Below are 132,679 nucleotides of genomic sequence, written 5' to 3'. Positions count from 1 at the left end.
ATTTGACAAAAAGTTGTGCAGCAGCAGTCGGCTCTTCTTCACTTTATCAAAAAAAAAAAATTTACTCCCAAATCTAAAAGAGGTCCGGCGATTTTGAGCTTAATCCAACCAAATCCAACCTAATCTTACTCCTAAAACACTAACAAAGGTATATTCTTCATTTATTTTAAAAAAAAAAATAAAGTTTGGTGCTTTGAGTTCTTTCTATTAAATCCGAATTTTTGGGCTTATGTTTTGAAGATTGTTGTGTGTGATTATGTTTAGGCTCATGAATTTCATGCTTAGTTTATTAATTTGTTTATGTATGTCGAAATTATGGGGTTAATTTGCTTATGTATGTTGATTATGTTTAGTTATGTATGTTGAAAATTAATAATTTTTTAATTAATATAAACGATCCTCTTGAGGGATGCTTCCTTGAAAACTGTTGTTTAAAAGTTTAAATTTACGAAGGTTCCTTTGAGTTAATTTTTGACAGAATTGATAAATCGTATAGTCCAACAACATGTACAACATATAAGTCCAAGAGTCCATCTTTTTCATATAAGTCCAAGAGTCCATCTTTTTCTAAAACCAATTGGTGATAGAGGGACTTCCCCTTTGACTTATATGCACACAGTCCACCTTTTTCTAAAACCAATTGGTGATAGAAGGACTCCCCTTTGACTTATATACACACATTTATTTTTGTCCATGACCGATGTGGGATAACTTCCAACACGCCCCCTCACATCGAGGCGTGGAACGGTTGTAGAGATGGCGGCAAGAAGAAGGCCTGACTCAATCTCTTTGTAGCGACGGCGGCACATACATGGGGGTCTGGCTCGGACTCGCTTTGTAAAACTGTTTACCTGAACTCTGATACCATGACAGAATTGATAAATCGTATAGTCCAACAACATGTACAACATATAAGTTCAAGAGTCCATCTTTTTCTAAAACCAATAGGTGATAGTGGGACTTCCCCTTTGACTTATATGCACACATTTATTTTTGTCCATGACCGATGTTGGATAACTTCCCAACAATTTTTGAATCTGATCAAAACAATTGATTACAAAGATAAGTTTGTATTAGCTTTCTATCCTCATTTGTTTTTGCTTTTATATATTATCAATCCAAGAAAACGTTTGTTGCATTCTGCTATATTTACATTATTGATATTTTTTATTATATAATAATCAAACGATTTATGTGGTTAGAAATATTACAGTAGTAGCGTCCACAAACTGTCAAACTGCGTCCGATTTTTCCACATTAAGCTACAAACTTGAAGGTGACAATTTTTAAGTAGACAAAAACATTTGGCCTTGCATTCTTAGACTTAAAATATGCACCACAAGACTTTATAGAAAGACAACAATTCCGTACTATTAACACCACATGCTATGTTTCCTGTAATGCAAGACCAAGTCTTCTAATCAACTCAACACCAATGACCAATGTTAGGTTTCCTGTACTAATGCATCTTAATTGTTCCTAGTTTAGATTTTTTCGTGTCTAATGATTCTAATCAACTCAGCATAATTTAAAAATTGTATTATGCACATTTTTTTGCATATGAATACATGAACTTCACCTGAAGGTCCATAACAAATTGTTCCTCTAACCCCAATTGAGCTATTATGGTTTGAATCTGTTTCAAGAAATCTAGCTAAACCAAAGTCTCCAACATGGGCCACAATATCATCATCGAGTAGATGCAACGTCGATGATAATATTTATTTTATGTAAAAGTACAAAGCAACTTAACTACTGATCCGAATAGAGTGAAGATGGGCTGTGATAAGTGAGTTGTATACCGAAGTATCGGGTCAACACCCACTATTTCTCATCTCAGAAAAAAGCCACATTGCCATTCGGGTCTGTCCTTTTTTACCCATTAATGATATTAGTTTTGAATATACACCATTATCTGCTACATACCATCGATGTTTTTGCATCCATTTAAACAGCTAAGTGAAAGTAATACTATCAGTAAAGACACTAATAAAATCATACATATGACTTTGCAGTACGTCTACAATATAAAGCATAAACTACCGACTGTCAAAGTGAGTCAAAATCAAAAGCAAACTACCAAATATTTGCATTTGCAGTCTACAATATAAGCAAATACCACAGTGTCAAAATCAAACCTTTATTTTGCAGCTCACTTTATCTTTATAAAACAATAAAACACCAAATATATTTATGGAAAAAACATGATATACAGAGCTTTTGGGACAGCATATATCAATTGTTCACTCTATCTTTATGCAACAATAAACTACCAAATATTGATTGAAAAAACATGATATACAGGGTGTTTGGGAGAGCATGTATCAATTTTATTATAGCTTATATATAACTTCTGATTAGTTTTTTTGAAAGGATAACTATATATAAACAACCTCTAGCTTATTTTAAAGGAAAAAAGGTTATTTATTACTACTATTTTTAAGCTGGTGCACAGGTCCTAATTTTGAACACACTTTTTAAACCATAAGCACTGAAATATGTGCATTCCCAAACACAAAAATAAAAAAGTAAATAAATAAATAAAAAAGTTAAACATGCTACTAAAAAAATCTATCAGACTTGCCAAGCTCCTCGAACAGAAGAAAACAGTGTTCAGTCCTCACTAATTTAGGGAAAAAGAAATGTTGGTGAGATTCATATGGGTTGTTGGAATCGAAGGGAAATGAAGCGGCCCGTTAAGTAAATATGCACACATATTTCAAAGGGTGAACCAGCCACTATGTTGGAGTATGGAGACGTTTAAACAACAAGAAACATGGTTCTGAGTATCGATGCGGCGCATCATGACATGGATGCGGCGCATTCATAGAGCAAAATTGTCCGAAGGTTTTAGATGCGGAGCATTGAGCTGAAATGGCGCATCAAAGAGGTCAGATGCGGCGCATCTGGAGCTGGTACTTGAATCTGAAACGTGGAAAACTATAGGGATGCGGCGCATCTCTTTCAGATGTGGCGCATCGCCTCTCTGTCAGCAATTTGGCAAGTTGCAACCTTTACATCCGAGCATGCTTTGGCCTCCTTTCACTTTAGGTGCAAAGTTGATCACTTTTCACCTAAAATTAGGGCTGTGATCATGCCAATACAAGGTGGAAAGCATGGCTAGTTGGTTTATCTTTCATGATTGCTAGCACACCTGAAGATCAAGTTGAAGTTTCATGGTGTTCTTGTTTTCTCTATATATAGAACTCATTGTATGCAATTGTAACACACCACTCTCAAATATTCAGTAAATAAACTATCTCTAGTTGGTCCGTGGACTAAAGCAATCATAACGATTGTATATAACCACGTTATATCTTGTGGCGTTCTTACATTTCTTGCATTTTAATCTTTCGTTCATTAAGTGGGTTGAGTGATCTTGATAGTATCACTACTCGGCAAATAATCTTGTAGAATTACTTGCGTTGTTTGGGTCCTAATATCCTAACAAATGGTATCTAGAGCACAAGGTTTCGTTAAGGGAACGATGGCGGAAGATGGAAAGTTTAGAATCGACCGATTCGATGGGAGAAACTTTGGCTTTTGGAAGATGCAAATTGAAGATTACTTGTATCAAAAGAAGCTACACCAACCCTTGTTAGAGACCAAGCCCGAAAGCATAGACGATGCCGATTGGACGCTTTTGGATCGTCAAGCTTTGGATGCCATTCATCTTTCACTTGCTAAGAACGTTGCATACAACATTGTGAATGAGAAGACGACGTTTGCTTGCTTGAAAGCACTCTCTAACACGTATGAGAAACCTACAGCTGCAAATAAGGTATTTCTCATGCGTCAATTGTTCAATACTAAGATGAAGGACGGTACGAGTGCAACGGATCATATCAATGAATTTAATAATATCGTTTCAAGGCTTGAATCGGTAGAGATTAAGTTTGATGATGAACTAAAAGCACTTATCTTGCTTTCATCATTACCGAAAAGTTGGGCGGGTACGGTTACCGCGGTTAGTAGCTCTACGGTAACTACTAAGCTAGCGTTTGAAGCTATAAGGGATTTGATTCTTGGTGAAGATACTCGTAGGAGAAACTCGGGAGAATCAATGTCCGGTTCTTTGTTAAGTACCGACAACCGTGGTAGAAAATTTGAACGCGGTGAGAAGAAGGGTAGGAAGAAGTCTAAGAAGAGGAATCCATCGAAAGATAGAAGTGAAGTTACTTGTTGGAGTTGCAATCAAAAGGGGCACTTTCAAAGGAATTGCAAAAATGGTTCTGCGAAGGTGTAAACTTGGCCGAAGAGGAAAGTGATGATGCACTTTTGTGTAGTGTTGAAAATTCTATGGAGTCTTGGATTTTGGATTCGGGAGCTTCGTTTCATTCTACTCATGTCAAAAGCATGATGAAGAATTTTCGTTCATATCAAGGCAATGTGAGATTGGCGGACAACAAGCAACTCAACATAGAGGGCATTGGAGATGTTGTTTTGAAGACTACTCTTGGTTCTAATTGGACTTTGAAGAACGTAAGGTACATTCCTAAATTGAAAAGGAAACTTATTTCGGTTGGTCAATTAGATGATGAAGGTAATGCGGTTACTTTTGAAAACCGCCAATGGAAGGTGGTTAAGGGTAATTGTGTAGTGGCTCGTGGACATAAAAAGGGAACTCTTTATATGGTTGAAGTGTTTGATGAAGACACGGTGATTGCTACGGTTAATGTTGAGTCCAAATCAACTCTATGGCACCGAAGACTCGGGCATATGAGTGAGAAGGGTATGAAGATGCTTGTTTCGAGTGGGAGCAGGCCCGACGGTGATTGCTACGGTTAATGTTGAGTCCGAATCAACTCTATGGCACTGAAGACTCGGGCATATGAGTGAGAAGGGTATGAAGATGCTTGTTTCGAGTGGGAGCAGGCCCGACCCAATAGGGGTGCAACATGTTCAGTTGCACAGGGGGGCCCAATACACACAAATTATTAAGCCCGCGAGTTTTAGATTAGCAAAAGATTATAGGCTAATATTAATCAGCCCAATCTTTTCTTTTTGACAAACAGCTCAGGAATAATTAATTATATAGAAGTGTTTTTCTGCATCACCCATCGATGTGGGATAAAATTGCATTTGATTAAAATTGTAACTCACATATTCAGGTGCTTCATTATTTCTTTTCTCACGTTAGATAGAATTAATGGTGTAGATCCCACTTTGTCGTAATATAGTTGAGGCTGAATCCAAATTCAAACGCCACTAGTGAGTATATAATTATATAGGATGTTTTGCTTATTTTTTGAATAAAGTGTATTAATTTTAATCCTTTTTTAATTAAAAAGGGAAATTAAAAAAATTGAAAGTTTTTTTATTTTATCCCGAAAAAAATCGACACCGAAAACTGGAACCGAAACCATTAGTTGTCGTTTTTTAAATAGTTTATATTATTCGTTGTGGCCTAAAGGCAATTTTTTCACCTCGTTCTAGACCCTTAAATTCTCGGGACCGGCCCTGATAGGGCCTAATTCGAATTTTTCGCACAGGGCATCAAAATTCTCAGGACCGGCCCTGAGTGGGAGAATTCCGGATTTGAAAAAGGTAGAACTTGGGTTTTGCGAACCATGTGTCTATGGGAAGCAAAAGAATGTGACTTTTGAAAAATTGGGGAATGCACCTAAGTTGAAGAAATTGGAGCTCGTTCATACGGATGTGTTTGGTCCAACCAATGTAGAATCACATGGAGGTTCTCGCTATTATGTCACCTTCATTGATGACTCCACTTGAAAGGTATGGGTTTATTTTCTTAAAGCTAAATCCAATGTGTTTAATACTTTTGTGAAGTGGAAAGCTATGGTAGAAAATGAAACTAACTTGAAAGTCAAGTGCTTGAAGTCGGATAATGGAGGGGAATATGGTAGTCTTGAATTTAAAGATCATTGTGCAAAGCTCGGTATTAGAATGTTGAAAACAGTACCGGAGACACCGCAACACAATGGGGTCGCCGAACGTATGAATCATACGTTAAATGAAAGGGCTAAGAGTATGAGACTACATTCCGGTTTGCCTAAAATGTTTTGGGCGGATGCGGTTAATACGGTGGCTTATTTGATAAATAGGGGACCCTCAACACCGTTGGGTTTCCGAATTCCCGAGAAAGAATGGCAAGGTAAGAAGGTGAGTTATGGTCACCTTAGGATCTTTGGGTGTAATGCATATGTGAAGACCAAAGATGCGGATAAAGACAAGCTTGAAGCTAAGTCAGAGAAGTGTATTTTCATAGGCTACGGGTCGGATGAAATGGGCTATCGTTGTTGGGACAACGAGGCTAGAAAAGTAATTCGTTCGCGCGATGTTACTTTTGAAGAAGATTCGGTCTATGGCAAACCGGAAACGGGGAGTCCTAAACCGGGTCATGTTACTTTTGACGATGTTTCTATTGATGATCTTGCAGGTTTTAGTGGGAGTACGGGGAATAATGAATTGCCGATGAACTGTGAGGCGTCGGAAAATGCTAATGATGGGGATGATTCGGAAAGCGGTGATGATTCCGAACATAATGCGAGTTCTAGTGATGAGGAGGATACAAATGAAACCGGTCCAACCATTTCGGTTACTCCTACACTAAGACGCTCGACTAGAATGCCCAAACCTAATCCTAGGTATTCTCCATCAACAAACTACTTGCTCTATACCGAGAATGGTGAACCCGAAAGTTACTTTGAGGCAAGAAAAACAAAAGAATCCATACAATAGGAGCTTTCCATGAAAGAAGAGATGGGATCACTTGAGAAGAACAAGACTTGGTCACTAGTGAAGTTACCTCATGATAAAAGGGCATTGTAAAGCAAATGGGTGTATAGAATCAAGAATGAGTTATATGACAAGAGAAGGTACAAGGCTCGTTTGGTAGTCAAAGGCTTTCAACAAAAGGAAGGGGTTGACTACAAAGAGATATTTTCACCGGTAGTTAAAATGACTACTATCCGTTTGGTACTTTCTATGGTTGCATCCGAAGACTTACATCTTGAGCAACTAGATGTAAAAACTGCATTCTTACATGGTGATCTTGTTGAAGAGATCTACATGAGGCAACCCGAGGGCTTTGAGGTAAAGGGTAAAGAGAAGTGGGTTTGTAAGCTAAAGAAAAGTTTGTATGGATTGAAGCAAGCACCTCGGCAATGGTACTTGAAGTTTGACGAGTTTATGAAGAAGATTGGTTTCTTAAGATGTGAATCGGATCACTGTTGCTACTTGAAGAAATTCAAGTCTTCTTACATAATCTTATTGTTGTATGTTGATGACATATTGCTTGCAGGTTCTAACATGTCCGAGATTAACAAGTTGAAGGGATTACTTTCCCGAAATTCGAGATGAAAGATCTTGGTAGTGCTAAGCAAATACTTGGCATGAGTATTGTGCGTGATCGTGTGAAGGGTACTCTATACTTATCTCAATCCAAATATATTGAGAAAGTAGTAGAGATGTTCAATATGGAGAATTCAAATGCTCGTTCTATGCCTTTGGGAAGCACCTTAAAGTTATCGAAGAGTCAATCACCAAAAACGGTAAAAGACAAAACGGATATGGAAAAGGTTCCATATGCATCGGCCGTGGGTAGTATTATGTATGTCATGGTTTGTACAAGACCCGATATTGCTCAAGCAGTGGGAGTTGTAAGTCGTTATATGTCTAATCCGGGGAAAGAGCATTGGAAAGCGGTCAAATGGTTGCTTCGTTATTTGAAAGGTACTTCTAATATGAGATTGTGTTTCTCTAAAAGATGATTCGGGGAAAAGCACTACGGGTTATGTTTTCACAATGGGGAAGACGGCAATTAGTTGGTTATCTCGATTACAAAAGAGTGTTGCTTTGTTAACCACCGAAGCCGAATACATGGCTATTGTGGAAGCTTCTAAAGAGCTCGTGTGGTTGAAGAACTTCTTAGGCGAGTTGGGTAAAAGACAAGACTATTGCGTCTTGTATTGTGATAATCAAAGTGCGGTTCATCTTGGGAAGAATTCGGTGTTTCATAGTCGTACGAAACACATCAAGATAAGGTATCATTTTATTCGACAACATATAAATGATGGCACTTTATTCTTGGAGAAAATCCTTGGTACGAAGAATCCTGCCGATATGTTTACTAAGGTGGTTACGACGGAGAAATTGAGGTTTTGCATTACCTCAATTGGTCTTCTCACGAATTGATGAGAGAAGACCCCAGCTAGAGATGTGAATGGTGTTACAAGTTTAACAAGTAGTATTTAAGACCTTTTATCGAAAAGTCTACTCATCCGAAGAATGTGTTGAGCGTACGTGTCCCGAATGGTATTTGGCGGTAATCGAAGGTGGTTTAATGTTCTTGGTTAATTCATTGATATGATTGGAGTTTTGTTCAAAGTCTCCAAGTGGGAGATTTGTTGGAGTATGGAGACGTTTAAACAACAAGAAACATGGTTCTGAGCATCGATGCGGCGCATCATGACATGGATGCGGCGCATTCATAGAGCAAAATTGTCCGAAGGTTTTAGATGCGGAGCATTGAGCTGAAATGGCGCATCAAAGAGGTCAGATGCGGCACATCCAGATCCAGATGCGGCGCATCTGGAGCTGGTACTTGAATCTGAAACGTGGAAAACTATAGGGATGCGGCGCATCTCTTTCAGATGCGGCGCATCGCCTCTTTGTCAGCAATTTGGCAAGTTGCAACCATTACATCCGAGCATGCTTTGGCCTCCTTTCACTTTAGGTGCAAAGTTGATCACTTTACACCTAAAATTAGGGCTGTGATCATGCCAATACAAGGTGGAAAGCATGGCTAGTTGGTTTATCTTTCATGATTGCTAGCACACCTGAAGATCAAGTTGAAGTTTCATGGTGTTCTTGTTTTCTCTATATATAGAACTCATTGTATGCAATTGTAACACACCACTCTCAAATATTCAGTAAATAAACTATCTCTAGTTGGTCCGTGGACTAAAGCAATCATAACGATTGCATATAACCACGTTATATCCTGTGTCGTTCTTACATTTCTTGCATTTTAATCTTTCGTTCATTAAGTGGGTTAAGTGATCTTGATAGTATCACTACTCGGCAAGTAATCTTGTAGAATTACTTGCGTTGTTTGGATCCTAATATCCTAACACACTAGGGTGGCAATATATGCAGGTTGGGTATCTGGTCAGAACTGGTTCAGTGCCAAATGGGTCAGGCTGAAATTATGTATAGATATAAACAATATATGGATGTCAAGTAAGTACCCTACATGAAACACAAAGTTGCATTGCAATAAGCTTAATGAACAGCTAATATTATCAGAAAATAAAAATTTGGTATATATGAAACAAGCAAAGCAGCACCAATAATATTAGCTAGAATAATTCTAACTGGCACTATATTACAAATTTTTTTAGGATCAAAGTTTCCATTATATTGTCTGCAGCCTGAATCATGATGTGGTCAGTCATGTCAATGACACGTAGCATTTAGATTTAGATGAATTAAAAAAAAAGAAAAAAAAAAAAAAGAAAGAAAGACCGACATTAAATATTGAATGCTAAACTGAATTAAGAGGTTCAAATAAGATCAAAGTCTCATTGGGGAATTACATCAAGCAGTTGGTGCTCATAAAGGGTTACATATTCATTACGCTAATAAGTAATAACTGATGACCAACCAAAGAAATTGACGTGTTCAACAAACTTTTTCATTATTAACATCAAAATCATCAATCGTGAATTTGACTAATTAAAATAAACGTTTTTTCGAATAACATAATTCAACATTCCAAAACATAGTCGCATACATCGAAACCACAAAAATCACAACTTTGTAGAGATTCTTGTTATAATAGATAAACTGTTAAAGCTTGAAGATCTAAGACCATAGATAATGGGGCTGCATTCCCCCAAATGCCCATGAGTTGTCAAGAGAAACGCCCCACAAACGCCCGGAATGGGGCGTTTGTGGGTATTTGTGTATGGCCGTTTGTCAAAAGAACACGGGCAGATATTGGTGCGTTTGTAATTTTTTTTTTTTTTTTTTTTTTAATTCTTTTCCTACCATCGTAACCACTTTTTAACCCAACAACCACTTATATTTTGCCACATCACCCACAAACGCCCCAACAACCTTTGACAAAAGCCCCCATTACAACTCCCCCTTCCCTGGCATGGTCCAGTCACTGACTTGCCTCAAAAAGTGCACCTCTTTCACTCCACGTAGGCGTCACCATTATCCGTGATCTAATACAAAAAGAATCATGATTTAATAATCAGAGGCTAGAAGAAAAAATGAAATGTAGGGGAAAAAAACAGATGAGTTCAATTAAGAGGCAAATTTGGAAAATAAGCACTGCTAATTTTATAAAGACACAATACAAGAATTTACAAAATCTAAAGAAAGAAGTTTCTACTAACCCAGAACGTGATACTCTAATAGATTTTAAATAATTAAATTACTCAAATTTTAGGTAGCAAAAAACTCAATTCATTCATGATTATTACCTACATTTAAGTATCACAATTAACAATCAAAAGATGAAGTATGGAGCATAAACTACAGCATTTACTGCCCAAAAAATTCAATCGTAAGTGTCCAAGATATCATTGGAACCCTCCTCAAGCTTACACACTAATAATTAAAAGTTATTCATAACCTTTATATAATGAATTAAATGCCAATAACTTGTACCTGCTGTTATTCAAGAAACGAGACTTTTTGGGCCAATACTTTCTTGTTTTGGGCCACCGCATTCATATTTTGGGCCATTATTGGACCGATAGCCTTAATCAGTCCAAGTACATTTTAATCCCAATCAAACATACGGACCTTGGTATTTGGCAAAATCAAGACTTATAAAATTATCAACAATAGAAACTTAATATGAAAAAGTCATTAAAACAAAAATTAAAAAAATGAGAGAGTTTAGTCCATGTTTGATTGGGAGTTAATGGACTTAATTATATAAAAAATCTTAATATAAAAAGTCATTTAAAAGTGTGTATAAAACTTATTGTAAAAACTTGTTTTGTTGAAAATTGGATACGTAGTGGTTACAGTAGCGGATTCAGAAATGTGTGGTGTCGGGGGAAAAATAAACTACTAAGTATATATTAAAACAAACAAGAAAACGTAACCAACAAAAAAAAGCACAATTATATAAGCAAAATAAACGTACTTGCATTAACTTAAGTATAGCAATAATCATGATTCATAATACAAATATGCTCAAAAAAGTGGCAAAATGTGCCCAAAACAGTGGAAATATCTACACATAAACATGAACTGCACAAAAATCAGCCCTAAATTAAGAAAAATTTCAGCCGAAAACGGTGGAAATTAAGGGACTATTGATCATAACGCTCATTTATCAACGAACTATAACGATTCACCTTAAAAAAAATTGCCAAAATGTCTTCGCAAGTAGCAAGGTACCTTGCGACTTGGTCATGCGACCGTGCAATCGCCGGGTCACAAGGTGGTCCTGCGACCTTGCAACTGGGCTCGATCGAGCGGGATCGATAATTTTCAAATCACGATAACTTCTAATATGTAACTCGTATTAGGCACCGTTTTTTGAACATGTGTAACTTTTAGAGATCTAGATGTGTTTATTAAAGCCAAGTCCAATTTTTATTTAGAAAATGACTGCGTATTACGAGTAGTGATATTTGTGTACAAGTGTATGATTTTTCGATTTGTGTTATGTAGTTCAAATTGATTGAGGGGTTTCTTATAGCTTTAGTCAATAATGGTGGTGAATTAAACGAATCACAATATAGAATGTCTATAGCAACTTATGAACGGTCAAAATGCGTTTTAAAGTTAAAAAAACAACAAAAACGTCATAATTGAAGGCCTCTGAGGCCGAATTTGAAATTTTTATAGACAAATCGCCTTCGGCGTTTGCTAACGGATAGATCTCTAAACAAATACACGATTTTAAAGAACGGTGCCTAAATCGAAGCTACGAGTCAAAAGATATGAAGCACTACTACAAAAAATGCCCTTTGGAACCTCTTTTTAGAGCCTTTGGAACCTCTTTTAAAACAGGTTTCTATCAGTGGGGGTTCCAAAAGTGGAGAACCGGTTTTAAAACAGGCTCCTTAGAAACCGGTTTTTATGTAAAAACAGGTTTCTTTGCTTAACTATTGAGACCTCTTTTTTTAAAGAAACCGGTTTCTATGTGGTTTTTTTAAAATAAATAAATTCATTTCCAAAATGCCACTGTATGTAGCAAAATCTGATTTCTATATCATCTAAAAGCAAGTGACTAACATTAGTAGAGAACTAATAAATAATATTGAACTCGAATGGTTATGTTTCATGTATATACAAACAATTTTCTACATATACAAAATAGTCAGAATCAATTTCTTAATAAAATCAATTCACTAATTTGAATAACATGAATTCGTAACTACCAAACTACTACTGCTATATACTAACAATTGTATACTCTTTCTTGAACATCCAGCTCATTCATTTGAACGAACACTTTTCTAGTTCGGTGGCTTGATTAGCTAAATACACTTCAAGTATGATGAATGATGATGTAATATTCCTGCACAAATAATCAAAACAAAATAAGTATGTAACCAAAGTGTTGTTTCATACAAATTGCAAACTAAGAAATAATTTTAATGAGAAAAAGGAAAAGGAACAAGAAGTAAGACTGGGAGAGCTCTTTAAAAAAATTACAAATGATCAATTTGTTAGTGGAGAAATGAAAGTATGTAGACGGAAGAAAGGGAGGGTAAAATGAAGGTTTAAGTTTTTCATCCAAATATTTGTAATATATGACTTAAAATTATAATTTTCGTTTCCCGCTCAAATGAAAATATGCATCGAGAGAGGTTTTACAAAAAAAAGAGGTTCCAAAAGAAAGAGCATCGAGAGAGGTTTTACAAAAAAACAGGTCTCAAAAGAAGGAAACCGGTTTCTTCTAAAAAGAGGTTCCTATTGTAAGGAATAGAAACCTGTTTTTTCATCCACCTCAAAAAAGAGGTTTCAATTCATTTAAGGAACCGGTTTTTTCATGCTCGTCTAAAAACAGGTTTCTTTTAGGGGTTCCTATTCTCTTTTTTGTAGTAGTGACGTGTCGAAGTTTACAAAATTTCCTCAAAAAATGAAGCACGTCGCAAGGTCCAAGTCGCAAGGCTTGCAAGCCACCTTGCGACTTGCGATGACATTTTAGCAATTTTCTTTTTTTGAAGGAGAATTATTATAGTTCGTTTGAAAATGAGCGTTTTGATAAAAACCCAAGAAATTCATCCCTGCCTTTGTGGGTGGGTGGGGGGGGGGGGGGGGATTCGACCCCCGTTGGCTACATATTAATCAACAATTTCATCCCTGCCATGAAGTTCCACCATGGCACATTTCTCACATCGCGCGCGCGGGGGGGGGGGGGGGGGGGGGGGGTTAGGGGAGTGGGGTTTTACCGTCCATGCCCCGTATGAGATTGGTGCGGCGGGTTTTCTCCTGGACACGCAGTTGGGGGCGGATATAACTGTGTAGTAGATGAACGCGTAGGTGGTTAAGTCCCCCGTGGGTGATCCTAACAGCTGTCAAAAAAATAACACGTTATCAACAACACCACTAAAATCAAACAACTAAGGAATAAGAACAAGATGCATTACAGGAAACCTAACATTGATGTTAAGTTGATAAAAAGACTTGTTCTTGCATTTTTTTTTTTACTAAACTTAAAGACACATTTTCTAATAAAATGTAGTATTAAAGTGTTAATAGTAGTAGTTGTTTTCTTAAAGCCTTGCGATACATATTTTAAGGCTAAGAATGCGTAACAGGATTTGTTTGTATACTTAATTGTCACCTTCAAGTGTATAACATTATGTGGAAAAATAAGTCAGCATATGTGAATCGTTTGACTATTTCCAGTCTATTAATACTTTATTACTAACTAGAAAAAATCCGACCGCGCGTTGCTGCGGTTGTATTCGACGCGCGGTCCAATTTGGATATACGATGTCCGTTTCGCGTATAGTTAGTCGTTTTGTATATGTATATATATGTATGTAATATAACCCGAAATATTTATTTTTTTTAACGATGTCCGTTTCGCGTATAGTTAGTCGCGTTGTGTTCGTAAAATTATTTCGAGTTGAACGGTGGTCTCGGAAAAATTTAACTCGCACCGAGCGTGAATATAGGGCCCGTTATTTAGTGTTTTTTTAACGATGTCCGTTTTGCATATAGTTAGTCCCGTTGGGTTCGTGAGATTTTTTCGAGTTGAACGGTGGCCTCGGAAAAATTTAACTCGCACCGAGCGAGAAGATAGGACCCGTTATAAATTCGGGTGGAGTAAGGTTTTTTTATTTTAATTAAATTATAAATTTACGTTTTTTACCCCTGAAAAAGTGTAAAGTTGAGGGGTTGTTGTGTAATTTGTGCGATAGTTGGAGGACCATTTGTAGTGTGAACGCAAACTCAATACGACAACTCGGTAAAACTGAAACGACCAAATTTGGGGGGAGGTTTAGTATATTGAGTTTAGTGTGAACGCAAACTCAATACGACAACTCGGTAAAATTGAAACGACCAAATTTGGGGGGAGGTTTAGTCCCGTTGGGTTCGTGAGATTTTTTCGAGTTGAACGGTGGCCTCGGAAAAATTTAACTCGCACCGAGCGAGAAGATAGGACCCGTTATAAATTCGGGTGGAGTAAGGTTTTTTTATTTTAATTAAATTATAAATTTACGTTTTTTACCCCTGAAAAAGTGTAAAGTTGAGGGGTTGTTGTGTAATTTGTGCGATAGTTGGAGGACCATTGGTAGTGTGAACGCAAACTCAATACGACAACTCGGTAAAACTGAAACGACCAAATTTGAGGGGAGGTTTAGTATATAAGATTGATGATTGATTAATTAATAATAATTACTAAATTATACTAATTGATTGACTATTTCCACTCTGTTAACATATTAATATACTAATTCAATTTGTACTCCCTTCGTTTCAGAAGAAAAACTGTCTCATTTTGACTTTTGAGATTAATCTTTATCTTGACCTTAAATAATTTTATTTGTATGATATAATATTTAATGAAAATTATATGAATGGATTGAGTTTTAAATAAATTTTCATTGGTATAACTTTTATGAAGTATTTTATAATACAAACAAAATAATTGAAAGGGAAAGTTGAAAGAAAAAGATTTTGAAAAATCAAATGTGACAGTTTTTTGGGACAGAGGAAGTATTCGATAACATTGGTATTAATTTTATCAAATCTATAATATCATTACAATGCAAAATCACTTGTTATTAATAATATTTGTATAACAATTCATTAGTATTGAATACTAATATGAGCTTCTGCATTGCACGACAGATGTATACATTGATATTCGATAACATTAGTATTGATATTTATCAAATGTATAATACAATTAACAATAAAAAAAAACTGTTTATTACTAACAATATTTGTATCGAAAACATTAGTATTGAATACTAACGCACATATTATGAGCTCGTTTATGTGACAGATTTTTTTATTTAAAAATATAAATATGACAGCCTTTAATTATTAATATATTAAATTTAATGAATAATAATTAAAACTTAAAATCAATATATTAGATTTAAATATATTGGGGAGTCAATCTATTATATATTTATATGGTTATGAATGTTACTACGTTTAATAATAAAACTCATACTCCACATATTTAATTAAACATACTTCAAAATGTAATTTGTGATAATGTTCAATATTGGTTGGATAAAATTTGATTTTTTGTGATAATAGATTTCAAAGATTTAATTATTATTTATTATTCTATTATTAAACGTATGTGTAATTGTATAAGAATTTATAAATATCTTTGAATTCAATGGTAAATATGGTAGCTAAATTTCAACCTATATAAAAATTTAATTGAGAAATACTCAGTATTATTTAATACATTTTACGTGTACAAATTTAATTCATTTTAATTGAAAAATTGACACGTGTGCAAATTCAATTCAGATTAATTAAGAAATTGACACGCAGAATTTTTAGCACGCACTTTATAATAATGTATAGATAGATGTATAGATATTAATATCATTACTATTATAATTATATATACTAATCGGTTGACGTCATGATGATCTCAGTATGATGTAGCATCCGCTAATAATTTTTTTTATTTTTATTTGTTTCTTACTAAAACCTTTTTATTATTTAAGTAAATTAACTAAGACGTTTAATTAACTAGTGTCCTCCGTCAATTTGTATATGAGGTTGTGATTTCGAGTCTTGTGGTAAATAAATGAGTGTCTGTTTGTTGTTAAAAAAAAAAAAATTTGTGCATGAATCCTTGTATTCCATTGCCATACACCGTTAATATATCTATCTATCTATCTATATTAAAGCAATAAACTGGGATGCTAATACAAATGAATTATTTTGATCAGTTCCAAAAATGAACTCAAGGAAACCAATATCTTGCTTACTATATTTTTCTCATATTATTACTTTCCTCGTTCCTGGTTTTCTTATATTTCTTGTGACTGCCACCATCATCTCGACTTCCTATGATGGAAACGAGACCGATCACATGGCGTTGTTATCGTTCAAGAAGATGATCACACTAGATCCGTATGGGATTTTAATCTCATGGAACACTTCCTTGCATTTTTTGTGATTGGAGTGGTGTTTCATGTGGAAAACAACATAGAAGAGTGACTTCTCTACAACTGATTTCACAAGGTCTGGAAGGATCTTTGTCTCCTCATGTGGGAAACCTTAGTTTCTTTCGTCAAATTGTACTTAAAAACAACAGTTTTCAAGGAACCGTCCCACAAGATCTGGGTCGTTTATCTAAACTACGCGTCCTTGTTCTTGAGCAAAACCAATTTAACGGATTTATTCCAACTAACTTGTCTCGTTGTTCCAATCTTGAAACACTATTACTTGGTACAAACCAGCTAGTTGGAAGCATACCTAAGGAGGTTAGTTTTCTCTCGAAACTTATGTTTGTTGCACTTAACGATAATAACTTGACAGGTGGTGTCCCATCTTTCTTGGGAAATATCACATCGATGCGAAATTTCTCAGTTACATCAAATCCTGTGGGTGGGAACATTCCCGATACCTTAGGCAGATTGAAAAGTTTAACACTTTTTAGGGCTGGAGAGTGTAAACTTGATGGAATGATCCCTCGTTCCCTTTATAACCTCTCGTCTCTAACAACTTTGTTCTTAGCTAGGAATCAACTTAGCGGTACTATTCCACCCGACATAGGTACAACACTCCCAAATCTTGTTTTCCTTCAATTATGGGACAACCAACTCAGTGGATATCTTCTGTTAAGAACTTGGATTGTAAGTAATCTTCGTGCCTGAAACGGAACCGACTCCGGATTGATCTTTGAATCGTGTGTACACTTTCCTAATCGAATATTTCGACCCAATTAGCCACGGGTTACACGAAGTTTCGATTGGGATAAGACAAAGACTAGATTGTTGTCTTGGCTAAAAGAAAACAATCAAAATTATTGCAGAGATTATCCTCTAATTGTATGAAATGAAAGTGTGTGTAAAAAGATTGAAATCTGGAACCTTTTTCAAATACACCAAATGTGTATTTATAATGGGTCAAAAGGTTTGATGAAGAATCACAACCTTTGATTCATACCCACTAGTTGCTTGGAAGTTCTCATTCATGTATTTAGACTTAAAATGGTCCAAAAACATGAAAAACGGAGTTAAAATGCCCTGGAACAACTCCAAAACGTTTGGGGTTCGAAATGTGCCTTTTGGGTGAAAAAGACACCTTTTCAGCGTCCCCTGTATTAAGCCGCGCCACGGGCCCTTGAGCCGCGCCGCGGGCTAACAAAGGAAAAACACTTGAAAATGTCAAAAGTCTCGACATGGATTTTGTGCCTTAGGCCGCGCCGCGGGTGGCTGAGCCGCGCCGCGGGCTAAGCCTGGCCAGCACTCCATTTTTCCAAACTCAAGGTTTTCACTCGTATGGCCTTTTCAAGTCTTGTTTCGCATTTCTTATGTTCCAAATAACATTTCCAAGTCTAAAGGAAACCTCAAACCACCTCACGTTTTACGAACGTGCACTCCACACTTCTCCGAATTCGTGTAACGTATCAATGGTTCGAAAGACACTTTTAAGTTAGTAATCCAATCCCTAAAATGTATGTTGGATCATGCTAAAATCACCAACAAATCCCCCCCATTTTAGTATGATCCTTGATTACTAAAATACCAACAATTAGAAACTAATGCATAAATGTAAATGTCACATGGATTGAATTTACACATAGTATATTACACGTGCAAGAATTCGAAAATCAGGGTGCTCTAATAGTTTGAACCCATCAATTCATTTGAAAACCTGTCGATAATATACACACTAGTTCCATAATCTCTAACAATACAAACTTGACACTATTAGGAGCCATGTATCCCAATCCAATCATGAACATATAGAAAACTAAGTCCAAAGCTTTCTTGAAGCTGCTCAACTTCATGTCCACTTAGGTAGCTCTCTTCAGTCTTGCTCCTACAATGCAATTTATCAAGAGAACTATTAAGAAGTTATAAACTTCAACCTTACTTTATCTTGTAGGTCCGAACACATACCTTTGGGATTATATGATAAACATGTGTTCCAATCTTCTCAAAATAGGCTTTCCTCATTGAATTCAAGCTTCTAGCGTTGTACTAGAAGGGAATTGGGTATCCCACTTTGAAAGATTTAGATGGACTTCAATCCCACACCAATAGCCGACTTGTGCACCGAGTCTCTGGCTAGTCCCTTGGTCAAGTGATCCGCTAGATTTTGTTCCGATCTCACAAAATCAATGGAGATCACTCCATTTGTGATTAATTCACGTACCATGGAATGTCTAACACCCAAGTGTCTAGACTTACCATTATACATGTGACTATAAGCCTTAGCCACCGTTGAAGCACTATCGCTATGTATACCAATAGGAGGATTGGGCTTTGGCCATAAAGGAATCTCATAAACCAAATTCCTTAACCACTCGGCTTCATTACCCGCCGCAGCCAATGCAACAAATTCCGACTCCATTGTTGAATTTGTGATACATGTTTGCTTTTTGGAAGCCCATGAAATTGCCCCTCCACCAAGTAGGAATATCCAACCAGTATTAGAAGAATGATCTTCCATATTGGTTATCCAACTTGCATCCGAATAACCTTCTAAGATAGAAGGAAAGCTGGTATACGTGATACCAAAGTCCTTGGTTCGCTTCAAATACTTAAATACTCTATTCACATCTTGCCAATGGTGAGAACCCGGGTTACTAGTAAATCTACTCAATTTACCCACCGCATAGGCAATGTCCGGTCTAGTGCAAGTCATTGCATACATTAGACACCCTATAGCACTTGCGTATTTAAGTTGATACACCGCCGAACCCGTATTGGGTAAGAGCTTAAGAGTAGGATCAATGGGAGTACTTACCGGGGAGGTATCCTCAGGATTGAACTTCTTGAGGATCTTCTCAATATAATGAGATTGAGTTATTGTGATGCCATTATCACCACGGATGATCCTTATCCTAAGAATCACATCCGTAACCCCCATAACCTTCATCGAAAACTTAGATGACAAAAATTCTTTGGTCTTATCAACTTGATTTTGGCTAGTACCAAATATCAACATCTCATCCACATACAAGCAAATAATCACACCATTCCCCTTGTGGTCAAATTTGCTATACACACACTTATCCGATTGGTTGATCATAAAGCCATGAGACAAAATGACATCATCAAACTTTTGATGCCATTGCTTTGGTGCTTGTTTAAGTCCATACAAAGACTTAATCAACTTGCACACCTTTGTCTCTTGTCCCGGCATGACAAAACCTTCCGATTGTTTCATGTACACCTCCTCCTCCAAATCACCGTTAAGAAAAGCGGTTTTTACATCCATTTGGTGAATAACAAGATTGTGAATTGACGCAAGCGAAATCAACAATCTAATGGTGGTGATACGCGCAACCGGAGCATAAGTATCAAAGTAATCAATACCCTCCTTTTACCTAAAGCCTTGTATGACCAAACGTGCTTTAAACTTGTCAACCGATCCATCAACTTTCATCTTTCTTTTGAAGATCCACTTGTTGCCCAAAGGTTTACAACCAGGAGGCAAATCAACTAGAACCCATGTATTATTTTCCATGATAGAGTCTATCTCGTCACGAATTGCCTCTTTCCAAAAGGCAACGTCACGAGACCTCATAGCCTCATCATATGTCCTCGGATCCTCTTCAATATTGTAACAATAATGAAGTTGAGATATGACATTATCTCTAGTTCCTTCAACTAAGAATAGTTGAAAATTCTTACCATATGATTTAGGAGTCCTTTTCCTACTCCCTCTACGTGGCTCATGAGTCTCATTTGGAATTTCTTCCATTTGAGCACCTTGGGAGGTACTTTCAATAGGTACCACATCCTTTGGTTTAGGTATTGATGTAAATCTAGATTCATCAAATATTGCATCTCTAGATTCAATCACGGTATTAACCGAAATGGCGTCATTCGGCTCAATGACAAAGAATCTATACGCCTTGGAATGCTCGGCATATCCAATAAAGATGCAATCAATACCCTTTTCACCCAATGTTTTCCTTTTGGGTTCCGGAAGTCTCACGACCGCCCTACATCCCCAAACTCGCAAGTAATGCAAGTTAGGATGTTTGTTAAACCAAAGTTCATATGGAGTCTTCTTCCCATTCTTATTGGGAACCCTATTCAAGATGTAACAAGCCGTTAGCATGGCTTCCCCCCAAAATCCCTCACTCAAACCGGAATAAGACAACATGGAATTAACCATCTCTTTAAGTGTCCTATTCTTCCTTTCGGCTATACCATTTTGTTGTGGCGTATAAGGAGCCGTGGTTTGGTGAATAACTCCTATCGATTGAAAATATTCCGGGTCATAGTACTCGCCACCTCAATCGGTACGCAACATTTTAATTGAACAATCAAGTTGCAATTCTACTTCAGTTTTATAGATTTTAAATTTGTCTAAAGCTTCATCTTTAGAATGCAAAAGATACACATAGCAATACCTAGACGAATCATCTATAAAAGTAATCATGTACTTCTTGTTACCCATTGAAGGAGTATCATGAAGATCACATAAATCACTATGAATTAGTTCCAATAAAGATGATTTCCGGTTTATTTCTCTAGAAGGTTGTCTAGTGATCTTTGTTAGCATACAAGTTTTACATTTATCTAAATGTTTATCAAAACTTGGTATTAAGTCATTCTTAGACATTTCATACATTCGTTTGTAATGTACATGACCTAAACGAGCATGCCATAAACCGGAATCACAAATACTAGAACTAATCATGCAAGTAGAATTAATGGCCCTAGGAACATTTTTGAGATTAAGCATGAACATTCCATTGTTATAGTACCCAAAACCAACAAACACACCACACTTAGACAATATATATTTGTCACTTTCAAACACTTGTTTATACCCACATTTATTCAACATGGGACTAGATACAAGATTCTTACGTAAGTTAGGTACATACAATACATTATAGAGAGTAATAGATTTTCCGGAGCTAAACTCCAATACAACATTTAAATAACCAACAACACTAGCACTAGATTCATTGCCCATGTGCAAAACATCCTTATCCGGTACAAAATTTTTGAACCATTCACGATCCTTGCAAGCATGGCAAGTTGCACCCGAATCTACCCACCATCCAATTGTATCATCCTGTACATAGAATGCATCAGAAATATGCGAAACATAATTCTTAATTGGAATAGTCACAAAGTCAGAATTTTGACCTTGATTAGGAGTAGGATCCTTTGATCCTTGGCCCGCACCCGATGTGCTTGCTCCTTCTACCATCTTGACTTTGCAATCCCACTTAAAGTGATCGGGTTTGCCACATCTCTAACAAGACTTCTTGTCCTTCTTATTGGACGCATTGTTATTGTTTTCAGACTTTCGCTTCTTGTTGTTAGATTTCTTGTTGTATTTATTTCCATGAGATTTATCTTCAATCATGTTGATTGAAGAAGATCCCACTTCTTTACCCTTTCCCTTGCCACTATCTAGTGCCCGAATTGATTCCTCAATTCTCAAGTGACTTCTCAACTCATTCAAATTCATCTCTTCCTTATTGTGTTTGAGTGTGTGTTTGAAATCTTGCCATGAAGGTGGCAATTTATCAATGATGGATGAAACGGTAAAAGTTTCATCCACAATTATTTTGTGTTGGGTAAATTGCCCCAAGATCCTAAGGATCTCATGGAATTGTTCCATGATGGGCCTAGTATCAACAATCTTGTAATTGTTGAAATTACTAACAAGGAATTTCTTGCTAGATGCATCCTCGGCCATATACTTGGCCTCCAATTTATCCCAAAGTTCCTTGGCCGATTCAACCGAATTGTAAACATCAAATAAAACATCGCACATACCATTTAGAATGTGGCCACGACACAGCAAGTCATCATTGTCCCATTTGCTCCTTAACCGGGCATTTTCCATGGTCTCTTCATCTGATTCAACGGGCCTTGGAGTGGACAAAACATACACCAACTTCAATGAAGTCAAAAGAAACTTCATCTTCTTTTGCCATCTCCTGAAATCTGCCCCTTCAAACCTTTCCAATTTTGCAAACCTTGAAGTCATTTCCTTTACCGTTTCACCGGACATGGTGATAAATATTCGATTAGAATGTTAAGAACTTGGATTGTAAGTAATCTTCGTGCCTGAAACGGAACCGAGTCCGGATTGATCTTTGAATCGTGTGTACACTTTCCTAATCGAATATTTCGACCCAATTAGCCACGGGTTACACGAAGTTTCGATTGGGATAAGACAAAGACTAGATTGTTGTCTTGGCTAAAAGAAAACAATCAAAATTATTGCAGAGATTATTCTCTAATTGTATGAAATGAAAGTGTGTGTAAAAAGGTTGAAATCTGGAACCTTTTTCAAATACACCAAATGTGTATTTATAATGGGTCAAAAGGTTTAATGAAGAATCACAACCTTTGATTCATACCCACTAGTTGCTTGGAAGTTCTCATTCATGTATTTAGACTTAAAATGGTCCAAAAACATGAAAAAACGGAGTTAAAATGCCCTGGAACAACCCCAAAACGTTTGGGGTTCGAAATGTGCCTTTTGGGTGAAAAAGACACCTTTTCAGCGCCCCCTGTATTAAGCCGCACCGTGGGCCCTTGATCCGCGCCGCGGGCTAACAAAGGAAAAACACTTGATAATGCCAAAAGTCTCGACATGGATTTTGTGCCTTAGGCCGCGTCACGGGTGGCTGTGCCGCGCCGCGTGTAGTGACCCGAACTTTTCCATGGTTATATATATTAATTGAGATTGATATTTACATGATTAAATGTTTCCAACATGTTAAGCAATCAAACTTGTTAAGACTTGATTAATTGAAATATGTTTCATATAGACAATTGACCACCCAAGTTGACCGGTGATTCACGAACGTTAAAACTTGTAAAAACTATATGATGACATATATATGGATATATATATAGTTAACATGATACTATGATAAGTAAACATATCATTAAGTATATTAACAATGAACTACATATGTAAAAACAAGACTACTAACTTAATGATTTTTAAACGAGACATATATGTAACGATTATCGTTGTAAAGACATTTAATGCATATATATCATATTAAGAGATATTCATACATGATAATATCATGATAATATAATAATTTAAAATCTCATTTGATATTATAAACATTGGGTTAATAACATTTAACAAGATCGTTAACCTAAAGGTTTCAAAACAACACTTACATGTAACGACTAACGATGACTTAACGACTCAGTTAAAATGTATATACATGTAGTGTTTTAATATGTATTTATACACTTTTGAAAGACTTCAATACACTTATCAAAATACTTCTACTTAACAAAAATGCTTACAATTACATCCTCGTTCAGTTTCATCAACAATTCTACTCGTATGCACCCGTATTCGTACTCATACAATACACAGCTTTTAGATGTATGTACTATTGGTATATACACTCCAATGATCAGCTCTTAGCATCCCATGTGAGTCACCTAACACATGTGGGAACCATCATTTGGCAACTAGCATGAAATATCTCATAAAATTACAAAAATATGAGTAATCATTCATAACTTATTTACATGAAAACAAAATTACATATCCTTTATATCTAATCCATACACCAATGACCAAAAACACCTACAAACACTTTAATTCTTCAATTTTCTTCATCTAATTGATCTCTCTCAAGTTCTATCTTCAAGTTCTAAGTGTTCTTCATAAATTCTACAAGTTCTAGTTACATAAAATCAAGAATACTTTCAAGTTTGCTAGCTCACTTCCAATCTTGTAAGGTGATCATCCAACCTCAAGAAATCTTTGTTTCTTATAGTAGGTTATCATTCTAATACAAGGTAATAATCATATTCAAACTTTGGTTCAATTTCTATAACTATAACAATCTTATTTCAAGTGATGATCTTACTTGAACTTGTTTTCGTGTCATGATTCTGCTTCAAGAACTACGAGCCATCCAAGGATCCGTTGAAGCTAGATCCATTTTTCTCTTTTCCAGTAGGTTTATCCAAGGAACTTAAGGTAGTAATGATTTTCATAACATCATTTGATTCATACATATAAAGCTATCTTATTCGAAGGTTTAAACTTGTAATCACTAGAACATAGTTTAGTTAATTCTAAACTTCTTCGCAAACAAAAGTTAATCCTTCTAACTTGACTTTTAAAATCAACTAAACACATGTTCTATATCTATATTATATGCTAACTTAATGATTTAAAACCTGGAAACACGAAAAACACCGTAAAACCGGATTTACGCCGTCGTAGTAACACCGCGGGCTGTTTTGGGTTAGTTAATTAAAAACTATGATAAACTTTGATTTAAATGTTTTTATTCTGAGAAAATGATTTTTATTATGAACATGAAACTATATCCAAAAATTATGGTTAAACTCAAAGTGGAAGTATGTTTTCTAAAATGGTCTTCTAGACGTCGTTCTTTCGACTGAAATGACTACCTTTACAAAAACGACTTGTAACTTATTTTTCCGACTATAAACCTATACTTTTTCTGTTTAGATTCATAAAATAGAGTTCAATATGAAACCATAGCAATTTGATTCACTCAAAACGGATTTAAAATGAAGAAGTTATGGGTAAAACAAGATTGGATAATTTTTCTCATTTTAGCTACGTGAAAATTGGTAACAAATATATTCCAACCATAACTTAATCAACTTGTATTGTATATTATGTAATCTTGAGATACCATAGACACGTATACAATATTTCGACCTATCATGTCGACACATCTATATATGTTTCGGAACAACCATAGACACTCTATATGTGAATGTTGGAGTTCGCTATACAGGGTTGAGGTTGATTCCAAAATATATATAGTTTGAGTTGTGATCAATACTGAGATACATATACACTGGGTCGTGGATTGATTCAAGATAATATTTATCGATTTATTTCTGTACATCTAACTGTGGACAACTAGTTGTAGGTTACTAACGAGGACAGCTGACTTAATAAACTTGAAACATCAAAATATATTAAAAGTGTTGTAAATATATTTTGAACATACTTTGATATATATGTATATATTGTTATAGGTTCGTGAATCAACCAGTGGCCAAGTCTTACTTCCCGACGAAGTAAAAATCTGTGAAAGTGAGTTATAGTCCCACTTTTAAAATCTAATATTTTTGGGATGAGAATACATGCAGGTTTTATAAATGATTTACAAAATAGACACAAGTACGTGAAACTACATTCTATGGTTGAATTATCGAAATCGAATATGCCCCTTTTTATTAAGTCTGGTAATCTAAGAATTAGGGAACAGACACCCTAATTGACGCGAATCCTAAAGATAGATCTATTGGGCCTAACAAACCCCATCCAAAGTACCGGATGCTTTAGTACTTCAAAATTTATATCATATCCGAAGGGTGTCCCGGAATGATGGGGATATTCTTATATATGCATCTTGTTAATGTCGGTTACCAGGTGTTCACCATATGAATGATTTTTATCTCTATGTATGGGATGTGTATTGAAATATGAAATCTTGTGGTCTATTGTTACGATTTGATATATATAGGTTAAACCTATAACTCACCAACATTTTTGTTGACGTTTAAAGCATGTTTATTCTCAGGTGAATACTAAGAGCTTCCGCTGTTGCATACTAAAATAAGGACAAGATTTGGAGTCCATGTTTGTATGATATTGTGTAAAAACTGCATTCAAGAAACTGATTTCGATGTAACATATTTGTATTGTAAACCATTATGTAATGGTCGTGTGTAAACATGATATTTTAGATTATCATTATTTGATAATCTACGTAAAGCTTTTTAAAACCTTTATCTATTAAATAAAGGTTATGATTTGTTTTAAAAATGAATGCAGTCTTTGAAAAACATCTTATATAGAGGTCAAAACCTCGCAACGAAATCAATTAATATGGAACGTTTTTAATCAATAAGAACGGGACATTTCAGTTGGTATCCGAGCGTTGGTCTTAGAGAACCAGAATTTTGCATTAGTGTGTCTTATCGAGTTTGTTAGGATGCATTAGTGAGTCTGGACTTCGACCGTGTTTACTTGAAAAATGATTGCTTAACAAATTTTGTTGGAAACTATATATTTTTAACATGTGAATATTGTAGTGACCCGAACTTTTCCATGTTTATATATATTAATTGAGATTGATATTTACATGATTAAATGTTTCCAACATGTTAAGCAATCAAACTTGTTAAGACTTGATAAATTGAAATATGTTTCATATAGACAATTGACCACCCAAGTTGACAGGCGATTCACGAACGTTAAAACTTGTAAAAACAACATGACGATATATATATGGATATACATATGGTTAACATGAGATTATGATAAGTAAGTATCTCCATAAGTATATTAACAATGAGTTATATACATATAAACAAGACTACTAACTTAAGGATTTCGAAACGAGACATATATGTAACGATTATCGTTGTAACGACATTTAAATGTATATATATCATATTAAGATATATTAATATATCATAATATCATGATAATATAATAATTTAACATCTCATTAGATATAATAAACAATGGGTTAACAACATTAATTGAGATCGTTAACTTAAAGGTTTCAAAACAACACTTACATGTAACGACTAACGATGACTTAACGACTCAGTTAAAATGTATATACATGTAGTGTATTTAGATGTATTAAAATACTTTTGGAAGACTTCAAGACATATATCAAAACACTCATACTTAACGAAAATGGTTACAGTTACTTTCCCATTCTTTTCTTTCATCAAGAATTCTAGTCGTATTCTTACCCGTATTATACACAGCTTCAAAACGTACTTACTATGGGTATATACCAATAGGAACTAACATGGGATTCCACTCTTGATTATGTCATGTATGAATAATCAATTTTAACTTCTACCATGAGCTAGTCAACTAACTAGAACTCCTTTAAACCCCACTCACCACTCACCAATTACCACTCATCATTCACTCCATTTCACTTCCAATTCTCTTTCTAATTCTCTCTCAACACACACACACTATTATGAACGTATTTTTCCAGTAGTTATTCATCATCTTCATCAAAAATCACTTCAAGAATCAAGCTATAATCATCATAGGAAGAACACTTCAAGAACACTTCAAAAATCCCTTCAAGTTTACTAATTTACTTCCAAGCTTTCTAATCCATTCCAAGTAATCATTTAAGATCAAGAAACCTTTGTTATATACAGTAGGTTATCTTTCTTATTCAAGGTAATATTCATATTCAAACTTTGATTCAATTTCTATAACTATAAACTATCTTAATTCGAGTAAAAATCTTACTTGAACTTGTTTTTGTGTCATGATCCTACTTCAAGAACTTTCAAGCCATCCAAGATCCTTTGAAGCTAGATCATTTCTTGTCACTTCCAGTAGGTTTACCTACTAAACTTGAGGTAGTAATGATGTTCATAACATCATTCGATTCATATATATAAAACTATCTTATTCGAAGGTTTAAACTCGTAATCACTAGAACATAGTTTAGTTAATTCTAAACTTGTTCGCAAACAAAAGTTAATACTTCTAACTTGACTTTTAAAATTAACTAAACACATGTTCTATATCTATATGATATGCTAACTTAATGATTTAAAACCTGGAAACACAAAAAACACCGTAAAACCGGATTTACGCTGTCGTAGTAACACCGCGGGCTGTTTTGGGTTAGTTAATTAAAAACTATGATAAACTTTGATTTAAAAGTTGTTATTCTGAGAAAATGATTTTTATTATGAACATGAAACTATATCCAAAAATTATGGTTAAACTCAAAGTGGAAGTATGTTTTCTAAAATGGTCATCTAGACGTCGTTCTTTCGACTGAAATGACTACCTTTACAAAAATGACTTGTAACTTATTTTTCCGACTATAAACCTATACTTTTTCTGTTTATATTAATAAAATAGAGTTCAATATGAAACCATAGCAATTTGATTCACTCAAAACGGATTTAAAATGAAGAAGTTATGGGTAAAACAAGATTGGATAATTTTTCTCATTTTAGCTACGTGAAAATTGGTAACAAATCTATTCCAACCATAACTTAATCAACTTGTATTGTATATTATGTAATCTTGAGATACCATAGACACGTATACAATGTTTCGACCTATCATGTCGACACATCTATATATATTTCGGAACAACCATAGACACTCTATATGTGAATGTTGGAGTTAGCTATACAGGGTTGAGGTTGATTCCAAAATATATATAGTTTGAGTTGTGATCAATACTGAGATACGTATACACTGGGTCGTGGATTGATTCAAGATAATATTTATCGATTTATTTCTGTACATCTAACTGTGGACAACTAGTTGTAGGTTACTAACGAGGACAGCTGACTTAATAAACTTAAAACATCAAAATATATTAAAAGTGTTGTAAATATATTTTGAACATACTTTAATATATATGTATATATTGTTATAGGTTCGTGAATCAACAGTGGCCAAGTCTTACTTCTCGACGAAGTAAAAAATCTGTGAAAGTGAGTTTCATTTGCCTTTTTACCCTTTATATTTTTGGGCTGAGAATACATGCGCAATTTTTATAAATGCTTTACGAAATAGACACAAGTGATCGAAACTACATTCTATGGTTGGATTATTAAACCGAATATGCCCTTTTTATTAAGTCTGGTAATCTAAGAATTAGGGAACAGACACCCTAATTGACGCGAACTCTAAAGATAGATCTATCGGGCCCAACGAGCCCCATCCAAAGTACCGGATGCTTTAGTACTTCGAAATTTATATCATGTCCGAAGGAGGATCCCGGAATGATGGGGATATTCTTATATATGCATCTTGTTAATGTCGGTTACCAGGTGTTCACCATATGAATGATTTTTATCTCTATGTATGGGATGTGTATTGAAATATGAAATCTTGTGGTCTATTGTTACGATTTGATATATATAGGTTAAACCTATAACTCACCAACATTTTTGTTGACGTTTAAAGCATGTTTATTCTCAGGTGAATATTAAGAGCTTCCGCTGTTGCATACTAAAATAAGGACAAGATTTGGAGTCCATGTTTGTATGATATTGTGTAAAAACTGCATTCAAGAAACTGATTTCGATGTAACATATTTGTATTGTAAACCATTATGTAATGGTCGTGTGTAAACAGGATATTTTAGATTATCATTATTTGATAATCTACGTAAAGCTTTTTAAACCTTTATTTATGAAATAAAGGTTATGGTTTGTTTTAAAAATGAATGCAGTCTTTGAAAAACGTCTCATATAGAGGTCAAAACCTCGCAACGAAATCAATTAATATGGAACGTTTTTAATCAATAAGAACGGGACATTTCAGTTGGTATCAGAGCGTTGGTCTTAGAGAACCAGAATTTTGCATTAGTGTGTCTTATCTAGTTTGTTAAGATGCATTAGTGAGTCTGGACTTCGACCGTGTTTACTTGAAAAATGATTGCTTAACAAATTTTGTTGGAAACTATATATTTTTAACATGTGAATATTATGTGATATATTAATCTCTTAACGCGTTTGATATTATGTGATAGATGTCTACCTCTAGAATGTAACGACCCGCACTTTTTCGATCATACTATACTTATAAGATTAATATTTACATAAATTAAACCTTGCCAACATGATAAGCAATCCAAATTGTCGAGACTTATATTTCCGAAAAGAGTTTTACACAACGTTTGACCGTCTAGTTTGACCGATGATATCACGAACTATACAATATATGATAATTATACGTTTGTGTATATAAATGTATATATACATATTTAACATGATTAATAAATGTTTTAATATCTCATTTTGTATTAATAACAACAAGTTATAAATATATTTTGAAACTACTAACTTAAGTTTTCAAAACGATAACTATACGTAACGTTATTTGACATAAATACTTAAGACATATAATGTTTATACATATATTGTATAAGTAATGTATTTAATCACTTTTAAGAACTTAAATACATAAAATCATATAAGTGTATTCACAAAAGATAGCTATATTTGAATCCTCATTCCATTTTTCACAAAATTTCTATACGTATACCTAGAGTATTTGTACTCGTATCATACCAAGCTTCTATACGTATTTACTATTGGTATATACACATCAAATCACCACCTAACCAGCCATTATTCATGCCCTTAGAGCTAGGTAATTACTTTTGGATGATTACTTGACTAATTACAAAAATACAAACTAAAATTTTGTCATGTTATCCTTAAAGATCACATTTTTAGGAGTATATATGTATCATCATTTTTGATTCATTTTTACTTCAATCTCTTAACTAAAAACACACACTCTTTCTTACTCTCTAAACTCCATAACAATCCATCAAAGTTCCATAAAGATCTAGCTTCAAAAACCATACTAAAACACCATACAAAAACCATACAAAAACACTTCAAGAAAACCCTCCAAGAACACCAACTTACTTCCAATCTTTCATCCACCTCTAGTACCCTTTTGATTCTAGCTTCTTACTTCTCTTTTACAGCAACTTCATCCAAGGAACTTGAGGTAGAATCTATGTTCATAACCTTATTCGATTCATATATATATATAGCTATCTTATTTTGTGGTACAAAAGTTTAACAACAAGAACATAGTTTGAATGTTTTCAAACTTGTTTGCAAACTAAATAGATCCTTCTAACTTGACTTTTAAAATACTTCAAGACCTGTAATATAACTTATGTATATGCTAATTTAACAAGGTAAAACTTGGTTTTTCAAAGTATAAGTATTTTTAGAAAAATGGTCATTAAATGATTTTGTTGTAACAAAAATGTTTAACTTCATATGTTTCACTAATGTTTCACTTATGCCGTATGATTTTGAATACAAACCAAGGTATTTACAGTTCATAGTCTTAAAGAAGAACTCGATCCAAGAAGATGGCAATTTGAATCAACGAAAACGGATTTGTAACGAAGAAACTATGACCGAAACAAAATTGGTTATCCTAGATCATTTCAACTACGGGATCAATTGGAAAAAAATGATATAAATCACATATTTCTAAGATAACATGATATTTTATATATATGTACTTATAATTCAATTTTATATGGTTCAGGATCACCCGTAAACAATACGAGAAGATTAATCATAAGATCCCATGTTTGTACGCAACACGTCATTTGACAACACCGGTACTTTATGTACGCAACACGTCATTTGACAACACCGGTACCGTGGGTCAAGATTAATCTCGACCAACACATATACGATGGGGTTTTATTGATTTCGTTGGGGGTTTTATTTATTTCATTGCGGGTATATTAAACATCTAAAAATGAACCATTAAAATTGAATTACTAACATCGGACTGCTAACTACGGACTAAGGAATTATTCAAAGTATTAAAAGTATAACAAGTATATATTTATAACGTTTGTTTAAAAATGAAAACATATTGATATATTATATATGGATAGGTTCGTGATATCAACCGGAAGACCGAGTCAAAATATATATATCATCAAGACAAGAGTGAGTATATAGTCCCACTTTTAAACTCTAAATATTTCGGGATGAGAATACATGTATTTTATGTTTTACGATATGGACACAAGTAACTGAAAAATATGTTCTACGTTGAGTTGTACCACTGGCATACTTCCCTGTAGCTTGGTAACTAATATTTACAGCGGTATTGTAAACGCGAATCCTGTTGATAGATCTATCGGGCCTGACAACCCCAACCGGACTGGACGACCAGTATTCAACGGTTGCACAGTACTTCGTTTTGTGACTACACTTGGTACGGTGTAGTAAGATTTCATATTAAAGGGAATATGCGACGTGAAAATGTTAAGTATGGTTACCAAGTGCTCAACCACTTAGAATATTTTTATTGAAATGTTTATATACGAAATCTTGTGGTCTATATATATATTGCTGCGCACTAAACCTATATCTCACCAACTTTATGTTGACGTTTTTAAACATGTTTATTCTCAGGTGATAATTAAAGCTTCCGCTGCATTATGTTGAATCTAAGCAGGATCATGCGTACTCATATTTGTGTCAAAAATAAAACTGCATATCCGAGGACGTGTGTTGTAAAATATGCTAGAAATCGTGTTGTTATTATCATTTGTAAAGTTTGTAAGTCGAAGATTATCGTTAAACGATAATCATCTTTTTATTGTCTAAAGCTTGTAACAAAAATAATGGTTTGGTTTGTAATGTATAATATATGCAGTTTTCCTTTTTAAAAATGTCGCATATAGAGGTCAATACCTCGCAATGAAATCATACGTTATCTAACACGTTCTTATGGTTAAGGACGAGTTATGACATAGAACAAGTCCCATTGACTCACCTAATAATAATGAAGAGTCAAATGTAAATTGGAATGATTCGTGGACTGATTCACAAGTTCCCGAAGAGGAACCGGAAGAAGAGTCGGAACCGGAAGAAGAATCGGAACCGGAAGAAGAATCGGAACCGGATGAAGAAATAGAACCGGTGGGGGAAATAATAAAACGGTTAAGTAAAAGAAAATCCTCAACCAACCGACCAAGGTTAATTATGGTCAATGGTGTTTCCGCCAAGGAAGCAAAATATTGGGAGGATTACCAATTTTCCGATGAATCGGATTCCGACGAGAATTCCGATGATGTTATAAAAATTACCCCAACTGAATTTAAAAAGGCAAAAGAAAATAATAAGGGAAAGGGCATAAAAATAGAGAAATATAATTCCAACCCCGATGAACTTTATATGTATCGTCAACCCCCGAAGTCCTTAAGTTGTAACAATGACCCGGGAACCTCTAAACCACCAGGTTTTTCTAAACCAATGTGGATAACGACAGCTCGTATTAGGGGAACATCATATATCCCTAGAAACTTGGCAAAACGAACCAAAACTGAAGAAGAAGAAACAAGCGAGTCGGAATAAGTAATATAAGTAATATAGTGTGCTTATGCTTTATGATATATGTAAAAATTGCTTGTATTAATAAGTATTTTTTTTATGAATCTAACTCTTGTCTATTTTACAGTATAAAAACACAAAATGGATAGACAACCCAATATTTTAAGAGACCTACCCGGAGACATGATTGATGAAATCTTGTCTAGAGTCGGTCAGAATTCTTCGGCACAACTATTTAAGGCGAGAACAGTTTGTAAGACATTCGAAGAACGTTCCAAGAATGCCTTGGTTTATAAAAGGCTTTCGTTCGAAAGATGGGGAATATCATGAAATGTCCCGTTCTTATTGATTAAAAACGTTCCATATTAATTGATTTCGTTGCGAGGTTTTGACCTCTATATGAGACGTTTTTCAAAGACTGCATTCATTTTTAAAACAAACCATAACCTTTATTTCATAGATAAAGGTTTTAAAAAGCTTTACGTAGATTATCAAATAATGATAATCTAAAATATCCTGTTTACACACGACCATTACATAATGGTTTACAATACAAATATGTTACAACAAAATAAGTTTCTTGAATGCAGTTTTTACACAATATCATACAAGCATGGACTCCAAATCTCGTCCTTGTTTAAGTATGCGATAGCGGAAGCTCTTAATAATCACCTGAGAATAAACATGCTTAAAACTTAAACAAAATTGTTGGTGAGTTATAGGTTTAACCTATATATATCAAATCATAATAATAGACCACAAGATTTCATATTTCAATACACATCCCATACATAGAGATAAAAATCATTCATATGGTGAACACCTGGTAACCGACATTAACAAGATGCATATATAAGAATATCCCCATCATTCCGGGACACCCTTCGGATATGATATAAATTTCGAAGTACTAAAGCATCCGGTACTTTGGATGGGGTTTGTTAGGCCCAATAGATCTATCTTTAGGATTCGCGTCAATTAGGGTGTCTGTTCCCTAATTCTTAGATTACCAGACTTAATAAAAAGGGGCATATTCGATTTCGATAATTCAACCATAGAATGTAGTTTCACGTACTTGTGTCTATTTTGTAAATCATTTATAAAACCTGCATGTATTCTCATCCCAAAATATTAGATTTTAAAAGTGGGACTATAACTCACTTTCACAGATTTTTACTTCGTCGGAAAGTAAGACTTGGCCACTGGTTGATTCACGAACCTATAACAATATATACATATATATCAAAGTATGTTCAAAATATATTTACAACACTTTTAATATATTTTGATGTTTTAAGTTTATTAAGTCAGCTGTCCTCGTTAGTAACCTACAACTAGTTGTCCACAGTTAGATGTACAGAAATAAATCGATAAATATTATCTTGAATCAATCCACGACCCAGTGTATACGTATCTCAGTATTGATCACAACTCAAACTATATATATTTTGGAATCAACCTCAACCCTGTATAGCTAACTCCAACATTCACATATAGAGTGTCTATGGTTGTTCCGAAATATATATAGATGTGTCGACATGATAGGTCGAAACATTGTATACGTGTCTATGGTATCTCAAGATTACATAATATACGATACAAGTTGATTAAGTTATGGTTGGAATAGATTTGTTACCAATTTTCACGTAGCTAAAATGAGAAAAATTATCCAATCTTGTTTTACCCATAACTTCTTCATTTTAAATCCGTTTTGAGTGAATCAAATTGCTATGGTTTCATATTGAACTCTATTTTATGAATCTAAACAGAAAAAGTATAGGTTTATAGTCGGAAAAATAAGTTACAAGTCATTTTTTGTAAAGGTAGTCATTTCAGTCGAAAGAACGACGTCTAGATGACCATTTTAGAAAACATACTTCCACTTTGAGTTTAACCATAATTTTTGGATATAGTTTCATGTTCATAATAAAAATCATTTTCTCAGAATAACAACTTTTAAATCAAAGTTTATCATAGTTTTTAATTAACTAACCCAAAACAGCCCGCGGTGTTACTACGACGGCGTAAATCCGATTTTACGGTGTTTTTCGTGTTTCCAGGTTTTAAATCATTAAGTTAGCATATCATATAGATATAGAACATGTGTTTAGTTGATTTTAAAAGTCAATTTAGAAGGATTAACTTTTGTTTGCGAACAAGTTTAGAATTAACTAAACTATGTTCTAGTGATTACAAGTTTAAACCTTCGAATAAGATAGCTTTATATGTATGAATCGAATGATGTTATGAACATCATTACTACCTTAAGTTCCTTGGATAAACCTACTGGAAAAGAGAAAAATAGATCTAGCTTCAACGGATCCTTGGATGGCTCGAAGTTCTTGAAGCAGAATCATGACACGAAAACAAGTTCAAGTAAGATCATCACTTGAAATAAGATTGTTATAGTTATAGAAATTGAACCAAAGTTTGAATATGATTATTACCTTGTATTAGAATGATAACCTACTGTAAGAAACAAAGATTTCTTGAGGTTGGATGATCACCTTACAAGATTGGAAGTGAGCTAGCAAACTTGAAAGTATTCTTGATTTTATGTAACTAGAACTTGTAGAATATCTGAAGAACACTTAGAACTTGAAGATAGAACTTGAGAGAGATCAATTAGATGAAGAAAATTGAAGAATTAAAGTGTTTGTAGGTGTTTTTGGTCGTTGGTGTATGGATTAGATATAAAGGATATGTAATTTTGTTTTCATGTAAATAAGTCATGAATGATTACTCATATTTTTGTAATTTTATGAGATATTTCATGCTAGTTGCCAAATGATGGTTCCCACATGTGTTAGGTGACTCACATGGGCTGCTAAGAGCTAATCATTGGAGTGTATATACCAATAGTACATACATCTAAAAGCTGTGTATTGTACGAGTACGAATACGGGTGCATACGAGTAGAATTGTTGATGAAACTGAATGAGGATGTAATTGTAAGCATTTTTGTTAATTAGAAGTATTTTGATAAGTGTCTTGAAGTCTTTCAAAAGTGTATGAATACATATTAAAACACTACATGTATATACATTTTAACTGAGTCGTTAAGTCATCGTTAGTCGTTACATGTAAATGTTGTTTTGAAACCTTTAGGTTAACGATCTTGTTATATGTTGTTAACCCAATGTTTATAATATCAAAAGAGATTTTAAATTATTATATTATCATGATATTAAGATGTACGAATATCTCTTAATATGATATATATACATTAAATGTCGTTACAACGATAATCGTTACATATATGTCTCGTTTCAAAATCATTAAGTTAGTAGTCTTGTTTTTACATATGTAGTTCATTGTTAATATACTTAATGATATGTTTACTTATCATAATATCATGTTAACTATATATATAACCATATATATGTCATCATATAGTTTTTACAAGTTTTAACGTTCGTGAATCACCGGTCAACTTGGGTGGTCAATTGTCTATATGATGCCTATTTCAATTAATCAAGTCTTAACAAGTTTGATTGCTTAACATGTTGGAAACATTTAATCATGTAAATATCAATCTCAATTAATATATATAAACATGGAAAAGTTCGGGTCACTACAGTACCTACCTGTTAAATAAATTTCGTCCCGAAATTTTAAGCTGTTGAAGGTGTTGACGAATCTTCTGGAAATAGATGCGGGTATTTCTTCTTCATCTGATCTTCACGCTCCCAGGTGAACTCGGGTCCTCTACGAGCATTCCATCGAACCTTAACAATTGGTATCTTGTTTTGCTTAAGTCTTTTAACCTCACGATCCATTATTTCGACGGGTTCTTCGATGAATTGAAGTTTTTCGTTGATTTGGATTTTATCTAACGGAATAGTGAGATCTTCTTTAGCAAAACATTTCTTCAAATTCGAGACGTGGAAAGTGTTATGTACAGCCGCGAGTTGTTGAGGTAACTCAAGTCGGTAAGCTACTGGTCCGACACGATCAATAATCTTGAATGGTCCAATATACCTTGGATTTAATTTCCCTCGTTTACCAAATCGAACAACGCCTTTCCAAGGTGCAACTTTAAGCATGACCATCTCTCCAATTTCAAATTCTATATCTTTTCTTTTAATGTCAGCGTAGCTCTTTTGTCGACTTTGGGCGGTTTTCAACCGTTGTTGAATTTGGATGATCTTCTCGGTAGTTTCTTGTATAATCTCCGGACCCGTAATCTGTCTATCCCCCACTTCACTCCAAAAAATCAGAGACCTGCACTTTCTACCATAAAGTGCTTCAAACTGCGCCATCTCAATGCTTGAATGGTAGATGTTGTTGTAGGAAAATTCTGCTAACGGTAGATGTCGATCCCAACTGTTTCTGAAATCAATAACACATGCTCGTAGCATGTCTTCAAGCGTTTGTATCATCCTTTCGCTCTGCCCATCAGTATGTGGATGATAGGCAGTACTCATGTCTAGACGAGTTCCTAATGCTTGCTGTAATGTCTGCCAGAATCTTGAAATAAATCTGCCATCCCTATCAGAGATAATAGAGATTGGTATTCCATGTCTGGAGACGACTTCCTTCAAATACAGTCGTGCTAACTTCTCCATCTTGTCATCTTCTCTTATTGGTAGGAAGTGTGCTGATTTGGTGAGACGATCAACTATTACCCAAATAGTATCAAAACCACTTGCAGTCCTTGGCAATTTAGTGATGAAATCCATGGTAATGTTTTCCCATTTCCATTTCGGGATTTCGGGTTGTTGAAGTAGACCTGATGGTTTCTGATGCTCAGCTTTGACCTTAGAACACATCAAACATTCTCCTACGTATTTAGCAACATCGGCTTTCATACCCGGCCACCAAAAATGTTTCTTGAGATCCTTGTACATCTTTCCCGTTCCAGGATGTATTGAGTATCTGGTTTTATGAGCTTCTCTAAGTACCATTTCTCTCATATCTCCAAATTTTGGTACCCAAATCCTTTCAGCCCTATACCGGGTTCCGTCTTCCCGAATATTAAGATGCTTCTCCGATCCTTTGGGTATTTCATCTTTTAAATTACCCTCTTTTAAAACTCCTTGTTGCGCCTCCTTTATTTGAGTAGTAAGGTTATTATGAATCATTATATTCATAGATTTTACTTGAATGGGTTCTCTGTCCTTCCTGCTCAAGGCATCGGCTACCACATTTGCCTTCTCCGGGTGGTAACGAATCTCAAAGTCGTAATCATTCAATAATTCAATCCACCTACGCTGCCTCATATTCAGTTGTTTCTGATTAAATATGTGTTGAAGACTTTTGTGGTCGATATATATAATACTTTTGACCCCATATAAGTAGTGCCTCCAAGTCTTTAATGCAAAAACAATCGCGCCTAATTCCAAATCATGCGTCGTATAATTTTGTTCGTGAATCTTCAATTGTCTAGACGCATAAGCAATCACCTTCGTTCGTTGCATTAATACACAACCGAGACCTTGCTTTGATGCGTCACAATAAATCACAAAATCATCATTCCCTTCAGGCAATGACAATATAGGTGCCGTAGTTAGCTTTTTCTTCAATAACTGAAACGCTTTCTCTTGTTCATCATTCCATTCAAATTTCTTCCCTTTATGCGTTAATGCAGTCAAGGGTTTTGCTATTCTGGAAAAGTCTTGGATGAACCTTCTGTAGTAACCAGCTAGTCCTAAAAACTGGCGTATGTGTTTCGGAGTTTTCGGGGTTTCCCACTTTTCAACAGTTTCTATCTTTGCCGGATCCACCTTAATACCTTCTTTGTTCACTATGTGACCGAGGAATTGAACTTCTTCCAACCAAAATGCACACTTTGAAAACTTAGCGTACAATTCTTCCTTCCTCAATACTTCTAACACCTTTCTCAAATGTTCACCGTGTTCTTGGTCATTCTTTGAGTAAATAAGTATGTCATCAATGAAAACAATGACAAACTTGTCAAGGTATGGTCCACACACTCGGTTCATAAGGTCCATGAACACAGCTGGTGCATTAGTTAAACCAAACGGCATGACCATAAACTCGTAATGACCGTAACGTGTTCTGAAAGCAGTCTTTGGAATATCATCTTCTTTCACCCGCATTTGATGATACCCGGAACGTAAGTCAATCTTTGAATAAACAGACGAGCCTTGTAGTTGATCAAATAAGTCATCGATTCTCGGTCGTGGGTAGCGGTTCTTGATGGTAAGTTTGTTCAACTCTCGGTAGTCGATACACAACCTGAATGTACCATCTTTCTTCTTGACAAACAAAACAGGAGCTCCCCACGGTGATGTGCTTGGTCGAATGAAACCACGCTCTAAAAGTTCTTGTAATTGACTTTGCAGTTCTTTCATCTCGCTGGGTGCGAGTCTGTAAGGAGCATGAGATATTGGTGCAGCTCCTGGTACAAGATCTATTTGAAATTCAACGGATCGATGTGGGGGTAATCCCGGTAATTCTTTCGGAAATACATCGGGAAATTCTTTTGCAATGGGAACATCATTGATGCTCTTTTCTTCAGTTTGTACTTTCTCGACGTGTGCTAGAACAGCATAGCAACCTTTTCTTATTAGTTTTTGTGCCTTCAAATTACTAATAAGATGTAGTTTCGTGTTGCCCTTTTCTCCGTACACCATTAAGGGTTTTCCTTTTTCTCGTATAATGCGAATTGCATTTTTGTAACAAACAATCTCTGCTTTCACTTCTTTCAACCAGTCCATACCGATTATCACATCAAAACTCCCTAACTCTACTGGTATCAAATCAATCTTAAATGTTTCGCTAACCAGTTTAATTTCTCGATTCCGACATATATTATCTGCTGAAATTAATTTACCATTTGCTAATTCGAGTAAAAATTTACTATCCAAAGGCGTCAATGGACAACTTAATTTAGCACAAAAATCTCTACTCATATAGCTTCTATCCGCACCCGAATCAAATAAAACGTAAGCAGATTTATTGTCAATAAGAAACGTACCCGTAACAAGCTCCGGGTCTTCCTGTGCCTCTGCCGCATTAATATTGAAAACTCTTCCACGGTCTTGTCCATTCGTGTTCTCCTGGTTCGGGCAATTTCTAATAATGTGGCCCGGTTTTCCACATTTATAACAAACTACATTGGCATAACTTGCTCCGACACTACTTGCTCCGCCATTACTCATTCCGACACCATTTGTTCCTTTCGTTCTATTAACCCCTGGTCCGTAGACCTCACACTTCGCCGCGCTATGACCATTTCTTTTACACTTGTTGCAAAATTTGGTGCAGAATCCCGAGTGATACTTTTCACACCTTTGGCATAGCTGCTTCTGATTGTTGTTGTTGTTGCGTTTATTATTGTTGTTGGGATGATTGTTGTAGTTACTGTTGTTGTTGTTGTTGTTGGGCCGTTTGTTGTAGTTGCGATTGATGTTATGATTGTTGGGATAATTGTTGCGATTATTGTTGTAATTGCTGTTGTTGTTGTATTGGTGATTCTTATCACCGTTTTCCTCCCACTTTCTTTTGACTTGCTTCACATTGGCCTCTTCAGCAGTCTGTTCTTTAATTCTTTCTTCAATCTGGTTCACTAGTTTGTGAGCCATTCTACATGCCTGTTGTATGGAGGCGGGCTCGTGTGAACTTATATCTTCTTGGATTCTTTCCGGTAATCCTTTCACAAACGCGTCGATCTTCTCTTCCTCATCTTCGAATGCTCCCGGACACAATAGGCACAATTCTGTGAATCGTCTTTCGTACGTGGTAATATCAAATCCTTGGGTTCGTAACCCTCTAAGTTCTGTCTTGAGCTTATTGACCTCAGTTCTGGGACGGTACTTCTCGTTCATTAAGTGCTTGAATGCTGACCACGGTAGTGCGTAAGCATCATCTTGTCCCACTTGCTCTAGATAGGTATTCCACCATGTTAACGCAGAACCTGTGAAGGTATGCGTAGCGTACTTCACTTTGTCCTCTTCAGTACACTTACTTATGGCAAACACCGATTCGACCTTCTCGGTCCACCGTTTCAGTCCGATCGGTCCTTCGGTTCCATCAAATTCCAATGGTTTGTAGGCAGTGAATTCTTTGTAGGTGCATCCTACACGATTTCCTGTACTGCTAGATCCAATGTTATTATTGGTATGTAGCGCAGCCTGTACTGCGGCTATGTTTGAAGCTAGAAAAGTACAGAATTCCTCTTCATTCATATTCACGGTGTGTCGAGTAGTCGGTGCCATTTCCTTCAAAATAGCCAAATGGAACAAGTTAATCATACAGAATATTAAGAGTAGTTAATAGTATTTCGTAGCATAATATGAACTCATTTATAAAAGCTTTTTCTTCATATTAGCGTTTTATAAGTTTAAATTCGGGTAGTACCTACCCGTTAAGTTCATACTTAGTAGCTAATATACAATTCAACTACTACAATTCTATATGAAAAACTGATTATAATAATATTTCGCGTTCAAACTTTTATACAATATTTTACAAACTTACAATACCGCTTATTTTACATAAAGCATGAAATATAGCACACAATAACTTTGATACAAGATAGTTGTGAAGATAATTCTAGCTACTACACAAGTCGTTCAGCAAAGGCAATAAAGACACGTAATTCATACGTCCAGAAATAAGTCATGCATTCTGGTTTTACTAGGATTACTTCCCATCCTTGGTCTTGTGGAACATAACCGTTATGGCCGTTGATAAGACAGCGTGTTGTAACGTCGTCAAAGGGACGAGGGTTATGTAATGTCCAACAGTCCCGTAACAATCTAAAAACCTCATTTCTTACCCTAATTACCGACTCCGTCACTTGTGGGAACGTTTTGTTTAATAGTTGTAGCCCGATGTTCTTGTTCTCACTTTGGTGAGAAGCGAACATTACTAATCCGTAAGCATAACATGCTTCTTTATGTTGCATGTTAGCCGCTTTTTCTAAATCACGAAGTCCAATATTCGGATATATTGAGTCAAAATAATTTCTTAACCCATTGCGTAAAATAGCATTTGGGTTCCCCGCAATATATGCGTCAAAGTAAACACATCGTAACTTTAGGTAAACACATTGGGAAATCCATAAGTTACGATGTGTTTACTTTGACGCATATATTGCGGGGAACCCAAATGCTATTTTACGCAATAGGTTAAGAAATTATTTTGACTCAATATATCCGAATATTGGACTTCGTGATTTAGAAAAAGCGGCTAACATGCAACATAAAGAAGCATGTTATGCTTACGGATTAGTAATGTTCGCTTCTCACCAAAGTGAGAACAAGAACATCGGGCTACAACTATTAAACAAAACGTTCCCACAAGTGACGGAGTCGGTAATTGGGGTAAGAAATGAGGTTTTTAGATTGTTACGGGACTGTTGGACATTACGTAACCCTCGTCCCTTTGACGACGTTACAACACGTTGTCTTATCAACGGCCATAACGGTTATGTTCCACAAGACCAAGGATGGGAAGTAATCCTAGTAAAACCAGAATGCATGACTTGTTTTTGGACGTATGAATTACGTGTCTTTATTGCCTTTGCTGAACGACTTGTGTACTAGCTAGAATTATCTTCACAACCATCTTGTATCAAATTTTTTGTGTGCTATATTTCATGCTATATGTAAAATAAGCGGTATTGTAAGTTTGTAAAATATTGTGTAAAAGTTTGAACGCGAAATATTATTATAATCAGTTTTTCATATAGAATTGTAGTAGTTGAATTGTATATTAGCTACTAACTATGAACTTAACGGGTAGGTACTACCCGAATTTAAACTTATAAAACGCTAATATGAAGAAAAAGCTTTTATAAATGAGTTCATATTATGCTACGAAATACTATTAACTACTCTTAATATTCTGTATGATTAACTTGTTCCATTTGACTATTTTGAAGGAAATGGCACCGACTACTCGACACACCGTGAATATGAATGAAGAGGAATTCCGTACTTTTCTAGCTTCAAACATAGCCGCAGTACAGGCTGCGCTACATACCAACAATAACCTTGGATCTAGCAGTACAGGAAATCGTGTAGGATGCACCTACAAAGAATTCACTGCCTGCAAACCTTTGGAATTTGATGGAACCGAAGGACCGATCGGATTGAAACGGTGGACCGAGAAGGTCGAATCGGTGTTTGCCATAAGTAAGTGTACTGAAGAGGACAAAGTAAAGTACGCTACGCATACCTTCACAGGTTCTGCGTTAACATGGTGGAATACCTATCTAGAGCAAGTGGGACAAGACGATGCGTACGCACTACCGTGGTCAGCATTCAAGCACTTGATGAACGAGAAGTACCGTCCCAGAACCGAGGTCAATAAGCTCAAGACAGAACTTAGAGGGTTACGAACCCAAGGATTTGATATTACCACGTACGAAAGACGATTCACAGAATTGTGCCTATTGTGTCCGGGAGCGTTCGAAGATGAGGAAGAGAAGATCGACGCGTTTGTGAAAGGATTACCGGAAAGAATCCAAGAAGATATAAGTTCACACGAGCCCGCCTCCATACAACAGGCATGTAGAATGGCTCACAAACTAGTGAACCAGATTGAAGAAAGAATTAAAGAACAGACTGCTGAAGAGGCCAATGTGAAGCAAGTCAAAAGAAAGTGGGAGGAAAACGGTGATAAGAATCACCAATACAACAACAACAGCAATTACAACAATAATCGCAACAATTATCCCAACAATGGCAACATCAATCGCAACTACAACAAACGGCCCAACAACAACAACAACAACAACAACAACTACAACAATCATCCCAACAACAATAATAACCGCAACAACAACAACAATCAGAAGCAGCTATGCCAAAGGTGTGAAAAGTATCACTCTGGGTTCTGCACCAAATTTTGCAACAAGTGTAAAAGAAATGGTCATAGCGCGGCGAAGTGTGAGGTCTACGGACCAGGGGTTAATAGAACGAAAGGAACAAATGGTGTCGAAACGAGTAATGACGGAGCAAGTAGTGTCGGAGCAAGTTATGCCAATGTAGTTTGTTATAAATGTAGAAAACCGGGCCACATTATTAGAAATTGCCCGAACCAGGAGAACACAAATGGACAAGGCCGCGGAAGAGTTTTCAATATTAATGCGGCAGAGGCACAGGAAGACCCGGAGCTTGTTACGGGTACGTTTCTTATTGACAATAAATCTGCTTACGTTTTATTTGATTCAGGTGCGGATAGAAGCTATATGAGTAGAGATTTTTGTGCTAAATTAAGTTGTCCATTGACGCCTTTGGATAGTAAATTTTTACTCGAATTATCAAATGGTAAATTAATTTCAGCAAATAATATATGTCGGAATCGAGAAATTAAACTGGTTAGCGAAACATTTAAGATTGATTTGATACCAGTAGAGTTAGGGAGTTTTGATGTGATAATCGGTATGGACTGGTTGAAAGAAGTGAAAGCAGAGATCGTTTGTTACAAAAATGCAATTCGCATTATACGAGAAAAAGGAAAACCCTTAATGGTGTACGGAGAAAAGGGCAACACGAAGCTACATCTTATTAGTAATTTGAAGGCACAAAAACTAATAAGAAAAGGTTGCTATGCTGTTCTAGCACACGTCGAGAAAGTACAAACTGAAGAAAAGAGCATCAATGATGTTCCCGTCGCAAAAAAATTTCCCGATGTATTTCCGAAAGAATTACCGGGATTACCCCCACATCGATCCGTTGAATTTCAAATAGATCTTGTATCAGGAGCTGCACCAATAGCTCGTGCTCCTTACAGACTCGCACCCAGCGAGATGAAAGAACTGCAAAGCCAATTACAAGAACTTTTAGAGCGTGGTTTCATTCGACCAAGCACATCACCGTAGGGAGCTCCTGTTTTGTTTGTCAAGAAGAAAGATGGTACATTCAGGTTGTGTATCGACTACCGAGAGTTGAACAAACTTACCATCAAGAACCGCTACCCACTACCGAGAATCGACGACTTATTTGATCAACTACAAGGCTCGTCTGTTTATTCAAATATTGACTTACGTTCCGGGTATCATCAAATGCGGGTGAAAGAAGATGATATTCCAAAGACTGCTTTCAGAACACGTTACGGTCATTACGAGTTTATGGTCATGCTGTTTGGTTTAACTAATGCACCAGCTGTGTTCATGGACCTTATGAACCGAGTGTGTGGACCATACCATGACAAGTTTGTCATTGTTTTCATTGATGACATACTTATTTACTCAAAGAATGACCAAGAACACGGTGAACATTTGAGAAAGGTGTTAGAAGTATTGAGGAAGGAAGAATTGTACGCTAAGTTTTCAAAGTGTGCATTTTGGTTGGAAGAAGTTCAATTCCTCAGTCACATAGTGAACAAAGAAGGAATTAAGGTGGATCCGGCAAAGATAGAAACTGTTGAAAAGTGGGAAACCCCGAAAACTCCGAAACACATACGCCAGTTTTTAGGACTAGCTGGTTACTACAGAAGGTTCATCCAAGACTTTTCCCGAATAGCAAAACCCTTGACTTCATTAACGCATAAAGGGAAAAAATTTGAATGGAATGATGAACAAGAGAAAGCGTTTCAGTTATTGAAGAAAAAGCTAACTACGGCACCTATATTGTCATTGCCTGAAGGGAATGATGATTTTGTGATTTATTGTGATGCATCAAAGCAAGGTCTCGGTTGTGTATTAATGCAACGAACGAAGGTGATTGCTTATGCGTCTAGACAATTGAAGATTCACGAACAAAATTATACGACGCATGATTTGGAATTAGGCGCGGTTGTTTTTGCATTAAAGACTTAGAGGCACTACTTATATGGGGTCAAAAGTATTATATATACCGACCACAAAAGTCTTCAACACATATTTAATCAGAAACAACTGAATATGAGGCAGCGTAGGTGGATTGAATTATTGAATGATTACGACTTTGAGATTCGTTACCACCCGGGGAAGGCAAATGTGGTAGCCGATGCCTTGAGCAGGAAGGACAGAGAACCCATTCGAGTAAAATCTATGAATATAATGATTCATAATAACATTACTACTCAAATAAAGGAGGCACAACAAGTAGTTTTAAAAGAGGGAAATTTAAAGGATGAAATACCCAAAGGATCGGAGAAGCATCTTAATATTCGGGAAGACGGAACCCGGTATAGGGCTGAAAGGATTTGGGTACCAAAATTTGGAGATATGAGAGAAATGGTACTTAGAGAAGCTCATAAAACCAGATACTCAATACATCCTGGAACGGGGAAGATGTACAAGGATCTCAAGAAACATTTTTGGTGGCCGGGTATGAAAGCCGATGTTGCTAAATACGTAGGAGAATGTTTGACGTGTTCTAAGGTCAAAGCTGAGCATCAGAAACCATCAGGTCTACTTCAACAACCCGAAATCCCAGAATGGAAATGGGAAAACATTACCATGGATTTCATCACTAAATTGCCAAGGACTGCAAGTGGTTTTGATACTATTTGGGTAATAGTTGATCGTCTCACCAAATCAGCACACTTCCTACCAATAAGAGAAGATGACAAGATGGAGAAGTTAGCACGACTGTATTTGAAGGAAGTCGTCTCCAGACATGGAATACCAATCTCTATTATCTCTGATAGGGATGGCAGATTTATTTCAAGATTCTGGCAGACATTACAGCAAGCATTAGGAACTCGTCTAGACATGAGTACTGCCTATCATCCACAAACTGATGGGCAGAGCGAAAGGACGATACAAACGCTTGAAGACATGCTACGAGCATGTGCTATTGATTTCGGAAACAGTTGGGATCGACATCTACCGTTAGCAGAATTTTCCTACAACAACAGCTACCATTCAAGCATTGAGATGGCACCGTTTGAAGCACTTTATGGTAGAAAGTGCAGGTCTCCGATTTGTTGGAGTGAAGTGGGGGATAGACAGATTACGGGTCCGGAGATTATACAAGAAACTACCGAGAAGATCATCCAAATTCAACAACGGTTGAAAACCGCCCAAAGTCGACAAAAGAGCTACGCTGACATTAAAAGAAAAGATATAGAATTTGAAATTGGAGAGATGGTCATGCTTAAAGTTGCACCTTGGAAAGGCGTTGTTCGATTTGGTAAACGAGGGAAATTAAATCCAAGGTATATTGGACCATTCAAGATTATTGATCGTGTCGGACCAGTAGCTTACCGACTTGAGTTACCTCAACAACTCGCGGCTGTACATAACACTTTCCACGTCTCGAATTTGAAGAAATGTTTTGCTAAAGAAGATCTCACTATTCCGTTAGATGAAATCCAAATCAACGAAAAACTCCAATTCATCGAAGAACCCGTCGAAATAATGGATCGTGAGGATTAAAAGACTTAAGCAAAACAAGATACCAATTGTTAAGGTTCGATGGAATGCTCGTAGAGGACCCGAGTTCACCTAGGAGCATGAAGATCAGATGAAGAAGAAATACCCGCATCTATTTCCAGAAGATTCGTCAACACCTTCAACAGCATAAAATTTCGGGACGAAATTTATTTAACGGGAAGGTACTGTAGTGACCCGAACTTTTCCATGTTTATATATATTAATTGAGATTGATATTTACATGATTAAATGTTTCCAACATGTTAAGTAATCAAACTTGTTAAGACTTGATTAATTGAAATATGTTTCATATAGACAATTGACCACCCAAGTTGACCGGCGATTCACGAACGTTAAAACTTGTAAAAACGACATGACGATATCTATATGGATATACATATGGTTAACATGAGATTATGATAAGTAAGTATCTCCATAAGTATATTAACAATGAGTTATATACATATAAACAAGACTACTAACTTAAGGATTTCGAAACGAGACATATATGTAACGATTATCGTTGTAACGACATTTAAATGTATATATGTCATATTAAGATATATTAATATATCATAATATCATGATAATATAATAATTTAACATCTCATTAGATATAATAAACAATGGGTTAACAACATTAATTGAGATCGTTAACTTAAAGGTTTCAAAACAACACTTACATGTAACGACTAACGATGACTTAACGACTCAGTTAAAATGTATATACATGTAGTGTATTTAGATGTATTAAAATACTTTTGGAAGACTTCAAGACATATATCAAAACACTCATACTTAACGAAAATGGTTACAGTTACTTTCCCATTCTTTTCTTTCATCAAGAATTCTAGTCGTATTCTTACCCGTATTATACACAGCTTCAAAACGTACTTACTATGGGTATATACCAATAGGAACTAACATGGGATTCCACTCTTGATTATGTCATGTATTACTAATCAATTTTAACTTCTACCATGAGCTAGTCAACTAACTAGAACTCCTTTAAACCCCACTCACCACTCACCAATTACCACTCATCATTCACTCCATTTCACTTCCAATTCTCTTTCTAATTCTCTCTCAACACACACACACACTATTATGAACGTATTTTTCCAGTAGTTAATCATCATCTTCATCAAAAATCACTTCAATAATCAAGCTATAATCATCATAGGAAGAACACTTCAAGAACACTTCAAAAATCCCTTCAAGTTTACTAATTTACTTCCAAGCTTTCTAATCCATTCCAAGTAATCATCTAAGATCAAGAAACCTTTGTTATATATAGTAGGTTATCTTTCTTATTCAAGGTAATATTCATATTCAAACTTTGATTCAATTTCTATAACTATAAACTATCTTAATTCGAGTAAAAATCTTACTTGAACTTGTTTTTGTGTCATGATCCTACTTCAAGAACTTTCAAGCCATCCAAGATCCTTTGAAGCTAGATCATTTCTTGTCACTTCCAGTAGGTTTACCTACTAAACTTGAGGTAGTAATGATGTTCATAACATCATTCGATTCATATATATAAAACTATCTTATTCGAAGGTTTAAACTCGTAATCACTAGAACATAGTTTAGTTAATTCTAAACTTGTTCACAAACAAAAGTTAATCCTTCTAACTTGACTTTTAAAATTAACTAAACACATGTTCTATATCTATATGATATGCTAACTTAATGATTTAAAACCTGGAAACACGAAAAACACCATAAAACCGGATTTACGCCGTCGTAGTAACACCGCGGGCTGTTTTGGGTTAGTTAATTAAAAACTATGATAAATTTTGATTTAAAAGTTGTTATTCTGAGAAAATGATTTTTATTATGAACATGAAACTATATCCAAAAATTATGGTTAAACTCAAAGTGGAAGTATGTTTTCTAAAATGGTCATCTAGACGTCGTTCTTTCGACTGAAATGACTACCTTTACAAAAATGACTTGTAACTTATTTTTCCGACTATAAACCTATACTTTTTCTGTTTAGATTCATAAAATAGAGTTCAATATGAAACCATAGCAATTTGATTCACTCAAAACGGATTTAAAATGAAGAAGTTATGGGTAAAACAAGATTGGATAATTTTTCTCATTTTAGCTACGTGAAAATTGGTAACAAATCTATTCCAACCATAACTTAATCAACTTGTATTGTATATTATGTAATCTTGAGATACCATAGACACGTATACAATGTTTCGACCTATCATATCGACACATCTATATATATTTCGGAACAACCATAGACACTCTATATGTGAATGTTGGAGTTAGCTATACAGGGTTGAGGTTGATTCCAAAATATATATAGTTTGAGTTGTGATCAATACTGAGATACGTATACACTGGGTCGTGGATTGATTCAAGATAATATTTATCGATTTATTTCTGTACATCTAACTGTGGACAACTAGTTGTAGGTTACTAACGAGGACAGCTGACTTAATAAACTTAAAACATCAAAATATATTAAAAGTGTTGTAAATATATTTTGAACATACTTTAATATATATGTATATATTTTTATAGGTTCGTGAATCAGCAGTGGCCAAGTCTTACTTCTCGACGAAGTAAAAAATCTGTGAAAGTGAGTTTCATTTGCCTTTTTACCCTTTATATTTTTGAGCTGAGAATACATGCGCAATTTTTATAAATGCTTTACGAAATAGACACAAGTGATCGAAACTACATTCTATGGTTGGATTATTAAACCGAATATGCCCTTTTTATTAAGTCTGGTAATCTAAGAATTAGGGAACAGACACCCTAATTGACGCGAACTCTAAAGATAGATCTATCGGGCCCAACGAGCCCCATCCAAAGTACCGGATGCTTTAGTACTTCGAAATTTATATCATGTCCGAAGGAGGATCCCGGAATGATGAGGATATTCTTATATATGCATCTTGTTAATGTCGGTTACCAGGTGTTCACCATATGAATGATTTTTATCTCTATGTATGGGATGTGTATTGAAATATGAAATCTTGTGGTCTATTGTTACGATTTGATATATATAGGTTAAACCTATAACTCACCAACATTTTTGTTGACGTTTAAAGCATGTTTATTCTCAGGTGAATATTAAGAGCTTCCGCTGTTGCATACTAAAATAAGGACAAGATTTGGAGTCCATGTTTGTATGATATTGTGTAAAAACTGCATTCAAGAAACTGATTTCGATGTAACATATTTGTATTGTAAACCATTATGTAATGGTCGTGTGTAAACAGGATATTTTAGATTATCATTATTTGATAATCTACGTAAAGCTTTTTAAACCTTTATTTATGAAATAAAGGTTATGGTTTGTTTTAAAAATGAATGCAGTCTTTGAAAAACGTCTCATATAGAGGTCAAAACCTCGCAACGAAATCAATTAATATGGAACGTTTTTAATCAATAAGAACGGGACATTTCAAATATTATGTGATATATTAATCTCTTAACGCGTTTGATATTATGTGATAGATGTCTACCTCTAGAACAAGTCCCATTGACTCACATAATAATAATGAAGAGTCAAATGTAAATTGGAATGATTCGTGGACTGATTCACAAGTTCCCGAAGAGGAACCGGAAGAAGAGTCGGAACCGGAAGAAGAATCGGAACCGGAAGAAGAATCGGAACCGGATGAAGAAATAGAACCGGTGGGGGAAATAATAAAACGGTTAAGTAAAAGAAAATCCTCAACCAACCGACCAAGGTTAATTATGGTCAATGGTGTTTCCGCCAAGGAAGCAAAATATTGGGAGGATTACCAATTCTACTATGAATCGGATTCCGACGAGAATTTCGATGATGTTATAGAAATTACCCCAACTGAATTTAAAAAGGCAAAAGAAAATAATAAGGGAAAGGGCATAAAAATAGAGAAATCTAATTCCAACCCCGATGAACTTTATATGTATCGTCAACCCCCGAAGTCCTTAAGTTGTAACAATGACCCGGGAACCTCTAAACCACCAGGTTTTTCTAAAGCAATGTGGAAAACGACGGCTCGTATTAGGGGAACATCATATATCCCTAGAAACTTGGCAAAACGAACCAAAACCGAAGAAGAAGAAACAAGCGAGTCGGAATAAGATAGTTGTATTCGTGTGGTGTAATATATGTAATATAGTGTGCTTATGCTTTATGATATATGTAAAAATTGCTTGTATTAATAAGTATTTTTTTTTATGAATCTAACTCTTGTCTATTTTACAGTATAAAAACACAAAATGGATAGACAACCCAATATTTTAAGAGACCTACCCGGAGACATGATTGATGAAATCTTGTCTAGAGTCGGTCAGAATTCTTCGGCACAACTATTTAAGGCGAGATCAGTTTGTAAGAAATTCGAAGAACGTTCCAAGAATGCCTTGGTTTATAAAAGGCTTTCGTTCGAAAGATGGGGGATATCACATTGGGAAATCCATAGGTTACGATGTGTTTACTTTGACGCATATATTGCGGGGAACCCAAATGCTATTTTACGCAATGGGTTAAGAAATTATTTTGACTCAATATATCCGAATATTGGACTTCGTGATTTAGAAAAAGATGCTAACATGCAACATAAAGAAGCATGTTATGCTTACGGATTAGTAATGTTCGCTTCTCACCAAAGTGAGAACAAGAACATCGGGCTACAACTATTAAACAAAATGTTCCCACAAGTGACGGAGTCGGTAATTGGGGTAAGAAATGAGGTTTTTAGATTGTTACGGGACTGTTGGACATTACGTAACCCTCGTCCCTTTGACAACGTTACAACACGCTGTCTTATCAACGGCCATAACGGTTATGTTCCACAAGACCAAGGATGGGAAGTAATCCTAGTAAAACCAGAATGCATGACTTGTTTCTGGACGTATGAATTACGTATCTTTATTGCCTTTGCTGAACGACTTGTGTACTAGCTAGAATTATCTTCACAACCATCTTGTATCAAATTTATTGTGTGCTATATTTCATGCTATATGTAAAATAATCGGTATTGTAAGTTTGTAAAATATTGTGTAAAAGTTTGAACGCGAAATATTATTATAATCAGTTTTTCATATAGAATTGTAGTAGTTGAATTGTATATTAGCTACTGAGTATGAACTTAACGGGTAGGTACTACCCGAATTTAAACTTATAAAATACTAATATGAAGAAAAAGTTTTTATAAATGAGTTCATATTATGCTACGAAATACTATTAACTACTCTTAATATTCTGTATGATTAACTTGTTCCATTTGACTATTTTGAAGGAAATGGCACCGACTACTCGACACACCGTGAATATGAATGAAGAGGAATTCCGTACTTTTCTAGCTTCAAACATAGCCGCAGTACAGGCTGAGCTACATACCAACAATAACCTTGGATCTAGCAGTACAGGAAATCGTGTAGGATGCACCTACAAAGAATTCACTGCCTGCAAACCTTTGGAATTTGATGGAACCGAAGGACCGATCGGATTAAAACGGTGGACCGAGAAGGTCGAATCGGTGTTTGCCATAAGTAAGTGTACTGAAGAGGACAAAGTGAAGTACGCTACGCATACCTTCACAGGTTCTGCGTTAACATGGTGGAATACCTATCTAGAGCAAGTGGGACAAGACGATGCGTACGCACTACCGTGGTCAGCATTCAAGCACTTGATGAACGAGAAGTACCGTCCCAGAACAGAGGTCAATAAGCTCAAGACAGAACTTAGAGGGTTACGAACCCAAGGATTTGATATTACCACGTACGAAAGACGATTCACAGAATTGTGCCTATTGTGTCCGGGAGCATTCGAAGATAAGGAAGAGAAGATCGACGCGTTTGTGAAAGGATTACCGGAAAGAATCCAAGAAGATATAAGTTCACACGAGAACGCCTCCATACAACAGGTATGTAGAATGGCTCACAAACTAGTGAACTAGATTGAAGAAAGAATTAAAGAACAGACTGCTGAAGAGGCCAATGTGAAGCAAGTCAAAAGAAAGTGGGAGGAAAATGGTGATAAGAATCACCAATACAACAACAACAGCAATTACAACAATAATCGCAACAATTATCACAACAATCGCAACATCAATCGCAACTACAACAAACGGCCCAATAACAATAACAACAACAACAACAACAACTACAACAATCATCCCAACAACAATAATAACCGCAACAACAACAATCAGAAGCACCTATGCCAAAGGTGTGAAAAGTATCACTCGGGGTTCTGCACCAAATTTTGCAACAAGTGTAAAAGAAATGGTCATAGCGCGGCGAAGTGTGAGGTCTACGGACCAGGGGTTAATAGAACGAAAGGAACAAATGGTGTCGGAACGAGTAATGGCGGAGCAAGTAGTGTCGGAGCAAGTTATACCAATGTAGTTTGTTATAAATGTGGAAAACCGGGCCACATTATTAGAAATTGCCCGAACCAGGAGAACACGAATGGACAAGGCCGCGAAAGAGTTTTCAATATTAATGCAGCAGAGGCACAGGAAGACACGGAGCTTGTTACGGGTACGTTTCTTATTGACAATAAATCTACTTACGTTTTATTTGTTTCGGGTGCGGATAGAAGCTATATGAGTAGAGATTTTTGTGCTAAATTAAGTTGTCCATTGACGCCTTTGGATAGTAAATTTTTACTTGAATTAGCAAATGGTAAATTAATTTCAGCAGATAATATATGTCGGAATCGAGAAATTAAACTGGTTAGCGAAACATTTAAGATTGACTTGATACCAGTAGAGTTAGGGAGTTTTGATGTAATAATCGGTATGGACTGGTTGAAAGAAGTGAAAGCAGAGATCGTTTGTTACAAAAATGCAATTCTCATTATACGAGAAAAAGGAAAACCCTTAATGGTGTACGGAGAAAAGGGCAACACGAAGCTACATCTTATTAGTAATTTGAAGGCACAAAAACTAATAAGAAAAGGTTGCTATGCTATTCTAGCACACGTCGAGAAAGTACAAACTGAAGAAAAGAGCATCAATGATGTTCCCGTCGCAAAAGAATTTCCCGATGTATTTCCGAAAGAATTACCGGGATTACCCCCATATCGATCCGTTGAATTTCAAATAGATCTTGTACCAGGAGCTGCACCAATAGCTCGTGCTCCTTACAGACTCGCACCCAGCGAGATGAAAGAACTGCAAAGCCAATTACAAGAACTTTTAGAGCGTGGTTTCATTCGACCAAGCACATCACCGTGGGGAGCTCCTGTTTTGTTTGTCAAGAAGAAAGATGGTACATTCAGGTTGTGTATCGACTACCGAGAGTTGAACAAACTTACCATCAAGAACCGCTACCCACTACCGAGAATCGACGACTTATGTGATCAACTACAAGGCTCGTCTGTTTATTCAAAGATTAACTTACGTTCCGGGTATCATCAAATGCGGGTGAAAGAAGATGATATTCCAAAGACTGCTTTCAGAACACGTTATGGTCATTACAAGTTTATGGTCATGCCATTTGGTTTAACTAATGCACCAGCTGTGTTCATGGACCTTATGAACCGAGTGTGTGGACCATACCTTGACAAGTTTGTCATTGTTTTCATTGATGACATACTTATTTACTCAAAGAATGACCAAGAACACGGTGAACATTTGAGAAAGGTGTTAAAAGTATTGAGGAAGGAAGAATTGTACGCTAAATTTTCAAAGTGTGAATTTTGGTTGGAAGAAGTTCAATTCCTCGGTCACATAGTGAACAAAAAAGGTATTAAGGTGGATCCGGCAAAGATAGAAACTGTTGAAAAGTGGGAAACCCCGAAAACTCCGAAACACATACGCCAGTTTTTAGGACTAGCTGGTTACTACAGAAGGTTCATCCAAGACTTTTCCAGAATAGCAAAACCCTTGACTGCATTAACGCATAAAGGGAAGAAATTTGAATGGAAGGATGAACAAGAGAAAGCGCTTCAGTTATTAAAGAAAAGCTAACTACGGCACCTATATTATCATTGCCTGAAGGGAATGATGATTTTGTGATTTATTGTGACGCATCAAAGCAAGGTCTCGGTTGTGTATTAATGCAACGAACGAAGGTGATTGCTTATGCGTCTAGACAATTGAAGATTCACGAGCAAAATTATACGACGCATGATTTGGAATTAGGCGCGGTTGTTTTTGCATTAAAGACTTGGAGGCACTACTTATATGGGGTCAAAAGTATTATATATACCGACCACAAAAGTCTTCAACACATATTTAATCAGAAACAACTGAATATGAGGCAGCGTAGGTGGATTGAATTGTTGAATGATTACGACTTTGAGATTCGTTACCACCCGGGGAAGGCAAATGTGGTAGTCGATGCCTTGAGCAGGAAGGACAGAGAGCCCATTCGAGTAAAATCTATGAATATAATGATTCATAATAACCTTACTACTCAAATAAAGGAGGCGCAACTAGGAGTTTTAAAAGAGGGAAATTTAAAGGATGAAATACCCAAAGGATCGAAGAAGCATCTTAATATTCGAGAAGACGGAACCCGGTATAGGGCTGAAAGGATTTGGGTACCAAAATTTGGAGATATGAGAGAAATGGTACTTGGAGAAGCTCATAAAACCAGATACTCAATACATCCTGGAACGGGGAAGATGTACAAGGATCTCAAGAAACATTTTTGGTGGCCGGGAATGAAAGCCGATGTTGCTAAATACGTAGGAGAATGTTTGACGTGTTCTAAGTTTAAAGCTGAGCATCAGAAACCATCAGGTCTACTTCAACAACCAGAAATCCCAGAATGGAAATGGGAAAACATTACTATGGATTTCATCACTAAATTGCCAAGGACTGCAAGTGGTTTTGATACTATTTGGGTAATAGTTGATCGTCTCACCAAATCAGCACACTTCCTACCAATAAGAGAAGATGACATATGGAGAAGTTAGCACGACTGTATTTGAAGGAAGTCGTCTCCAGACATGGAATACCAATCTCTATTATCTCTGATAGGGATGGTAGATTTATTTCAAGATTCTGGCAGACATTACATCAAGCATTAGGAACTCGTCTAGACATGAGTACTGCCTATTATCCACAAACTGATGGGCAGAGTGAAAGGACGATACAAACGCTTGAAGACATGCTACGAGCATGTGTTATTGATTTCAGAAACAGTTGGGATTGACATCTACCGTTAGCAGAATTTTCCTACAATAACAGCTACCATTCAAGCATTGAGATGGCGCCGTTTGAAGCACTTTATGGTAGAAAGTGCAGGTCTCCGATTTGTTGGAGTGAAGTAGGGGATAGACAGATTACGGGTCCGGAGATTATACAAGAAACTACCGAGAAGATCATCCAAATTCAACAACGGTTGAAAACCGCCCAAAGTCGACAAAAGAGCTACGCTGACATTAAAAGAAAAGATATAGAATTAGAAATTGGAGAGATGGTCATGCTTAAAGTTGCACCTTGGAAAGGCGTTGTTCGATTTGGTAAACGAGGGAAATTAAATCCAAGGTATATTGGACCATTCAAGATTATTGATCGTGTCGGACCAGTAGCTTACCGACTTGAGTTACCTCAACAACTCGCGGCTGTACATAACACTTTCCACGTCTCAAATTTGAAGAAATGTTTTTCTAAAGAAGATCTCACTATTCCGTTAGATGAAATCCAAATCAACGAAAAACTTCAATTCATCGAAGAACCCGTCGAAATAATGGATCGTGAGGTTAAAAGACTTAAGCAAAACAAGATACCAATTGTTAAGGTTCGATGGAATGCTCGTAGAGGACCTGAGTTCACCTGGGAGTGTGAAGATCAGATGAAGAAGAAATACCCGCATCTATTTCCAGAAGATTCGTCAACACCTTCAACAGCTTAAAATTTCGGGACGAAATTTATTTAACGGGTAGGTACTGTAGTGACCCGAACTTTTCCATGGTTATATATATTAATTGAGATTGATATTTACATGATTAAATGTTTCCAACATGTTAAGCAATCAAACTTGTTAAGACTTGATTAATTGAAATATGTTTCATATAGACAATTGACCACCCAAGTTGACCGGTGATTCACGAACGTTAAAACTTGTAAAAACTATATGATGACATATATATGGATATATATATAGTTAACATGATACTATGATAAGTAAACATATCATTAAGTATATTAACAATGAACTACATATGTAAAAACAAGACTACTAACTTAATGATTTTTAAACGAGACATATATGTAACGATTATCGTTGTAAAGACATTTAATGTATATATATCATATTAAGAGATATTCATACATGATAATATCATGTAATATAATAATTTAAAATCTCATTTGATATTATAAACATTGGGTTAACAACATTTAACAAGATCGTTAACCTAAAGGTTTCAAAACAACACTTACATGTAACGACTAACGATGACTTAACGACTCAGTTAAAATGTATATACATGTAGTGTTTTAATATGTATTTATACACTTTTGAAAGACTTCAATACACTTATAAAAATACTTCTACTTAACAAAAATGCTTACAATTACATCCTCGTTCAGTTTCATCAACAATTCTACTCGTATGCACCCGTATTCGTACTCGTACAATACACAGCTTTTAGATGTATGTACTATTGGTATACACACTCCAATAATCAGCTCTTAGCAGCCCATGTGAGTCACCTAACACATATTGGAACCATCATTTGGCAACTAGCATGAAATATCTCATAAAATTACAAAAATATGAGTAATCATTCATGACTTATTTACATGAAAACAAAATTACATATCCTTTATATCTAATCCATACACCAACGACCAAAAACACCTACAAACACTTTAATTCTTCAATTTTCTTCATCTAATTGATCTCTCTCAAGTTCTATCTTCAAGTTCTAAGTGTTTTTCATAAATTCTACAAGTTCTAGTTACATAAAATCAAGAATACTTTCAAGTTTGCTAGCTCACTTCCAATCTTGTAAGGTGATCATCCAACCTCAAGAAATCTTTGTTTCTTACAGTAGGTTATCATTGTAATACAAGGTAATAATCATATTCAAACTTTGGTTCAATTTCTATAACTATAACAATCTTATTTCAAGTGATGATCTTACTTGAACTTGTTTTCGTGTCATGATTCTGCTTCAAGAACTACGAGCCATCCAAGGATCCGTTGAAGCTAGATCCATTTTTCTCTTTTCCAGTAGGTTTATCCAAGGAACTTAAGGTAGTAATGATGTTCATAACATCATTCGATTCATACATATAAAGCTATCTTATTCGAAGGTTTAAACTTGTAATCACTAGAACATAGTTTAGTTAATTCTAAACTTGTTCGCAAACAAAAGTTAATCCTTCTAACTTGACTTTTAAAATCAACTAAACACATGTTCTATATCTATATGATATGCTAACTTAATGATTTAAAACCTGGAAACACGAAAAACACCGTAAAACCGGATTTACGCCGTCGTAGTAACACCGCGGGCTGTTTTGGGTTAGTTAATTAAAAACTATGATAAACTTTGAATTAAAAGTTGTTATTCTGAGAAAATGATTTTTATTATGAACATGAAACTATATCCAAAAATTATGGTTAAACTCAAAGTGGAAGTATGTTTTCTAAAATGGTCATCTAGACGTCGTTCTTTCGACTGAAATGACTACCTTTACAAAAACGACTTGTAACTTATTTTTCCGACTATAAACCTATACTTTTTCTGTTTAGATTCATAAAATAGAGTTCAATATGAAACCATAGCAATTTGATTCACTCAAAACGGATTTAAAATGAAGAAGTTATGGGTAAAACAAGATTGGATAATTTTTCTCATTTTAGCTACGTGAAAATTGGTAACAAATCTATTCCAACCATAACTTAATCAACTTGTATTGTATATTATGTAATCTTGAGATACCATAGACACGTATACAATGTTTCGACCTATCATATCGACACATCTATATATGTTTCGGAACAACCATAGACACTCTATATGTGAATGTTGGAGTTAGCTATACAGGGTTGAGGTTGATTCCAAAATATATATAGTTTGAGTTGTGATCAATACTGAGATACGTATACACTGGGTCGTGGATTGATTCAAGATTATATTTATCGATTTATTTCTGTACATCTAACTGTGGACAACTAGTTGTAGGTTACTAACGAGGACAGCTGACTTAATAAACTTAAAATATCAAAATATATTAAAAGTGTTGTAAATATATTTTGAACATACTTTGATATATATGTATATATTGTTATAGGTTCGTGAATCAACCAGTGGCCAAGTCTTACTTCCCGATGAAGTAAAAATCTGTGAAAGTGAGTTATAGTCCCACTTTTAAAATCTAATATTTTTGGGATGAGAATACATGCAGGTTTTATAAATGATTTACAAAATAGACACAAGTACGTGAAACTACATTCTATGGTTGAATTATCGAAATCGAATATGCCCCTTTTTATTAAGTCTGGTAATCTAAGAATTAGGGAAAAGACACCCTAATTGACGCGAATCCTAAAGATAGATCTATTGGGCCTAACAAACCCCATCCAAAGTATCGGATTCTTTAGTACTTCGTAATTTATATCATATCCGAAGGGTGTCCCGGAATGATGGGGATATTCTTATATATGCATCTTGTTAATGTCGGTTACCAGGTGTTCACCATATGAATGATTTTTATCTCTATGTATGGGATGTGTATTGAAATATGAAATCTTGTGGTCTATTATTATGATTTGATATATATAGGTTAAACCTATAACTCACCAACATTTTTGTTGACGTTTTAAGCATGTTTATTCTTAAGTGATTATTAAGAGCTTCCGCTGTCGCATACTTAAATAAGGATGAGATTTGGAGTCCATGCTTGTATGATATTGTGTAAAAACTGCATTCAAGAAACTTATTTTGTTGTAACATATTTGTATTGTAAACCATTATGTAATGGTCGTGTGTAAACAGGATATTTTAGATTATCATTATTTGATAATCTACGTAAAGCTTTTTAAACCTTTATTGATGAAATAAAGGTTATGTTTTGTTTTAAAATGAATGCAGTCTTTGAAAAACGTCTCATATAGAGGTCAAAACCTCACAACGAAATCAATTAATATGGAACGTTTTTAATCAATAAGAACGGGACATTTCACCGCGGGCTAAGCCTGGCCAGCACTCCATTTTTCCAAACTCAAGGTTTTCACTCGTATGGCCTTTTCAAGTCTTGTTTCGCATTTCTTATGTTTCAAATAACATTTCCAAGTCTAAAGGAAACCTCAAACCACTACGAACGTGCACTCCACACTTCTCCGAATTCGTGTAACGTATCAATGGTTCGAAAGACACTTTCAAGTTAGTAATCCAATCCCTAAAATGTATGTTGGATCATGCTAAAATCACCAACATCTTCCTCCCTCGATATCTAATTGTTCCAAGTTAAGATTTCTTGAAATTGGTTACAATAATTTCAGAGGGAAGTTGACAATTGACTTTGGAAAATTAAGTGATATTTCTTTAATAGCCTTAGGTAATACCAATCTCCATGGACGATCAGAAGCTGGTGAAATGAAGTTTATCGAATCCTTGAGAAACTGCAGTAAATTAAAGACATTATATCTTTTTAATTGTAAGTTTGAAGGAGCTCTTCCGGGATCAATCGGTAATCTTTCGGATCAAATTGAAAACTTAGATGTAGGAGGGAATAAGTTATCTGGAAACATCCCTTTGGGGATAAGTAATCTGGTTGGATTAACCACTTTAGTATTATCCGAGAATCTGTTCACAGGAAATATACCTTCTGTTATTAGTAACCTTCAAAATCTACTATTGCTTAGTCTATTTCAGAACCAACTTTCAGGATCGATCCCTGCTTCTATAGGAAACCTATCGATGTTAGATACTTTGTATTTAGAAACCAACATACTCGAAGGCCATATTCCATCAAGCTTGGGGAACTGTCGTCAATTATCAGAATTATTTCTTTATAACAACAAACTTAATGGCAGCATACCTAAAGAAATTTTACAACTTTCATCATTAACCCTAACATTAAGTCTTTCTGATAACAATTTGACTGGTTCAGTTCCAGTTGAGGTTGGAGACCTCAAGATGTTGAATACTTTGGATTTATCTGATAATCGTCTTTCGGGTAACATACCTACTAGCCTTGGTGGTTGCACTAGCCTTACATTGTTGTCCCTAAAGGGAAACTTATTTCAAGGCATGATACCATCATCGTTAAGTTCTCTGAGAGGACTCGAAAAGCTTGATCTTTCTTATAATAATTTATCAGGCGAAATCCCACAGTTCTTTGAACGGTTCTCGTTACAATATTTGAATCTATCCTTTAATGATTTTGAGGGTGAAGTACCGGTAGTAGGAGTGTTTGCTAATTCAAGTGCGTTCTCAATTTTGGGTAATAGTAGGCTTTGTGGTGGCTTAGCTAAACTCGGGTTACCCAAATGTAACAAGACGAAAACGAAGAAACATAACGAGAAAAAGTTTCCTCTTTTTGTGATATTCATTTTGATTGCGTGTGCACTCGTCACCTATTAGGTTTTATGTATGCTTTCTGTAAAAAGAAAAGTAGGGACCTAGTGTTTGAATTATCATCATCGATGGATGGGTGATTCTTAAAAGTTTCATACAGTCAACTTCTGAAAGCTACCAATGGCTTCTCTGAAGCCAATTTAATTGGCAAGGGTGGGTTTAGTTCTGTTTATAAAGGAACACTTGGTGAAGATGACAAATTGGTTGCGGTCAAAGTATTGCATCTTCAAAACCGAGGAGCTGAGAGAAGCTTCATAGCGGAGTGTGAAGTATTGCGGAGTATTAGACATCGCAATTTGTTAAAGATAATAACCTCATGTTCAAGTGTTGACTTTCAAGGTAATGATTTTAAAGCATTGATTTATGAGTTCATGCCCAATGGAAGTTTACATGATTGGGTGCATTCAAGTGAAAGTAATAAATCTAGACTCAACCTTGTTCAAAGAATAAATATTCTCATCAATGTCGCAAGCGCACTTGATTATCTTCACAATCACTCCATAACAAGAATTGTTCATGTTGACTTGAAGCCAAGCAACATTTTACTTGACGAAGATATGGTGGCCCATGTTGGAGACTTTGGTTTAGCTCGATTTGTTGGAACAAACTCAAACGTAAACAGCTCATCTGCCGTTAAAGGAACAGTTGGTTATGCACCTCCAGGTAAAGTAATGTAGACATACTAATATTGATTAATTTAATAATAATACACGGTGTTTCTCTATATTAATTGTTTATAACTTGTAGAGTATGGCCTTGGGAATGAGATGAAAAGTAGTGGGGATATCTATAGTTATGGAATATTATTATTCGAGGTGATGGCCGGGAAAAAGCCGATAGATAACACATTTAAGGAAGGTGTTAGCCTTCATAACTTTGCATACATGGCTTTACCAGATCATGTAAATGATATTATCGATGGGGAACTTCTAAATTTTCATCACGAGGATTCTGTTGATGTGAAAAGTAAGCCTTCAAATGCGAAGATTATAGAGGAATGTATGGCTTTAACTCTGAAGATTGGAGTATCATGCTCTTTAGAATCGCCATCTCAAAGGATGAATATCGAAAATGTTGTTCATGAGTTGCAGCATATTCTAGATACAGTTCAAGGCATTTGAGGTGCCTTCTTTTGGCCTTTCAGCTATAGTACCAACATTGCTTTGAAGAGCTGATAGTAAATGCCAAGTAGAAGATGATATATATTAAACCTGCATAACATTTGTTGTCAAATATGTTCAATATATGGTTTGATTTCATGGTGATATAAGTATATGTCTAATGACTTTGGTAATAGTCCATGTGAGTAACCATGATAAATATAGTTCATGGTTATCCTTCTGCAATCTATGGGCGCTCCCATTGGTCATATCTTGACCTCCGCCCACAGATGCGTCCAGTTGGACCTTGATGGCAGCAATCCGCCCACACTCCGCCCACAGATCCACCCACACTTCAACCCTCCATTTCGTTTTTCTGTGAAATATTTCAGGACGGGATGAAAGCAAGTTTTGTGGTACTTTTTGCTAGTGGTCTTGTACAATTGATTAATTAGTGGGTGAGGAAGGAGTGTCATGGTTGGGAGTGTTTAGTCTTGGGTTTAGTCCTGGGAAGAAAGTGCTGATGTGACACTGATTTGGCACATGAGGACTAAGATGGAGGAGTGTCTCCATTGGGAGCACTTTAATAACTGCAAAAAGTTCAACAATTTTCATAATTATATGAATAACTTCAAACCAATTAAACAATGCATCTTTCCAACTAAACAACAAACTGAATGAGAAAGAAGATTACAATTCACTAACTGCCTATTGGAACTTGCCATATTGGAAAGATTGGGTGTACGTCAAGATTGAAACAGAGCCAAGAATTTCATTGCTAATTGAAACTGGAGTCATAGCTAACACTCCCTTGATGACACTGGAGTCATAGCTAACACTCCCTTGAAAATTTTGGCTCGCAAGATGGTCAAGAGTAATAACAGAGCTGTGATATATGGCTTAATTCAATGGGTTAATGGAACAAGTGAAGATGCAACATGGGAGCCTCTCGAAGATATTATGATTCGTTTTCCAGATTTCGATGTTCTGTCGACCGATTCTTGAGGACAAGAATCGTGTTAAGGGGGAAGGATTGTTACGAGAACACACGTGAGCTGCACATGGCCAAGGTCACATGAATTGCACGTGCAAAGGCAGTAACTGGAAGTTTGTTTCTAACAGACTGCTGCTAAAAAAACGGTTATCACCAATTAGTTAAATAAGCTCTAATTCTGTTGTAATAGGCAGTTAGTGAATTGTAATCTTCTTTCTCATTCTCTGTACACTCTTGTATCCAATATGGCAAGTTTCAATTAGCAATGAAATTATTGGCTCTGTTTCAATCTTGACGTACACCCAATCTCATTCAGTTAGCAATGAAACAGAGCCAAGAATTTCAAGATTGAACTTCATATAGACGAGATGGAAGGCAACCTAAAGCAAGAAAATTCATATTACTTAAAAAGTCTTCCTTAAATAAACAAGTAAATGTAACATATCATTCATTTTAGGAATGTTTAATTTATCTACTACAAGTAAGCAAGACTTATCAAAGTCCTCAAAACTTAAAGCAGATCATGAAGCTTGACCACCGACACCAGAAGGAATCAATAGCAAATCCTTCGAAAATTTGTTAACAAAAAGACTAAAACTTCAACGATATTGATATCTTATCAAACTGTACCTATTCAGACGCATTCTTCGTTAATTGGCAAAGTATTATAATAGATATGATAAGTGGTTTCTCAACGTGTAAGTTCATTGGTGCCATCAAAAATCTATGTATCATGTTCTTTTGAATAATACTTCGTGTCCCTTTAAAGTTTGTGCATAACAGATAAAAGTGTAGGGAAATAAACAAATCAAAAAAAATCTATGTATCTAGAAGAAAAATCAAGACGTTCAATCATTTTCAAAATGAGATTTTTAGCATGTTACAAATAGTTACTACCCCAGAACTAGCATCTTGTGTATGAAAACATTCAATCACAGCTTCGGCTATGGCATATCAACGTAAATAGCTACATAATACTAGTAATTTCAAGAATGAACAAACTTTCACACAAGCAAACTGACATCATTAGCATGGTAGGATAAAAATGCTTGGTACTAAGCGGTATCCAAATACTTTTTTCTGTATTAGCGAATAGCGAGTCACCATTATCTATCAAATGTAAAGTATACAATATCTAGTATTTATTAGCTTATTTATGTATACTTGTTTGGAAAACTTATCAATCAACACTCACCCGTAAACTTGTAAGCAAATTAAGCAAATGATTTGGTTTAAATGTTACAGTGGTTTGAAGCATATATTTGATTATAAAATGTTAAACTGGTTTAAAGCAAACCTAGTTGTAATAAACTGTATCCCCAAAAAATATGCATATAAATATATGAGAATTTGGTAATACATAATTGACCTTCTCATTTAAAAATTATGTAAGCACAGACAGATTAAATCGTTAATTCTAACCAATATTGTATAATAATCAGCGAAATTTTTTGAATCATATAAACCCTAGTATTCATTTAACAGAATATATATACAAAGGGCACAAATCGAGAATATACAAACGTATGTTGGAGTGAAGGAGCAAAGGAACATACCGTAGGGTTGCATCAGAAATTGTAATTAAGTTGCCCACAGCAATAATTTACTGAATTCAAATAACACAATTAGAACTATATGTACAATAGAAATTGAACCAAGGAAGCATAAATCTAAGAAAAAAACGGATTAATAAGTGTTCTAATTAGCTAATTAGATGAGCACAAAAGAACTGAAAGACAGGACAGTAACCTAGGGTTCTAAAGCTTCCTCCAAAACACGAAGAACCTACTAATTTATTTTAGGTCATATCCAGAATTTACTCTATAAGCATGTCAGCAATTCAATCAGACCCTAATTAACTAACCTAATTTAAAATTAACATTATACGGAGTAATATTCTTACTGTATCCCCAAATTTCAACTTTTTACAAACCCTAAGCCTTTAGATGATGGTGAGATTCAGAGGTTATCTGATAAATAACGAATTAAACAACTTAGAAAAAGGAATTATATTTAGAAAATGGAGAGTAATTACAACAATACCTCAAGTCGGGGATAGCCAAAACCGATGATAGGCACAGATCGTAGTCAGACATGCCGAGCTCGAACTTCATATGTTAGGCTCGAGACAATTTGAGCTCAGTCAGATTTAGACGAGCTGAGCTCGAGCCAGTCGTGCAGATCGAAAGTCCCAGCATGACAAATTCTTAACCTCTACTTTAACTGCAACTGCAACAAGACTAAATGCAAAACAAACAAGTAGCTTGATAACAAAACAATGTGCAACAATCATCATTTTTAATACAGTAAATTGCATTACAAAAACTTCTCTGATGGAACTTAGATTAAAAATTCTACATACAACTCTGTACATCACAAAATTAAAGTCAAGTAAATTTAGCATATCTGTTCTACCAAACCACAGCTCATTCTTCCTCGGTCTCTGCAGATTAAAATTGAATGATTAAAAAAAACCAATCTAACTAAGTATATGATAACTAATAATCCAAAAATCAACTGTGAGAATTTTGCTTCACTAAAAACATGCAGAACATGAAACAATACAGCAGTTCATAATAATATCTTACCGTGTATCGCATCCATGTTGTTTTCTTTGAACACACCGAGGGGTGAACCATGAACAGACAAAAGCATCTCTCCTTGTTTTGGTAGCCTTAATGTTTTAGGCGTCGTACCAACCGACAACCTCTGGCTAGTTATCTGCAATCATAATAATGTTTTTAATCAAAATACAACAAGCCACCATTTAACATTATAAAAAAAATAAAAAATGGAGCAACGTACCCCTGGAGTTTGCATAGAATCTTCAATGCCAGGAATATGAGTATCAGATGGCTCTTCTAGAACCTGAAATATGTAATAAATAAGAGAAACACTCAATAAACTGAATATATCAGTAGATAAAATTATTAAAATAATACATAAGAACATACAAAATCCTCCATTTGAACATTATCAGCACCAATAAAGCTTGTCATCCCTGCCACCAATATAATATTATAAAGATAAGTAAACTATTACACACAATAATGGAGTATATAAACTCAAATCACTTAAGAATATTAGAATTATAATATACTGACTTTACCTGAATACTCGAAGCCACCAACAGATGGCATTGCAGTAGAGCGGTCAGGATAAGCCATTGACATTTGTTGCAGAAACGATGACATCATGTTTCCTCCATCATCCTTATCTTTCCAATTAACTTCAATCGGTCCATAGTTGTCAGTTTGTGAAACTTTTAGGTTTGGAAGATGCTCCTCGAAGAATTGAAGTAATGAAGTAATCTGTCGAGTTCCCAAAATAATTAAGGATTTAATTATGATAAAATGGCAGTTATGTACACTAAAATGTTATGTGTAGCCAGCATATGTTTATTTATTTATAGACATCATTTGTTGCTGTGTCGAGTGTTATTATATGATGTCTGGTCTACCAGCACAAGATAGACAGTATTCTTCAATCAGCACATGATGTGTGCCCAGCAAATCATCAAGATCAAGTGAGCAAGCAGAAGAACCAACATAGCTAGTGACAACATACAACACTTAGACGAATTATGCGCCATTACAAGCATAATGGTTTCATGTGTGGTCTACATCAATTGTACTATTCAACAGAAGCCGAAGACAAAGTTGAACAGAAAAGGACACGTGTCGGTGGCTGACAAGTGACCTTACAAGACCATATGGGAATGCAGAAGTTTAACGCATGTGCAGACATGTGTAATACTTTCTCAACGCTTAGGGAACACAACTTTCTATTTGTTTATTCAAATAGTGGTGCCAAACCGAATTGAGGTATTCCTGCAAATAGCTACCAAAGAGGAAAGAAGAGAGCAAGCTCTCTGAGTGTCCCCACAAGTACAGACATACTTAAGTTCATTTTTGAATCTGATCAAAATAATTGATCACAAAGATAAGTTTGTATTAGCTTTCTAACCTCATGTTGTTTGCTTTTATATTTTATCAATTCAAGATAACTTAACGTTTGTTGCATTCTGCTATATTTATTTACATTATTATTAAAATAATCAAACGATTTATGTGGTTAAAAATATAACATCAGTGACTAATATAACTGATGGGCCACTTTTTGTTAACCTTATTTAGTTAAAGTGTTAGCCTCCACCAACTGCGTCCTATTTCTCCACATTAAGTTACAAACTTGAAGGAGACATTTTCTAAGTAAACAAAAACATCTGTCCATGCATGCTTATCCTTAAAATATGCACCACAAGATTTTAAACTAGTTCGTACTATCAACACCACATGTTATTAGAAAACGTCTCATCTTCAGCTAACTTGGAAAATGGAAGGCCAAGTCTTCTTATCAACTCAACACCAATGTTAGGTTTCCTGTAATGCATCTTGTTCTTAGTTTAGAATTTTTTTCGTGTCCAATGATATTAATCAACTCAGTGTTTTCAAGTAATTAATTAAACAAACTTTGAATGTATTTTATTATGTATATGTTATTTCAAACAGATTAAGTGAGTATTACAATGCCTATGAACTTGCTTTCATACATCAAATATCAAATGGCCTAACAACTATTTCTAGTTTAAGTATGGATCCAATTAACATTAATACATAAAGAGAAAGTTGTTGTTATAGAGCCGTTTGATACTTCTGTATTTGCTGCTGTTATGCTGACTGTGCTGTTGCCTATTGTCTTCTTATGTCCATCTAATCTTGGATATGATGAGAAAGGACCTTCTCTGATCCAAAGTCAAACTTTACCACAAGAAGTAATCTAGGTATGTCTTTACTTTATTGATATTCTTTAGCACTCCCCCTTAAGTTGAATAGTGGGGTTCCCGATATTTAACTTGACAAGAACTTCGTTAAAGAGTCTTCCGTTTACTGATTTGGTTAGAATGTCGGCCAACTAGTCTTCTGATCATACGTGTGGTAAGGAAATAATTTCTGCATCCAATTTTTCTCTAATAAAGTGCTTATCCACTTCAAAATGTTTTGTTCGGTTATGTTGAACTGGATTTTCTGAGATGGCTATTGCAGCTTCATTGTCGCACATAATCTGTATAGCTTCTTTTGGTGGGAACCCAATTTCTGTTAGTAAATTTTTAACCCATAAGGCTTCAGCTACTCCTTTGGCTATTCCTCTGAATTCTGATTCGGCGCTTGAGAGTGAGACCACTTATGCAACTAGATTACCTCCTACGAGTGTAAAAAATCCTGATGTAGATCTTCTATCCTCTTTTTCTCCGGCCCATCTAGCATCTGTATAGATTTTGGTTTCTAAATGTCCGTTCTTCTTAAAGACAACTCCATGATCCACTGTCTGATGATTCTGGTTACAGCTTCCATGTGGTGAACTTGCGGTTGATGCATGAATTGACTTATAAAAACCTCGACTGCATGTGCTATATCTGGTCGAGTATGGGCAAGGTAGATTAGTTTTCCAACAAGTTTTTGATATCGCCCTTTATCAGCAAGATCAGCTTCGTCTTCCATGTATAACTTCTGATTTGGAATCATGGGAGTATCTGCTGGTTTACAATCGATCATCCCTGTTTCTGCAAGAAAATCAAGTATATACTTCTTTTGACAGATAAATATTCCCTGTTGGGATCGTAATACCTCAATCCCTAAAAAATATTTAAGTTTGCCCAAATCTTTCATTTCAAATTCGTTAAATAAATTTGTTTTTAGTTTTGAAATTTCTTCTTTATCATTTTCGGTGATGATCATATCACCAACATAAATAATCAAGCATGTAATAAGATTATTTCTTTGTTTAAAAACTAGGGTATGATCTGAGTTACTTTGTTTAAAACCATAACTTTTCATAGCTAAGGTGAATCTCCCAAACCATGCCCGCGGAAATTGTTTCAACCCATATAAAGCCTTTTTAAGTCGACAAACTTCCCTATTTTTAAAGTCATCGGCGAATCCTGGTGGTGCTTCCATATAGACTTCTTCTTTCAATTCGCCATGTAGAAATGCATTCTTTACATCAAACTGATGCAGTGGCCATTCTTCATTAGCAGCGATTGAGAAAAGAACTCTAATGGTATCAATCTTAGCAACTGGTGAGAAAGTTTCGGAGTAATCAATCCCGTATGTCTGAGTGTATTCTTTTGCAACCAATCGGGCTTTATATCTTTCAATAGTACCATCTGGTTTGTGCTTTATCGTAAACACCCATCGACGTCCCACTGGTTTCTTTCCTTGAGTCATGACACAATTTTCCCATGTGTTATTTTCATTCAAAGCTTCCATTTCCATTTCCATTGCTTTTCTCCAGATTTTTTTATTTTAAGGCTTGTTCAACGGAAGTTGGAATATTTTCAGAGTAAATTGCGGAATTAAATTTTTGGGCTTCTTTTGATAGGTTTCCTTGTGCTATATTAGCCATAGGGTACCTAGATCTTTGTGCTTCTTTCTCTGGAGAGTATCATTTTGGTGGGACACCTCTATTGGTTCTTTGAGGTAGGACATATCGTTAGGTGGTTGCATCGGAATGTTGTTCCTCCTGATTTTGATGCTCGTTATTCGAGGAGGTTTCAGTGGTCTCATGGTTTGGTGTCAAGATTTGTACAGGTTCGGAGTTTGAGTTTTGTATTGGCTCGGGGTCAGGTGTTATTGGCTCGGGGTCAGGTGTTATTGGCTCGGGGTTTGGTGTTATTTGCTCGGGGTTAGGTGTTATTGGCTTGGGGTTTGGTGTTTGAGGTGGTACCTATGTCATCCAACTTAGAGTGTCATTACTTTCATTCTCCTCTTCACTCGTGAGTTGGGATTTATTGTAAAAGTATTTTGTTTCAATAAAATCACAATTCATCGTAGTAATAATGGTCTGTCTTTTGGGATTATAACATCGATATCCCTTTTGGTTGACACCATAACCTACCATAACACATTTCTCGGCACACATATCGAGTTTTGTACGCTCATGTTTTGGAGTGTGAACATAGACCGAGCACCAAAAAATGCGAGGTTCAAGATTAAGTGAGGACGGTAGAGTAAAAAATTGGGACAATACATCACGAGGGGTTTTTGTGCCAAGAATCTTAGTGGGTAACCGATTTATAAGGTAGGTTGCAGTAGCAAGTGCCTCAGGCCAGAAACCTTTCGGAACTTTGGATTCAATTAGTAAAGCTCTAGTCATTTCTAGAAGTATACGATTTTTTCGTTCTGCTACACCATTTTGTTCCAGGGTATGAGGACATGTTGTTTGATGAATAATCCTGTTTTTTTCGCAAAAAAGTTTCATGGATGTGTTGATGAATTCCCCCCCCCCCCCCCCCCCCCTAATCTGATCTTAAAACTTGTAAATTTTTATTAAATTGTGTTTGAAACATTTTATAAAAATGACAAAAAATTTCAAATATTTGTTAAAAAATAAATCCATGTCATTCGGGTACAGTCAACAATAAAAGTAACAAAATATCTAATGTTTTCCCCCCATTGATCGGAGCTGGCCCCCAAACATCAGAATGAATTAAAGTAAAAGGTACATTCTTCCGAGTATTAGAAGTTTTAAAGGTGCTTCGGTGGTTCTGTGCCAGAATACAAGTTTCACAACATAAAGTAATATTAGAAGGAAATAAACTAGGAAATAAAAAACGTAGATAGCCGACCGAAGGATGTCCCAATCTCGGATGCCATAACCAAACTTCCCTCGTAGGTGTTACGTGAGCAAGTAACAAGGTACCTCTTTGAGAAACTTCGTCAATATAATATAGCCCCCTTTTTCAGTGCCACGTCCAATCACAATCCCCGTCTGTATATCCTATAAGATGCAGAATATTGGATATATGAGGACTTTACAATTTAGTTCTTTAGTTACATGACTTACCGATAACAGCTTATGAGACAAAGCTAGAATATATAGACAATAGGTAACAGTCGAGTCGGGAATTCGATTTAGGCTCTAAGCGACAGTCAAGTCGCCAATAAGTAGACGCTTGCTAATTGCTCCCGAAACAGCGCCGTATAAAAAAAAAAAAAAAAAGTGTACTTTCCCTAGGCTATTCACGTGACCTGTTATCCCCTTTCCCATACCATCGATCTCTGTACTTTCCCTTCCCAATTTTATCTTGTGACCTAAATTTGTCTTCCCCAAATTTATCTTATCACTTATACAATTCAGGCTACAATTTTTAGATAAAGATGAAAAGGTTCTGGGAAACTTACCTCGGTTGGTTTCGTGTACAGCAACACCTCCAAAGCCTACTTCTGCTTCGGTGGTGGTTCTGCTACTGCCGCTGCTACCTTGCCCGGTTTAATCCACCAATCAGGAAATCCCTTGATTTTGAAGCATTGTTCCCTTGTATGTCTCTTTTTTCCACACTTGGTACACACCAACTTAGATTTATCAACCTTGGGTATCGATGGTTTGGCATGGTGAGAAAAGGAATTGGAGGCTTGCCCTACACGTTTGGGTTTATTCGCTGCCACCAAACCTGATGCAATTCCTTGATTTGATTCTTTTGTGATTGCTTTGCCCTAAAATGTGTTGGTGAGCCACCTCCTTTCTCACAGCTGCATAAGCCTCTTCTGGTGTTGGTAACGGATCTATTCTCAAGATTTCTCTTTTAATTATATCATGCTTTCGGTCAAGAGCATTTAGAAACTGAAAAAGTTTCTGCTCTGTTCGAAATTTGTTGTATATCATGACGTCAGTGGAACACTTCATGGGATTTGGATCTCGTCTATCGATTTCTCCCCAGATTCCCTGCATTGTGATCCATAAGTCTTCGAGTGACATGTTGGCTTGCTTGATATCATTAGCCTTCACATGTAAATCGAAGTTTTGAAGCTTATCTTTACCACTACAATAAGTGGTTACAAGAGCATCCCAAAGTGAATTGGCCGTAGGAAATTCGGTCAAGTTGCTTGCGAGGTTTGGCTCTATATTTTGGATTAACCAAGAAAAGACTATTAAGTCTTCTTGTTCCCACTGATCAAATTCATCAGTGTTTTCTGCTGGTGGGTCTGATGTTAAGTGTTTTAGTAGATTTTTTGATTTACCTCCTATAGCCACTTTGATCATTCGGGACCACAAAGCATAGTTTTGACTTGACAAGCTAATGTTGATTTTCAAACTATCAGATAATTTGGGTTGTGATTGAATGCTGTTCTTTAAAAGATCCGCCAATTGGTTTGATAATTCATGGGTTTGAGTGTTGTTGGTTGGGTTAGATCGAGTTTCGCTACCGTCAGAAGACATGGCAGCAACTCAGTAGGTAAATGATGAGATTAAAAACGTGTTGCTATGATTCAAGATCAGCACACCCACTCTGAGACCATGTTTTCAAGTAATTAAACAAACTTTGAATGTATTTTATTATGTATCTGTTATTTCAAACAGATTAAGTGAGTATTACAATGCCTATGAACTTGCTTTTATACATCAAATGGCCTAACAGCTATTTCTAGTTTAAGTATGGATCCAATTAACATTTTGGAACCACTTATACACAAAGAGAAAGAAGTTGTTATAGAGCCGTTTGATACTTCTGTATTTGCTGCTGTTATGTTGACTGTGGTGTTGTTGCCTATTGTCTTGTTATGTCCATCTAAACTTGGATATGATGAGAAAGGACCTTCTCTGATCCAAAGTCAAACTTTACCACAAGAAGTAATCTAGGTATGTCTTTACTTTATTGTTATTCTTTAACACTCAGCATCATTTAAAAATTGTAGTATTATGCACATTTTAATGGTGCGTGACAAAATGTTCCTCTAACCCCAATTGAGCTATTATGGTTTGAACCGATACCAAGAAATCGAGCTAAACCAAAGTCTCCAACATGGGCCACCATATCATCATCGAGTAGATGCAGCGTCAATGCTAATATTTATTCTTTGAAGCAGTACTAAACAACTTAAATACTGATCCTAGCAAAACTTCCGTATTGAGCCCAACAACTAGCCAATGGCTTGGCGGTATCGAGGTCACCCTTACATCCTTGAGGTTGAGGGTTCGAGTCATGCTTAGGACATTTCGTGGTGTATATATTCGTGTTAGTATTAAATGGGTGTGTGAGTTTGTCTTTCAAAAAAAAAAAAAAACTATCGGAGCCACTCATTTGTCGTGCGGGGTGGCGGAGCAAACCATATTTCTATTTTCTAGAGTAGAGGAAGAATTGTTTACATCTCACCTCTCCTACCCGGTTATTGAGTATTGTTGTCAGAGACAGAGTATAATAGGGGCAGGGGTGGGCCCTGGCCACCCCACAAAAATTTGGACTATGTAGTAGTTTTTTTATTTTTAAGGGATCATTTTGAAATTACTTGCAATTGGGCCATCCCATACTCGATTCTTGCAATTTTAGGAGTTTGAAAAAATTGAGTTTTTTAATTTACCTTTTTGCCTTCATCCAGCCTACTTTTCTTTTTTCTACTTTTCTTTTTTCTTAATTCTACTAGTGATTAGTAGTTGACTGGAGATCAAATTCAATCCATTGCAAAAGGTATACTCCTTATTTATTACTCCATCCGTCTCACAATCAGTGTCCACTATTGATTTTTCAAAGTCAAGGTTTCTCAACTTTGACCGTAAATATATTTATTTGTGTTATATAATATTTGATAAAAGTTATATGAATGAAAACATATTTAAAAACTCAATTCATTGATATAATTTTTATCAAATATTATATAATACGAACACAAATATTTACGGTCAAAGTTGAGAAAATTTGACTTTGAAAAATCAATAGTGGACACTTATTGTTGGACGGAGGGATATCTATTATTATTTATTAGTATTTATTTTATAATTCATAATTCATTCTACAGAGGTAATACAATATGTCAAACCGCCTCTTTTATAAGGTTTAGTTATTTAGTTATATTGTTATAAATAAACTAAATGTTGGTATCTTTGATTTTTTAAGTCGTGTTATTTGATGATACGTTTGGTTTTTGATGTCTGAGTAAGATTGACATGGAACTCTAATAGTTACTATAATTAATAACTTTGTAATAAGATGTTAGACCATTTTCTTGCATCTAACTTGGTAGTTTACATCGAAAGAGAAATTGCACAAATGTTTGATTCAGAGTCTGTAATTGATGAGTTTAAGAACCTTAAGGGTCGTCGAGCTGTGTTGTAGCACTTTTTTTTATGACTGCTTTATTTATATGGCACTACATGTTTTGTTTGATGTAATTCGGCCACCCTCGTGTTCATCTTCAAGCTCCGTCCCTGATTGTTGTTGTTGTTGATTTTTAGTTAAAACCTGGAGATACCTGGTTAGTTCATTGCTTTAACTTGTGAGGGAAGATTGTCTCTCGGGTTGTGACGGACACGCGGCTCGTGCATCTCTTAGAGCCGAGTGCTCCCAAAGCTTTTAGAAGGAATCTTTTATTTAGGGACAATACCATCTCTATCCAAAATATTTGCATTTGTAGTGTACAATATAAGCAAATAACATGATATACAGTATATCAATTGTTCATAGACTATTAAGCACTTATGGTTAGTTAACACTGCATTCAAGTTCTATAGCTTAAAAGAAAATTTAATTTAATTTTATCATTATGTTTTAAGCTGTAGGTTCTTATTTTGAACACACTTTATAAACCATAAACATTGAAATGTATGCTTTCCCATACACAAAAAAAGGTACCAAACATATTTTTAATAATATATATTATTACCTACACAAAATCTTAAAAAGTTTCCAACTTTTTACAGAAAAAAGGTTAACCTCAAGACATTGTAGCCAATTATCAGACATACAAACTTGCCAAGCTCCTTGAACAGGAGAAAACAGTGTTCAGTCCTGACTAAACATATTTCTCGAGTGTCGACAGAAACGGCTTGTCATAGTCTATCAACACAATAAATGTCCCACCAACATTTAAGAATTCTGTAACATAAAAGCTTCACTTTGTCATGAAAAACTAACAGCTTATAACCACCATTAAACAGAAGGCTGACTGTGAATAAAACATAATGATTTAGCCGATGGTTCAAACCTAAATAATTCAGAGGCCCTGAGGCCTGAACAAACTTGGTTCTTAACAATAATCAAATGTTTAATGATGATTCTGAATGAAGACTCTGAATGATGACTGATAATAAAATGACCGTTTTACCCTTCTGCTTAATAAATGATACGTAGTATATGACTATTCGATTAAATAGCATAGGTTATGTGACCTTATTACAACAACATTATCAAAAAATTATATTTAAAATCAAAAGTTATTGAAATTTAACATGATTTAGAATACTTTACTTCTTGGTTGTTCTTGTAATATATCTTGGCACAATATATTTTTTTTCCTTTGCGACTTATGTCATTTCTGTTAGATAATATGTTAGGTGCAAGTCCAATATGTATCATGAGCTTAGGGTCCATTAGGGTTAGGATGGTTAGGGTTCTATGTACTTTATAAATAGTGTCCAATGTTATCAATAATATTCACGGGTTTCATTCTTCAACATGGTATCAGAGGGGTCTGATCCCGAGACCCAGTCGGCCAACTCGTGCCGCCTCTAAACCACCCCGTCAACAATCACCACCTTCCTTCTATGTTTGTTCAGTTAATAATCATCCTTCCCGCAGACTCACTTTTCTTTGAACCTTAACGTTGTTTTCGTAATTGTAGATCGTAGTTTAATTTTTTTTTTTCTAAAAAAAATACAACCAAGAGCCCCTCGCTTGTTCTTCTACAACTTTTGAGTTTTGACCAATAGTTTACCAAGTTTTGCCATGATCTCAACCACCGCCACCGAAAGTCTTATACAGCCGCTATTCATATTTCATCACCATCTCTCACTTTTTCTTTTTCTTTTTTTTTTGTTCTGAAAAAATGCAAATTCAGCAATCCCGAAACTTTTCTACTTCGTAACTTATTCAAGCTGAGTTATTGTAAAAAAATAATATTAAATAATAATAACAATAAACTCACTTTGTTAGCCTTCCAAGTTTTCGTTGATTCTTCCTAATCAATTCAATGTTCTATTATTAATATTTATTTTAATTTTATTTTATTTTATTTCCTTTTCTTTATTTTGTTTCCTTCTTTTTTCGTAATCAATTTAATTTCATAATCAATTTAATTTATTTTGTTTCCTTTTCTTTATCCCACATTCATATTTTCTATTTGCACGAAAGCAATTTGCCTTTTAAACCTATGATAATGTTGGAAGCTTCGACGAGCCCAACACACCCACTATAGAGGACATAGGTTATACTGACTCACTACACCAACACTTTGACGTTGGTTAGCCTTTAATTTTATGGATCCTTAGTGCACAATAATGCTTAGGCGACAGTGTCGACCATATATCATTCAGGCGGTATAACCGATCATATATCACTTAGGTGGCAGAGCCTACCATATAATAGATACAACACAAGTGCACTAAGAACTTAAACACAAACTAAGGCTTAACCGGGAAACTTAACAAAGAACACTTTTATTAATACAAAATACAATTACAATATTACTTACTTATAAGTTTTTCTCCTCTACTCACACTCTTCTCACTTCTTACTTCTTCTCTACTTCTCAACTCACTCTTTTCACAACTTACTCACAAATGAAATCACCACCCATATTTATACTACTCCATGGAAACTTCTACACACTAGATTTTTCCATGGATAAATATCTAGATATTTTTACCACATAAAAATATCTAGATTTTTACATTTTAACATCTAGATTTTTTCTCATTAATATCTAGATATTTCTTTTACATTTTAATATCTAGATATTTACATACATTACTAATTTCATATTATTCTAAATTTGCATTGTATTTTAACACTCCCCCTCAATGCAAATTTTCTTCCAACGATGTCTTGCAGACCATTCCAAGTGCTTCTCTGAATTTTATAAACTTCGGTTTACTTAGGCTCTTGGTGAATATATCTGCAACCTGTTCATCTGTCTTTGTTGGCATCATCTTGATCTCTCCTTCAAGGACCTTCTCGCGAACATAGTGATAGTGCACTTCTATATGTTTTGTTCTCGCATGAAAGACTGGATTTTCTGCTAGACAAATAGCTGATAGGTTATCGCAGAAAAGCTTTACTTGATAATCTGTTGATTGATGAAGATCTTCCATTAGTTGCTTCAACCACATAATTTCTTGTGTTGCTGATGCTGCCGATCGATATTCTGCTTCAGTGCTTGACAAGGATACTGTTGGTTGTCTCTTGCTGCACCATGATATTACTCCCGATCCAAGACTAAACATGTATCCAGTTGTTGGCCGTCGTGTATCATAGTCTCCAGCGTAATCAGCGTCACAATATCCAGTCACGTGACATTCTTTTGTTTTCTTGTACAAAATGCCAAAGTTAATAGTGCCTTTAACATACCTTAAGATGCGCCGTACAACATCAAGGTGAGGCTTCCTTGGATTGCTCATGTATCGACTAGCCACTCCAACTGCATAGGATATGTCTGGTCGGCTTAATGTGAGATAAATAAGACTTCCGACCATCTTTCGATACATGGTAACATCTTCTAGACTTTTTCCTTCGTCTGCTCGTTGTTTTGTATTCGGATCCATTGGGGTTGAGATAGGTTTGCAATTAAGCATTCCGTACTTTTGTAAAAGATCTCGCGCATATTTTTGTTGTCCCAGAAATAATCCTTCTCTTTTCTGCTCTATTTCGAGTCCAAGAAAATGTTTGAGTTCTCCAAGCTCCTTCATATGAAATCTGATAGACAGATTCTCTCTTGTTCTTTGGATCTCCTCATAGTGATCTCCCGTGATGATTAAGTCATCCACATATACTAGCACTATGGCTAGTTTTCCTTGATCTTGTTTCACAAATAAACTAGAATCTGAAGGAGCAACTGTGAAACCACTTTGTACCAAGAACTCGCCAATCTTCCCGTACCAAGCTCTTGGAGCCTGCTTCAAGCCGTATAGTGCTTTCTTTAATTTGCAGACATGGTCAGGATGGAACTTGTTCTCAAAGCCTCTTGGTTGCTCCATATAAATGTCTTTGTCAAGTTCTCCATGTAAGAAAGCGTTCTTGACATCCATCTGCCACAGCTTCCAAGATTTGCTAGCGGCTAAAGCTAGTAGAGCTTGAATTGTTGTGATCTTCGCCACTGGACTAAACGTTTCTTCATAATCCAGCTCATATTGTTGAGAAAAACCTCTAGCAACAAGTCGAGCTTTATACCTTTCAATGGAGCCATCTGATCGAGTCTTCACCTTGTAAACCCATTTACAAGATATTGGTTTTACATCTTTTGGCTTTGGAACTAAACTCCATGTCTGGTTTTCTTTTAGTGCATTAATTTCTTCTTCCATCGCTTTTTGCCAATCTAGACTTTGCGCTGCTTCTTCATAAGTAGAAGGCTCAATAGGTATTGATTTATCCACATAAGCAGCATTGGCATACCTTGGATTAGGTTGTCTCGGCCTTGCTGACCTCCTTAATTCTTGTGCATGCTCCTCGACTTCCTTTTAGCTTGGACGAATCTCCTCGGATATAGATTGATGTACGCCAATTTTCCATGGACTCTTTTCCTTAGAGTACGACCCTTCTCCTTCTTTTATTGGATCCAATACCTGCTCTTTAGGCTCTTCTTTTTCTTCTGGACCTTCTTCTAATCCATGAGATTCTGGAAGCTCTATCTTTTGAGGTGACCACCATGAAGACGCTTCATCAAATACCACATTTCTTGAAGTATGACACTTTTCGGTATTTGGATCACAACATCTCCATCCTTTTCTTGATTCATCATAACCGACAAAAATGCACCGAATTGCCTTCTTCTCAAATTTGCTTCGTAGATGATCTGGCACGAAGACGTAGCATACACATCCAAAAGCTTTGAGATGGTTGACGGTTGGCTTGATCTTCCATAATCTTTCATACGGTGAAATATGCCCCAACTTTGTTTGTGGAAGCCTATTTATCACGTATGATGCAGTTCTCATACATTCAGCCCAAAATCTTCCTGGCACATTCTTACCATGAAGCATACTTCTACAAGTTTCAGCAAGGTGACGATTCTTGCGTTCTGCGACTCCATTCTGTTGTGGAGTATTGGGACAAGTTAATTGTCTTCTAATCTTGTGCTTCTCAAGATAGATATTGAACTCAGTCGATAAATATTCTCCTCCATTATCTGTGCGTAAGCACCTAATCTTATTATTGAGCTCACTTTCTATCTTCTTCTTGAACTCTTTAAACTTCTGAAAAGTCTCCGACTTTTCCTTCATGAAGTAAACCCACACATACCTTGAGAAGTCATCAATGAATGTCACCATATACTTCATTCCTCCAAGTGATGTTTGTTTCACTTGGCCAAAGACATCTGAGTGTATGAGCTCTAGTGGTGTCTTGGACTGATGCGCTGACTCCTTGAATGGCAATTGGTGAGCTTTGCCAAATTGACATCCAGCACATATTGTATCTGTTCGGATATCAATTTGAGGAAGCCCATTTACTATGTGTTTTACCATCATCTCCTTTAACTTGTTGTAGCCCACATGCCCAAGACGTCCATGCCAAAGATCAGCCGTCTCATTCTTTCGAGTCTTATCCACATATGCTGTTTCACCAGATAGTACATAGACCGACTCTATTCTTCTTCCTTGTATAATTGGATTGCCAACCACCTTCACTCTCTTGAATACGGACACATCTTCTGGTCCAAAGAGCACATAATTCCCTTCTGCTGTCAATTGTGGTACTGACAGTAAATTCTTCTTTAGGCCAGGGACAAGATACACCTTCTCGAGTTGAAGCTTATGAGATCCACCTTCACTTGAAATTATTGTCTTTCCAATGTGAGAAATAGATAACCTTGAATTGTCGGCTGTCAACACGACTCTCTTTCCTTTGTAATCCTCCATTTCTTGCAACTTTGTCCCATCGTTGGTCATATGATTTGAGCACCCAGAATCAATGATCCAATCATCTTTGTAGTTTATTTTTGACTTTAAAGTTGTTGTAAGAGCTTGATCATCTTTGTCAGCTTCAACAGAGAGTCCAGCTTCTGCATCCCATGTTTCCTCATTAATGGTTGCTTCGAATGTGAACTCTTTCTTCTCATCTCTTGCGGCGGACACATTTCCTTCGAAAGTTCGCCTTCTGGGGAATCTACAATCTCGAGCAAAATGACCCTTCTTGCCACAATTGAAGCATTCACCATTCTTTCTCTTATCATTTTCCCCGTATTATTGGCGATGATCTCTTCTTCCTTGTTGAGCTCCCCCTGAAGCGTTGCCTTTTGACTTTTGATTTTGGGTGACCCTTCCACCCATATGTCTTACTTTCTTTCATCGCCTCTTGTCTTAGAGATATTGCTTTCTTCTTATTGGTGAAAAGTGCATCTTCTCCGTTTTTTATGGTTACTTCATTCATCTGCTTGGCTAATGCCTCTTGATTAGCCAATAGATTCTCCAGCTCTATTAATGATGGTTGAGTAGGTCATCCTCTCACAGCGGCTATAAATCCATTATACTCAGATCTTAAGCCATGGATGATAATTCTCTTCATCCTTGCATCACTCACTTTCTCTTCAGGAGCAAGTTGAGATATCTCACGACAAATAGATTTCACCTTGGTGAAATACTGAGAAATAGATAGACTTCCTTGTGAGATACTTGCGAGCTCATTTTCCAAGAACTGGAGGCGTGCTTCATTCTTCTTTGAAAATAATTTTTCAAAAGTTTCTCAAGCTGCCTTTGGTGTTCTCTCGTCGCGGATGTGCTCCAATAGACCCTCCTCGATTGTAGTCTTTAATATAAATAAAGCCTTCCCAGCCTTGATGTTCCATTTTCTCAAGGCTTCGGCATTTTCTTTCGGTGGAGGCGTTGTGTCACTGCCAACAACTATTTCCCATAAATCCTGTCCTTGTAGGTAAGATTCTACACAAGTCCGCCAATAACCATAATTGTGGTTATTGAGACTCTTGATTCCACTGCTCGTACTTGCAAGATCTGTCATCATGACGTCCAACATTCAATAAGCTTGGTCACTGACCGATGAGCTTTCACAGTTTCTAACGGTGCTCCGACAGAATCTCCCTTAGAGCCTTGATGAAAACAAGTCGATGTAAACGTCCAACGTTTACCGATTTCCTCCACTAGAAATGGTCCCGAACGACCCGCTTTGATACCAATTGTTGGAAGCTTCGACGAGCCCAACACACCCACTATAGAGGACCTAGGTTATACTGACTCACTACACCAACACTTTGACGTTGGTTAGCCTTTAATTTTATGGATCCTTAGTGCACAATAATGCTTAGGCGACAGTGTCAACCATATATCATTCAGGCGGTATAACCGACCATATATCACTTAGGCGGCAGAGCCTACCATATAATAGATACAACACAAGTGCACTAAGAACTTAAACACAAACTAAGGCTTAACCGGGAAACTTAACAAAGAACACTTTTATTAATACAAAATACAATTACAATATTACTTACTTACAAGTTTTTCTCCTCTACTCACACTCTTCTCACTTCTTACTTCTTCTCTACTTCTCAACTCACTCTTTTCACAACTTACTCACAAATGAAATCACCACCCATATTTATACTACTCCATGGAAACTTCTACACACTAGATTTTTTCATGGATAAATATCTAGATATTTTTACCACATAAAAATATCTAGATTTTTTACATTTTAACATCTAGATTTTTCCTCATTAATATCTAGATATTTCTTTTACATTTTAATATCTAGATATTTACATACATTACTAATTTCATATTATTCTAAATTTGCATTGTATTTTGACAGATAACAGGTTGACGGCAACTGTATAAGCAACTCTTTCTCTCAATTGCAACCCTAATCAATCGGCGTGGGGCTGAGCAGCCTAGCTTGACTAGGTTTCAAACCCCCCAAAAAAGAGGAATAGAAAAAAAAAAAAAAACTATCTTGTTTTGCAGCGATGAAGAAGATTATATCAGTGATAAAAGTTATAAGCCCAAGTTCTGCCTAGGCTAAAGCAAGCCACGGTGTAAGAAAAAAAAAACGCTACAGAAAACGAAACGCAGTCAAGCAATGCAACCAAATCAGCGAATATCATTCTAGTCGGTGCAACAAACAAAGAAAAAAATTGTCACTTTTGTTTATTTGTTAGTTTTTTTTTTTAACTCCAGTCCAAACTTTTGCGATTTTGCTGTTCGGACTGCGGGAGAGTGTTAGATAATATGTTAGGTCCAAGTTCAATATGTATCATGAGCTTAGGGTCCATTATGGTTATGATGGTTAAAGTTCTATGTACTTTATAAATAGTGTCCAATGTTATCAATAATATTCACGGGTTTCATTCTTCAAACAATTTCTATTGCAAGCATGATACAATGTCAAACATTAGCTAGAATAATTCTAACTGGCACTATATTAAAAATTATTTAAGGATCAAAGTTTTCATTGTCTGCATCCTAAATCATGATGAGGTCAGTCATGGCAATAACATGTAGCATTTAGTTGAAATAACAAAACGCAAAAAAAGTGGTCTACATTAAATTTATAAATGCTAAACCGAATTAGGAGGTTCAAAAAGTCTCATTGGGGAATTTCATCAAGCAGTTGGTGCTAATAAGGGTTATATAATAATTACATTATATTAACTGATGACCAGCCAAAAAAATCGAGAAATATGACGTGTTCATCAAACTTCTTCATCATTAACATTAAAAAAGTCATCAATCGTAGGTTTAACTAATACTACAATTTACACTTATTTAAAATAACATAATGCAACATACCAAAATATAGCCGCACACATCGAAATCACAAAAATCACAACTTTGTAGAAATTCCTATTATAATAGATAAACTGTTAATGCTTGAAAACAATCAGGTTTTAATTATCAAAAGCTAAAAGAAAAGATGAAATATTAGGGGAAGAGAAACAGATGAGTTATTAAGAGGCAGATTTGGAAAATTAGCACGGCTAATTTTACAAAAACACCAATAAAAGAATTTACAGATTCTAAAAAACTTACAAACCCAGAGCGTGATACTCTAATAGATTTTAGATATTTAAATTACTCAAAATTTAGGTAATATAAAACTCAATTTATCATTATTACCAACATTTAACTATCACATTTAACAATCAAAAGATGACGTATGAAGTATAAACTACAGCAATTACTGTTGAATAATAGTTGCAAAGAAGATCAAAAACAAAGAAACAGCGCTGTCGCGTTTTGGCTTGTTCTGTCGCCAAACGCGACAGCACGGGGACGCGGTGTACTAGCCTCAAACACCACAAATGTGGCAGGACGAGGTGTCTGAAGGTGTAACGTTTGAAGCTGTTTGGTCGCGTGTGGATGCAGTTGGTCGCGGATCGCGACAGGTCATCGCGAAACGCGATGACGTGCGTAGCCAGCAAGTTATTAGTTTGTTTCCTAATTTGATTAGCACCATAATTACACCTTATGTAATCTGTAACCTTAAGCACGAAAAATCAATAAAAAAAAAAAACTCTCTAGTTGGCCGTGGACTAAAGCAATCACACCGATTGCATATAACCATGTAATATCTTGTGTCGTTTACTTTTCTTGCATTATTATTGTCCGTTTGTCGTTTGTGAGATCACAATCTATTGATTGGTGATTGTTGTTGGGTCCATAAATTCCTAACAACTGGTATCTAGAGCACAAGGTTCGTATTGGGCGTGATGGCGGAAGAAGAAAAGTTTAGGATTGATCGGTTCGATGGGAAAGATTTTGGGTTTTGGAAGATGCAAATAGAAGACTATTTGTACCAGAAAAAATTACACTTACCATTTGAAGAGAAGAAGCCTGATAGCGTTAAACAAGAAGATTGGGATCTCCTGGATCGCCAAGCTTTAGGGGCGGTTATGATGTCTCTTGCAAAAAACGTTGCATACAACGTTATTAACGAGAAGACTACGTTTGGGTGCTTAAAGGCACTTACAAACATGTATGAAAAACCTAACGCTGCTAATAAGGTTTTTCTCATGCGTCAATTGTTCAACCAAAAGATGAAAGAAGGTGCATGTGCTGCAGATCATATCAATGATTTCAACAATCTCATTACAAGATTGGCCTCGGTGGAGATTGTGTTTGATGATGAACTTCAGGCACTGATTTTGCTTTCGTCTTTGCCTAAAAGTTGGTCGGGTACAGTTACTGCAGTTAGTAGTTCTACAGAAACCACTAAGCTCAAGCTTGAGGGGTTCAAGGATTTGATTCTGGGGGAAGAAACTCGTAGGAGGAATTCCGGAGAATCATCGGGGTCGCTCTTAAATACCGACAGGGGCAGGAAGAACGATAAGGGTACGAAGAAGGGTAAGAAATTCAAAAAGAGCTATAACTCTAGGGACCGAGAATCCACGGTTTGTTGGAATTGCAATCAAAATGGTCACTTTAGCACTCAATGTAAGAATCCAAAGATGGATAAAGCTAGGGTGAACTTCACTTCCGAGGATACGGATGATGCTTTGGTGTGTTGTGTTGAAAATTCGGTTGAAGCCTGGATCATGGATTCGGCCGCATCATTCTATGCTAATCCTAGTAATGAGATGATGAAGAATTTTTAGGCGTATCGGGGGAAGGTGAGATTGGCGGATGACAAACGCTTAGACATAAGAGGCATTGGAGATGTGACATTGAAGACATCCAATGGTTCCAACTGGACTTTGAAAGATGTGAGGTATATTCCGGATTTGAAGAGGAAGCTTATATCTATAGGTCAATTAGATGAAGAAGGTAATCATACTACCTTCGGTGATCGCAAATGGCGTGTTCTAAAGGATGGTCAAGTCGTGGCATCGAGACATAAAAGGGGAACTTTATACATGGTCGAGGTATTCGATGATGATGAGGTTAATGTGACAAGTAATGTAGGGGCCGATTCTACTCTATGGCACCGAAGATTAGGGCATATAAGTGAGAAGGGGATGAAGTTGCTAGTTTCTAATGGGAAGATTTCGGGCTTGAAGAAAGTGGATATCGGGTTTTGTGAGTCATGTACTATGGGAAAACAAAAGAAGGTATCATTCGGGAAATCGGGAATTGCGCCAAAGAAGGAGAAACTTGAACTTGTTCATTCCGATGTCTATGGACCTACAACGGTTGAGTCGCATGGTGGTTCCCGCTACTATATCACCTTCATTGATGACTCCACTAGAAAGGTATGTGTTTACTTTCTCAAAGTTAAATCTAATGTGTTTTCTACTTTTAAAGTGTGGAGAGCTGCTATTGAAAACGAGACTAACTTGAAAGTTAAGTGCTTGAAATCTGACAATGGAGGAGAATACAGCAGCAAAGAATTTAAAGACTATTATACGGAACATGATATTATTATGTTGAAAACAGTTCCGGAAACACCACAGCACAATGGGGTTGCCGAACGCATGAACCGGACGCTCAATGAGTGGGCTAGGAGTATGTCGTTACATGCGGGTCTACCAAAGATGTTTTGGGCAGATGCCGTGTGTGATGACCCGGTAATTTCCGACCAAATTTAAACCTAATCTTTATATGATTCCGACACGATAAGCAAAGTCTGTAATGTTGAGTCTTGAAAATTTTAAACTATGTTCATACATTCATTTAACCTTCGAATGTTCCCGAGGATTCACGAACAATTATTTGTAAATAAACATGTTTATATATATGTTAATGCAGAGTTATATAATAATTTGAAATTATAAAATATAGTTTAAATATTAGAATTAAAAATGTAAGATAAGATATAAAATAATTAAGTGTAATTTAAAATGAAGTTATATATAGATATATATGATTAATATGTTATAATATTGTATTATTTATAAAATGTAAACAAACAATAAAAGCTATTATATGATATATGATTATTAAATATTACATATATATAAAACCAATTAAAATATAGTTGTTATAATTACTTTCATTATTATTACTAAAATAAATATCAGTATCAATAATATTATGACATAAATATGAGATTTGATAAATTGTTATATTATTATTAATAATAATATTAATATTGTTACAATTAGCATTAGTATTATTAGTATCCCTATTATAAATTGGTATTATTAATATAATTATTAGTCATTAGAATTATTAGAATTATTATAATTATCATTAACAATATTATCATTATTAATATTAGTATTCTTATTCTTATTAAAAATAAATGATATTCTTGAAATTAATAATGGATTTATGTTGTTAAGTAATATTACAAAAGTTAATATGTTATATATATATATATATATATATATATATATATATATATATATATATAATAAAATACAAATACTGTTACACAGATAAATACATAAACACATATATGAATACGGTATATATACAATTAAATATAAGAGAGATAAGCAATCCATTTAATATTATTATCAATCTGTAGAGGATTTTGGATCCTGTCTTTAGAATCTGTACCATAACGATTTCAATTTCAGAAAGATCCAAAATCTGTTAGCAATCAAAGTCTACTTTTAATTCTTTTATTTTCTTCTTCTTTGTCAGATTAAGAGATGTTGTCGACTGCTTTATCCGTTAAACCCATCGAATTATGCAGTGATATGGATTATCTAATTCACCTTCTTTCCTTTTCTTGTTTCCCTGTCGAACCCAAGCTCCATCACACAACCATTAAACTACCTATACACGATCCATTACATATACACGATTCATTTCCAACACCCATTGCTATTTGATCAAACCGATCACCACACGTAACCATTACACTTCGACTACTAAAATTACTCCCTCTGATTACTCGAGTGCTTCTACTATTCTTCGAGTTTCGGTCTTGATCACCCAAACACAACCATAATAAACCACCACCTGCGTTATATTTTTTGTGAACCCACAACACAATCACCTCACCACCTCTCTCACTCTACTCTCTCTTAATGAAAACACCCTAACCGTCATTTAAACAATACCACAAACCCACCACGTGAACCATTTCTCTTTCTCTCTACAATCCTCTTCGAGACAAACCACCACCACCATCCGTCACTCTACAGCCCACAACTATCGTACGAAACCATCATCACCTTTATGAATTATTGCAAACTGTTTCATTTTTTTTTTCCCTTCGAACTGGTACTGCAGCTCCTCTGCTAATACCTTACTGTTTTGGCTGTTTCTTTCATGACCCACCTGCTACAAAATCGCTGTTTCTGTTGGAGCAGTAGCTACTGTATTTTTTTTTTCGGTTACTACAATAAAGGAAGTTGAAGATGATAATTTAATTATGATGTGTATTAGCCAATGATATTAATTAAGGTGATAGTGGTATTAAAGTGAATGAAAAAGTGATGATAAAGGGGATGATGCACCGAAATCTTTGCCTTGATTGACTGCCATGCGTTTTTTTCAAAAACACCAATACTAAGTGGGTTAAACTATTGGGCTTGGACATGATATTAAGTGGGTTTTTGAGTTGGGCTTCAAGTATCACATATTAACATAGTTAAACGTGGGCTTTAATACAAAAACGAACTTGTAGTCCAATGGTTTAGTGGTGAGGTTGTGAAACAGGAGGTCAGAGGTTCAATACTGGACAGTGATAATTTTTTTTTTTTTTAGTTATTCACTCCACAATGGAAACTACTACAATACTTGTTATTTTTAAAAGGTATAAATATTATTATTATTATTAAATATTATTATTATTATTGTTATTATTAATTATTGTTAGTATTACTAAGTATTATAATTATTATTAGTATTGTAATTATTATTATTATTATCATAATTTTTAAGTAATATAACTATTATTAATATTATTATTATTATTATTATTATTATTATTATTATTATTATTATTATTATTATTATTATTATTATTATTATTATTATTATTATTATTATAATTATTATTATCATATCATTTTTAGGAATATAAGTATTATTATCAATATTATTGTTTTCATTATAAAAATGAAATAACTTATTATTATTATTATTATTATTATTATTATTATTATTATTAAAGATTATCATTGACATTTTTATTATTAGTATTATCATTATTAATAAAGTTATTATTATTATTATTATTATTATTATTATTATTATTATTATTATTATTATTATTATTATTATTATTATTATTATTATAGATTGTTATTGTTATTGTTATTATTGATTGATATTATTAAGTATTAGTATTATTATTATAGTTAAGATTACTATTAATACCATTATCAAAATTATTATTATTACAAGATTATTAAAGTTTACCATCGCTATGATTAGTATAAGTATTATCATGAATATTACTATTTTGTAACTACTAAAATCATTATCATAACTATCATTAACAGTAGAATTAATACTTTTATAGTTATTAGCATTAATATCATTATTAGTATTATCACCAATAGAAATATTAACATTATTGCCTTTATAAGAAAACTTAAGTATTATAATTATTATAATTTTACCATATTTAATATTATTTTAGAATTATTACTATTTTACAAACAAATGATATATATAAATATATATATATATATTTAATACACAACATAATAAAATTTATATTTTTATATACAAAATGAAAATATGAAGATATATACATATTATTAATATAAATATGACATAACTAATAAATTCATATATATACAATTGTTCGATTGCAAATATGTGTATTAATATATATACAAATGATATAGGTTCGTGAATCTGAGGCCAACCTTACACTTGTTCAATGATGTTATATGTATTTTTAAAAATGTTTGACTAGATAGACACAAGCAAAACATTCCTCGAATGAATTATTATGCAGACAGAAGTTCTGCGGATTATTATTGAATTATGTGGACATGATAATTGCCACCATTGAATTATGTGGACATGATAATTGCCACCATTGAATTATGTGGACATGATAATTGCCACCATTGAATTATGTGGACAGGATAATTGCCACCAATTGATGTGAATGTTATGTATCGAGAGAATGATTTTTGTACACAGGTTATGTGTATTATATTTTGTACACGAGATATGTGTACGGTTACTAAGATTTATGAAAAATAGATTGCGTACACGAGAAAGGTGTACTGTATTTAAAAGATATCGCATGTACATTACAGGTGGGTATAGAATTTTATTGTACCATGCAGCATTTAAATCTTGTGGTCTATCAAAATTACAGAATTTTATTGTTTTATGATAAACCTATGAACTCACCAACCTTGTGGTTAACACTTGAAAGCATGTTTATTCTCAGGTATGAAAGAAATCTTCCGCTGTGCATTTGTTCATTGTAAAGACATTATTTAGAGTCGATCATCGCAATGGAACCAGATGTTGGCTACTTCGTCCGGACGGATTAGGACGGGTCCCTTCAGTTGGTATCAGATTAGTGGTCTTAGCGAATCAGGTCTTGCATTAGTGTGTCTAACTGATAGTTGTTTAGATGCATTAGTGAGTTTGGACTTCGACCGTGTCTGCATGTCAAAAGTTTTGCTTATCATTTCGTGTCAGAGATCATCTGCTTATCATCCTTAGGAAAATTACCTGCTTATCATTCTTAGTCTAGACACATCTTACTGCAATGATTGCATGATTAGTGTATAGACAAAATTCATATCTTAGCATATCTGCTAATTCATATCTTAGCGTATCTATTATTGTTACTTTTACCTGACAGCTTCCGTAGATTCCTCCGTAACTTATGGGATTTTAGTATTAAATATGCATATGTAAATAATGTATTGCAGGGTACTAATCTACATCCTATAATCTATTTCTTATCGAAAATACTTCATCTGATCGTACGAGATGAATCCCTTAACTAGTTCGAGTCCCTCAGATTCCGATAGCTATTCCGATAATTATTACGACGGCTATTCCGACATGGATGTTCACCTAAGCTCCGGAAGCAGTGTCACCAGAATGAATCAACCAATCAGCCATCCCCAATTCATCTGATGGGTTCGTAGTCGACTTAACCGATGGAGACGAGAAGAAGGCGACCCTTTCCATCCACCACATTCCCCTCTTGACGAAGAACCCAAAACACTTACCGGCGAACCAGTACGAAACACCATTTTCACCCTCATTTCCCGAATATCTGGCCACGATTATATTCTATCTAAAATTCTAAACCATATTCATCCACTCGTTCCGACCGACAATCATCCTGGAATAATAGAAGAAGTCAACGAACTTCGCACTCGAGTAATCAATTTGGAAAATATGGTGCAAAACGTACCAGCTTCAGCAACATCAATGGCACCAATAGTACCACCAACATTAATACCAGTACCACAACAACTCAAGTTTCAACATCATACGCCTCAACATCTCATTATGTACCTCGAGCATAATCATCGTTCTACATATCGTTCTACATCAATTATCTTCATTCTTCATGGCGATTATGTAATCTCTAATATTTTAGAGATTATATATTCTTGTTCTAACGGTAAATCAAATGAGTTTAATATCATATTAACTCATTAAATCCATGATTACATCTAAAATATATATATATATATATATGTATATATGTTTTCATAAAGATTGTAATTAAAAATTCTTTTGTAAAAACTGTTAATGGTGAAAATATTTTAACGGGTAGGTAATAACAGAGGAATATTTAGATTTCACATTAATAAGTTACACTATACATTCTTCGAATCTGATTCAACAGTCATTTACTATCCTATTTACAACCACCGATATACGTATCCGTTCACCGCAGAATAACCATTTTCATTCAATTTCATATTTGGATTTTGACCTATCAAAATCCAACAAGTGGCATAATGAAGAAAACATTGGACAAAATAAAATTTGTTAGAAACAAACAAATTTAACTATGAGAAATTCTGTTAAGAATCCACGCTAACTGTTTCCAGCTAATTGTTCCTAGCTAACTGATTACATTTTATTTATCGCAATTTACATTCTCGCAATTTTATTTATCGTCATTTATTTTACGCACTTTATTTATCGTTATTTACGCATTTTAAATATCGTGACACGTATACAATGTTTTGACATATCATATCGACGCATCTATATATATTATTTGGAATAACCATAGACACTCTATATGCAGTAATGCTGGAGTTAGCTATACAGGGTTTAGGTTGATTCTACAATAATATATATAGTTTGAGTTGTGATCGAGTTTGAGACATGTACACGGGTCACGATACGTATTAATTAATTCGAATATTATATATTAAATTATATATGAATTATTGGACTGTTAAATGTGGACTATTGACTGTGGACTAATGACATTGGACAATTAAAATGAATTAAAATATTGATAATAACATATGAAACTAAACATTTCTTCAAGTTTGCCACTTGATCTCATCTTAAACCTCAATTGTATCTTGCTGATTACAATCTGCGTTCAAACCTTTCATGATTCTTGAAAATACCTCAATCAAGAGGATAAATCAACCGCACTTCATCTACGGGAGAAAAGATTGATGCATATAGTCATGCACCTGAAAACACTCGGAACCTGAGTGAACGCTTAAAACGTATCTATGCTAGCTCCTTTGGGGTTGTTATTTTCGAAAATCACTTTACAATACCTTTCCAATGTAGTCAATTTTGTCACAGCTTCAGCAAATCAAATTCGACTTTTCATTCGAATAAACTTTATTATAACCTTGTTATATAAGTTCGCCTTTCGTCGTCATTATCGGGGAACCCTTTATATCCCACCACATTAGCAGTAAACTTGCCAGCAACTTCATTACTCATTAGCTTAAGTCTCTCAGAAGAACCATTATATCTGTTCATTAAAACCCTATCATGTACTCATCAGTATTTTTGACGGTGATTGCCCTATCAAATACCGGGAAGCATCAATCAACATCCTTAATCTCGCAGCGTTTCTACATCAACAGTTAAATGTATACATATAACATTTATCTCTTAGAATCATGATATTCCATTCTGAAATTCTGAAAAGCACACAGTCTACGAATCAGTACTCTGAATTTTGAAAAGTTGAATGAAGCAACAAAAACTGTAAACGACCTCAACAGCCAAAAGTTGATGATAAAGAATTATATGTTGGCAAAGCTTAGAAAAAGTTTGAAACTGAAAAACTGATTGAGCAAACTATAAAAGAGTCTCTGAACAAATCACAAGGACTAAACTTGTACATTAAGAATCCTAATGATTCTGTTTCTGATGAAATCTTTAGCGAATACCTAGCTTCTGACTCCAAACTATTGCGGATAAATTTTCTTCACCATCCTTCGATATTAGAAATTCCAAGATATCATCGTATCTTTCATTATAAATATCCTCCGTATTTCTGAAGATATTTTATAACTATTCTTATCTGAAATCATTAATCTCTTCGTGCTATCAGTGTTACATCATATAGAAACTATTAGTTTCTATATTCTGTAAATTTTCGAGATTAAAATATGAATGTTATAGAAGTAATGTTGGGAACTGATGCATGAGTTAATATAATATAATGACACTTGATCAACGTGATTATATTACAGTAAGTCATGCTGAGTTTCTAAATGGGACATGATGATTCACAGATTATAACGTCATCATGTGCCATGTTACACGACTCTTACATTTTATCTGATATATATAAACATATCAAGGACATATTTTCTTGATAGTTCTATCTTTCCCGGATATTCTGGTAATTTGACGAATCAAGATCGTGCTATTACCATTTCTTTCTTAGAACATTAACTATGTTCATTTCGAAATTCATATCTATGAATTCTGGACCGTTGCTCGCTTTACTAGAGGTCGAGAGGATAATAAAAAGGCAAAGAAATCCAAAATATAAGAGAAAATATAAAGCCCAATGACAACACCGAAATTACAAACCGTGGATATCAGTACGTATAGCAATATAAAGACACAGGAGGATTATAAATGCAATAATCCCTAGAGCATAATAGAAATAAATAGATTCTTCAGGTGGGAGTTGGAAAAGAAGAACGATCATTGCGATAGTTAGAATAAGAACAAGGATCAGAACAGGGTTAAGCATTTTCATAAATCTTTTGAATTTGGGAATTGAGTATAGAAGTGGTGAAAACTAATGGAACGGAAAAGGGTAAATTTATAAAGGAAATATCAGACGTAGTAATCGGGACAGATCATCGCATTTAATTAAGGAGATCCTAATTTCCTTAAATCTCGAAGAATCAAATCTTATAAATTTCCCAGATTTTCTTTAAATTGCTTAAATTCTGGAAAATCAACAATGACTACGTCACTGGTTAAGACAAACTTGCATTTACTCATTTCACTCTTTTGTGTTAGCTTCATTCGTGTTCTTTGAATAACCGAATTGTTTATTCCATATTACTCATGATGATAAAACTCTATTTATCAACCTATATGTGTCATGAAAACATTTTTATTGCTAGCCATGACCACCTCACTCAAATTTCAGGATGAAATTTCTTTAACGGGTAGGTACTGTGATGACCCGGGAATTTCCGACCAAATTTAAACCTAATCTTTATATGATTCCGACACGATAAGCAAAGTCTGTAATGTTGAGTCTCGAAAATTTTAAACTATGTTCATACATTCATTTAACCTTCGAATGTTCCCGAGGATTCACGAACAATTATTTGTAAATAAACATGTTTATATATATGTTAATGTAGAATTATATAATAATTTGAAATTATAAAATATAGTTTAAATATTAGAATTAAAAATGTAAGATAAGATATAAAATAATTAAGTGTAATTTAAAATGAAGTTATATATAGATATATATGAATAATATATTATAATATTGTATTATTTATAAAATGTAAATAAAAAATAAAAGCTATTATATGGTATATGATTATTAAATATTACATATATATAAAACAAATTAAAATATAGTTGTTATAAATACTTTCATTATTATTACTAAAATAAATATCAGTATCAATAATATTATGACATAAATATGAGATTTGATAAATTGTTATATTATTATTAATAATAATATTAATATTATTACAATTAGCATTAGTATTATTAGTATCTCTATTATAAATTGGTATTATTAATATAATTATTAGTCATTAGAATTATTAGAATTATTATAATTATCATTAACAATATTATCATTATTAATATTAGTATTCTTATTCTTATTAAAAATAAACGATATTCTTGAAATTAATAATGGATTTATGTTGTTAAGTAATATTACAAAAGTTAATATGTTATACACACACACACACACACACACACACACACACACACACACACACACACATATATATATATATATATATATATATATATATATATATATATATATATATATATATATATATATATATATATATATCAAATCAGATATATAATAAAATACAAATACTGTTACACAGATAAATACATAAACACATATATGAATACGGTATATATACAATTAAATATAAGAGAGATAAGCAATCCGTTTAATATCATTATCAATCTGTAGAGGATTTTGGATCCTGTCTTTAGAATCTGTACCATAACGATTTCAATTTCAGAAAGATCCAAAATCTGTTAGCAATCAAAGTCTACTTTTAATTCTTTTATTTTCTTCTTCTTTGTCTGATTAAGAGATGCTGTCGACTTGTCAAACCCCGTCCAAGTCCCCCTGGACGGAATCATCAACATCTGGTTCCATTGCGATGATCGACTCCAAGTAATGTCCTTAACATGAGCAAATGCACAGCGGAAGACTTAACTCGTACCTGAGAATAACATGATTTAAAACATCAACATAAAGTTGGTGAGATATATAGGTTTGATGCTAGCAGCGTTATAGCTATGGACCACAAGATTTCATATTTATACATAATACACTCCTCGTGTATGAAAAGTCGTTGAGCACTTGGTAACCATACTTAACTAAAAGTCACAGCAGCATACTCTTAAATAAACCCTACACCGTACCAAGTGTAGTAACAAGAACGAAGTACTGTGCAACCGTTAAATGCTGGTCGTCCAGCCCGGTTGGGGATGTCAGCCCGATAGATCTATCAACAGGATTCGCGTTTACGCTCCTCACGTAATTAGCAGTTACCAAGTATAAAGAGATATGCCATGGTACAACTCAACGTAGAATTTATATTTTTGATCACTTGTGTCCATAACGTAAATCATTTATAAAAACAGCGCATGTATTCTCAGCCCAAAATATTTAGAGTTAAAAGGGAACTATATACTCACCATATTGTATTTTGTAGTAAAAATACATATAACATCATTGATCAAGTATGAGGTTGGCCTCGGATTCACGAACCTATATCGGATATATATATTAATACATATAATGAACATATAATAATCCTCAAACTAGTTTATATATATTATTTATTTAATTTAATAATATATTTGTTATTTTAAAGTTTATATATTTACTTTGTATATTAATACTGGTACCTATAGTTATATATATATTGTAAATCATTAATTTGTTATATAATACAAATAATGAAAATAATAATAATAATAATCATAATCATAATAATAATGATAATAATAATAATAATAATATTTATAATGATAATAAGAATAATAAAAACCATTTTTAATGATAATAATAATAATAAAAACCATTTTTAATGATAATAATAATAATGATAATAATAATGATTACGAATGTGATGATACTAATAGCATTACTGACAAATATATTAAATTTCATTATGATAGTGATTTTAAAAATAATAATACTTAATATTAATACTTAAGGATAATATTAATAATATTACTAAATATATTCTAATGCTAATATCAATAATAATAATGATAATAATACTAATAATTATTTCTAATATTAATAACAACAATAATGATAATCATAATAATTAATAATAATAATAGTAGATTTAGAAACTACCTTAAGTGAAATGGGTTTAAAAAAAAATAAGATGGCAGCCCCTGGAATCGAACCCGAGACCCCTCGGTTACACAAACACCCCCAAGACCATCGATCCAATTCTGTTTATCTACTTTACAACCCATTTTAATTGTTATAAACCATTCTGTTTGCACCTTCTTCCTCACATACCCCAGATCGACCAGGAACCTCCATTATCAATCACGAATTTTGTGTTTTAAATTTATAACCCGCAACAACCAGAGATTACATCGTGATTTGTGAATATCAAAAGAAAAATAAAATAAGTAGAAAAAAAAATACAGCAGAGCTGCTGCTGTTCGGTTTAAAAAAAAAAACGTGGAACCCAAATGGCGATTTAAATTTTTAGATAGTTTTAGCTAATTGTTTCAACACGAAATTGATAGCAAATCGTTATTAGAATCTTTCTAAAGCATTAATTGATTTAGAAACACTAACACCGATTCCAATTTCAAGATGAACACATTTGTTGACTTTTTGAAATAAACTTTGATTCTAAAAATTGAAACTCGATATTAGAAATTAGATTTCGAGACTTTACAGATTGTTTTAATATGAGATTCCTAATAACTCTTCAATACTAGATTTTAAGAAGGACTTCGTTTTCAATTTTTGAAGGATTCCAGTTAGAAACAGAGATATCGCAGCAAAAGGAGAAAAAAAATTAAAAATAAAATATAACTAATCAAATTAAATAAAGTCTGTAATTGTATGTGTCTTTGTTACTGGAAAATTTCCACTGATTTCACAGGCTATGTTAATCGAATTATATAAAGATTAGAAATATGCCTCACGACAAAGGAAGTCACGGGTTCAACAGAGATTGATAAGAACATATATGGATTTTAGTATCACACGCAAGTTTTCTGTTTTTTTTTTTTTATAAAAAACTGTATCCTATATGTATATAATATATGATTTATCCAAATTACTTGTTATATAAAATTTTTAATAATTTATATAATAAATATAATAAATACTAATAATTAACAAATGTATTATTAATAATGACAATTATATTAATAATAAATAATACAAATACTAATAATCCTAAAACTTATAATAATTATTTTATTTTTGTTTATAATAATAATAATGTATATTAGTTTCTATTAATAATAATGTTAATAAAAATTTTGATAGAGATAATAATAATACATAATCATTTATAGTAATTCAAATGGTAATCTTATTACAAATTACAACATGGATAGTTACCAATAATACTTATAATAGTAGTTATATAACAAATTTTATTTTTATGTATTAAACAAATAATGATGATAACACTGTTTTTAATATTAGATGCATATTCTAGTGAAAGAAATAATAAAATTAGTAAAGACAACACATTAAATGTATTAAATTCCGTATCTTTATATAATAATATTAATAATATAGATACTTGTATGAAAATAATGATCATTGGTGAAACTTATGAAAGTGATATGTGTACGAGATATGTACACAAAATAATAATGATTTTTGTACACAAGTTATTTGTATTATATTTTGTACACGAGATATGTGTACGGTTACTAAGATTTATGAAAAATGGATTGCGTACACGAGAAAGGTGTACTGTATTTAAAAGATATCGCATGTACATTACATGTGGGTATAGGATTCGGGCCCACTTGTACCATGCAGCATTTAAATCTTGTGGTCTATCAAAATTACAGAATTTTATTGTTTTATGATAAACCTATGAACTCACCAACCTTTTGGTTGACACTTGAAAGCATGTTTATTCTCAGGTATGAAAGAAATCTTCTGCTGTGCATTTGTTCATTGTAAAGACATTATTTAGAGTCGATCATCGCAATGGAACCAGATGTTGGTGACTTCGTCCGGACGGATTATGATGGGTCCCTTCACCGTGAACACGGCAGCTTATTTAATTAATAGAGGACCCTCAACACCGTTAGAGTTTGGAATTCCAGAGGAAGAGTGGACCGGTAAAAAGGTGAGTTTGGCTTAAGGGTTTTCGGTTGTAATGTGTATGTGAAAACCAAAGACATTGACAAAGACAAGCTTGAAGATAAATCAAGAAAATGTACTTTTATCGGGTATGGGTTGGATGACATGGGTTATAGGTGTTGGGACAATGAGGCGAGGAAGGTGATTCGTAGTAGAGATGTTAATTTTGATGAAAACTCGTTATATGGCACCAAGGTGACGGTTAATTCTAATCATAATCTGGTTATGCTTGATAAGTTTGTTGATGTGAATACAGGTTCTAGTGGGAGTTCGGGAACTATTGAATTGCCAATTGACGGTGAGGATCAAAGTGATGGAGATGATTCAGAGAGTGGTGCTAGCTCCGAAAATGATGAGAGCTCTATTGGTGGGCATGATGGTGACTTAACTCGATCACCACCACCCGTTACTACACCATTGAGACGCTCTAGTAGAACGCCCAAACCTACTGTTAGGTTTTCTCCAACGTCAAACTATTTACTCTATACCTAAAATGGTGAACCCGAGAGTTATTTTGAAGCAAGACAATCTAAAGAATCCATACAGTGGGAGCTTGCTATGAAAGAAGAGATGGGGTCACTTATCAGGAATAAGACATGGTCTTTAGTGAAATTGCCTCCAATGAAAAAGGCGTTGTACAGTAAATGGGTCTTTCGGGTCAAAGATGAGTTGAACGGGAAAAAGCGGTACAAAGCTCGGTTGGTAGTTAACGGGTTTCAACAAAGGGAAGGAGTTGATGTTGGGTGCAAAGAAGATCACAACGAATGAGCTGAGTTATCATGTTCGGGTGATGTTTATCATGTTCGGGTGATGTTTGTCGCCAAACGGTGATGTTTGACGTAAAACGCGACAAGACTGGAAAGTGATAAAGTGCACTGAAACGAGACAAATATGGCAGGAGTGGGTGTCTGAAGCTGTCACGTTTTGGACTACTTTGTCACGGTTTGATGCAGTTTGTCGTGGAACGTGACAAAGTGTCGCGAAACCCGACAGTGTTCGTAGCTAGCAAGTTATTCGATTTGTTTCCTAATTTTGGTCAGCACTATAAATATACCTATTGTAACCTGTAACCATACCTACGAAAAATATAATAAAATCCTCTTTGTTTGGCCGTGGATTAAACCAATTCGTTTGAATTAAACGATTGGACATAACCACGTTAATTCCTTGTTCTTTACGTTTCTTGTTTTTGTCTTTATTTGTGTTGGAGATTATTTGTTTGTTGCACGGTGGGTTTGATAACTAGGTGTTGAGTCCCCGAAATAATTAAGGATTTAATTATGACAAAACTGTAATTTATTTGCACTAAAATGTTATTGCAGCCAGCACAAGTTTGTTTATGTATAGACAGCTGATAATGCTATGTCAAGTGTAGTTTGCTGCTCAGTCTACCAGCACAAGGTAGACAGTTGTGATGACCCGAAAATTTCTGACCAAATTTAAACTTAATCTATAACGTATCCGACACGATAAGCAAAGTCTGTAATGTTGAGTCACTAAAGTTTTGGAACTATATTCATGTAATCAATTATTCTTTAACTGTTCTCGAAGATTTACGAATAATATATAAATATAACTTAATGTGCATATATATATATATATATATATATATATATATATATATATATATATATATATATATATATATATATATATATGATTTCAAGTTATTTAGTAAATGATAATAACATTCGATTATTGATTCGATTAATATTTAGATAAGTTAACTAAAACGTTTAAGATGAACCAGTAAAACACTAATTTGCTACAGTATTTTCGAATTGCTACAGTACCCAAAAAGCTACAGTGTTTTCGAAAATCACTATTTGCTACAGTAAAAAAACTTTGCTATAGTAACTTTTCTACAGTAAAACACTATTTCAAAATGAAAATGTATATATGTATATGTATATACTACGAGACGATGGTTTATAGAAGTAAATGACCAAAACACTCAAATGTATAAGTTACATCTCGAGTGGTATAGTTTATGGATAATTTAAGTCTAATTTTTGACAAAGGTACGACTCACGAAACGAAAAAATACAAGTTTTCTCAGCGTACGAAGGGGCATTCGAAAAACCAGAACGGGACATAAGTCGAGTGATGGCGTACGACTTATCGGAACAAAAATTACAATCAACTATGCACGTGAATTTAATATAATATATAATTAATTATATATATTATATATATTATATTTATATTTATTTAATATGTCGACAAACAAAAAGTTAAAACAATGTGAGCTGTAAAACTCACCCATGCGATCACATGGGGTACTTTTTCAGGCCAAGTCCTATAAATTGATCGAATTGGCTCTTGTCTCATTCATTTCATATACTCCGTAATTATTTACTTATTTATATTATTATTATTATTATTATTATTATTATTATTATTATTATTATTATTATTATTATTATTATTATTATTATTATTAAGATTAATCTTATTATTAATCTTATTATTATTAGTATTATTAATTAGTATTATACATAAAATACTACGACGAGGTTATGAGCATGTCACATTCAAAAATAGGTTTTCGAGCGAGATAGAGCTAAGGAAATTATGGGTTATAGCTATGGAGGTTATGGGTAATATTCATGGGTACTGTTCGCAAGTCAAACCTAGTGTTTATCATCTCTGTTGTGTCTACGTACTTTCCTGCAATATTGAATCTCAATATTGGTATGTGAGCATTCATATCTTATCTTTTATATATTAATTGTGTATCCATGTCTAGTGCTCGAGTATATATATTTATATATGCTTGTATGCTAAATTTTGTCGTTACACAGTTTATAATGAATCACGAATTAAATACATATATTACTGGAAAAAGGTATATGATATGCATGTTTTTGGAAAGCTGGCAAAAAATCAATGACTTTTCATTTAGATATCGAATAGTTTTGATGAACGGATTAAAAGATATGATCAACTGAATTATGATTGACGATAATTGAAATTGCTTTTGAATCTGCAATTAAGATTTAAACAACTTGTTTACGAGATTGATAAAATGGATTTTTAAATATTACCAGCCGAGTAAATGAATTCTTATATAAGGCACGTCTCGTTTTGTTGAACAATTGTCAATGTCATAACCCGACCTTAACCATAAGGACGAATACAATAACATATGATTTCATCGCGAGGTATTGACCTCTATATGTGACATTTTTCAAAAACTGCATTCGTTTTTACAATACAAACCATAGCTTTTATTACAAATACAAGGTTTAAACAACTTAATAATGATTATCGTTTAGCGATAATCTTAGACTTACAAACTTTACATGTGATAATAACAATACGACCTCCAACATATTTTACATTACAAATCCTCCGATATGCAGTTTTATTTTTGACACAAATATGCATACTCAAGATCTTGCTTAAATTCAACATGTTGCAGCGGAAGCTTTTAGTTATCACCTGAGAATAAACATGCTTAAAACGTCAACATAAAGTTGGTGAGATATAGGTTTAATGCCGGCAGTGTTATAAATATAGACCACAAGATTTCATATATAAACGTTTTAATAAAAATATTCTAAGTTGTTGAGCACTTGATAACCATACTTAACATTTAATCAATGTCGCATATTCCCTTTATTATGAAATCTTACTACACCGTATCAAGTGTAGTCACCGAAACGAAGTACTGTGCAACCGTTGAATACTGGTCGTCCAGTCCGGTTGGGGTTGTCAGGCCCGATAGATCTATCAACAGGATTCGCGTTTACAATACCTCATGTAAATAATAGTTACCAAGTTACAGGAAAGTATGCCAGTCGTACAACTCAACGTAGAATATATATTTTTAATCACTTGTGTCCATAACGTAAATCATAAAATGCATGTATTCTCATCCCGAAATATTTAGAGTTTAAAAGTGGGAGAATATACTCACTTTTGCCTTGAAGGTATTTATCACGACTTGGTCTCCGATAGATATCACGAACCTAACCATATATATAATATAACAACATATTTTCTTTTTAAGTAATCGTTACATATATATATATATATATATATATATATATATATATATATATATATATATATATATATATATACACTTTTAATATTTTCTTAGTTCGTAGTTAGCAGTCCGATGTTAGTGGTCCACAATTAGTTTCTCAATAAAATAAATAAAGACCCCATCGTATTCGTATTGATCAGAATTAATCTTGACCCATGGTACCATGTTGTCAAATCACGTGTTGCGTACATAAAGTACCGTGTTGTCAAATGACGTGTTGCGTACAATCACGAGGTCTTATGATTAATCTTCTCGTGTTGTTTACGGGTGGTCCTGAAATATATAAAATCAAATTATAAGTAAATATATATGAAATATCATATTAATTAGAAATATATGATTAATTTAATTTTTCTCCAAATATTTTCGTAGCTAAACAAGCTTCGCATACCCGATCTTGTTTTAGTCGTAGTTTCTTCATTACAACTCCGTTTTTGTTGGTTCAACTTGCCACTTCCTTGGATCGAGTCAAATTTTAAGAATATGAACTGAAAATACCTTAGGTTGTATTCGAAATCACAGGTTATAAGTCAAACTTTGGTGAAACTTATGAAAGTGATCATTTTACATCATAAAAACAACATTTAATGATCATTTTTCTAAAAATACTTACACTTTGAGTTAAACCATGAAATTTTTATGTGTTAACATATTCATAAGAAATATCATTTTCCCAGAATATTAACTTCCAATTCAAAGCTTAAGATGGTTTTTAATTATCCAACCCAAAACAGCCCCCTGTTGCACTCCGACGACGTAGATTCAGTTTTTAAGGTGTTCTTTGTAAAACCAAGTTATATCTTGTTAAGTTAGCATATTATTATGATATATTACAGGTCTTGAAGTGTTTTAAAAGTCAAGTTAGAAGGATCTATTTAGTTTGCGAACAAGTTTGAAATCATTCAAACTATGTTCTTGTTGTTAAAATTTTATACCACAAAATAAGATAGCTATATGAATATGAATTGAATAAGATTATGAATAAGGTTACTACCTCAAGTTACTTGGACAAAGTTACTGTAAGAGATGAGAAAAATCCTAGAATCAAAAGAGTGGTGGAGTTGGATTGAAAGGTTGGAAGTAAACTTGTTTACTTGGAAGGATTTTTGAAGTGTTCTTGAATGGATTTTCTTATGATGATTAAGGGTTGTTTTTGAAGCTAGATCTTCATGGTTATTTGCTGAGATTGTGAAGAACACTTAAGGTTCCTAAGAGTGTATTTTTGGTTAGAGAAAATGTATAGTAAAAATGAAAATGGAATGGAGTATAAATGGTGGTGAAAAGATGTATAAATTTGTAATATTGTGCAAAAGTCTTGTAATATGCCAAATTGATTAATCATGCATGCTAAGATCCAAAATTGGCTGACTCATGGCTACTAATAAAGTGATTGTGATGTGTATATACCAATAGTAAATACGTATAGAAGCTGGGTATGATACGGGTACATATACCCTAGATATACGTATAAAATCTTGAGAAAACGGAACGAGGATTCAAATATAGCTATCTTTTGTAAATATACTTATATTGTTTTATGTATATAAATCCTTTAAAAGTGATAAAATACATATCTATACGATACATGTATAAGCATTATAAGTTTTAAGTATTTAAGTCGAAGAACGTCACATATAGTTATCGTTTTGAAAACTTAAGTTAGTAGTCTCAAAATATACTTATAACTCATTGTTATTAGTACACAATGAGATGTTAAAACATTCTTAGATCATGTTAAATATATAAAAATACATATATATACACAAACGTATAATTATCGTATGTTATATAGTTCGTGATATCATCGGTCAAATTGGACGGTCAAACGTTGTGTAAAACTCTTTTCAAAAACACAAGTCTCAACAATTTAGATTGCTTATCATGTTGGTAAGGTTTAATTTATGTAAATATTAATCTTATAAGTGTAAAACGATCGGAAAAATCCGGGTCGTTGCAGTACCTACCCGTTAAATAAATTTCGTCCCGAAATTTTAAAGTTGTACCTATTTTGCGTTCTCGGGAAACAAATGTGGGTACTTTTGTTTCATCTGATCCTCTCGTTCCCAAGTAAACTCGGGACCTCTTCGAGCATTCCAACGAACCTTAACGATTGGTATGTTGCTCTGCTTGAGCCGTTTAACTTCACGGTCCATGATTTCGACTGGTTCTTCTATGAATTGTAGTTTCTCATCGACTTGGATTTCTTCAAGAGGAATGGTGAGATCTTCCTTTGCAAGACATTTCTTGAGGTTTGAGACGTGAAATGAATTATGTACTCCGGCGAGTTGTTGTGGTAACTCGAGTCGATAGGCTACCGGTCCGATGCGTTCGATGATCTTGAACGAGCCTACATACCTTGGGTTCAGTTTACCCCTTTTTCCAAAACGTATTACACCTTTCCATGGTGACACCTTTACCATAACCATGTCACCGATCTGAAACTCTAATGGTTTCCTTCGGACATCCGCGTAGCTCTTTTGGCGACTACGGGCTGTTTTCAATCTCTCCTTGATTTGTACTATCTTCTCAGTCGTTTCGTGTTTGATCTCGGGACCAGTTAATTGTCGATCTCCTACTTCATTCCAACAGATAGGGGATCTACACTTCCTTCCATACAGTGCTTCAAATGGTGCAGCTTTAATGCTCGCATGATAACTGTTATTATACGAGAATTCTGCTAATGGTAGATACTTATCCCATCCGTTTCCAAAATCAATCACACATGCCCTGAGCATGTCTTCAAAAGTCTGAATTGTTCTTTCACTCTGCCCGTCAGTTTGTGGATGATATGTGGTGCTTATATCCAAACGAGTTCCCAGGGCCTCCTGTAGTGATTGCCAAAACTTTGATGTAAATCTACTATCACGATCGGATATAATAGAAATAGGTATTCCATGCCTTGAAACAATTTCCTTTATGTATAATCGTAATAGTTTCTCCATTCTATCTGTTTCCTTTATAGGCAAGAAATGTGCAGATTTGGTGAGACGATCAACTATTACCCAAATGGTGTCATAACCCCAGGCAGTCTTAGGTAACTTTGTGATGAAATCCATGGTAATACCATCCCATTTCCATTCTGAGATTTCTGGTTGTTGAAGTAACCCTGACAGCTTCTGGTGTTCTGCTTTGACTTTGGAACAAGTTAAACATTCCCCAACATCTGTTGCAACATCTGTCTTTAAATTAGGCCACCAATAATGCGTCTTAAGATCTTGATACATCTTTCCAACTCCAGGATGTATCGAGTATCTTGTCTTATGTGCCTCGTTCAATATCAACTTCCTTAATCCACCCAACTTTGGTACCCAAATATGGTTTGCAAAATATCGAATTCCGTCTTCCCGTATAACGAGTTGTTTCCCATACTTCTTCATTATTTCATTTCCTATGTTTTCTTTAGTAAGAGCTTCTCGTTGAGCCTCTTTGATTTGTGAGTTGAGATTCATGCGAATTTTTATGTTCATCGCTCGTACTCGAATTGGTTCTCGTTCCTTTCTGCTTAGAGCGTCGGCCACTACATTCGCTTTCCCGGGATGATAGCGAATCTCACAATCATAGTCGTTTATCAGCTCAACCCACCTACGTTGCCTCATGTTCATTTGTTTCTGATCAAAAATATGTTGAAGGCTTTTATGATCAGTAAACACAGTGCATTTAACCCCATATAAATAGTGTCTCCATATCTTCAATGCAAATACTACTGCTCCCAATTCTAAATCATGCGTCGTATAATTCCGCTCGTGAATCTTCAATTGTCGAGATGCGTATGATATAACTGAAATGTCCCGTTCTTATTGATTAAAAATGTTCCATATTAATTGATTTCGTTGCGAGGTTTTGACCTCTATATGAGACGTTTTTCAAAGACTGCATTCATTTTAAAACAAACCATAACCTTTATTTCATCAATAAAGGTTTAAAAAGCTTTACGTAGATTATCAAATAATGATAATCTAAAATATTCCGTTTACACACGACCATTACATAATGGTTTACAATACAAATATGTTACAACAAAATAAGTTTCTTGAATGCAGTTTTTACACAATATCATACAAGCATGGACTCCAAATCTCGTCCTTATTTAAGTATGCGACAGCGGAAGCTCTTAATAATCACCTGAGAATAAACATGCTTAAAACGTCAACAAAAATGTTGGTGAGTTATAGGTTTAACCTATATATATCAAATCATAATAATAGACCACAAGATTTCATATTTCAATACACATCCCATACATAGAGATAAAAATCATTTATATGGTGAACACCTGGTAACCGACATTAACAAGATGCATATTTAAGAATATCCCCATCATTCCGGGACACTCTTCGGATATGATATAAATTTCGAAGTACTAAAGCATCCGGTACTTTGGATGGGGTTTGTTAGGCCCAATAGATCTATCTTTAGGATTCGCGTCAATTAGGGTGTCTGTTCCCTAATTCTTAGATTACCAGACTTAATAAAAAGGGGCATATTCGATTTCGATAATTCAACCATAGAATGTAGTTTCACGTACTTGTGTCTATTTTGTAAATCATTTTTAAAACCTGCATGTATTCTCATCCCAAAAATATTAGATTTTAAAAGTGGGACTATAACTCACTTTCATAGATTTTTACTTCGTCGGGAAGTAAGACTTGGCCACTGGTTGATTCACGAACCTATAACAATATATACATATATATCAAAGTATGTTCAAAATATATTTACAACACTTTTAATATATTTTGATGTTTTAAGTTTATTAAGTCAGCTGTCCTCGTTAGTAACCTACAACTAGTTGTCCACAGTTAGATGTACAGAAATAAATCGATAAATATTATCTTGAATCAATCCACGACCCAGTGTATATGTATCTCAGTATTGATCACAACTCAAACTATATATATTTTGGAATCAACCTCAACCCTGTATAGCTAACTCCAACATTCACATATAGAGTGTCTATGGTTGTTCCGAAATATATATAGATGTGTCGACATGATAAGTCGAAACATTGTATACGTGTCTATGGTATCTCAAGATTACATAATATACAATACAAGTTGATTAAGTTATGGTTGGAATAGATTTGTTACCAATTTTCACGTAGCTAAAATGAGAAAAATTATCCAATCTTGTTTTACCCATAACTTCTTCATTTTAAATCCGTTTTGAGTGAATCAAATTTCTATGGTTTCATATTGAACTCTATTTTATGAATCTAAACAGAAAAAGTATAGGTTTATAGTCGGAAAAATAAGTTACAAGTCGTTTTTGTAAAGGTAGTCATTTCAGTCGAAAGAACGACGTCTAGATGACCATTTTAGAAAACATACTTTCACTTTGAGTTTAACCATAATTTTTGGATATAGTTTCATGTTCATAATAAAAATCATTTTCTCAGAATAACAACTTTTAAATCAAAGTTTATCATAGTTTTTAATTAACTAACCCAAAACAGCCCGCGGTGTTACTACGACGGCGTAAATCCGGTTTTACGATGTTTTTCGTGTTTCCAGGTTTTAAATCATTAAGTTAGCATATAATATAGATATAGAACATGTGTTTAGTTGATTTTAAAAGTCAAGTTAGAAGGATTAACGTTTGTTTGCGAACAAGTTTAGAATTAACTAAACTATGTTCTAGTGATTACCAGTTTAAACCTTCGAATAAGATAGCTTTATATGTATGAATCGAATGATGTTATGAACATCATTACTACCTTAAGTTCCTTGGATAAACCTACTGGAAAATAGAAAAATGGATCTAGCTTCAACGGATCCTTGGATGGCTCAAAGTTCTTGAAGCAGAATCATGACACGAAAACAAGTTCAAGTAAGATCATCACTTGAAATAAGATTGTTATAGTTATAGAAATTGAACCAAAGTTTTGAATATGATTATTACCTTGTATTAGAATGATAACATACTGTAAGAAACAAAGATTTCTTGAGGTTGGATGATCACCTTACAAGATTGGAAGTGAGCTAGCAAACTTGAAAGTATTCTTGATTTTATGTAACTAGAACTTGTAGAATTTATGAAGAACACTTAGAACTTGAAGATAGAACTTGAGAGAGATCAATTAGATGAAGAAAATTGAAGAATGAAAGTGTTTGTAGGTGTTTTTGGTCGTTGGTGTATGGATTAGATATAAAGGATATGTAATTTTGTTTTCATGTAAATAAGTCATGAATGATTACTCATATTTTTGTTATTTTATGAGATATTTCATGCTAGTTGCCAAATGATGGTTCCCACATATGTTAGGTGACTCACATGGGCTGCTAAGAGCTGATCATTGGAGTGTATATACCAATAGTACATACATCTAAAAGCTGTGTATTGTACGAGTACGAATACGGGTGCATACGAGTAGAATTGTTGATGAAACTGAACGAGGATGTAATTGTAAGCATTTTTGTTAAGTACAAGTATTTTGATAAGTGTATTGAAGTCTTTCAAAAGTGTATAAATACATATTAAAACACTACATGTACATACATTTTAACTGAGTCGTTAAGTCATCGTTAGTCGTTACATGTAAGTGTTGTTTTGAAACCTTTAGGTTAACGATCTTGTTAAATGTTGTTAACCTAATGTTTATAATATCAAATGAGATTTTAAATTATTATATTATCATGATATTATCATGTATGAATGATAATGCTAAAAACGAACATATATTTCATAGCATTATTCCTCAAGAAAGACAAGCTTTTAGTTGCAATTGTTCTATTTACAAGTGATATTCGTTTAAATAATAAAAGGTGAAGACAAAAGACAGATTCGACGAATTGAAGATGCAAACGACCAAAAAGCTCAAAAGAACAAAAGACAATCAAAGAGGTTCCAATTATTGATAAGAAACGTCTCGAAATTACAAGAGTACAAGATTCAAAACGCAAAGTACAAGATATTAAATTGTACGCAAGGACGTTCGAAAATCCGAAACTGGGACCAGAGTCAACTCTTAACGCTCGACGCAACGGACTAAAAATTACAAGTTAACTATGTATATAAATATAATATAATATATAATTAATTATATTAATTATATATATATTATATATATATTATAAACCGTCGGTAAACAAAGAGCCAAACTCATCTGAGCTGTAAAAGTAACCTCCGCGACTCGCGGAGTTTGAAGGCAAAATTGGCCGCGAGTCGCGGAGCCCCAAAATGAAAAACTGCCTATAAAGCCAACCGAATTCTGATCGCAAATATCCATCTTTTTCTTCTTCTCCTCATACGTAAAATTTATATTTATATTTATAATTTATATTTTAATTTTAATTATAATTCTAATAATAAGGGTATGTTAGCGAATGTTGTAAGGGTGTAAGTCGAAATTCTGTCCGAGTAACGCTACGCTATTTTTAATCATTGTAAGTTATGTTCAACCTTTTTACATTAATGTCTCGTAGCTAAGTTATTATTATGCTTATTTAAAACGAAGTAATCATGATGTTGGGCTAATTACTAAAATTGGGTAATTGGGCTTTGTACCATAATTGGGGTTTGGACAAAAGAACGACACTTGTGGAAATTAGACTATGGGCTATTAATGGGCTTTATATTTGTTTAACTAAATGAAAGTTTGTTAATGTTAATATAAAGATTTACAATTGGGCGTCCCTATAATTTACCATATACACTCGATCGGACACGATGGGCGGGGTATTTATATGTACGAATAATCGTTCATTTAACCGGACACGGGAATGGATTAATAGCCACTAGAATAATTAAAACAGGGGTGAAATTACATTCAAGGGTAATTGGTGTAATTGCTAACAAAGTAGTAAAACCTTGGTTTACACGCAGTTGATAACCTGGTGTATTCATTAAACAAAGTATTAAAACCTTGTTACAATTCGAATCCCCAATTAGTTGGAATATTTAACTTCGGGTATAAGGATAATTTGACGAGGACACTCGCACTTTATATTTATGACTGATGGACTGTTATGAACAAAAACCAGACGGATATATTAAATAATCCAGGACAAAGGACAATTAACCCATGGGCATAAAACTAAAATCAACACGTCAAACATCATGATTACGGAATTTTAAATAAGCATAATTCTTTTATTTCATATTTAATTTCCTTTATTTTATATTTAATTGCACTTCTAATTATCGCACTTTTATTTATTGTTATTTAATCGCACTTTTAATTATCGTACTTTTTAATTATCGCAATTTTATTTTATCACACTTTTATTATTCGCAATTTCATTATCGTTATTTATTTTACGCTTTAAATTAAGTCTTTTATTTATTTAATATTTTACATTAGGTTTTAACTGCGACTAAAGTTTTAAAATCGACAAACCGGTCATTAAACGGTAAAAACCCCCCTTTATAATAATAATATTACTTATATATATTTGTATTTTTATAAAAGTAAACTAATATAGCGTTGAGCTTTGTTTAAAAAAGATTCCCTGTAGAACGAACCGGACTTACTAAAAACTACACTACTGTACGATTAGGTACACTGCCTATAAGTGTTGTAGCAAGGTTTAAGTATATCCATTCTATAAATAAATAAATATCTTGTGTAAAATTGTATCGTATTTAATAGTTTTTCCTAGTAAAATATAAACTATTTCGTATACCTTAGCTTTGACATCAAGTATTTTTGGCGCCGCTGCCGGGGAACCTCTTAAACGCCGGAAGCGCAACGCTAATATTAAAAAAAAAAAAAGAGATTTTTAGTTAACTTTTATTAAAATTCGTTTTTGTAAAAATACGTTTTAATTATTCAAAAATATAAAAAGAAAAACAAAAATATAAGTATTTTTAAGATTTTGTTAAATATTTAAGTTTTATAAGTTTCTTTATTTTTATTTTAGTTTATAAAAATATAAGTTTTATTTAAATATCTTTTATTTATTTAAAAACAGAAAACAGAAAATTAAAAAAAATAAATAAAGAAAAACGCGTCGAATTTAATAAGCTGTCATCTGAATTTCTGAACCCCGCGACTCGCGGAGTTTTCTGCATTAATTACCGCGACTCGCGGAGTGACTTTGACACGCGACAGAAACCTAATTCAGCATTAATTACGGGTTATTTAATAATTATTATTATTATTAACCCTAATTATTATTATTATTATTATAATTAATTTTATTTTAAATTTTACTTTTTATTTAATTTATGTATTTAGTATTAATTAGTTTTATTAAATTGTAAAATTAGTAGTTTTATTAAATAAATAATATAAAAATAATATTTTTATAAAAATTGTACTTTTTACAACTTTTTGTATATTTTTATATTTTGTCCCTTTTTAATCGTTTTAGCGTAATATTTGTATTTTTAGCTCATATTTAATTTTAAACTTAGTTTTTGCTATAGTTATTTTTACTCCTAGATTTTTAGGCTTTGCCGTAGAATTCCTTAAGTGCTTTTTCTTTAGACTAAGATTTAGGTACTTTAGAATTTTGCGACGCCTTTTTAAGTTTTAGTTTCTTTTTAAGTTATTTCCATTTGAGATTTAGTTTTTCCTGTAAGCTTTAATATTTTTAGACACCTTTTACTATGTATCAATTATCATTCCAGTTAGTAATTTCAATTTGCGATTATAATTTTAAGTTAGTTGTAGTAATAAGATTAGGTTAGTCAAGTATTTTTAAGTTTTATAAGTTTCTTTTATTTTCGTCACCTTTTATTTTTCAACCATTTTTCTTTTTCGACCTTTTGCGACGAACTCTTTTTCTCTCTTATTTCTCGCTATTCTAGTTTTAGGACATAGATTTTTTTTCTACTTCTTATCTAAATTTCTTAAAATTACGAAAATTTATTTTAAGTGGTTAAATTGATAGACATCAAAATTTTCTGGTTCGTAGTAATAGTTGGATTTGTACGTGGACCGGGTTATTGGAGCCAAACAGTCCTCAATTATATTGAGACCAAACGAATCCTGCCCCTCTGCTGTATCTTTTGGCTATTCGAAACGTGGGCAAAATCAGAAAAGTCTATTGATTGGATAACTTATTATAATTTTTCTTTCCTTTTTAAAACTAATAGGATATTCAGTGAATGCACCGAGCAAGACGTTCACCACCTTTTGTACGTTCACCACCTGTAACTAGATCAAGACATTTAGCAAATATAACCGCCGTTGATTTTTCTTTAGAATCGTCATCCAGTCGACCAAGTACTTCAGTTCAAATTTCCGATAATCCATTTTTTGAACCCGACCTCACAATTGAGAATCCGGAGAATATTCAGGAACGATTCGTAGATCCTGAACCACTAAACTTTCCTCCGGAACCACCAATCATTCAAACAGAGATTGTTGAGGAACGAACCATTAAATCAGAATCCTCTAGTGATTCCGATTCAACAAATTCAATTATGGAGAATCTGGAACCTTTAAGTATGGAAGACCGAATGAGAGCTAAACGCACTGGCCAAGGTCACGCAATTACTCATCCAGACATTAATGCGCCAGATTATGAAATCAAAGGACAAATTCTACACATGGTGACTAATCAATGCCAATTTAGTGGTGCGCCGAAGGAAGATCCAAATGAACATCTACGTACCTTTAATAGGATCTGCACACTATTTAAAATCCGAGAAGTGGAGGATGAACAGATGTATCTCATGTTATTTCCCTGGACTTTAAAGGGAGAAGCCAAAGATTGGTTGGAATCGTTACCTGAAGGGGCGATTGATACATGGGATGTTTTAGTTGACAAATTTCTTAAACAATTCTTTCCTGCATCTAAAGCCGTAAGACTTCAAGCAGAAATTGTTACGTTTACACAGAAACCAAATGAAACTCTATATGAGGCGTGGACAAGATATGGAAAGTTGTTAAGAGGATGTCCGCAACATGGTTTAGACACCTGTCAAATAGTACAAATATTCTACCAAGGATGCGACATCACTACAAGGAAAGACATAGATATAGCAGCTGGTGGTTCTATTATGAAGAAAACCGAAACGGATGCTTACAAAATTATTGATAACACTGCTTCCCACTCACATGAGTGGCACCAAGAAAAAGATATCATTAGATCATCTAAAGCAGCTAGAGCCGATTCTAGTCATGACTTAGATTCCATTTCCGCAAAGATAGATGCTGTGGAGAGACGAATGGAAAAGATGACTAAGGATATTCACTCAATACGAATTAGTTGTGAGCAGTGTGGAGGACCACATTTGACAAAAGATTGTCTCAGTATTGAATTAACAATGGAACAAAGAGAGAATATTTCATACATAAACCAAAGGCCTGGAAATAATTATCAAAATAATTATCAACCGCCAAGACCGATTTACAATCAAAACCAGAATTATAACCGAAATATTCCATACAACAACCAACAAGGTCCTAGCAATCAACAAGTATCCAATAATACTTACAACCAGCAAAGACCGAATTTTCAAAACAAACCACCACAACAAACCGATGATAAAAAGCCGAATTTAGAAGATATGATGACAAAGCTAGTTGAAACTCAAACACAGTTTTTCACATCTCAAAAACAAACCAATGAACAAAATGCTCAAGCATTTAGAAATCAACAAGCTTCTATTCAAAATCTGGAACAAGAAGTAAGTAACCTAGCAAGGTTAATAGGTGAAAGAAAACCGGGAAGTCTACCTAGTGATACAAATGCTAACCCCCGGAATGAAACAGCTAAAGCTATTACCACAAGAAGTGGCACAACACTTAAACCACCTGAAATACCTGTAACTTCTGATGAAGCCATTCCTACTCCACAAGAACCACAACCTGATCAAGATAAGGAAAAAGAACCGGTAGTTGAAAAGGTTAATGAAGATAACACAGTTAAGGATAAACCTTATGTTAAACCATACCAACCACCACTTCCTTACCCGAGTAAAATGAAGAAAGAAAAACTTGAAGCCGAGCAATCCAAATTCTTGGATATGTTTAAACAGATAAATGTAAATCTTCCTTTCATTGATGTGATTTCAGGAATGCCTAGATATGCTAAATTCTTGAAAGATCTAATCTCAAATAGAAAGAAAATGGAAGAACTCTCGGCTGTTACTATGAATGCTAATTGTTCAGCAGTGCTGTTGAATAAAATACCAGAAAAACTATCTGATCCAGGAAGTTTCACAATTCCATGTTTTCTGGGTAGTCTTAGTTCAATAGAAGCATTGGCAGACTTAGGTGCTAGTATAAATCTAATGCCGTATTCACTATACGCTAAACTAGACCTTGGAGAATTGAAACCAACCAGAATAAGCATACAACTAGCCGATAGATCAATAAAATATCCTAGAGGGATAATGGAGAACATGCTAGTTAAAGTTGGTACTTTAGTATTTCCAGTAGATTTTGTTGTTTTGGACATGGAAGAAGATTCTCAAGTTCCTCTCATATTAGGAAGACCATTCTTAAACACGGCTAAAGCAATGATAGACGTGTTCGGTAAGAAACTGACCCTAAGTATAGAGGATGAGAGTGTTACCTTTTCAGTTGATAGAGCAATGCAACAACCACAATCTGCAGATGATACATGTTATTATATTCAAACTATAAATACACATGCAGAATTATTAGAAGAATTTCCAGAATTACAAGGAACAGGAGAATGTTCTTTAGGAGAAGGTAATGAACCAATTGATGAAGCTGAAATGTTAGCTACACTTATAGCTAATGGATATGAACCAACAACAGAAGAAATTCAAATGCTAAAAGAAGCAGACAGATACCGATATAAATCATCGATAGAAGAACCTCCGAAATTAGAGTTAAAGCCACTTCCAAACCATTTGGAATACGCTTATTTACATGGTGAATCTGAATTACCTGTAATAATATCGTCTTCTCTTACTGAAAATGAGAAATCACAACTCATTTCTGTGTTGAAAGCTCATAAACCAGCCATTGCATGGAAGATTCATGATATTAAAGGAATAAGTCCTTCGTATTGCACACATAAAATCCTTATGGAAGAAGGTCATAAAACGTATGTGCAACGCCAACGAAGACTAAATCCTAATATGCAAGATGTAGTTAAGAAAGAGATTATTAAACTGCTAGATGCAGGTTTAATTTATCCGATCTCTGATAGTCCATGGGTAAGCCCAGTTCAATGCGTGCCTAAGAAGGGTGGCATGACTGTCATTACAAATGAGAAAAATGAGCTTATTCCTACTAGGACTGTAATAGGATGGCGTGTGTGTATTGATTATAGAAAATTAAATGACGCCACCAGAAAAGATCACTTTCCCTTACCTTTCATAGATCAAATGTTGGAAAGACTAGCCGGAAATAGTTACTATTGTTTTCTAGATGGATTTTCCGGATATTTTCAAATTCCAATAGCACCCGAGGACCAAGAGAAAACCACATTCACGTGCCCTTATGGTACTTTTGCTTACAAACGCATGCCATTTAGACTTTGCAACGCCCCTGCAACCTTTCAAAGGTGTATGATGGCGATTTTTCATGACATGATAGAAGAATGCATGGAAGTATTCATGGATGACTTTTCAGTCTTCGGTGATACATTTAAATCATGTCTAGTTAATCTGGAACGAATGCTAATTAGATGCGAAAAATCAAATCTAGTTCTTAATTGGGAGAAATGCCATTTCATGGTTAAAGAAGGCATCGTTCTTGGACATAAAATTTCAAAAGAAGGAATTGAAGTGGATAGAGCTAAAGTAGATATAATTGCTAAACTTCCACATCCCACCAATGTTAGAGGAGTTAGGAGTTTTCTAGGGCATGCCGGTTTTTACCGACGTTTCATAAAAGATTTTTCTAAAATTGCCACTCCTATGAATAAACTCCTAGAAAAGGATGCGCCATTCATCTTTTCAGATGAGTGTATCAAATATTTTAATATTCTTAAAGAGAAACTCACTAATGCGCCGATCATGATAACGCCAAATTGGAATCTACCATTTGAACTAATGTGCGATGCAAGTGATTTTGCAATGGGAGCCGTTTTAGGACAAAGGATTGAAAAACGATTTCAACCTATATATTATGCTAGTAAGACGTTACAAGGAGCACAAACGAACTATACAACTACTGAAAAAGAACTCCTTGCTATTGTCTTTGCTTTTGACAAATTTCGATCATATCTCGTTCTAGCAAAAACGGTGGTCTATACCGACCATTCTGCTCTTAGATACCTATTTTCAAAACAAGATGCTAAACCAAGATTAATCCGTTGGATCTTACTCTTACAAGAGTTTGATATTGAAATCCGAGATAAAAGAGGAGCAGAAAATCTCGCCGCTGATCATCTTTCTCGTCTTGAAAATCCCGAATTAGAAGTTCTAAATGAATCAGCCATACAAGACAACTTTCCTGATGAATATCTATTGAAGATAGATTATAAAGAAATCCCATGATTTGCAGACTATGCAAACTACTTAGTTTGTGGATTCCTTGAAAAAGGATTATCATACCAAAGACGAAAGAAATTCTTCAGTGATATAAAACACTATTTCTGGGAAGATCCACACCTGTTTAAAAGTTGTCTAGATGGAATAATACGCCGATGTGTATTTGGAGATGAAGCTAGTAAAATTTTAAACCATTGTCACACAGGACCAACAGGAGGGCATTATGGGCCTCAACTAACAGCAAAAAAAGTTTATGATGCTGGATTCTATTGGCCTACAATTTACAAAGACGCACACCTTCTTTGCAAATCCTGTGATGCTTGTCAAAGGGCCGGAAAAATAAGTCAACGTGATGAAATGCCACAAAATGTCATCCAAGTATGTGAAGTATTTGACATTTGGGGTATTGACTTTATGGGTCCATTTCTAAAATCTCATAATAATCTATATATACTCGTAGCCATTGATTATGTATCTAAATGGGCGGAAGCACAAGCTCTCCCAACTAACGATGCACGAGTTGTAGTCAACTTTTTAAAACGTCTTTTTGCAAGGTTTGGAACACCGAAAGCTTTAATAAGTGATCGGGGTACTCATTTCTGCAATAATCAACTTGAGAAATTTCTTAAAAGATATGGAGTAACTCATAAAATCTCCACCGCATATCATCCACAAACAAGTGGACAAGTTGAAAATACCAACCGAGCCTTAAAACGTATTCTAGAGAAAACCGTAGGATCAAATCCGAAGGAATGGTCCATTAAATTGGAGGATGCACTCTGGGCTTTTAGAACAGCCTATAAAACTCCAATTGGAACCACACCTTTTAGACTTGTTTATGGAAAAGCATGTCATCTTCCAGTAGAAATTGAACACAAAGCATTTTGGGCTTTGAAAACATGTAATCTTGATTTACATGAAGCTGGACGTCTACGATTAAGTCAACTAAACGAATTAGAAGAATTAAGACATGAAGCATACGAAAATTCGTTAATCTATAAAGAAAGAACGAAGAAATGGCATGATAAAAGAATCAGAAGTTCAAAAGAATTTAAAGAAGGAGACAGAGTTCTTCTTTTCAATTCACGATTCAAGCTATTTCCTGGAAAATTGAAATCAAGATGGTCTGGACCATTCATAGTCAAAAGAGTTTTCCCATACGGAACGATAGAATTAATAAATTCAAATGGAATTGAATTTAAAGTTAATGGTCACAGAGTTAAACATTACATACATGGTCCGATGGAAGTCGACAACGAAGTTAATCACAATTTCGACACCACAGCTAACTAAGTGTGGGGAGAATCAAGTCTTTAAAGGATAATATGTATTTCTGTTAGAGTTAGATTGTCTGTTTTCGTGTAGTTCTCGAAAATGGAACCCGAATGGTCTTTCCCTAGCAGACCCTAAAGAACTAGTCTTCTCCCCCCATTCTGAATTTTTATTTTTTTTAGGTTTTTACGAAATGAAGACTGCCTGTGAACTAAACCATGGTCTAATGCTACATGCTTTGATCACTAAAAGAAATAATGACATACTACCGAGTGAATTAGTATCAGTAATCAGAGAAAGAATGGACGGAGTTAGAAAAGAATCTAGATGCGAAGATAATAAGTTACAATTTGGTAAAGGAAAATCAAAATCCGCAGCGAAAAGAAGAGCACGACACCTAGAACGATGTCACAAATGCGGAAAATGGTCACATGGAGGTAAATGTTCAAATAATCAAACCTATTCAAATACCGAATTTGTTACTTTATGCAGAGACGGACCGTTCATATGTTTAGAAGAAAAGACACTGAATGCTCGAGGTTACGCCTATGTAGCCATGGAAAACCAATTAAACCGACTATCTTATGAATGGGATAGATCATATAACTAAGAAATCTATTCCACAGGTATGTCTGTACAGTTTTTATTTTTATTTTTATTTTTAACCTTTTGATAATAAACGCTAATTTGTTCGCTAAAAAGTATTAAATTGGTATTAAATAAAATTAGGTTTGGCGACCGAAATTATTGATATCATTCAAAAATTTATTACATCACTGCGAAATTTAACGTTTATTCTTAAGGTATAAATATCTTTAAACAATCAACCCAAAATATTTCAAAAATTCGTCATGAGTTAAATTAGGTCTTGGAACCGAAATTACTTTACCGAAAAGAGGGGCGCATATTTTTGATAATATTTGATTGATTAAAGTGGGATAAAAAGCCAAAAAGATTTTTAATTTTATTTTTACCATGTTTTTAAAATTAATATTTAAATCTTAAATTAATATTGTAAACTTTGTAAAAACAATATATTTAAAATTGTAAATATTTGAAAAATTAATATAAGTTTGGTGTGAATTTATAATATGAATTTTTAAATTAAGATTGGTGTAAATTTTTAATTTTTAAAATATAAATTTTTAATTTTATGCATTTTAAATTTTAAGTTTGGTGTGAATTTTTAATATTAATTTTGAATTTTATATTTAAGTTATGTGAATTTAAAAACAAAAATTTACTTTATCTCATTAAGTTAAGAATATGATTTTTAAAATTCGTCGTAAGTTGAAGACTAGGTCTTTGAACCGAAATTGCTTTACCCGAGGAAGGGACGAGAACTTTTATTATCATTATTTTTAATCTTATTGAATTAAAGTATACCAAAAACATTAAAAAACCAAAAATCTTAGCTTTTAAAACAATCGCTACAAAAAGACAAATTTTAAAATTTTGTCGAGGGACGGACTAGGACATCGATCCGAAACGACCTCGTCCTAAATAACAAAGGAAACGAAATTTTAAAATTAAGTACTTAATTGTTTTATAAGTTAATGATTATATAAAAAAAAAAAAATATCAAACTCCGCGACTCGCGGAGTTTGAAGGGTTATTCACCGCGAGTCACGGAGGGACTAAAAATCAGAAAAAAATATACCCGCAGAACATATCAGTCCCCAACCCAAAACAAAAACATACTGCGAATTCTGCACGAAAAAACCCGAGAAAAAAACCCCAAAATCACAATTTTTAACCGTTAATCATCAAATTTTTTGCTAAAATCATGTTGAGAAGGATGCTATCTAAGAATTACTCAAGAAAAACGGTAAATTTCTACACCTAAACACCATTTAATCCGAAATTTGGTGTTCTTGAGTCATTTTTTTCCCAATTTGATTTTGATGCTTTTTAGTGTAATTAGGCTTAAATTATTTATGTATTATGCTTGTATAACCTAGATTGATGTTGTTTAACATGATTAGAAGCCTTAAACTTCAAATTTTGAGTAATCTAGGGTTTGTGTTCTTGAGCAAAATTGGGGTTTTTTGATATAAACAGGTTATGGCCGATTTTTGTCATGAATTGTTGCTAAATTGAGTAGTGTAACATGTCTAGGTAGTTAAATGATCCAAACTTTGAGCCTAAACATGATTTTGAGAATTAAAGTGGACTTTTTCAAGTCTAAAATTAATGAACTTGATTTTTGAAAGATAATGCCATTTGAGACTTGTTTAATTGCTAGTAATGATTATTTTGACATGTTATTTGAGTTGAATGCTTATGAACTTGGCGAACATTTTCGTATATGCTTATTTGAAAAAGTGTAGATTTGATAAAAATGTGAAAATGAGCTTAAGTTTGATATAAATTGATAATGTCATTGTAATTATTTTGATTGATGATTTTGCTGACACTAATGCATATTTGGATGCACAAAATTTGTATTTGATGTGTTTTGCAGACTGAAAGGGGTGAATCTTCATTCCAAGCCCGCAATGCTCCTGCTGAGAATTTGGAACAACAGGAGGTGGATAACTACTACAAGCAGGATATACCTCATCCAGTCATGACCTTTTCTGATATGCACTTGGAAGAGTTGCACCCGAACCTGAGATTTGACAGACTTTGGATAGATTATCCAAAATATCAAAGGGGTTTGCATACTCTTCATTCTAAGGTTGTTGAGGTACCGAGGGTCATAGAATGGGGACCCTTAGAAGCTGTAGAATTGGCCGGGCCAATTAGGGAATTACTTGTACAGAGGTATGGTAATTCTTCTTTTAATGACTGGGTACGTTTATTCACCATATGTAGACCTATATATAAAGTATGGTGTGAAGAATTGTTATGTAGTATAGAGTTGAATGATCGGGTAGCTAGTTTAACCGATCGTTCTTTTATTAGATTTTTGTTAGGCGGTTCGATGCGCCACATGTCTTTACTGGACATGGCTCAGGCTTTACGTATATATACGCCTGAGGAGTTAGCGTCTGCCGATTGTAGAGGATTGATACTAAACGGTAGAAAGATAGATGAAAATTTTGATACACACGGTGTGTGGAGTCAAATGACAAGCCATCACCGTTTCAAAGGGGGAAATTACTCTTATTTGGATATAAATAGAGCCGAATTAAGAGTGATATATAGGTTTTTAGCTAATTCGATTACACAAAGAGGTAAGAACAAGGAAAAAGTAAATGAACAAGATTTGTTTTACCATATGTGTATTCGAGACCCACAAAGCGCTGTAAGTATACCGTATTGTGTGGGTTATTATTTATCAGCTATGGTTCGGGGGATGCGACCGCATAGCATAATAGGAGGTGGTATTTTTATTACTTTGATTGGTGAATATCTCGGTGTGGATATAAGTCGGGGTGGATTATTAGTAGAAGAACCGGAACCCCGCGATACTATAGGTTTAAATGTATACCATGGTGCGAAAGTTTTGAAGAGGCGAAATAACGCCGCAGTACGATACCATGGTAGACATCCACAGGTGGAGAGAAACCAGCAGCAAGGTAATGTAGGAGGGGGGAATGAAATGCAAGAAATGCAAAGGTTTATAGCTTCTCAGGAATACGAAAATGCTAGACATAGAGCATTTGAAGATTGGCAAGTTCATCAGAACCAAATCATAGCTCATTGCCAACATATAGGTAGAAACTATATTCCTACACCGAAACCCATCTTCCCTCCTTGGTCTATAGAGATGCAGCCACCATATCCTACGTATGACCCTGCCGAAGCATTCTATAGCACCTATGGTTATGCCTGGAACCCCTATTGGTACCAATATCATCCTTAGTTTACTTATTTTTTTTTTATTTGTAATTATTGATACGTTTAATACTTTTGTTAATATTGTAATCATTTTTATAATTATCTAACTTTTATTCTTAGATTTTAATAATTTTTGAATGTGGGGTAATATACCAAACTTCAAAAATATGTATATATGTTTGCAGTTTATCTTATGTACACAACAGGGTAAAACAACGCATTTTCAAAGACTGGCGTTAAGTTCAGCAAAAGCAACTAATTTTGACGACAAGATGCAAAATATATGTGAAATAACAACAAGACGGAATGAACAAATGATGTGCACCATTTATCATTCAGCAAACAAACGCCAATATATTTGGAAACTTTGGTAAAAATTTAATCATTTTCACACAAATCACCCTCAATAATTTAAATTGTTACTGATTTCTTGCAAATGAGGGCATTGCAAGATCTTAAGTGTGGGAAGGGGTTAAATTCTTTCGGATTTTAAAATTTTTATCTTAAACACTTGGTTACCATTAAAAATACTAGTAAAGCAGTAGTTGTATTAGAATCTAGTGCTCTCTGATAAAAAAGAACAGCCCTAGTCTTATATACTGACTACCCAATTCTAGTAAAAATTTTCAAAATTTTCAATTAAATGAATTCAAAATCATGTTTATACATATTTATGAACGATAAAACTAGGTTTTAACACCGAAATTATTGTTACCTCAGAAAGGACATAAATTGAGAAACAAACTAAAATGTTAAAATTCATTTAAAATGGAATAGAGGACGATAAAAAGGAAAATAAAAGCCAAGTGTGGGAAAATTTACCAAGTTATCTTAAACATATGTCACATATATCTGTAACAAATAACTGAAAATACTTTTGCTTTGGACTAAACTAAACTGTTTTACCCGATGAAAGAAAAGAAGAGATGGATCTACATGATGAATCAATTCCATCATTAAAAGGAAGTAAAGTCTTCCGAAAAAGACACGCGCTTCTTGATTTAGGTCAAGAAGTTGTCGTCCAGACCAGCTGTAGGTTGACGAAAAATCTAGAAAAGTCATCACTAAAATCGGTTAGAAATCCACGGACCTCAGCATAAAACAGGGTCGCCAAGTGGTCATATTTATCCTAACCATGAGAAGGATTTATCTCGTACAATGGGGGGGCACCATGCAAATTAGCTGGATAAGACTAATGAATCAGATCCCCAGAAAGGATAATCTCCTTAAAGATTAAAAATCAGCTTTTAAGACTGATATTACTCAATCCTAGAGATTGACCTTAAAGATTGAGAATTCAAACTCATGGAATTCAATGATATCTAAACTCGAGCTTGAACGAGAAAATATTTTGATCAAAATTATAAACCGATTTGTTTTCTGAAAACCCTATTTTCAATGCGTTCATTACCATTGAACGTAAAATCCTAGGAATTCACCTGAAATTCATTAGGTCACCTGAACTAAATCGGGTGTCAACCGTAAGAACGGTGGTTGCATAGCATGGTCAAAGACAGGACCTTGTGCCAGATCGAAAAATTATAAGGGTGAGCTTTACTATTGCTCCTACAAAGGATAGTAATTGCGTCCGACACGTTATAGACCATAATTAAAAGCATGTCAGGGGACATTGCTTTAACAGTCGCTTGTTCAACGCTTTCCTTTCAACCGGACGGTAGTTTACCGAAAGGTAATATACGGGACAAGTAAACTGGACGTGTTGCTTTCCAAATACAAGGTTAGCAAGTGGGTGACACAAAACCGCAAGTTTGAGCTAAAATTTTCAAATCTGAAACCCACCAAACCCACAAAAATATTTTGCAAACACCGGTAAAGGGTTATCCCGGAAAACTTATCTAGGGTAAAAACTAGATTTAATTTTCAAAAGATCAAATGTTTTCATAAAGATCCAATTTCCTTAATGGATCTAAATTTTTATAGTCATGTGGGACTGTAAACCATATCGTTACTACCATTGTTTATACCGCCGTATAGAAATCACTGATGTACAAAGTGTGAAGAATAAAGAAGTGATTCTAGTATTTCAAGACGATATTGCTTGAGGACAAGCAACGCTCAAGTGTGGGAATATTTGATAATGCTAAAAACGAACATATATTTCATAGCATTATTCCTCAAGAAAGACAAGCTTTTAGTTGCAATTGTTCTATTTACAAGTGATATTCGTTTAAATAATAAAAGGTGAAGACAAAAGACAGATTCGACGAATTGAAGACGCAAATGACCAAAAAGCTCAAAAGAACAAAAGACAATCAAAGAGGTTCCAATTATTGATAAGAAACGTCTCGAAATTACAAGAGTACAAGATTCAAAACGCAAAGTACAAGATATTAAATTGTACGCAAGGACGTTCGAAAATCCGGAACCGGGACCAGAGTCAACTCTTAACGCTCGACGCAACGGACTAAAAATTACAAGTTAACTATGTATATAAATATAATATAATATATAATTAATTATATTAATTATATATATATTATATATATATTATAAACCGTCGGTAAACAAAGAGCCAAACTCCTTTGAGCTGTAAAAGTAACCTCCGCGACTCGCGGAGTTTGAAGGCAAAATTGGCCGCGAGTCGCGGAGCCCCAAAATGAAAAACTGCCTATAAAGCCAACCGAATTCTGATCGCAAATATCCATCTTTTTCTTCTTCTCCTCATACGTAAAATTTATATTTATATTTATAATTTATATTTTAATTTTAATTATAATTCTAATAATAAGGGTATGTTAGCGAATGTTGTAAGGGTGTAAGTCGAAATTCTGTCCGAGTAACGCTACGCTATTTTTAATCATTGTAAGTTATGTTCAACCTTTTTACATTAATGTCTCGTAGCTAAGTTATTATTATGCTTATTTAAAACGAAGTAATCATGATGTTGGGCTAATTACTAAAATTGGGTAATTGGGCTTTGTACCATAATTGGGGTTTGGACAAAAGAACGACACTTGTGGAAATTAGACTATGGGCTATTAATGGGCTTTATATTTGTTTAACTAAATGAAAGTTTGTTAATGTTAATATAAAGATTTACAATTGGGCGTCCCTATAATTTACCATATACACTCGATCGGACACGATGGGCGGGGTATTTATATGTACGAATAATCGTTCATTTAACCGGACACGGGAATGGATTAATAGCCACTAGAATAATTAAAACAGGGGTGAAATTACATTCAAGGGTAATTGGTGTAATTGCTAACAAAGTAGTAAAACCTTGGTTTACACGCAGTTGATAACCTGGTGTATTCATTAAACAAAGTATTAAAACCTTGTTACAATTCGAATCCCCAATTAGTTGGAATATTTAACTTCGGGTATAAGGATAATTTGACGAGGACACTCGCACTTTATATTTATGACTGATGGACTGTTATGAACAAAAACCAGACGGACATATTAAATAATCCAGGACAAAGGACAATTAACCCATGGGCATAAAACTAAAATCAACACGTCAAACATCATGATTATGGAAGTTTAAATAAGCATAATTCTTTTATTTCATATTTAATTTCTTTTATTTTATATTTAATTGCACTTCTAATTATCGCACTTTTATTTATTGTTATTTAATCGCACTTTTAATTATCGTACTTTTTAATTATCGCAATTTTATTTTATCACACTTTTATTATTCGCAATTTCATTATCGTTATTTATTTTACGCTTTAAATTAAGTCTTTTATTTATTTAATATTTTACATTAGGTTTTAACTGCGACTAAAGTTTTAAAATTGACAAACCGGTCATTAAACGGTAAAAACCCCCCTTTTTAATAATAATATTACTTATATATATATTTGTATTTTTATAAAAGTAAACTAATATAGCGTTGAGCTTTGTTTAAAAAAGATTCTCTGTGGAACGAACCGGACTTACTAAAAACTACACTACTGTACGATTAGGTACACTGCCTATAAGTGTTGTAGCAAGGTTTAAGTATATCCATTCTATAAATAAATAAATATCTTGTGTAAAATTGTATCGTATTTAATAGTTTTTCCTAGTAAAATATAAACTATTTCGTATACCTTAGCTTTGACATCAATGAATATCTCTTAATATGATATATATACATTAAATGTCTTTACAACGATAATCGTTACATATATGTCTCGTTTAAAAATCATTAAGTTAGTAGTCTTGTTTTCACATATGTAGTTCATTGTTAATATACTTAATGATATGTTTACTTATCATAGTATCATGTTAACTATATATATATCCATATATATGTCATCATATAGTTTTTACAAGTTTTAACGTTCGTGAATCACCGGTCAACTTGTGTGATCAATTGTCTATATGAAACATATTTCAATTAATCAAGTCTTAACAAGTTTGATTGCTTAACATGTTGGAAACATTTATTCATGTAAATATCAATCTCAATTAATATATATATACATGGAAAAGTTCAGGTCACTACAGTACCTACCCGTTAAATAAATTTCGTCCCGAAATTTTAAGCTGTTGAAGGTGTTGACGAATCTTCTGGAAATAGATGCGGGTATTTCTTCTTCATCTGATCTTCACGCTCCCAGGTGAACTCGGGTCCTCTACGAGCATTCCATCGAACCTTAACAATTGGTATCTTGTTTTGCTTAAGTCTTTTAACCTCACGATCCATTATTTCGACGGGTTCTTCGATGAATTGATGTTTTTCGTTGATTTGGATTTCATCTAACGGAATAGTGAGATCTTCTTTAGCAAAACATTTCTTCAAATTCGAGATGTGGAAAGTGTTATGTACAGCCGCGAGTTGTTGAGGTAACTCAAGTCGGTAAGCTACTGGTCCGACACAATCAATAATCATGAATGGTCCAATATACCTTGGATTTAATTTCCCTCGTTTACCAAATCGAACAACGCCTTTCCAAGGTGCAACTTTAAGCATGACCATCTCTCCAATTTCAAATTCTATATCTTTTCTTTTAATGTCAGCGTAGCTCTTTTGTCGACTTTGGGCGGTTTTCAACCGTTGTTGAATTTGGATGATCTTCTCGGTAGTTTCTTGTATAATCTCCGGACCCGTAATCTGTCTATCCCCCCACTTCACTCCAAAAAATCGAAGACCTGCACTTTCTACCATAAAGTGCTTCAAATGGCGCCATCTCAATGCTTGAATGGTAGCTGTTGTTGTAGGAAAATTCTGCTAATGGTAGATGTCGATCCCAACTATTTCTGAAATCAATAACACATGCTCGTAGCATGTCTTCAAGCGTTTGTATCATCCTTTCGCTCTGCCCATCAGTTTGTGGATGATAGGCAGTACTCATGTCTAGACGAGTTCCTAATACTTGCTGTAATGTCTGCCAGAATCTTGAAATAAATCTGCCATCCCTATCAGAGATAATAGAGATTGGTATTCCATGTCTGGAGACGACTTCCTTCAAATACAGTCGTGCTAACTTCTCCATCTTGTCATCTACTCTTATTGGCAGGAAGTGTGCTGATTTGGTGAAACGATCAACTATTACCCAAATAGTATCAAAACCACTTGCAGTCCTTGGCAATTTAGTGATGAAATCCATGGTAATGTTTTCCCATATCCATTCCGGGATTTCGGGTTGTTGAAGTAGACCTGATGGTTTCTGATGCTCAGCTTTGACCTTAGAACACGTCAAACATTCTCCTACATATTTAGCAACATCGGCTTTCATACCCGGCCACCAAAAATGTTTCTTGAGATCCTTGTACATCTTCCCCGTTCCAGGATGTATTGAGTATCTGGTTTTATGAGCTTCTCTAAGTACCATTTCTCTCATATCTCCAAATTTTGGTACCCAAATCCTTTCAGCCCTATACCGGGTTCCGTCTTCCCGAATATTAAGATGCTTCTCCGATCCTTTGGGTATTTCATCCTTTAAATTTCCCTCTTTTAAAACTCCTTGTTGCGCCTCCTTTATTTGAGTAGTAAGGTTATTATGAATCATTATATTCATAGATTTTACTCGAATGGGTTCTCTATCCTTCCTGCTCAAGGCATCGGCTACCACATTTGCCTTCCCCGGGTGGTAACGAATCTCAAAGTCGTAATTATTCAACAATTCAATCCACCTACGCTGCCTCATATTCAGTTGTTTCTGATTAAATATGTGTTGAAGACTTTTGTGGTCGGTATATATAATACTTTTGACCCCATATAAGTAGTGCCTCCAAGTCTTTAATGCAAAAACAACCGCGCCTAATTCCAAATCATGCGTCGTATAATTTTGTTCGTGAATCTTCAATTGTCTAGACGCATAAGCAATCACCTTCGTTCGTTGCATTAATACACAACCGAGACCTTGCTTTGATGCGTCACAATAAATCACAAAATCATCATTCCCTTCAGGCAATGACAATATAGGTGCCGTAGTTAGCTTTTTCTTCAATAACTGAAACGCTTTCTCTTGTTCATCATTCCATTCAAATTTCTTCCCTTTATGCGTTAATGCAGTCAAGGGTTTTGCTATTCTGGAAAAGTCTTGGATGAACCTTCTGTAGTAACCAGCTAGTCCTAAAAACTGGCGTATGTGTTTCGGAGTTTTCAGGGTTTCCCACTTTTCAACAGTTTCTATCTTTGCCGGATCCACCTTAATACCTTCTTTGTTCACTATGTGACCGAGGAATTGAACTTCTTCCAACCAAAATGCACACTTTGAAAACTTAGCGTACAAGTCTTCCTTCCTCAATACTTCTAACACCTTTCTCAATTGTTCACCGTGTTCTTGGTCATTCTTTGAGTAAATAAGTATGTCATCAATGAAAACAATGACAAACTTGTCAAGGTATGGTCCACACACTCGGTTCATAAGGTCCATGAACACAGCTGGTGCATTAGTTAAACCAAACGGCATGACCATAAACTCTTAATGACCGTAACGTGTTCTGAAGGCAGTCTTTGGAATATCATCTTCTTTCACCCGCATTTGATGATACCCGGAACGTAAGTCAATCTTTGAATAAACAGACGAGCCTTGTAGTTGATCAAATAAGTCGTCGATTCTCGGTAGTGGGTAGCAGTTCTTGATGGTAAGTTTCTTCAACTCTCGGTAGTCGATACACAACCTGAATGTACCATCTTTCTTCTTGACAAACAAAACAGGAGCTCCCCACGCTGATGTGCTTGGTCGAATGAAACCACGCTCTAAAAGTTCTTGTAATTGGCTTTGCAGTTCTTTCATCTCGCTGGGTGCGAGTCTGTAAGGAGCACGAGCTATTGGTGCAGCTCCTGGTACAAGATCTATTTGAAATTCAACGGATCGATGTGGGGGTAATCCCGGTAATTCTTTCGGAAATACATCGGGAAATTCTTTTGCAATGGGAACATCATTGATGCTCTTTTCTTCAGTTTGTACTTTCTCGACGTGTGCTAGAACAGCATAGCAACCTTTTCTTATTAGTTTTTGTGCCTTCAAATTACTAATAAGATGTAGCTTCGTGTTGCCCTTTTCTCCGTACACCATTAAGGGTTTTCCTTTTTCTCGTATAATGCGAATTGCATTTTTGTAACAGACGATCTCTGCTTTCACTTCTTTCAACCAGTCCATACCGATTATCACATCAAAACTCCCTAACTCTACTGGTATCAAATCAATCTTAAATGTTTCGCTAACCAGTTTAATTTCTCGATTCCGACATATATTATCTGCTGAAATTAATTTACCATTTGCTAATTCGAGTAAAAATTTACTATCCAAAGGCGTCAATGGACAACTTAATTTAGCACAAAAATCTCTACTCATATAGCTTCTATCCGCACCCGAATCAAATAAAACGTAAGCAGATTTATTGTCAATAAGAAACGTACCCGTAACAAGCTCCGGGTCTTCCTGTGCCTCTGTCGCATTAATATTGAAAACTCTTTCGCGGCCTTGTCCATTCGTGTTCTCCTGGTTCGGGCAATTTCTAATAATGTGGCCCGATTTTCCACATTTATAACAAACTACATTGGCATAACTTGCTCCGACACTACTTGCTCCACCATTACTCGTTCCGACACCATTTGTTCCTTTCGTTCTATTAACCCCTGGTCCGTAGACCTCACACTTCGCCGCGCTATGACCATTTCTTTTACACTTGTTGCAAAATTTGGTGCAGAACCCCGAGTGATACTTTTCACACCTTTGGCATAGCTGCTTCTGATTGTTGTTGTTGTTGCGGTTATTATTGTTGTTGGGATGATTGTTGTAGTTGCTACTGTTGTTGTTGTTGTTGTTGTTGTTGTTGTTGTTGTTGGGCCGTTTGTTGTAGTTGCGATTGATGTTGTGATTGTTGGGATAATTGTTGCGATTATTGTTATAATTGCTGTTGTTGTTGTATTGGTGATTCTTATCACCGTTTTCCTCCCACTTTCTTTTAACTTGCTTCACATTGGCCTCTTCAGCAGTCTGTTCATTAATTCTTTCTTCAATCTGGTTCACTAGTTTGTGAGCCATTCTACATGCCTGTTGTATGGAGGCGGGCTCGTGTGAACTTATATCTTCTTGGATTCTTTCCGGTAATCCTTTCACAAACGCGTCGATCTTCTCTTCCTCATCTTCGAATGCTCCCGGACACAATAGGTACAATTCTGTGAATCGTCTTTCGTACGTGGTAATATCAAATCCTTGGGTTCGTAACCCTCTAAGTTCTGTCTTGAGCTTATTGACCTCGGTTCTGGGATGGTACTTCTCGTTCATCAAGTGCTTGAACGCTGACCACGGTAGTGCATACTCATCGTCTTGTCCCACTTGCCCTAGATAGGTATTCCACCATGTTAATGCAGAACCTGTGAAGGTATGCATAGCGTACTTCACTTTATCCTCTTCAGTACACTTACTTATGGCAAACACCGATTCGACCTTCTCGGTCCACCGTTTCAATCCGATCGGTCCTTCGGTTCCATCAAATTCCAAAGGTTTGCAGGCAGTGAATTCTTTGTAGGTGCATCCTACACGATTTCCTGTACTGCTAGATCCAAGGTTATTGTTGGTATGTAGCGCAGCCTGTACTGCGGCTATGTTTGAAGCTAGAAAAGTACGGAATTCCTCTTCATTCATATTCACGGTGTGTCGAGTAGTCGGTGCCATTTCCTTTAAAATAGTCAAATGGAACAAGTTAATCATACAGAATATTAAGAGTAGTTAATAGTATTTCGTAGCATAATATGAACTCATTTATAAAAGCTTTTTCTTCATATTAGCGTTTTATAAGTTTAAATTCGGGTAGTACCTACCCGTTAAGTTCATACTTAGTAGCTAATATACAATTCAACTACTACAATTCTATATGAAAAACTGATTATAATAATATTTCGCGTTCAAACTTTTACACAATATTTTACAAACTTACAATACCGCTTATTTTACATATAGCATGAAATATAGCACACAATAAATTTGATACAAGATGGTTGGGAAGATAATTCTAGCTAGTACACAAGTCGTTCAGCAAAGGCAATAAAGACACGTAATTCATACGTCCAGAAACAAGTCATGCATTCTGGTTTTACTAGGATTACTTCCCATCCTTGGTCTTGTGGAACATAACCGTTATGGCCATTGATAAGACAGCGTGTTGTAACGTCGTCAAAGGGACGAGGGTTACGTAATGTCCAACAGTCCCGTAACAATCTAAAAACCTCATTTCTTACCCCAATTACCGACTCCGTCACTTGTGGGAACGTTTTGTTTAATAGTTGTAGCCCGATGTTCTTGTTCTCACTTTGGTGAGAAGCGAACATTACTAATCCGTAAGCATAACATGCTTCTTTATGTTGCATGTTAGCCGCTTTTTCTAAATCACGAAGTCTAATATTCGGATATATTGAGTCAAAATAATTTCTTAACCCATTGCGTAAAATAGCATTTGGGTTCCCCGCAATATATGCGTCAAAGTAAACACATCATAACTTATGGATTTCCCAATGTGATATCCCCCATCTTTCGAACGAAAGCCTTTTATAAACCAAGGC

General features: G+C 34.5%; 1 pseudogene; it reads left to right on the top strand.

Moving 5' to 3' along the window:
* The first annotated feature begins 16,387 nt into the window (after window positions 1-16,387).
* On the top strand, window positions 16,388-63,441 carry LOC139863247 (uncharacterized; annotated as a pseudogene).
* Window positions 63,442-132,679: the final 69,238 nt, after the last annotated feature.

This window comes from Rutidosis leptorrhynchoides, chromosome 8, assembly GCF_046630445.1.
Source record: "Rutidosis leptorrhynchoides isolate AG116_Rl617_1_P2 chromosome 8, CSIRO_AGI_Rlap_v1, whole genome shotgun sequence".
In the NCBI taxonomy this organism is placed as follows: domain Eukaryota; kingdom Viridiplantae; phylum Streptophyta; class Magnoliopsida; order Asterales; family Asteraceae; genus Rutidosis; species Rutidosis leptorrhynchoides.
The sequence above is the reverse complement of the archived record's forward strand: the minus strand, read 5'-3'. Positions and strand labels throughout refer to the sequence as shown.